General features: G+C 37.1%; 1 pseudogene across 1 annotated transcript; it reads left to right on the forward strand.

The window, feature by feature from the left end:
- The first annotated feature begins 37,393 nt into the window (after positions 1-37,393).
- On the forward strand, positions 37,394-38,545 carry LOC308279382 (nucleosome assembly protein 1-like 1; annotated as a pseudogene). Its single transcript has one exon. The product of its transcript is annotated as a nucleosome assembly protein 1-like 1 (transcript).
- Positions 38,546-144,179: the final 105,634 nt, after the last annotated feature.

The raw sequence follows: 144,179 nt of genomic DNA on the forward strand, positions 1-144,179 counted from the left end.
GCCATAAAGAAAATGAAATTACATCATTTGTAGGCACATAAATTTATCTAGAGAGCAAAATGTTAAACAAAATAAGCCAAACTTGCCAGGAGTAGTGGTGCACGCTTGTAATCCCCGCATGTGGGAGGCTGAGACAGGAGGATTGCACAGGTTCGAAGCCAGCCTCAGCTACTTAGTGAGGCTTTCAGCAACTTAGTGAGACTCTGTTTCCAAATAAAATATACAAAAGATCTGGGAGTATAGCCCGGATGTAGAAAGCCTCTGGGTTCCACCCCCAGTACCACCCCCCAAAAAAGGCCAGACTAAAATGATAAGGTGGGAGGCATTAAGAATGTAAATGGAATACTGTTAGTGTGTAGGAAGGGTATCAGTGGAAGAAAGAGAAGTAAGAAGAAGCAATCAGAAATAAGTTTTATCAAACCATGTTATATGTGTGTATAAATACACCAAAATGGAACCCAACAATCTGCATAATAAATAATCAACAATAAAATGAACCAATAGATTTTATCCTAGAAAACTTTTCACACTGTGATGAAAACAGTGTGAGGAAAGCTTGTAAATAAATCTAGAAGCATAAATTGAAAGAGTAAACTTATTTAGATTATTTAGATATTGATCCAGTATATTTTACATAAAAGCAGCCTAGTTATATGTAGTTGGATTTTTTTAATACATGAGTCCACCCATTATTTATTTCCTGTTGTGTGGTGAACATTCCAACCTAGAATCATTGTAACATGTTTTGCAAAGAAAAATGTTCTGAAACATGAAAATAAAAAAAATAATAATTCTAAAATAATACACACAACTGACCTCAATTTGTATTGCCTGCCAAAACAAATAAAGTCAAATAAAAGATTATGAGTATTTTAGTTCAGAATAATTGACATTTAATTACTTTTTAAAATTTTTTCTTTGTATCTCATATAATGTGGACATAATCTTCATAAGCAGGTGTAGTTTCTCTAATTATAACTAAATTAATCATTGAATTTTCAAATTACAGAAGAATAATTATATGCATATAGTTAGGAAAGATGCATATAATACCTATGCCTCATATAAGTAATAATTAATAAGCAATCTCTAATTATAATAAAGGCAAAAATAAGAATTTTGTTTTTATTCCACATGAATGCTTTTAACTGCATATAAAACTTAAATAATCTATCCAGAGAACATAACTGTGAGTGATTCAAGAGACTGGCAAGTTAATAATTCAAAATTATCAAGTTTCAATGTAGGATATTTCTCTCTCTCTCTCTCTCTCTCTCTCTCTCTCTCTCTCTCTCTCTCTCTCTCGATAGTATAACCTGACTTATAAATAAGTCTCTCTGCCTTCTGCTTTCTCTATAATTTTGCCTCTGCTGGTTTTGTTGGTGCATACTTATAATCCCAGTATTTGGGAGGCTGAGACAGGAGGATCCAGGTTTGCAGACAGCCTCAGCTACTTAGTGAGGCTCTTTTCAACTCGGTAAGACCCTGTTTCAAAATAAAGAATGAAAAATAGGGCTGAGGAATAGCTTGGAGGTAGAATGTCCCTGGATTCCAACCCTAGTACTTCAAAAAAAGAAAAAAAAAGAAAAGAAATTCTGCCTTTACCTTTCATCAGTCATATGAACTTCTCTCTCAGTTTTTCTCGGGTACAAAATAAGGATAATTGAACAGAACTCATAAAGATATTGCTTAATATAGGTAAACTACTTAGAAAAATGTCTGGTACATAGTACATGCTTACAGAAATATATGTTACTTTTGTCAGAGTCCTTTTAATTTTATATCATTTACAAGGAAGATTAAAGGGTACTATTTAGAAAGTAAATATACATAAACATGTTGCCATTACACTCAAATATAAAAAAAGCAATTTGAATTTACAATAAATTTGATGAGGCAGCATAATAGAAAACTTGCTTTGAAGTTTAAGTAGCATAAATGTATTTTTTGTGTTGAATATGCCAAAGTAATTTACTAAATATTTGTATGCATTGGGCTTCTTCATTTAGGGACAGCTCTGTTGGCAAAGTACTTAAGGTTTAAGTGGTAAATTTAATCTATCTTTCATTTTTATTTTACACAATACTTAAAACAGATTCAACATGTGTTTGTTTATTCTAGCTGAAAATTGTTTTTCCAATGCATAAAAGCGTAGATCACTGTTCATAGGCATTTGATAGTTACTTAGTGAACAGAGTAAAGAATGGCTAAGATTTTTTAAGTTCTGTAGACCAACTGAAGTTTCATATATGTCACCATGAAGTTTCATTATAGCAACATGATATTGTAAATTCAAAGTTGGCTTTAGAAGTACAAATTAAATGAGTGCTAATTCATCCCTTTGGAAACTAAGTATAGGATTCATGTATAAAAAAGTATTTGGTTGCTTTTCTTCAGTTTAATCCAGGTTTTTGGTACATATGACTTAAAATAATTAAGAATCAAGACCCTGTGATGTTATAAAACATTCACTTTTCTAAAGGTTAAACTGTAGTCTTACAGATGTAGTTGAGAGAACTTGTATAGTTACTTATCTATGCTTTCTGTCTTCCTCAAATCTGACTGTCCCTGAAATATTCCTATTTTGGCAGTGTCCCAAAGAGAGAGTTGTCATGGTATGTTTAAGGCAATGTATTATGGTAAGAATGTCATCAGATATTTGACCACAGTTCTGTGTGCTATGGTGATGTGAATGTGATACCTTTTAAATTACTTGCCATTGTCTATTACTCTGGAACATGCAAATACATAAGCCCTGAATTAATCTTCGGGGAGAAGAAAGTCTAAAAAGAACACAATAATGTTCAGCAGCTCTGGTAATAAATTTGATTAAAAGGTTTCCTGAAAGCCAAAGCAAAGGGTAATACGAATCCATGATATCTGTGTTGGTGTTATTCGTGTTGTGTAATCCACAGGGATTAAGAGATTTTATTTTGCAACTTGGGCTCTTTTCCAGAACTTCAGCATGTTGGCGCTTTGGGACCAGTGCTTTTATACTGACTGGGATACATTTGTCATTTGGAAGGTGCTTCTTTCTCCAACAAAGAATCTTGAAAAAATTTTAGAGTCATTTTGTTACTGTTTTGTTTGGTTTGCATTTTATTTTAATCTATCTTGGAGTTTGGGAGGTATTTTGGTGGATTGGGGGATTTTAGAAAGTGATAAAAGAATCAATTAGCATACCATGCATGGCATAATTTTTTGGGAAACACTTTGTGAACATAGAATCAAAGTGAGAATGTGAATCTTTTGCTACATATATCTTCAAGAATATTCTGTTCGAACTTTATATAAATTGTCTGATAAATGTAGAAAATAAAGTTGATTTTTACCAGTGTCTTTTGGAGGGTGTCATGTGTATTTTAACAATTTCTTTTATAATTAAATAACTTACAGAATTGAGCTGAAGGAATGGCCATATTTCATTCTGATTTATATTCATAATTGTCTCCAGTTATGGCACATATAAAGAAAAAATGATTCAGGAAAATGTTGGCTTCACATCTTTGATCCCTTTAGAAATATTGCATTTAACATTTATTTTCACTACCAAACTCAAATATAGCTGGGATCATTAATACCACTTCTTCAATATTTTGTTCCTTGGAGTCATTACTGCTTTGGATCCTCTTTTTTTTGGTTATTGTTGTTTTTTTGAGAAAAAGAAGATGATGTTTATTTGTGGCATACCAGAGTACTTGAACACATATTTTATTTATATTTATATTTTAATATATGCATGTATGTATTTATTTATTTATTTATTGCTCTATTGGAGATGGAACACATGGATACTCAACCTCCAAGCTACACCCTCAGCTCTACTTTTTATTCTTTATTTTGAAAGAAGGTCTCACTAAGTTGCAAAAGGCCTCACTAAGTAGCTGAAGCTGTCCACAAACCAGGATCCTCCTGTCTCAGCATCCCAATGCTGGGACTACAAGTATGTGCTGCCATGCCCAGCAGAACATGTATTTTATATTATTATCTTGTAATATTACTTTTAATTTTTTGGTACTGGGGATTGAACTCAGATGCATGTGACCTCTGAACTATAGTCCAAGCCCTATGTTATTTTTTATTTGAAAACAGGGTCTCACTAAGTTGCTGATGATCTTGTTAATTTGCTGAAACTGGCCTCAAACCTGACATCCTCCTCTCCTAGCCTCTCAAGTACTGGGATTAGAAGTATGCAACAACATAACAGGCTTGTCATTGCTTTTTAATTATTCATTGTTATGAAAGCAAAAAGAGCAAGAGAGAAAAACATTAACAAATTGTGGATTTTATTCTTAATAATTGTGCATCAATATTTTTTCTATAATATCCTTTTATTCTTCTACTTGTACCATTTAAATATTCACATAATTTGACGGTATAGATACAAAAGATACCCAAATATCAAAGAGAAGACTATGACTATATCTAATTAAAATATAAGTGAAAAATTCATTAATGAAAATTTAATAAAAAGAAAATATATCCTCTTTCTCCAGAAAAAAAAACTCAGTAATGATTATTTGCAACCTAAAGAGAGAAAAGTAAAATTGTTGTTCTGGGGATTAAACCCAGGGATATTCTATCTGTGAGATATACCCCAGTCTTTTATATTTTATTTTTAACATGTTTCAGCAAGTTGCAGAGAGCCTTGGTAAATTGCTGAGGCTGGTTGTGAACATAGGATTCTCCTATTTCAGTATTTCAGGTACTTGGATATGAAAATACCAGTGCCTATCTCAGTATGTTGTATAGGGAAGTGAGGGTAGGGATAGATCAAGGGGAAAGCTAATCAACTGCTCTGAGCATATATATTATTTTTGTTGTTGGAGATTCCTCTCCAGGACTTGGGAGGGAGAGACCTGAAATAATGGACAAGGACAATTGCCTCTCATGCAACTGGCAATTTTATTCTCTAAAACTATGTTTTATATACCTGTTTTTTTAGCTAAATTAAATATCACATCCTTGTGGGGAAAAGCAAACACCAAAATACCATGGAGAATGTTAGGGATAGAGAAGGTGTCATAAATAACTAAGATACAATCAACAAAGAAAACTAGCAAACACAAGGGAGGGCAGAGCGACCTAGTAAAGGATTATTAAAAATGTGATTAATATAAGTTCCCGCTTTCACTGGAGGGCCTTGGGGCACAAATTCCAGAGGGGACTGGAGTTCTACCTGGAGTCTTGGAAGAGTCTGACCTTTCACCAGTCCCCCTTTTAACTCCTTTGGAATCTTTCATTTCTCAGGCTTCATCCATGTCCTCTGTCATATTGTAATGGTATAAGATGGAGCCACAGGTTCTTGTTCTTAGCTAATTTTAGAAAAAAAAAATGTATCCAGAACTGTTCTGCTATAAACTTAAGCAAATTTTACTATTACAAAGGTAAAAAAGGAAAGAAATTGTTAGGTCCTCAACCCCCATATGGGACAGGGGCGGGGCTGACCCGCCTCCTTACCCTGCAAGTTCCCACGGAAAGCCACTCCCCTTTGATAAAAAGGGGAACGCGGCGATCTCGACACACAGAGAAGCCACACACAGAAGAAGCCTGTGAGACGGAGAGATTTTCTATATCCGTGGAAGGCTCTCTTCCACGCCCCCTCCCACCCCCAACCCGCACCCGCGACACGGGGGTGGGGGAGGGAGCTGCCCGGGACTAATGGGCCGATCTAATAAAGACTTATGCCGCCTGCATGGCCGATCTCGCGTGTCGGTGGATCTCTCTCTCGCCATCAAACACCTGGTGCCTATGAAACCCGACTTACCTGTTTTGGCCTTTGAATCTATGCGCTCCAAAACTTCTGCACTTCCCGGAGCCACGGATTCCTGAAACCTCCCGTGGCCGCCTCCTCCCTGCAGATTCCTGGGCGTCCTGAAGCCCCCGGCCGCCTCCCGCGCTCTGCTGGGAGCCGGCGGCCATGTTCCCATTGCTACGGCGCTCTGCCTGCCTGCCTGCTGGTTGGACTGTCCCAGCTCGGCGCTCCGGTCACCGCCGGGACGGGGCCGGCGCCAGGCGGCGACCAGGATCGCGGCCGGCGGTCCTGAGCCTGGGAGCCCGCCGCCTCCCAGCCGCTGCCCGCCGGGCGGGCCGGGCTTGATGCGCCGCGGGACCCGGGTCCTGGCCACGGGCCGCCGCGGGCCGCGGCCGCCGCCGCGGGCCGCCGAGACCCCAGACCCCAGGACGCCGCCGCCATAGAGAGCGGCCCACACGCCGAACCGCGGCCGGGCGCAGCCCCAGCTGGGGATCCCCCCAGCAGCTCGGCGCGTTCCCGAAAGACGCGGGGACCTGGCTTACTGGACTCTCAGCTTATTTAACTACATGCGCGGCCTCCGCCCGCCCAGACTTCTACAAACTGCTGAAAAAAAAAAGATACGCGCTCGCGCCTCCCGCTCTCGCCTGTGCTACGCCCGCGGCCCCGAGCCGCCAGCTCGCCGTGCCATGGAGGATTCCATCACTGCCGGGATCTCTAGCTAATTTGCCCCTGGCGGTGCCCCTCGGGGCCCAGCCCCACATTGGGCACGCGCCTAAAGCCATTTTTGTCTCCACGCCATGGGCCCGGCAACCCATGCCCCGCGGCGGATCCCCATTCTCCCAGCCCGCGCTCAACGCGCCCCAACGCACAGCTGGGCTCCCGCGGACAAAGGCGCAGCTTGGCGCCTTCCAAAGAGACACAGACACAGCGGACTTCCAAAGAGGCAGCCCCCAACAGCTTCCAGATCTCCGACCCCCTTCCCAGCCCCAGCCCCAGCTCCCAGCAGCTGGGCGCGTCCCAAAAAGGCCCTGCGGATTTCTGCTTCTCCCCGCCTATGGTGCTGGCTACTACGTTGCTGTAAGTACTAGGTTTTAAAACCAAATCCTTGGTGGTCTATTGGTTAGGATTGGGCGCTCTCATCGCCGCGACCTGAGTTCAATTCCTGGTCGAAAAAAAAAAAAAAAAAAAGCCATTTTGGTACTGGCACCCGGGCTCTAAGGGGGACGGCAGCAGCCATTTTGATACTGGCCCCCGGGCTAGAGGGGGACGGCAGCAGCCATTTTGGTACTGGCACCCGGGCTCTAAGGGGGACGGCGGCAGCCATCTTTGATACATGGTTATGCTGATGGAAGCCATCTTCCCTTGGCACGTGGTTATGCTGATGGAGGCCATTTTGATTTCTGCCTTAAGGGGGACGGTAGCAGCCATTTTGGTACTGGCACCCGGGCTCTAAGGGGGACGGCGGCAGCCATCTTTGATACATGGTTATGCTGATGGAAGCCATCTTCCCTTGGCACGTGGTTATGCTGATGGAGGCCATTTTGATTTCTGCCTGAAGGGGGACGGCAGCAGCCATTTTGGTACTGGCACCCGGGCTCTAAGGGGGACGGCGGCAGCCATCTTTGATACATGGTTATGCTGATGGAAGCCATCTTCCCCTGGCACGTGGTTATGCTGGGGTGGCCATTTTGTCCAACCTACAGGTCGGCAGCCATTTTTGCCTCCTTTCTTCTCTGAGGGTGACGGCGGCCATTTTTTTTTCCCCAAACTGCAAGTCGGCCATCTTAGACTCCACCCTATTTTCACTCTTAACCAATCCTAGGGCTAATTAAAATTCTAAAACCCTCCCATTTTTCTCCTGGCCAATCATAAAAGTCGGCGGACATCTTAAAATACTATTAACTGCCATTGTTTCACACACATCTCCACAGCGTGGGCCTGGCTCTGCAGCCCCTCTGCGCTCACACTGCGGTAAGCTTCCCTTTTAATTTGGATAAGCGGGTTCTGGCTTTTAGCCCCCTCCGGACTCAGGTTTCTGGCTGATTAAAAAAATCCGAACGTTCGGCCCTGAGTCCCCTCCAGCCGGCCAGGCCGCGCTGCGGGTGTGTACGGGAATTAGAGACGTCTTTTCTCTGACACGCCAATCTGTTTCTGAACAAAGGGTTGGACCCCAGGACGCTGGAGTTCTGACTTTGTTCCTGCTGCTTATCCGAGATGGGGGGAAACCAGCAATCTAAGATTAAGATTGATTCCCAGTCGGCACTGGGCCGCGTCCTGGCTAATCTCCAGGCTTTGGGCTTCTCAGGGGAACTGTCCCCAGAGAAACTTATTTCTCTTTGCACTAAGATTTGGCCGACATATGATTTAACCGATAACCTTCGATGGCCGGTGATGGGGACATTAAATCCTAGGATGTTAATGGCTCTCAGTGAATATTGCACACGTTCAGCGAAATGGTCTGACCTGTTGTATTTACAGCCATTCTGGCGCCTGCATTTCCTGTTTTCCTCCCCTCCCAGCCCTGCTGCCCGAGTCATGCTGGCTGGGGAGTCCCGCGGGCCACAGCCGCCATCTTGGACACCCCCTGGCAACCCACAAGCGCCACCTGGTGGTCCCTCCGGGACACAGGCTGGTAACCCACCTGACTCACAGCCGCCATTGTACAAGGAAACATGGATACCGGAGTCTGACTCGGCCGAGGCACCGGCCTCATTTACGGATGAGCCTGACCCACAAGATCTCTCCTTACCGTTGCGACCGTCAGCTCCTTCCGGGGCGGCCTCTTGCTCTAACCCACTTCTTTCCCCCCCGCCTTCCTCCCTCAAGGGGCCGATCCTGGCCTCCCCCTCGCCTATCCCCATAGGTCACCGGACTCGTTCCAGGAATCCTCCTTCTCTCCTGGCCCCGCTTCGTGAGGTGGCCGGTGCAGAGGGCGTGGTCCGCGTACATGTTCCCTTTTCCCTTCCAGACCTCGGACAACTTGAGAGAAAACTGGGCTCGTTCTCAGCCAATCCCAGTGGTTTCATCAAGGAATTCCAACACATTATACAAGCATATGATTTAACTTGGCGGGATCTTCATGTCATTCTAACCTCTTCTTTAACTCCAGATGAACGTGACCGTATCCTGAAAGCGGCCAGGGAGAGGGCCGACCAGGCCCACGTAACCAACCCATTACTTCCTACCGGTAACGCTGCAGTTCCCTCTGAGGAACCCAATTGGGATTATAATGTAAAGGAGGGAATAGAAATAAGAAATTATATGATACAATGTCTTATTGATGGTATGAGAGATGCCTCTCATAAGGCAGTTAATTATGATAAGCTTAAGGAAATTACCCAGGGTCCAGATGAAAACCCAGCTGTTTTTCTAAATCGGTTACGAGAGGCTTTTACCCGTTATACCCGTTTAGACCCATCTACGGAGGCAGGCTCGGTCATATTGGCCACTCATTTTATTGGGCAGTCAGCTCCTGACATTCGGAGAAAACTAAAAAAGGCTGAGGATGGCCCCCAAACTCCTATCCGAGACTTGGTGAACATGGCATTTAAAGTTTTTAATTCCAGAGAGGAACAGGCAGAAGTAGAACGTACGCTCCAACTTCGCCAGATGGCGAATATACAGGCCCAAGCCCTGGCGGCGGCCCTGCGGCCAGCTGAGGATAAGCAACCTTCGGGACGGCGAGCGCCACCTAGGGGAGGACGCCAGCAACGACAGCCACCTTCTGGAACCTGTTTCAAGTGCGGTGGTGCTGGTCACTGGGCACGCAGTTGCCCCCAACCACGTCCGCCAACCAGACCGTGCCCGGCGTGTGGCCAAGAAGGACACTGGAGAAGTGAATGTCCTTGGAGAGGAGGTGAGTCTCAGGTGCCTCAACACCGGGGAACCACCCCTCCAGATCAGGCCCCGCCAATGGCACTACTGGGTCTGGCTGAAGATTGACACTCCCCGGCCTCGGCCACCCGTATTACCCAAGCTGAGCCCAGGGTCACGCTACAGGTAGCGGGTAAACCAATCTCTTTCCTGATTGATACGGAAGCTACCTACTCTGTCCTCCCTTCCTTCTCTGGACCTAGTTTCCCTTCCCAAATCTCGGTCCAAGGGATTGACGGCCTACCCTCCTGCCCACGTATCACAGGCCCCCTGTTATGCCATCTGGAGAATTTTATGGTCAGCCATCCATTCCTGATTATTCCATCATGTTCTACCCCCCTTTTGGGTAGAGATTTTTTAACCAAACTTGGGGCAGAACTTTCATTTAATCTTCCCCCGGTGTCTGCTTCCTCTAACATATTTTTAATAGCTACAGCTACAATAGAAGACCAAAAGGAAAACCCCCCTCTTCCAACAGATGTGGTAGACCCCATAGTATGGGACACCAGTACCCCAGTGGTGGCAACTCACCACACCCCGGTTCGGGTTACCCTACGTGACCCCAATATTTTTCCTGCTCGCGCCCAGTTTCCAATATCCCTCCTTCATCGGCGCGGGCTTAAGCCAATCATTTCTCGTCTCCTGGCGCAGGGGTTGCTCATCCCTATTAACTCCCCTTATAATACCCCTATCCTCCCAGTTAAAAAGCCTAACGGGACATATCGTCTAGTCCAAGACCTCCGGTTGATCAACGAGGCAGTGATACCAATCCACCCGGTGGTCCCTAATCCCTATACCCTCCTGTCTCAGATTCCCCCCCATACTACCCACTTCTCAGTCCTTGATTTAAAGGACGCATTTTATACAATTTCCCTTCATCCGGAATCATATCCCCTTTTTGCCCTTCCAGGGGATTGGACCCTGACACCCAGGTCGCCCAGCAACTTACCTGGACTGTCCTCCCCCAGGGTTTTCGAGACAGCCCACATCTCTTTGGGCAGGCTCTAGCGCGGGATCTCCTCCAGTGCCCCTTAGAGCCTAGTTCTCTACTACAATATGTGGATGACCTTTTGCTTTGTAGCCCCTCCTTGGAAATGTCTAAGCGCCACACTGCTCTCCTCCTTAATTTCCTTGGGAGCAAGGGCTATAGAGTGGCCCCACATAAGGCCCAGTTATCAATGCCTGAAGTGCAGTACCTAGGCTTCCACCTTACCCCCAACACTCGGGGACTCACGGTGGACAGGGTCAAGGCCTTACGAGACTTACAGCCGCCCACCACAGCTGGCCAGATCCAGTCCTTTTTGGGCTTTGTGGGATTTTTCCGACATTGGATCCCCAACTTTGCCATCATAGCTAAGCCACTACATGAGGCGATTAAGGAAACCCCGGCTGGCCCTCTCACTTCGCCTGCGATCGTTCGACAAGCTTTCCAGGCTCTTCGAGAAGCTCTCCTTAAATCGCCTCCATTGGCACTCCCCAACCCCACTAAGACCTTCTTGTTATTTACTGACGAAAGGCAAGGGATAGCTACAGGAGTGCTCACGCAACCTCTGGGACCAACTCAGATGCCAGTGGCCTATTTGTCCAAACAACTGGACCCCACCACCCGGGGCTGGCCACCCTGCCTCAGGGCTCTGGCAGCAGCAGCCGCACTCACAAAAGAGGCTCTTAAAATCTGCCTTCAGATGCCCCTGCAGGTCTTTTCCCCACATAGGCTCCAGGATTTGCTCTCTCCACGAGCACTCCCTCTTTTGTCACCATCCCGTATTCAGGAACTTTATTTGCTGTTTATGGAAAACCCAAGTGTTAAACTATCTCATTCCCCAGCCCTTAACCCGGCCACTCTATTACCAGTGAGCCAGGGTCAGGGCCCTGATTCGGGTGCATTCAGCGATGTTCACTCATGTGTTGATGTAATTGAAGCTCTAGCCAAACCTCGGGCGGACCTTCAGGACACCCCACTTCTTAATCCAGATGTCACTTATTTCGTTGATGGCAGCTCTGTTCCTGACGCCAGAGGTAAGAGGAGAGCAGCCTATGCAGTGGTCACTCTAACTCAAACAGTCGAAGCTGCCAGATTACCGGACGGTACTACCTCACAAAAGGCTGAGCTGATTGCCCTAACTCGAGCCTTACAGCTGGCAAAAAACAAGCAGGCAAACATTTACACCGATTCTAAATATGCCTTTCTAATAGCACATTGTCATGCCTCAATCTGGAGAGAGAGAGGGTTTCTCTCCACCAAGGGATCACCCATTATCAATGCTACCCTAATTAAAAAGCTTCTAGACTCCCTTTCTTTACCATCCGAGCTGGCCATCATTCACTGTAGGGGCCATCGGACGGAGTCTTCCTTAGTGGCAAAAGGAAACAATAAAGCTGATTATACAGCGCGACAGCTGACACAGCAGGCTCAGCCAAGCCCACCAGCACCTATACTGTTTCTAACACTCCCTACAATGGTGCCTAATTACAGCCCGGCTGAACGGGAACACCTGACAAAACTTGGGGCATCCAGCACAAAAGACGGCTGGCTCATGGTACAGGATAAAATTGCTCTGCCTAAGGCCCAGGCTGAAGAGATCATCAGCTTAATACATAACTCTCTTCACGTGGGACCCATGGCACTGAAACATTTTCTGAGCCCCTTGTTCTATTCTCCTCTCCTACTACAGCTAATTGGTAAAGTCAGTGCCTCCTGCTCCACTTGCGCTGCTGTATCCACTCAGGGAGGCCTTCGCCCCTCCTTCCCCACCCACCAAATGAGGGGACACCTGCCAGGACAGGACTGGCAAATTGACTTCACACATATGCCTCCCCATAAAAAACTTAAATATCTTCTTACCATGGTTGACACCCTAACAGGTTGGGTGGAGGCTTTTCCTTCAAAGGATGAGACAGCCAGCACGGTGGCCAATGTTCTTTGCTCAGATATCATTCCTCGTTTTGGACTCCCTAACTCCTTACAATCTGATAACGGTCCAGCTTTTGTTTCTAAAGTCATTCAACAGGTGACACAAGCTCTGGGCATTGCGTGGAATCTCCATATTCCATACCGACCACAGTCTTCAGGAAAGGTAGAAAGGATGAATGGAATTCTTAAAAATCATTTAACGAAACTCTCTTTGGAACTATGGGTTTCATGGCCGGAGCTCCTGCCACTAGCTCTGGCCCGGGTGAGGGCCACCCCCCGAAGCCCCACCTTTATGAGCCCATTTGAATTGCTATACGGCCGCCCTTTCTTGCTTAATCACACTCTTCCTGCGGACCCCCCTCCTTTGTCTTCCTATCTCCCTTATTTGTCTCTCCTCAGGCACCTTCTTAGGGAACATGCTGACCGATACCTTCCCCAACCGGGGACTGACGAAACAGCTCCACATCATACAGCTAAGGCCCTCAAGCCTGGGGATCAGGTCCTTCTCAAGTCACTCCAGCCAAAACAACTTCAACCACGGTGGACGGGGCCCTTCACAGTAATCCTCACCACACCCACCGCAGCCAAACTGCTGGGGGACCCCAACTGGCACCATCTTACTCGGCTAAAAAGGGCCCCACTACAACAGTCCCAGGACAAATTTTCTTGCACAATATTAGGACCTACTAAACTTCGTTTTTCTCGACATAACTCTCTTTGATGTTTATATTTTAGCAGGTCCACTTGTTTACATACTATGGTGCTCTCCCTCCTCGGATGCTAAACTGCCATAAGTATTAAACTTTAAAAGTCGGCTACTGATGCTCCTGACGCAGTAGCAGATGTTCGTTTGACCAGACAGACCTATACCCACTCGGGAGTTGCTGCTATTTGTAACTCTGGTCAAATAGAAACTGCTGGAGGGGCGGAAGATATTCTCCTCAGGGAAATGCTGCTATTTAAATAATAGATCTAGTGACAATCTACCTCATATTTAAAGGGCTCCTAGGATCTGCTCTCACAATTTTTTCTTTTTCTAATAGCACCTTGCCTGTTAACCAGGGTAACCTCCAGCTCTCACTGCGGCCACGCCTGCCTGCCCCTGCCCTTCCAGGGGATTGGACCCTGACTCCCGGCCTGGGGCCCCTGACTCCGCCCACTCTGTCAGCAGGAAGTAGTTCGATAGAGTCGTCGCCCTTATGACCAAAAAGGCCGGGATGTTAGGTCCTCAACCCCCATATGGGACAGGGGCGGGGCTGACCCGCCTCCTTACCCTGCAAGTTCCCACGGAAAGCCACTCCCCTTTGATAAAAAGGGGAACGCGGCGATCTCGACACACAGAGAAGCCACACACAGAAGAAGCCTGTGAGACGGAGAGATTTTCTATATCCGTGGAAGGCTCTCTTCCACGCCCCCTCCCACCCCCAACCCGCACCCGCGACACGGGGGTGGGGGAGGGAGCTGCCCGGGACTAATGGGCCGATCTAATAAAGACTTATGCCGCCTGCATGGCCGATCTCGCGTGTCGGTGGATCTCTCTCTCGCCATCAAACAGAAATGATAAAGCATGACATCAGAGAGTAACATAGTGGAGTGTCATTAAAAACAAGACACTAAAGCTTTTGCTCCTGACTAAGACACTAAAGTCATTTGCTCCTGACTTTATGAAACTATAGGCCCATCCCTATTTTCTGTACAAGCCCAGGTCTTTGTTAAGACCCAAAATATGTTACTTGATTAACAAAGTCAGGTGTCACATGGTATCTGGCTTCTTTGAGGAAGACCTGTACCATCCTCTCACATCCTTAGGAAATTTTAGCCTGTCTGCTAAAAGTTATTTATTATGTAAACTTGTCTTTAAAATATGAAGGCCCTGGGGTACAACTCTTTTGTGTTCTTGTGTGAGAGTACTGAGATGCAGGCTCCTGCTTAAAGGGTTAGCAAAGCAACTCTGGCTCCTGAGAAGCAGCTTGGAATGCCAGGCTGGGAGGCAAATATACTTCCTCTAATCAGTGAGCTATGAGTTTTGCCAAGTTCTGTTGAAGGTCAGGAAGTTCCAGGCCTCTTTGCATGTCCTTCCCAGTCCAGACATCTCAGAAAACTTATTGGTATTATATACAGCTTGAGATATTATGAGCAGTCTTTTACATTTGAGCTTAAACACAAAAGCAATTTTCCATATATTTTTCAAAGCCATTTCCCAATATTGGTACATTTCCTATCAATTTTCTCTCTTGTAACTTCCTGACACCCATTAGGACAAAGGGAATGGCAACAAAGAAAGTCAATCTTGAGCTACTTCCATGCTGAGAAGTGTTAAAGTGGGACCCTTGCCTTGAGGGTGTGAGGAAGTCTTTTGAGAGGGTACAATCAGCTGATATTTGAGGTATTCACGGTTGTCCAAGTGGCTCTGGCAGATATTTATCTGGGATATTATCTGGAGCATCATCTGAAACTTGATGGTTTTAACATTGTTGAAGACAGACTTAACCACACAATTTAGTAGCTGAGTGATAAATATGAGTATAAATAAAATGATCTCCAGAGGTCCTAAAAAGAGGTTGGCTTAATAGAAATTTACTGTCTTTTAACTAAATTTTATATAAACCATCTTTATCACATATGCCATAAACGTTATTCCTTTACAAACATTTCACAAAATTCTCTGTGACTTGCCTTAACCCTTTGGTTTTTGTAATACTACTTTCTTTTTTCATTTGGAACAATTGTAGGATAAACCTTACTTTATAAAATATACTTTCTTATTCTTACAAAAATTTCTCTTTTTTGTATCCTTCCTTTACCAAAACTTTCTACATTAACGTGTTTCTACAGCTGTCTCTTGTTTCTACATACAAACTACCCAAGAAAATACCATTTTACAATGTTTTACACAAACAATTTAGAAACCTATTTAAAAGACTTACACATTACTTTAAACCTTATGATGTTAAGAACATTTTAAAGCATTACTCACATTTTACGTCTGTCCAACTTTATAATTAAATTAGAAATTATGATAGAAAATTAAGACATTTGGTAAGCATCACTAATGCCATAAAACATTTTTCCTGATAAAAAAATAAAACTAAAGGTAATGCATATTGTATTTGATCACATCTCGCAGAGGTCTAAGTTTTATGGCTGCCTACACAACTTTTTAGAGGTTTATATTTTAGCTAGGAATATATGAGATTTAAAAAAAAAACCCTCAAGCAGTACCTTGTCTTAGTACAGCCAGAAAAAGAAAAAAAAGAAGAAAATAGCTTAAGTATTTTTCTTTTGGGGCTTTCCTGGAAGGATTAGACAAAACATGGAATAATTTTAAATAAGCCCAAGGGAGAGGCTTGTACTCCAGTTAGTTTGATTTCTTGACATTATATCTCCTTTTTAATAGAGGAGTTGGAGTCTCCAGAATAATTAAGAATGGGAGAAGTGGGGGTCACCCCAGGAGCAAACTAAATATTGAGTAAAGAAACATTCCAGGACCTGGCCTGACATGCCACAGACCATAATTATATGTTTGAATCGTGGACCAGGAGAGAAGGATAATGTCTTAAACCTGGCTCCAGTATCTACAAAAAACGGAGATCTTTTTCATCTCAAATGTAAATGTAGTCAGAACATGGATGCAGTATAAACAGGCAGGGAGCCGGGGTAAGCTGTAACCCTGCAGTTTGCGATTCCACTCTTAGAATCACCCCAAACTCTTCAGTCTTAACCCAGTTGGGTGGAGCCTGGAGGAATGGCCCTGGGACTCATCATTGGGAACCTAGATCTAGGGACACTCAGACTTTCAGTGGTTGCCCTTGCACTATGGGCAGAGCATTTCCAGCCTCCTAGTTGAGGGCATTCATGCCAGAGAAGCTCTGATTCTCCACACTTAAAACAGACTCAAGCCCAGATTTTTGTGGGATTGGTGCTCATATGCATGGCAGCCAGAATTTTGTTATGAAATTTGTTCTTCTAATTCTCCCAAGTTCCTATTATTATAAAGTGAATTAGTAGCCTGCAGTAGTTATTTCAGATTAAATTTCTTTGACTCTGACACCAATATTTAGGGTTTTTATTTTATATTAGGTGCAGACTGAGGTAAAAAATTTGTCTCTGACAAAGGCCTCCCCTTCTACTAAAAAAAGAATTGAGCAACTTGAATGCCTGCACCTGTAAGACCCTAATGAAAAATTATAAAGCCCCTAGCAACTAGCCAAATGCATAGCAAATAGTTCCTCATTCCTGTTAAAGTGCAGATTTGAGAAATCTTTCTGCTACGGGTTAAAAGTGCAATTTTAGGACATATTTCTACTGCAGTTTGAAAAGTACAAGCTTAGGAAACATCATGATTAAGGGTACAGTGATAAAAAAATATGTGACCCCCAGGTCAGTATGACCCCCAGGTCAGCCCGCCTTGTTCCAGCAATCTGCTGACTACAAGATGGACACACCTATCATCTTGTCCAACGTTTCACCCCCAAATGTGCTTTTCAAATGGTTTTGTCATTTTCCTTTGACGCATGTAATCTGGCCCAATCCCCTCCCCAGCTTGTGGTTTTTCCCTTTAAATATCCCCAGCCCCAAGCACTCAAGGTCGATCTCAGCCTCTGTGTGAGTCATGAGACGACCCCAGTGCACACTGGCTCTTTAATAATAAACCTTCTGCATCTTGCATCAAGGTGAAGTTTCTCATGTTCTCTCTGGGTGTTGCTTATCCCGAGACTTGAGTGAGGGTCTCCCCCTTGGGGGGAAAAAGCCTTTCACACCCATTGTTCCAGGTCAGTGGTATAACTATCAAGGTCCATTTTAATTTTTTTATGGTCAGCTAGTAAAAATGGCTAATAGATTCAACTCCAAACTTCCCCACTCTCACACTGTTGTCAGGGGAAACATTCTTTTTGGCCCTCTTGAAATTGTTCCTAGCTGCTGCCTTTTAGTTATTGGGTGACTCTTGGGCATGAAGAATGTACTGGTACTGGAAAGAGGCTTCAAAATATATTAATATACCAGTATTGGGAAATATTTCCAAATTTAAAAATATATCTTTGGTAGCAAAATAAGCCAGGAGCTTCAAGAAAAAGGCTGCAGATTTTCAGGAGCCATGGGTAATTAATAAGGGATAGAAGAAGCCCAAGGGGCTGGGCCTTTTTACATCTATAAAGAGAGACTAACTTCCTCAAGGATATGGGGGAAATCACAGACTCCAGATCACACCTTTTGGTGTATAACAAAAGGTCTGGGAAGAACTGAGATGGAGACAGAGCAGGATACCTGGGTTAGAGATAAGGCAAGATATCTACCTCTTTTTTTTTTTTTTTTGTTTGTGTGTGTGTGTGTGTGTGTGTGTGCATGTGTTTTACTATGGGTGGAATCCAGAGGCTTTCTACCTCTGGGATATATTCCCAGACCTATTTTTATATATTTTATTTGGAAACAGGGTCTCACTAAGTTGCTGAGAGCCTCACTAAGTAGCTGAGGCTGGCTTTGAACCTGTGAGATCCTCCTTTCTCAACCTTCCAAACATGAAGCTTACAAGAATGCACCACCACACCTGGCTGAGCCATTCTATTTTAATATAATCTGTAGACCTGACTTTTTAAGAATAACCAAGCTCTGTTAACTAAATATTTCAGATTTTAAACTACTTTATTTTTTTTCATCCCCAATGAGTCTCATTTATTCCTAAAGTTTTTTCTTCTATTTTATTGATGTAGTCTAGAAGAAATAAGTAGGTAGAAAGGAGACAGAAAGAAAGAGTAAAATATAATTTTAATATAACAACCTGGAGCTGATGTTCCTCAGCCTCTAATAACAAACCAGTTCTCTTTCTAAGTCCTTACTCTTTCAAATTCCTGGAAAACCTGTAGATCCTAGAGTTAAATGAAACCGACTATAATTGTCCCATGCATTGATAACATGACAGATACAATATTTTGAGAAACCTATAATTTAGGAGACTCCAGATTATCTTTCAGCTAATGAGAACCCCAATCAGCCTGAAGATTCTAAGGTGAACCTGACCACCAGATGACCAGGAAGCACCTGAGTACTACTGGACTGAGGTCATCCACCATGAAGGTGACCAGGCTATCAGACCACCATAAACTGCTTTGGGCACTACAAGACTGAAATCATTCTCACACACCTCCTCTAACCCACCCCTCATGAAAGTCCCCTACAAGAAAAGAAACCTGAACTCCCCAATATGCTTTCCTCATCGTGAAGTGACCCGGATTCTATCTTGAACATCTATTTTCTTCCTTTTCCTCAAATAAACCTCCATACATGTCTCTGATTGGCATATGCTGAAATTATTTTCCATCATATTAGCCAAGGGCCCTGGCCCTGAAGATCCTGAGTTCCTGAGCTGAGGGTTCACCCCATCACTACCATATCAATATTGTATTAGCAGGAGAAATTTATATTAGGCAAATATGTTTGGGGAGCTCTGGGATCTGAAGTTAAATGTTTTATTTGCGTTATGCCTGACTTTGCCTTTAAAATACTAGTAGCACTGTGAATCTTCCAGAAAAAATGCCCAGTGTAACCAGGCTTGGTGGTGCACACTTGTAATGCCAGCATTTGAGAGGCTGAGACTGGAGAATTGTGGCTCGTGGACAGCCTCAGCTACATAATGAGGCCCTTTGCAACTCAGAGCCTGTTTCAAAATAAAGTATAAAAAAGGGCTGGTATAAATAGTAACTCAAAATAGATAAAAGACCTAAGTATACGTCTTAAGACTATAAGCTTTTAGTAGAAAATCTGGGGCATAAAACCTCACAACATTGAAATTGGCAGTGATTTCTTGGATATGATTTCAATGGCACAGGCAACAGAAGGGTAAACAAACTCCCTAAAAATTAAAAAAAATATTGTAACACCAAAGAAAATGTAATCATAGTTAAAAGTTACTGATAGAATGTGATAAAATATTTCCAAATGCTATATCTGAAGGTAAATTAATATTCCAACTAGAAATCCTAAAAATTAGCAATAATAAAACAAACAATACAATTTAGAGATAGGTAAAAGACTAACATAAATAATGAATCTCCATAGATAACCAATATTTATATATGGTGTTCGGTAAGGGTCCAAATTTATTCATTTTCATGTAATTATTATTTTTCAACAATATTTAGCTAAAATATTATTATTTCCCCCACCAAATTTTTGTGGAAACCTTGTCAAAAATAACTTGACAATATATGGAAGAATTTATCTCTAGACTTTTATTTAACTCCAATGGTTTATAAATCTGCCTCTATAACAGTACTACACTGTTTCAATTATTGTAGCTCTATATGGTTTGAAATCAGAAAATATATATCTTCTAGCTTTGTTCTTTTCTGAGATCGTTTTGGGTATCTCGAGTCCATATTCTATATTAGGATAGATTTTTTCTGAAAAATAAATATATAAATATATGATAGTTTCACCTAAAAAAATATTCTCTGGTAATAAAGAAAGCAAAAAGAAATATTGAAATGTTATCTTTAAGTTATCAAAAGATTGATATCAGACAAATGAAACTGTTATGTGTTATTATCATTTTTAATTTTCAATAAATTGCTATAATACTAGATGTCAACCACTAAGCCAAGCATGGGAAGGAGGGATGGGGAGGGAATGGGGTGGGGATCGGGTGGGGGCTGACTGGGCGATGTGTGCAAAAAAAAGTTTTTTTGTATCCCACTATGATGTATGAATACAGTGCACCAATAAAAATAATAAAAATAATAAAAATAATAAAAATAAAGAATAAAAAATAGGATTGAGTGTGTCTCTCAGAGGTAGAATGACCCTGGGTTCCACTCCTTATACCCTTATACCCAAAAAAATAAAAGAATTCATGCAAAAAAAATTATCTACATCACATATGCAAACAAACATACCAAAAATGCTTTATGACTTGCCTCAATCATTTGATTTTTATTATCCAGGTCCTTTCTTTTCCAATTTGGGACAATGTTAGGATAAACCTTACAAAATACCTTTTTAATCTTACAAAATTTTCTTTCCTTGTATTTACCAAAGACTTTACACCCAAAACATTTTACATTTGTCCCTTGTTCTTACATACAAGCTAAACCAAAGACATTACAATTTCACAATGTTGTTCTTATACCAACAGTTTTAAGACCCATTTAAAAGATTTAAGTATTACTTCAAACCTTATGAAGTTAATCGCATTTTTATTGGTGCATTGTATTCATACATCATAATGGGATAGAAAAAAAACTTGTGTAGACATACATGCACACATCACGCATTTAGCCCCTGTCCAATCCCCACCGCATTCCCTCCCCAACCCTCCCTCCCATGCTTGGCTTAGTGGTTGATATCAATATGTTTGTTTGACTACATCATGTGCTTTAGAGAGCTTTTTTCCATGCCCATTTCCTCAGTTATGTTGCTTTATTTGCTCCTCTATAGAATATCCTTTTTCACCTGGAATTCCTCCTATGACCCATTTCACTTTAGCTTTCACATATTAGGGAAACCATCCAATTTCTTACTGTTTGCGACTCACTTCGCATAATGTCCTCCAATTTCATCCATTTCCCTGAAAATGATGTAATTGTATTATTTTAATGGCTGAGTAAAATTTTATTGTGTACATGTCCCATAGTTTCGTAATCCATTCATCTGTTGATGGACATCTTGGATGGTTCCATAGTTTGGCAATGGTGACTTGTGCAGGTATAAACATAGATAAACATGGATTAGTTTGGTAGTTTGGTTTGCTTTCTTTTGGGTAGATACCCAGAAGAGGTATTGCAGGGTCAAATGGTAAATTAGTTCCCATTCTTCTGAGTATCCTCATTACTGTTTTCCAAAGTGGTTGCACTACTTTGCAATCACACCAATATTTTAGGGTTCCTACTTCTCCACATCCTTGCCAGCATTTGTTGTTTGTATTTAAATGATTGCCATTCTAATTGGAGTTAGGTGAAATCTCAGAGTGGTTTTGATTTAAATCTCTCTGATTGCCAATGATGTTGAATGTTTTTTCATGCACTTATTGACCATTTGAATTTCTTCTTTCATGAAGTGTCTATTAATTTCACATTGCAATTTTTAAAATTGTATTTTTTTTGGTGTTGAGTTTTTTGAGCTCTCTGTATATTCTAAATATTAGTCCTTTATCTGAGGAATAGGTGGCAAAAATCTTTCCTCATTTTGTTGGCTCTCAGTTGAGGGTCTTGGCAGTTTCCTTTGCTGAACAAAAGCTCTTCAGTTTCATGCAGTCTGATGTATTGATTCGCCTTTTACGTTGTTGTGCCTTTTGGGTCTTGCTGAGAAAGTTTTTATCTGTGCCTATGTGTTGCAGTGTTGGACCTGTGCCCTCTTGTGCAGGGTGAGAAGTTGGGATTTAATTCCATTTTTCTACATATGGATAAACAGTTTTGCCAACACCATTTGTTGAATAGACTGTCTTTCTTCCATTGTATGTTTTTGGTGCCTTTGTTAAATATCAATTGGTTGTGAGTTTGTGCATTGGTTTCTGAGTCTTCTAATCTGATTCATTTCTCTATTTTTCTGTATTTGTACCAGTACCACACTGTTTTTATTACAATGGCTTTGTAGTATAGTTTAAAGTCAGGTATTGTGATTCCTCCTGCATGGTTTTTATTGCTGAGAACTACTTTGGCTATTCTGGCATTTTTGTTGTTCCAAGTGAATTTAAGGACTGATTTTTCTATGTCTGTGAGGAATTATCTTGATAATTTAATAGGTATTGCATTGAATCCATAGATATCTTTTGGAAGTATGGCCATCTTGATGATGTTTAGTGTGCCTATCCATAAACATTGAATATCTTTCCATCTTCTAAGATCTTCTTTAATCTCTCTTTTCAATGTTCTATAATTTTCTTTGTAGAGGTCTTATACCTCCTTGGTTAGTTTATTCCTAAGTATTTTCTTTTTTGTGGGAAATTCTGAGTGGAAGTATTTTCTGAATTTTGTTTTCAGTGGATTTATGGTTGGTGTACAGAAAAGCTTTTGATTTTTTAAGATTGATTTTGTATCTAGATACTTTGCTGAATTTTTATCAGTTTTTATAAGTCTTTTGGATGAGTTTGTTGTTTTATTCCCTCACTCCTACCGTTAGGGGATGGCTGATAATCCCAGTGGGGATCCTCAGAAGGAACTGCAGCTGCTCTTGTAGGGAGCACTGGGTTGATTTTAGAAGCCTGATCAGCCCATTCCTGGGCACCCTTTACAGTATGATCACATTCATCTGGAGTTAAGCCAGAAGTTAAAAAACCATGAAGATCCCACCATATTAGATTGTATGTGTGTATGATTGTTGGGATTTGTTAATAAAACTCGGTGGGTTGGCAAGAAAAGAACCCAGATTTTTTCAATTTAAGCAAGGTCAGGGAGGAATAAAGAAACATGGATGCAGAATACTTCTTCACTGGCCACCTCTCGAAGCAGGGCCAAGAGAGTCATGTGGGGTCCCTGGAATGGATACAGTGACCTACAGTGGAAGGTGAGGGGAAAGTAATAGTTGGTCCTTTAAGGGAGGACAGTGGAGGGGAAAGAAGTGGGTTAGAGTGGGAGCATGCCCTGGAATATGATGGTGGCCATGGTGGTGAGGAGAGATCCTGTGGATCAGGGTCCTTAGAAATCAATACCTCTAACCCAGCCAGGTCAGATGCTGGCATCCATGTGTTGCTACAAAATGATGACTCTGCCTGTGACTCAGAACAATTACAGGCTGGCGCAGGCCAAGATGGCCACTGTATAACATCACAAGGTCGCCAACATGTAACGTCACAAGATGGCAACCAATATGGCAACTGTGACATCACCAGGTGACAAAATGACAGCTGATGGAAAAATAGCAGCTGAACAGGTAGAGTGGTTGGAGGGACAGGAGTGCAGAAAAAAGAAAGTTTTGATATAAAGGACTTTCAACCACTTACCAGACTGCATATAAAAGTTGCTGATCATTCTTGGACCACTGCAACCCATTATCCAGCTCATTCAGAAATGGGGGTTAAGAGATTAGGAAAGAGGTCTCAATCCCTTCTCAAAACTGGAGGATGACCTGGTTGTCTTGAGGAGGTCCCAGTGGACTGGAGAACTTATGGATCATCAAGTACTTGAATTTTTGGGTCCCACTGGGCTGGCTGAAAGGAAAGACCCAAGTCTGGAGATGCAAGAAGCTGGAACTCTCTGACCAAGGACAGGGGAGAGAGTTTACCTTGTTTGAAATACCTCTGTAGGGTGCAGGAGTGCTGAGCTGGAACAGTGTTGATGGGCACATGGAGAGGTGTCTTGGGCAGCAGACGGTGCTGTTGGTAGTGCCAGCCTGAGCACAGAGCCTGAGTAATGGTGGGAATCAAGAGAAGCCACAGAGACCATCACATGGTGAGGCCTGAGCAGCTGCAGGGCACAAGTGGTAGGTGCTGAGGACAGACCATGGACCCAAGCAGTGGTCGGTGCTGGTGCAGATGGCAGCCTAGTGGGTGAAAGTTCTTGCTGTGGTTACAGGTAGAGGTTCCTGTGTGAGACCTTGCATGCAAGCAGTGGGTGGGTGCACTCTGCCTAATGGGCCTGGTGTGGGACCTTGTGGGCAAGTGGCTGGTGGGTCTAGAGTCCAGGGCTCAAAAGAGAAAAAAATGGAAAAAAAAACCCAAAAAATTCTTCCAGGTTTTGCCACCAGATGTAACATTGAATATAGAGCTAGGGAGCTCACGAAGGAGGAAAGCATCAACCAGGTTGTTAACAACTTCTTTAATCTGAAACCCGGCACCTTTAGAGTGAAGTCAGCCAGCTGTGGGGGAATGGTCAGACTAGCCATGCATCTGGAGAGTCACATGTAGTATTGGTCAGCTGGCTGAGTTACGTGGTGGGGTAGACATACCCATGTTTTAAGCAGGGGGCTCAAGGGGTGGGCTAAGTGTGGAAATGCCAATTCTCTCATGACATCTGGAGCCTCATAATGCCAGAAATCTAATGATATCTTCACTTCAAGCTTCCAGGGTTTCACCTCCTGTCCACATCACAAGATCACATCGGGAGAGGGAGATCTGATCTATCAAGCATCACTAGTGTCTTAAAACATTACTTTTGTCAAAGAAAAAAAGAACTTTAAAAGCAATGAATATTGTATTTAATCACATTTCATAGAGGTCTAATTTTTATGGTGATCTGGACAGCTTTTTAGGAGTTTACATTTTAGCTAAGACTGACTGAGATTAAAAAAAAAAAAAAAAAAAAAAACTTTGAGCAGTAACTTTAGTGCAACCAGAAAAAGAGAAAAAAATAAAACTTGGTTTTGGAGGTCACCATGGAAGCAAGCTAAATATTGAATGAAGAAATGTTTTAGGAGCTGGCCTAATATGCCCCTCACTCTAACTAAACATTTGGATATTAGGCCAGAAGAAAAGGGGCCTTGGTCTGAGATCTCACTGTGATTGCCTAAGGCTCTTTAGTCTTAACTCAGGTGGTGTGAGCCTGAAAAAATGGCCCTGAAACTTATCACTGGGAACCTGGAACTTGAGATCCCAGGTCCCTTCTGACTGTGGGTGCTCAGACTTTTAATATTTCCCCTTTGCACCATGACCAGGGCCTTGGAGTGTTTTTTTGGCATCCTGGTTGAGGGCATTTATACCAGAGATTCCCTTGTTCCCTACACTTAAAATGGACTTGAGCCCAGGCATTGTTGGATTAGTGCTCAGCCAGAATTTTTTTATGGCATTTGTCCTTCTGTTTTTCCATTTTTAAGTCCCTATTATAATACACAGAGTTAGCAGTCTGCACTATTTTTTCTACTGCATATTTTCCCAGATCTGACATCAGTTTTTGGAGTTTCCTCCTTATATCTGGTGAAGATTGGGTTAAAACCTTCTCTGAGAATGGCTTCCCCTTCTACTGGATCTGGAGTTAGGTTAGTGAATCTTATCATAGACTCTAGTTTTTCTAAAAAGGTCATAGGAACCTCATCAGGGTTTTGGTGTATGGCTGCTATTGGCCATAATTGAGAGGTTTATCCTTAGCTCACTATAATCCCTCCTGTATGCAGTACAGGTAATGATTTCTATCCCATTCATTTTGGGGGGTATCGGGGTCCTATTGGGGATCTACAATTGGTACTGCTTGCTCCCCTGTGGGAATATTCCATCTGTCATCTGAGTCCTCATTAGTGGAGGCATCAAAATAGTCATTACCTATGACTCTAACCTCTTTATATACCAAATTTCTTTGTAATAAAGACAGAGTTTGCTCAAGAAGTAAATTAGCATCCCTCCAAATAAGATTTTACAAAGAGCTAAGTAATTTGAATGCTTCTGTGTATTCATCAGGGTTGGTAGTATAACTTCCAAGATCTCTCTTAATTTCTTTCAGTTCTGCTAGTGAGAAAGGCTGGTGGAACAGTTTTGACCCAGTCCTTCCTCCTCCTACTGAGATGAGAGGAAACATTCCTCTCTGTGATCTTGGCCCTGGCTGCAGTTTTCCATTATGGGGCATGTCTTGGGTCTCCAGCATATCGGAGTTGCTACCATGATGTGGAGAGACCTTGTTTTTGTTTTGTCCTTCAGGCATTAGAGGGGGTTCTGTGGGGGCTGGAGCTCCCACAAGGCCCTATTCCTGCTTTTCCTGTCCTACTCCCTCTTGAGATGCTGTTTTAGCTAATGCTGCCACAATAGCCTCAACTTTTCAGTTTTTAAACAAATTGGGGTGGTGCTGTAAGTAGAAAAATAGCTGAAGATAAGCTATCTTGAACCAGTTGCCCTCCTTTTTACAAAATATATCTAATTGCCATATGCTATTTTAATGTAGACTTCCCTGAATGCTTTGTTATGCACACTGGAGGGCGTTCTTATGTATACAGAGCTGTATCTAACTGCTGAATGCAATCCTGGTTATGCCTACAGGGTGCAGCCATTCACTTAGTAGGCATGCCTGCCTGTTATCTAGCAGAGACTAGTGGCTGGCTGGCTGACTGGCTGGCTGGATGTTTCCTTGAGAATTATTATAGGCATTTTTTCTAATTTAACTGTTTACAGGGCTTGTTAAAAGAGTGTCCCATCTTTAATGGGGGAAGAATGGATTGCCGGGGTCCAGCCCTAGCAGAAGTTGGGGGTCGTGTGTTGGTGAGAGAAGAGTCGAGGTCCAGTGAGAGAAGACTGACACATGAGACCAGATGCAAGCTTCTTCAACTTTATTCAGGATTTGTTACAATCTTTATACTTTCTTTTCTTGGCAGAGTAGACAAAACCACAGTCATGCAAGCAGAAACTTCAAGGACAGAGAAAGTCCTTAACAGACTTCAGGGCAGGGTGCCAGACATTTAAATAATCATAGAAAGTATGCTTTGTCTCATCACAAGTCCAGCTTGAACTTAATTTTATATATTGGCCCAAACTAAGGTAACCTTGAACTTAATCTTTGGCCCAAACTTTATCCTTGGGAAAAAAAAAAAAAATCTTTGCTGACTCAGTCTCTCACATGTCGCTGCCCAACTATTCTAGTTATAATGCATATACATAAATTTCCAACTACACATATTAATTCAAATAATTTTAAAATAATTCTCTTGAAGGGGAAGGGCTATATTTTCTCGCGGGGGACTCCAGCCTTTGCATGTCTCCTGGCCGAGCTTTTGCTCAAGGTCTGCACGAAATGCTGTAGCAATGGATGGAAACTCATTTGGACCTAACAAGAAAAGAGTGGGTTTCCTTGAAACCTCAATAAGGACCAAGCATTGTCCCTGGTCTCCTTATGTAGGCAATAGGCAGCAGCATCTTACCTCTGAAGGGTATGGATCCCAGATTGTGTACTGGCCACCACTGAGCCCTGGAGTAAGCAGGGAGGAGATTCAAAGGCCCCTTCTCATCTGCCCTACACTATTTAAAGGGTTTACTTCCTGGAGGGGATTTAAATGCAGGTTAATTCCTTGGCTGGGGTGTCCTCTCAGAGAACCAGAATTGCCTCTCAGATGCCAATCAATAGTCATTCTGGGGGAACTCCTTATCACTCCAGGAAAGTACATACCATTTGGGTGCAGTTTTTCTAGGATCACAATCAGCTAGAACCATCGTTGGCTCCAAAGATAGAGAGCCCCACATGGGCGCCAAACTGTTAGGGTTTGGGGGAACTATTCCCGGGTGCGACGGACTAGCTCAGTACTGGGCACAATAAATCTGGTACTGAGTCCGTTCAGGACTGAGTTTCTCAGAAAGGTGGGCAAAGGCTTCGGTTGTAGTTCTGCAGCTGCTTATGTGCAGCAATTTTTCCCCTTTTTATGAAATAAACTCCTTTAAGTTCCTGTTCACAGCACTAAAAGTGGAGATTCTTCTCCGGGAAAAATCTGAAATGACTGACATGGGCAACTGCCTCTTGTGTAATTGACAAAGTTTTAAGTTTTAATTTTCATAGCTGGTACTTATACCCTTATCCCCATCAAAGGACAATAGTAAGGCATTAAGTGTAAACAAGATAAACAGGATAAAAGAAGATCCATGGCATCACAGTTTAAGATTCGTCTGGGACTGGGCAATTACAGTCAGCCTACTTGGCTTTTGTGATTGAAATCAGGTTTCTGGCCTCACAGGTAAACCCTAGGGGGCAAGGTCCAGAATCTGGAAAGGTGGGGGTCACACCAAAAGTACATTTTGAAGAAATTCAGTCTTCTAGGATCTCCTTTGATCCTTTTAGAGTCTTTTTGTCCCCAGGGCTTAGTTCAGGCCCTCCTCTATCAAGATCCATAGGGCTGCAGTGAGGATTAGTTCGGTCCTGTCTGCTCCGCCATCCCCTATAAGGCAATACTTATATTACAGTTAGTAGACAAAGCAGAAACATAATAACACAGGTGGTTGGATTTCTATAATTGTTCTTTAATGCATAATCTTGAAGCAGACTTTTGGGTTTTTTATTGTCCTGCTGCTGAGTCACAAATGGTAGGCTTTTGTTAAGTCAGGGCTAGAAAAAGGCTTATTAGCATCTCTTAAGGGGGAAACAAATGGCCCAGATTCCAGAGACAGTTTTACATCTCTTTGGGAAATGGGGCAAAAGGTAGGTTTGCAGCTTCCCCTGCTGGCAGAGAGGTGCTGGGAGCTAATCTTTAGATCAAAGGACCTGACTGCGGAAAAACTGAGAGGAATTTTGCATCCCCTGAATTCTGGTTGCCCTTTATTACAGCTGGAACAATACAGAGAAATTCTGAAGGCTCAGACATTTTACTAGAAAATTTATCTTTCATGGACTCAACTTCTTCCACAGTCCTAATTCTTGGCATCCCATTTTGCATCATTGGAGATTATTAGTGTAGAAATCTAAGAGCAAGGAGTATTTTTGCCAGAGATGACGTTTCCTCCTCGGGGCTTGCCTTCGTGAGGCCTTGCCGATTAATACAAGCGTTTTTCATGCTTGTATATGCCGAGAAGGGACAGCGGCACCTGGGAACATCTGTTAGGCTCCCAGAAACTATTCCCATAGCCCTGGTTCTAGTCCTGAACTAGGATAGACATAAAACTAGTCCAAAATCTTGATGAAAATTTAAGTGAGTTTATTATTACAAAGGTAGAAATACAGGAAACAGTTTACAGCCTTATACTATCCCGAGATAGTATAGGGGTTAGCCCAAAATGAAATCACCTGAGTTCAAAATACAAAACAGCTTTTATAGTTACATAGTCCCCCATCTTTCTTTACCATGAAATATTGTGACCTAGGTTTAAGTCCACCCCTTAACTCCATGTAGGCCTCTTTTATTATACTTATGGGGATTTCTAGCCTGACACACACAAAAAAAAACCTTCCTGCCTAACTGCAGGTATAATCCTAGGTTACTTTACGACCAGAATGATTCACAAGATCAAGGGCTAATTGGTATCTGCTCCCTTTTCACAAAGATTAGTACCCTCCTCCCATACTCTTGGGGAATTCTTGCTTCTTGCTAGATACCATTTATTATTCACACCTGTTTTTTATAATGTGAAAGTTGTAGTTCCCAACCCCTCTATCCACTTGTTAATTACTTTTAGTGAAGGTACTGAAATATAACAGCTGCCTGAGTGCCTGGTAGTAACCAGGCCCTAACTGATTTTCTTTTTACAGATCTGAACTCCACTTTCTATAAACATATATATGTATATCTCCAAAAATTCTCTTTTGAATATTTTAGGACATTTCCTAATACTGGTACAAGTCACTTTTCCAAGACATTAAATAATCCAAAGAAAGATGCTCCTTTCAGGGTTTGTACACTGTTGTTTTTTTCTGCATTGTAATTTGAGAGATTTTTAGAGGCTGATACCCCCTACATAGTGCATATTTATATCTGAATATATAAGGAAGTAAAGCAAAGGATGGTTGGAGACAGAAAGCATGTTTGAAATTAACATTTATGCCAAGGTCCTTCAATGGTGGTTACATGTGGCTAAACAAGACATAATAGTTCTAATTATTAAAAAATATCAAAAAATTTGAAATTTTAATTTCCATTATAAAAATGATATAAAATTAGAAGAAAGTGTAAATGGAAGAATAGGGTGAAGCTTCAGATAGGGTCGTATACAATGAGATTATGAGTTTTTAAGGTAGTATACACTAGAGATTAGAGATAGTAAAAATGTAGTAGTACTCTAGTAACTGGGCCAGTATTGGGGAATGACTTCAAAATGTATTTAAAAACGTAACTTTGACATGAATGTGCTGGTATTTGAAAATGACTTCTAAATTTATTTGAAAATAAGTCTGATATTAGAAAGCTGAGAAAAGATCCTGCTGAATTCCAGGCACCAAGATTGATTAGCAAGACAAAAGAGATAGTTCCAGGGTCCTTTGTCATTGCAAAGATAATATTTCCCAAGGATATGAGAGGATACCATAAACCTTCAAAAAATCTCAGATTCTGATAATAGTGGGAGGATGTCATAAGCCTTCAAGAATTCTCAGACTCTAATGTTCAATTAACACATTTTGTGGTGTAATAAAAGGATTGGGGTCTGTACCAGAGACAGTGCAGATATATAGGAAGGAATACCACATCAAAAGACTTTACCCGGAGAGGGCAGATCTAGTTGGGTCCGAAGATTATTGGTATACAATGTTCTTTGTCCAAAAACCTCCAGTGACTTCTTTCCAAGTCACCTCCCTGTACTACCTTTAGTATAGGGCTTTATTAAGCTGTCCTATCTTTCCAAATTTATAATAATAAAATTGCTTAAGTTGACAGCAAGAGTTCAGGCTATTGTTTTCTACACATAGCTCAGAACAAGTACCTGTGGATACATCTCTCACTGTTACAGTTTGGGAGCCAAAAAGGGCCCCTGAAACAGTTTCTCCATGTTAACAGTAACCAGTGGAGAGTTTCTATTATAGTGATGGACAGAGAATTTAATACAAGATAAGGGAGAGATAAAAAGAAAGAAAAAGATAGAAAAGGAATAGAGAGAAGAGATTAGGTATATACAAAAGAAGAAGCTTGGGAGAGGGTTTGGTAAGAGGGTAAATAAAATAGGCATTTAGGCATACATGCCTTCACTTTCCTCCTCCCTCACCCTTCACTATTGAGTACAATACAACCTGCCGTTGGATATACCAACTGACACCTAGAGACTGAGAGAAATCTACCAAAAGCAACAGATACAAATTTCTGAAATCATGAGGAGGAATAACAAGAAAGCAATGAACTTCCAAAACCCCACAATAACAGAGCCTGATAACATAGAATTGCAGAGATCTCCAGAAATACAAGTCAGGATTACAACTGTAGAAATAATACAAGACTTCCAAAAGGAATTTAATAGAGTCCAAAAGAAATAAACGATGCAATCCTTGAAGTTAAGGCATCAATTCAAACTATAAACAATCAATTAAGCCAAATGGAAAATAGAATATCACTCCTAGAACATGATCACTCAAAAAACAAAAAATCACTTAGGAAAAACAACTCAATAGTATAAATTGAATATTAAAGAAATATGGCCCATCTTAAAAGAGCTAACCAAAAAATAATTGGCATAGAGGAGAGAAAAGAAGGTGAAACAAAAATGATCAATAATCTTTTCAAAGATGCAATAGCAAAAAAAAAAAAATCCAAACATACAGCAAGAGGTCAATTCATAGGTATAGAAAAATTACAGAGTCCCCTTTAAACAAGATCAGAGAAAAGATTCACCACACCACATAATATTCAAACTGACCAATGTAGAAGCCAAGAGAAAACTCTGAAGTCAAAAAGGCAAAAAGATGAAATGATATTCAGAGGTAAACCAATTAGATTCACTCCAGACTTCTCAAACCAAGTCATGAAAGCTAGAAGGGCCTGGAGTAACATATACAAAACTCTGAAAGAAAACAGATTATAGCCAAAAATTGCCTACCCAGCAAAACTCTCTTTTAAATTGGATGGGGAAATAAAATCTTCCACTACAAACAGAAGCCTAAGGAATTTCTGTTTTTAGAAAAAATACTCAGAGAGAGTAACTGCAAAGAAGAAGTAAGTAATACATGGCAGAATGAAAGAAACAAGAATTTCCATTCAACAGATAATTAGGCAAAGAAGAATAAATAATATTTAAAACAGAAGTAAAATCTCAACATGTTATGAATTAAAAATCATCTCAACAATCACACTGATTGTAAATGGCCTGAACTCCCCAATAAAAAGACATAAACTGGCAAATTAGAACAAAAACAAGAATTCATCTATCTGCTGTCTACAAGAAACACACCTTACAAGTAAAGATAGAATCAAACTGAAGGTAAAGGGCTGGAGCAAGTTAATCCATGCCAATGGAACTCAAAGACAACCATGAGTAGCAACAATGATATCAGACAAGTTAAACTTAGAATAGACAAAGAAGGTAATATTTTACTGGTAAAAGGTACAGTCCAGCAAATGGAAATAACTATAATCAATATTATGCCCCAAACATAGTTGCAGCTATGCTCATAAAACAAACTTTTTGTGACATTAAGTCACACATAAATCCCAATACAATAATACTGTAAGACTTCAACAGCCTTCTCACATCATTAGAATGATCTACTAAACAAAAGATCAGTAAAGATGACTCAGAAGTGAAGAACACCATTAATCAAATGGACCTGTTAGACACATATGAATATTCTACCCAACTATAGCAGGCTTCACGTTTTTCTCAGCTGCTCATGGAACCTTATCCAAAATAGATCAAAACTTGGGCCACAAAATGAGCACTAGCGAATTTTAAAAATGTGACAAACTTCCTGTGTCTTTTCAGACCATAATGGACTGAAACTAGAAATCAACTACAAAAGGACCTAGAGAAACAACATAAACATGAAGAAACTGAGCATCACACTGCTGAATGAAGAATGTGTCATAGAAGAAGTAAGGGGTAAAATCAAGAAATATCTAGAAACAAAATTTAGAGATACAACATATCAGAACCTCTGGGATACTTTGGAGGCAGTATTAAGAGGAAAATTCAGAGGCCTTGAAAAATAGGAATAATCTAACTCCAAAGCCAGTAAAAGACAGGAACTTATTAAAATCAGAGCAGAAATCAATGAAGTAGAGAATAAAAAGCAACACACAAAATCAACAAAACCCAAACCTAGCTTCTCAAAAAATTTACAAGACAGGTAAACCACTAGCCAGAAGATAAGAGGTGAAAAAGGAGATACTCTGACAGTGTAGAAATCCAGACAATTAGCAGAAAATGCTTTAAAAAATATATACTCCAAAAAATTGAAATTCTGGAAGAAATTGACAACTTTCTCAATACACACAACCTTTCTAAGCTGAGTCAAGAAGATATAGAAAATGTAAACAACCAATAGCAATCAAGGAGAATAAAACAGCAATAAATATCCTACTATCAATAAAAATCACAGGGCCAGATCGGTTCCCAAGTGAATTTTATAAAACCTTTATAGAAAAGCGAATCCCAATACTCCTCAATCTATTTGTCAAATAGAAAAATATCAGAACTCTCTCAAATACATTCTATGTAGCCAACATCCCATAAATACCAAAACCAAATAAAGACAGCTCAAGGAAGGAAAACTACAGACCTATGTCATTGATGCCCTTGGAGGCGAAATGGGTAAACAAAAGAGTAGCAATAAGATTTTAAAACCACATCAAGAAAATCATACACCATAACCAGGTAGGGTTCATCCCAGGGATGCAAGGCTGGTTCAACATATGAAAATTAATCCATGTAATTTATCACATTAACAGAACCAAAAACAAAAAATATATGATCGTTTTAATAGACACTGAAAAAGTATTTGACAAAATCCAACTTCCATTTATGCTAAAAGCACTCCAGAAATACCTCAGCATTATAAAGGCAATTTAAAATATTCCTAGCAATACCACTTCTGGGTATCTACCCAAAAGATAGGAAGCCAAACTATCAAACTAATGAATGTGTATCTATGTTCATAGCTGCACAATTCACCATAGCCAAACTATGGAACCAGCCAAGATGTCCATCAACAGATGAATGGATTACAAAACTGTTGGATATGTACACAATGGAATTTTACTCAGCCATCAATAAAAACCTTAATTACATAATTTTCAGGGAAATGGATTGAACTGGAGGACATTATGCTGTGAGATTAGTTAGTCACAAAAAGTAAGAAATCAGATGCTTTCCCTAATATGTGAGAGTTAGGGAGAAATGGGTCATAGGAGGAACTCTTGAAAGAGGAAATCCTATAGAGGAGCAAACAAGACAACCTAAAGAAGGAGAAAGGAGGGGTAAAAGGAAAAACACACAATGTACTTAAACATATCAAAGTCAATCACTAAGCCAAGCAAGGGAGGGAGGGATGAGGAGGGAATGGGGTGGAAATTGGGTAGGGGTTAAATCAGTGATGAGTACATGTTTGTACACACAAGTTTTTTTTTTTTTACCCCAATATGATGTTTGAATATAATGCACCAATAAAAAAATTAAAAGAAAAAAATAAAATAAAATAAATTCCCACACCCAACTCTTATTAAATGAAGAAAAACTAAGAGAATTTCCCATTAAAACAGGAAAGAGACAAGAATGTTCATTATCACAACTTCTTTTCAATATATTATCTAAGACTAGGCAGAGAAATAAGGCAAAAATAAAAAGTAAATCAAAGGAGTACAAATAGAAAAAGACTTCAAACTTTCACTATTTGCAAGTGATATGATACTATACTTAGAAAACCTAATAAACTCAACCAAAAGGCTTATAGGACTGATCCACAAATTCAGCAAATTGTCTGGATACAAAATCAACCTTAAAAATTCAGAATCTTTTCTGTATACCAGCTATAAATCCACTAAAAATAAATCCAGCAAACATTTCCACTCAGGATGTCCCACAATAAAAGATACTTAGAAATAAATTTAATCAAGAAGGTAAAATCCTCTACAAGGAAAATTATATAACATTGAAAAGAGAAATTGAAGAAGAGCTTTAAAGATGGAAAGATCTTCCATGTTCATATATAAATATAAAAATGGCCACACTTCCAAAGTGAACTACAGATTCAACCAAATACCATTAAATTACCAAGGTCATTCTTCACACACATAGAAAATCATTCCTTAAATTTATTTGAAACAAAAATACCCAGAATATTCAATGTAGTTATCAGCAACAAAAACTATGTTTAAGGAATCACAATACCTGATTTTAAACTATACTACAAAGTCATAGGATAAAAAGAGTATGGTGCTCCTATGAAAACACATACATAGATAAATAGAGTAGAATAGAAATTTACACACTTACTACCAATTGATTTTTTACAAAAGAGCCAAAAAAATACACTGGAGAAAAGATAACTTATTCCAAAAGTGATGTTGGAAAAACTGGTTAATCATATGAACAAAAATGGAAATAATATTCATTTACTCACCCTGCACAAGTGTCAATTCAAAATAGATCAAAAAATTGGAAATTAGAACAGAAATTTTGAGGCTCCTTGTAGAGGGCTTAGGTCCAACAATGCAACACATAAGTGTAGGTAAAATCTATTTAAACAAGACCCCAAAGGCACAAGAAACTAAAAGTAGGATCAATATGTTGGATTGCATTAATCTGAAAAAATTCTTTACAGCAAAGAAAATTATCAAGAACCTCAACCAAGAGCCAACAGAAGGGGAGAAGATTTTTGCCAACTACACCTCTGATAGAGAACTAATATCTAGACTATACAAATAAGAAACTTAGCATTAATAAAACAAATAACCCAAATGTCCATCAACAAATTAATTGGTTACAAAACTATGGCATATGTACACAATTATATTTTAATTAGCCATAAATAAAATCTCAATTATGTCATTTACAGGGAAATGGATTGAATGGGAGGATATTATGCTAAGTGAGAGTAGACAGTCACAAAAAGTAAGAAATCAGATGCTCTTCCTAATATGCAGATTTTTCCCAACTACTCCTCTGATAGAGGACTAATATCTAGACTATACCAAGAACTCAATAAGCTTAGCACTAAGAAAACAAATAACCCAATTCAAAAATGGGCAAGTGAACTAGACCATTCATGAAAGAAGAAATTCAAATGGCCAATAAATGCATGAAAAGATGCTCAACATCATTACCATTAAGAGAGATGCAAACCAAAACTACCCTGAGATATTACCTAACTCCAACTAGAATGGCAATCATTCAGAACAAAATCAACAACAAATGCTGGAAAAAATGTGGAAAATTGGAAATTCTAATACACTGTGAAACTGCTAATTAGTGTGACCACTTTGGAAAACTGTATGGAGGATTCTCAGAAGAATGGGAACAAATTTACCATATGATCCAGCAATACCCCTTCTGTGTATCTACCCACAAGAATGGAAATCAAACTACCAAACTAATGCATGTGAATCTATGTTCACAGCTTCACAATTCACAATTGCCAAACTATAGAACTAGCCAAAATGTCCATCAACAGATTAACTGAATACAAAATGATGGGATATGTACACAATAAAATTGTACTCAGCCATAAAGAAAAACTCAATTGTGTCATTTACAGGGAAATGGATGGAACAGGAGGATGTTATGCTAAGTGAGATTAGTTAGTCACAAAGAGTAAAAAATAAGATGTTCTTTCTAATATGCAGAAGCTAGGGTAAAAATGAGTCATAGGAGGAACTCTAGATGAAAGAAATACTATAGCTGAGCAAATAAGGTGACCTAACAGAGGGCACTGGAACAGGGAAGAGGGGAATTCTCTAATGTACATGATGTACATTAACAAACATATCAATGTCAATCACTAAGTCAAGCATGAGAAGGAGAGAGGTTGAGGGAATGGGGTGGGAATGGGGTAAGGGCTAATTGGGTGATATGTGCATGTATGTCTCAACCATCTTGTACCCCATTAAGATGTATGGCTTCAATGCACCAATAAAAATAATATAAAAAACTTCCCTTTGCACTTAGAATTATGTGGCAAACCCTATTTTATTTCGATTATTTTTAAAGGGCTTTAATTCCAGTTGTATAATAATAATAATAATAATAATAATAATAATAATAATAATAAAGTTTTTTTAGACCAGTGGTTTTTAATGTTTTAAACCCCAGGAATATGTTATAGAAATAAAATCTTATAATTGTAATATATTCAGAAAATAAAAGCTAATTTTTTCATAAAGGGCCATTTAGTCCCACTGTCCACTTTCATTATTTTTTGCTCTGGGACATTCTGTATAACCTTTAGTTTTCCAAGATATATTTTGCCCAACACTACTTTTTTTTTTAATTGGCACTTTCACTGCTCCTCTCATGGCCACTGACACCCTAATTCACTGCCTGTATAACTCCAGGCCGCTTGGCTCCCCATACTCGATGCTGGTAATTGGAGTTCTTTAATTGCAGTTCTTACAACATGGCAGATATTGACAACAAAGAAGAATCTGAACTTGATCAAGATTTGGATGATGTTAAAGAAGTAGAAGAAAAAACTGGTGAAAAATCAAAAACCAAATGTGTCAACTGACAGTTCAGATGATACAAAATCCTCAGATTTTTTCTACCCTTCAAGAAAGACTGAATGGCTTGGTAGAAACACCAACAGGATACATTGAAAGCTTGCCTCAGGTAGTTAAAAACGTGTTAATACTCTCAAAAAAACTTTCAAGATAAATGTACACAGATAGAAGCTAAATACTATGTAGAAGTTCATGATCTTGAAGGGAAGTATACTGTTCTCTATCAGCCTCTATTTGATAAGTGGTTTGAGATCATTAATGCAATTTATGAACCTAAAAAAGAAGAATGTGAATGGAAACCAGATGAGGAAGATGAAATTTCTGAGGAGCTGAAAGAAAAAGCCAACTTTGAAGATGAGAAAAAGGATAAATAAAAAGAAGACCCTAAAGGAATTCCTGAATTTTGGTTAACTTTCTTTAAGAATGTCAACTTGCTCAATGATATGGTTCAGGAACATGATGAACCTATTCTGAAACACTTGAAATATATTAAAGTGAAATTCTCAATTGCTGGACAGCCTATGAATTTTATCTTGGAATTTCATTTGGAACTCAATGAATAATTTACAAATGAAGTGTTGACAAAAACATATTGGATGAGGTCAGAACCAGATGATTCTCATCCCTTTTCTTTTCATGGACCAGAATTTATGAGTTGTACAGGGTGCCAGACAGATTGAAAAAAAAAAAGACTGTCACTTTGAAAACCATTAAGAAGAAGAAACACAAGGAATGTGGGACAGTTCATACTGTGACTAAAACAATTTCTAACGACTCCTTCTTGAAATTCTTGAGAATGGAGATATAGATGATGCTTCTGAAGCTAACCTTGCTGAAAACATTGAAATTGGTCACTTTTTATGTGAACATATAATTCCAAGGTCAGTGTTATACTTTAATGGAGGAGCTATTAAAGACGATGATGATGATTATGATGAAGAAAGTGAAGAATCAGATGATGAGAAATGGAGAAATAATGAGATGAGAAAAATAATCCAGACTATGACCTGAAGAAGGATCAAAACCCAGCAGAATGCAAGCCACAGTGAAGCAGGATGTGTGTGGCCTTGAGGATAACTACACTGGTCAACTGTCTGCTTTCCTGGAAAGGATAAATTTGAATCATTTGATGAGCCAATTTCAAGTGTTTTGTTGTTTGCTTTCTTCTTTTTGTTTTTGAAGCCTAAAATAAAAATGTCAAATATAATTTTAATTCTCATAAGATGTCTTAAATTTGTACTAATTCAGATTAGGTCAAGAGTCTTAATTTAAAAATTGTGCCCATTTTTCTCATATTGTTAAAGAAAAGAATTCTAGCTTTGGAAGCCATTATATAGGCAAGTGTTTAACAACAACGACAAAAAACCCCACAAAAAGCCTGTTAAATTACATATATATATATATATATATATATATATATATATATATATATATTAGAGAAAATACTCAAAGAGATTAACTGCAAAGAAAAAATAAATAATGTACATGAGAACCAGAGAAACAAAAGTTTCCACTCAGCAAACAACTAAGCAAAGAACAAGCACTACTTCAAACAGAAGTTATATCTCAAAATGTTAGGAATCAAAAACAATCTCTCAGTAATCACACCGAACATAAATGGCTTCAATTCCCCCATAAAAAAACATATGGTGGCAAAATGGATTAAAAGCCAGAATCCATCCATCTGCAGCCTACAAGAAACATACCTTACAAGTAAAGATAGTAACAAGCTTAAAGGGCGAGAGAAATGTAATTCATGCCAATGAAACTTGAAAACAAGCAGGCATAGCAACTATGATATCAGCCAAGTTAGATTTCAAGCTCAAGCGTATTAGAAGAGACAACGCAGGTAATTTTTACTGAAAAAAGAAAAATCCAGAAAGTAAAATGAGCAATAATCAACATTTATGTCACAAACACAGGTGCCGCAATTTTCATTAAACAAACCTTTTGCGATATGAATTCACACATAAGTCCCAATTCAATAATAGTGAGAGGCTTCAACATAACCTCTCACAACATTAGACCAATTATCTAGATAAAAGGTCAGCAAAAATGCCTCAGACCTAAAGAACACCATTATTCAAATGGACCTATTAGACACATATAGAATATTCCACCCAACTACAAAAGAGTTCATATTTTTCTTAGCAGTTCACAGAACCTTCTCCAAAATAGACCACATCCTGGGCAACAAAATGAGCACTAGAAAATTAAAAAAAATACCACATACTTCCTTGAGACCATAATGAAAATGAAACCAGAAATCAACTATAAGAAGACTCAGAGAAACCACATAAATATATGGAGACTAAATACCACCCTTATGAATGAAGAATGGGTCATAGAAGAAATACGGGGTAAAATAAAGAAATTTCTAGAAACAAACAATAATAGAGATATAACATATCAAAATCTCTGAGACACTTTGAAGGCAGTATTAAGAGGAAAATTCATAGCACTGAGTACTTATATAAGAACAAAAACCTCACCAAATAAATAACCTAATAATATACTTCAAAGTTCTTGAAAAATAGGTACAGTCTAACCCCGAACTAGTAAAAGGCAGAAAAATTTTAAAATCAAAGAAATCAATGAATTAGAAAATTAAAAATGATATAGAAACCAACAAAACCAAAAGGTGGTATTTCAAAAAAAAAAACAAGATAGATTGCTGTCGGGGCCCACTCGGCTGGACCAAGATGGCACCCAGGCTTTTCGCCAGCATGGACTCAAGATGGTGCCTAGGCTTGCAGCCAAGTCACAAGGCTCACGAGGCTGGTGGTGCCCTGAGCCTGCGCAGTGAGCCCTATCAGGCGCCCTACAGATGATCAGTGACGCAGCGCCTCGTGCTACCACCAGCCCGCCTATGAGAGGGTTAGAAATGCGCATACCCTAGCTGCAGGAAGCTTGGGGTTGGTGGAGTGATGAGGGAGGGGTTATGAGACTGATATATATTTGCCTGCTGTGCGCAGCAGCAGCAGCAGCAGAAGCAGCAGCAGCAGCATTATTGAGAGAGAGCATTAAAGAGGAAGCATCATCAGCAGACTCGGCGTTTTTGTCTTCTTTCCTGGGGCTCTGCAGGACGGAGCCTTAGGGACGCGATAGATTGCCGCAGACTGCTTAATTGGAATGGCCGTGAGTCCACTTGGGATCGATTTATCTCAGAAAAGATGGGCGAGGATTCGGGTGCCATTCTGCAGCCGCTTATCTGCAGCGATTCTTTCCCCTCTAGGAAATAAATTTCTTTAAGTTTCTATTTATGGCACTTCTGGAAAGAATCTGACATGGACAAAAGCTTCTTGAGCTATTGACACTTTATTACAAGAACCCAGAAAATTTATACCCTTCACCAGTGAGGTTAATAGTAAGAAAAAAGAGGGGAGTGCAATCACTGCAAAACAATAGTGAATAACATGTAAACAAAGGTTAAAAAAAAAAAAAAAAACCTAGTCCGGCATTCAAGGGATTAGCTCTGGATCATTTCCTGGATCTTGCAGACAGGGGTTCCAAAGGGTAAATTCCAGAAGACACGGCATGCCCAGGGCTTGGAGGCCTCTCATGGAATCTTCTTTAACTTTTTTGGAACTTTCCATCTTTAGGGCTTAGTCCATATGGCAGGCATGGGGAGATCTGGTGATCCAGGTGGATGTTATGGAATTCTCCCAGGTGTTGTCTGCCTTGCCTTCTAAAATCTGAAAGCTTAAGCAAACTCACAACACAGTTTGGCAGATAAACACCAAAAAAATACCATGGCGTTTTTAGATTTAGTTGTCAGATGTATTTCCTTAGCTGCTGAACACTTTTCCTCAAATGATAGGCTTATTAGAAGCTTATTTCTCTTTAATAATTCATTTCCACATCACAATCCTTCTGCAACCTGCTTTTAATCTTTCTAATTCCTTTCTTTCCCATTTGGGACAATCTTATGATAAGCTCTTCTTCATACAAGAATCCTTTCTTATTCTCGCCATATTTCTTTTCTTTTATACATTTGTTATACCTATCCTTTGTTCTGACATATTCATTTCTTAGCCACGTGGCGCCTCCCTGTTTTGGGCAGTGCTCATACTGGGTGTAAAGGTCAAGAATCTTCCTAGCCTTTAGCTCTATTGTATTGGGCAGTTTTAGCTGCTCATAAACTAGGTTGCTTTGATGTTACACCCAACGTTTGTCTTCCTGTATCTAGGCAGGATCACAAAGAGAGGGGTAAATAGAGGCACCGGGTTGCCTCCCCTCTAGGGCTTTTATTGTAAATTAGTGATTAGGATGAAGGTCAGAGATAGAGGGAAAATCTGCGTTTGCAATTATTGACTGGAATGCTGCCACTGCATCTAAATTCTAACTAGATTTTATTACCATTTGATCAAAGCCGAGGACGTTTAGAGGCTTAGACAAATTACCAGAAAGTTTATTTTTCAGGGACTCAGTTTCTCTCACAGTCCTTATCTTACACCACCGGAGAAATTCGTGTGGAGAGTTAAAAGAATCATTACCAAAAGAATAATAGTTATGAAAGAATATCTAAAAGTGGGGGAATAATTTGGCCAGAGACAACACCCTCTCTCGGGGCTTTTCTCGTGTTGAGAACCTGCCGATTATCTGCATGGGAGACCATCAAAGATGCTGAGAAGCAGCAAGTGGTCTCGGCAATAGATAATCCAGTAGCCAATTTAACAAAAAAAAATAGAAAATCAACCCAAATTATTTTTTTGGTGGTACTGGAGTTCCTGGAAGCCCTTATACCTCCAGGCTACACTCCCAGACCTATTTTTACATTTTTATTTGGAAACACGGTCTCCTAAGCCAGCGCTCACGGCTGGCTTTGAACCTGCACAATCCTCCTGTCTCTGTGTCCCAAGCGTGGGAATTACAAGCGTGTGCCACCACGCCTGGCCAATCAACCCAAATTATAAAGATGAGATTACAAAGGAGATATTATCATTGTTATGGAAATCCAGAGGATTATCAGAAACTATTTTGAAAAACTACTCCAACAAAATGGACAATATGGAATAAAATGACAACTTTCTGGATAAATATAATCTTTCTAAACTGAGTCAAAAAGATAAAGAAAGATTAAACTAACCAATAGTAATCAATAAGAGTGAAATAACCATAAAAAACATACCACCAAATAAAAGCACAGGACCAAATGGTTTCCAAAGTGAATTTTTAAAACCTTTCTAGAGCTAATCCTGATACTCTTCAATTTATTTCATGGAATAGAAAAAAAAAAAAAAACAGACTTGAAATACATTCTATGAAGCCAACATCACATTAATACCAAAACCCCATAAAGACAGCTCATTAATACCAAAACCCCATAAAGAAAAACTACAGGCCTATATTTTTTTTATAAACTTGAATACAAAACTGCTGCACAAAACACTAGCAACACGTATTCAAAAACACATCACAGAAAGTAAAGATGGCGACGGAGAGACACAGAGTCCCTCACTAGCTGAAGCAAAGTAAGTTCAACTACTGAGACAGAAGTGTCTTAATAAAGAAAAAACTAAACGTATGATCCAAAGCAGACTTGGGGAGTACGGCAGAAAAAATCCAGCAACTGACCTGCAAGATTCACCACAACACACAAAGAAAGCAGATAGTGAGCTGAAGAATCAGCGGCCTGCAGAGTGTAGGCGCAGTGGCCTCAGGGCTGCTGGTCCAAATGGGACTTTTGGGTCTTTAAGATTCCAAGAGAAGCTCTAAATTCTGAAAGTGACCAGAAAGTTCCAATACCTGAAGTTGCTAGCTAACTGGAGCTTCTGAGCAGCACCCAACAAAGATGGCCCCGCAGACACGCCTGGAGATCGGCAGGGACCTGGAAGTGGACCTGTGCACCGCAGGAGAGAAAAGTCAGCAGGATACAGGAGAGCTGCCAGAGCTTCAGAGCCACAGATTGGACTGCCAGTGTGAATTCAGAGGAGCCACGGACCCAGCGAGCACACAGTGAGTACGATATATGTGAGTGCCAGTGTGCACAAAGTGGGCCAATTCAACTCCAGGACCAAAGAAGGTGCATATCTGCATGGGGTCAAGGGGACACTTTAAGCAAATACCATATATCAAGAACATAATAGGACTGTTATCTCTTATATCATTATTATTATTATTATTATTATTATTATTATTATTTTACTATTTTTCTATCCTCTTAAATTTATTTTTCACTATTGTGGTTTGGTATTGTTTGTTTTACTTTTTTGGTCTTTGGGTTTGTTTTGGTTTTTGGTTTTCTGGGGGGATAAGTTTTTTTTCTGGGGGCATAAGTCTTTTCTAAAGTCCTAATACAAAGACTGGGTTAAAAATAATACCCACTAACGATGGGAAGACAGCAGAATACAAGACCTGAGAATTCTGAAAATATGAGAACTAGGAACAATGGAGAAATGACAGAAATCACAAATACTGACCTACAAGAAATGCAGGAAGGGGAGTTCCTAATCTTGATCTACAATATGATGAAAGGATTTAAAACAAGTTTAGAGGAGATGAAAGATGAGTTAGAAACACTAAAAAAGAATCAGAAAGAGGCTTGGGTGAAATTAAAGTCAATAAATAAAATAAAGTCAGCAATTGAAAAAAATTTTGGAAGATTAGAGGAAATAGAAAGTAGAATATCACTGTTAGAAGACAGTTCATCCAACACCGCAAACACAGTCAATTGTATGCAGAAGTCATTAGAGCAACAAAACCTAAACATATAGCAAATTTGGGACAAATGAAACACCCTAACTTACGGATAAAAGGCACTGAAGAAGAGATACAGGTACAGACCAGGGTCATCCGTAATCTCTTCACAGAAATAATTTCGGAGAACTTCCCAAACATGGAACGAGAGATTGATCTTCATGTTCAAGAGACATACAGAACACCATTAAGACAAGATCAAAAAAGAACATCTCCATGCAACATAATAGTCAAAATGACTAACATAGAGGCCAAGGAAAATATCTTAAAAGCATTGAGAACAAAAGGTCAGGACACACAGAGGCAAAATAATAAGAATCACCCCAGACTATACAACCCAGGTCATGAATGCCAGGAGAGACTGATATGATGTGATCCAGACCTTGGAAGAAAATAACTTCCAACTGACGCTGCTTTATCCAGCAAAACCACTATTCAAAGTTGACAGTGAAATAAAAGTATTTCAGGATAAACAAAATCTCAAAAAATTTATGAATTCAAAGCCAACACTAGAGAAAATACTTAAAGAAATAAACCATAAAGAAGAAAAAAGGAGCAAACTTCAGAACCAGAGAAGAGAGGAAAGTGATCAGAGGGGCTTCTAAGTAAGGAAGAAAGAAAAAGCTACCAAACAGATGACAGAACACAAAATGACAGAAAAGAAAAAATCATATTTCATTAATAACTCTTAATGTCAGAGGACTTAACTCACCAATCAAAAGACATAGATTGGCAATGTGGATCAAAAAATATAACCCAAATATATGCTGTTTGCAAGAAACTCACCTAGCAGCCAAAGACACTCACAGACTGAAAGTGAAAGGATGGAAAAAAGATATACCATGCTACTGGAGAACAAAAAAGGGCAGGGGTAGCAATCCTGATACCCAACAGAACAGACTTTAAACTAAGACACATCAGAAGAGACAAATCAGGGCACTTCCTTTTATTAAAAGGAACAATACACCAAGATGATATAATGATAGTAAACGTTTATGCTCCAAATGTGAATGCAACCACGTTTGTAAAACAAACCCTTCAGCACATCAGATCTCAAATAGACCCAAATACCATAATTCTGGGAGACTTCAATACACCTCTCACACCACTGGATCAATCTTCAAGGCAAAAGTTGACTAAAGACTCTTTAGAACTAAAGAAAACTGTAAACCAAATGGACCTAATAGAAATATACAGAACATTTCATCCAGAAATTACAGAATACACATTCTTCTCATCAGCCCATAGAACCTTCTCCAAAACAGATCACATCCTGGTACACAAAGAAAGCACCAACAAATTCAAAAGATGTAATATAATTCCTCGCATCTTTTCAGACCATAATGGAATTAAAGTAGAAATCAACAACAGGAAACTCAAAAGAAAGTACGCAAATACGTGGAGACTGAATGATACACTATTGAATGATGAATGGGTAAGAGCAGAAATTAGGGAAGAAGTAAAGAAATTGTTGGAAATAAGTAAAAACAGAGACACAACTTACCAAAATCTCTGTGACACTATGAAGGCAGTATTGAGAGGAAAGTTTATTGCATTGAGTGCTCACATAAGAAGGACTCAGAATCATCAAGTTCAGACCCTATTGGCACAACTCAAGGATCTAGAAAGACTGCAACAGTCCAACCCCAAAGCCAGCAGAAGACAGGAAATTATTAAAATCCAAGCAGAAATAAATGAAATAGAGAACAACAAAAAAAAAACAATTCAAAGAATCAACAAAATAAAAAGCTTGTTCTTTTATAAGGTTAATAGAATTGATAAACCGCTGGCCAACCTAACCAAAAGAAAAAGAGAATCAATGCAAATTACTAAAATCAGAAATGAAAAAAGAGACATCACCACAGATAGTAAAGAAATTCAAAGGATTATCAAAAACTACTTTACAAATTTATACTCCAATAGACAAGAAAACATGGAAGAAATAGATTTGTAAATACAGTTATCCTACCTAAACTGAACCAAGAGGACATAGCAAGCCTAAGCCAACCAATAGCAAACAATGAAATAGAAATGGCAAAACAAATTCTTCTATCAAAGAAAAGCCCAGGCCCAGATGGGTTTCCAGCTGAATTCTACAAAGCCTTCAGTAAAGAACCAATACCAATACTTCATAACTTATTCCAGGAAATTGAAAGAGATGGAACTCTTCCAAATTCCTTCTACGAGGCCAGTATCATATTAATCCCCAAACCAAATAAAGATACCTCAAGAAAGGAAAACTAGAAACCAATATCTTTAATGAACATAGATGCAAAAATCTAAATAAAATACTAGCCATAGGCATTCAAAACCATATCAAGAGAATAATGCATCATAACCAAGTTGATTTCATCCCAGAAAAACTAGGCTGTTTCAACATATGCAAATCAATACATGTCATCCACCACATAAATAGAATCAAGAATAAAAACCACATCATCATAGCAATAGATGCTGAAAAAAGCCTTCGACAAAGTATAACACCCATTCATGTTAAAAACACTACAGAAAATTGGAATAAAAGGAACATACCTCAACATCATTAAGGCAATATACAACAAACCCAAAGCCAACATTATGCTGAATGGGAAAAAAACTGCAAGAATTTCCCCTAAAATCGGGAACAAGGCAAGGATGTCCACTATCACCACTCCTCTTCAATATAGTCCTTGAGACTCTTGCCCCAGCAGTAAGACAAGAGAAGGAAATCAAAGAAATTCAAATAGGAAGAGAGGAATTAAAATTATCCTTATTTGCAGATGACATGATCCTTTACCTAGAAGACCCTAAGAACTCAACCAAAAGACTTCTGGAGTTAATTAACAAATTCAGCAAAGTTGCAGGATACAAAATCAACCTAAAGAAATCAGATAATTTTCTTTATACCAAAAATGAATCCACAATGAAAGAAATAAAACAATCAATTCCATTCACTATAACCTCAAAACCAATAAAATAACTAGGAATAAGCCTAACCAAAGATGTAAAAGACATCTACAACAAATACTATAAAACATTAAAGAAAGAAATTGAAGAATACCTTGGAAGATGGAAAGACCTCCTGTGCTCGTGGATAGGCAGAATAAATATCAAAATGGCCATTCTGCCAAAAATAATTTATAGATTCAATGCAATTCCCATTAAAATACCAACTACATTCTTCACATACCTAAAAAAAGCAATCATGAACTTTATATGGAGAAAGAAAAAACCAAGAATAGCCAAAGCAATTCTCAGCAAAAAAATCACGCAGGAGGTTTCACAATGCCAGTCTTCAAACTATACTATAGATCAATAGTAGTAAAAACAGCATGGTATTGGCATAAAAACAGGTAAACTTACCAGTGGAAAAGAATAGAAGATACAGAAACAAATCCACACTCCTACAGTCAATTAATCTTTGACAAAGGGGCCAAACTCATATGCTGGATAAAAAGACAGCCTTTTCAACAAATGGTGCTGGGAGAACTGGCTATCCATTTGTAGATTGATGGAACCAAACCCCTATATCTCACCATGCACAGGAATCAACTAGAGATGGATCAAAGACTTAGAAATCAGACCAGAGACTGTGAAGTTATTAGAGGACAACATAGGCTCATCACTACAACATATAGGCACAGGCAGTAACTTTCTCAACAAAACCTCCAAAGCTCAGGAAATTAAAGCAAGAATCAACAAGTGGGTTAGCATCAAACTAAAAAGTTTCTTCTCATCAAAGGAAACCATCAAAAACCTAAATAGGAAGCCTACATAATAGGAAAAGATCTTTACCAGTCACCATTCCGATATGGGGCTAATATCCAGAATATACAAAGAGCACAAAAGACTGCACTAGCAAAACAAAAAACCCAATCAAGAAATGGGCAATTGAAATGAACAGACACTTTACAAAAGAGGAGATACAAATGGCCAATAGATTCATGAAAAGATGTTCTTCATCATTAGCCATCAGTGAGATTGGCAAGCATAAAAAAATCAAACAATAATAAATGCTGGCAAGGATGTGGGGAAAGAGGAACTCTTTTACATTGTTGGTGGGAGTGCAAACTATTTCAGCCACTATGGAGATCTGTGTGGAGATTTCTCAGAAAAGTGGGAATAGATCCACCATATGATCCAGCTTTACCACTCCTGGGTATTTTTCCAAAGGGGTTGAAAACAGAGAACTACAGCAACATATGCATACCTATGTTCATAGCAGCACAATTTGTAATAGCCAAAATTTGGAAACAACCTAGGCCCCCATCAACAGATGAATGGTTTGCAAGTTATGGGAAATACACACAATGGAATTCTATTTATCTATAAAGAAGAACAAAATCACGTCATTTGTAAGAAGATGGAAAGGGCTGGAAAGCATTATGTTAAATTAGATCAGCCAAACACAGTAAGAGAAGGGACATATGTTTCCTCTAATATGCCCAAATGAGTGAGCATTGGGGATACCTGTGGGACTCCAGATAATGGAAGGGAAATGGCAGCAAAGTCTGAATGGAAAACTAAGAGAGGAAGGAGGCTGAACTTGACTGATGAGCGGCTATTTCCAAAGAGGTGTAAAAGTACGAATATAGCAAGGTTAGCCTGGGTATTAAGTATCGGGAAGGGGGAAGGGAAACGAGGGGTGGAGAGGGCCCCAAATACAGATTAAATGTATAACATTTACTTTCAATAAAATAAATTAAAAAAAACACATCACAAAAATCATACACCGTGACCAAGTAGGGTTCATCCCAGGTGATGCAAGCCTGGTTGAACATAGGAAAATAAATCTATGTAATTCATCACACAAACAGAACCAAAGACAAAAATCACATGATCATGTCAAGAGATGCTGAAAAGGAATTTGACAAAATTCAACATCTGTTTATACTAAAAGCACTGCAGAGAATTGGAATGAAGGGAACATACCTTAATATCATGAATGCAATCTACAACAGGCCCATAGCCAACATCATATTAAGTTAGGAAAAACTGCCAGAATTCCCCTTAAATACAGGAAAAAAGACAAGTTTGCCCATTATTACAATTTCTTTTCAATATAGTACTTAAGACTCTAGCCAGAGTAATTTGGCCAAAAAAAAAAATCAAAAGAGTACAAATAGAAAAATAACTAAAACTTTCATTATTTTCAGATGACATGACACTAAGAAGATACAACAAGCTCAACCAAAAGGCTTATAGAACTGATCAAAAAATTCATCATAGTGTCTGGATCCAAAATCAATCTTAAAAAATCGAAAGCTTCCCAGGCATGGTGGCGCACGCTTGTAATTCCTGCGCTTGGAGGCAGAGAAAGGAGGATCACACAGGTTCAAAGCCAGCCTCCCTGGCTTAAGAGACCCTGCTTCCAAAAATAAAAAAGTATAAAATAGGTCTGGGAGTGTAGCCTGGATGTAGAAGGGCTTCCAGGAACCCCAGTACCACCAAAAAAATTGGAAAATTTTCTATATACCAATCATAAATCTACTGATAAAAATGCAGAAAAACTTCTACATAGAATATCCCACTAAAAATAAAATACTTGCGATAAGACTGAACCAAGTAGATAAAAGATCTCTACAAAGAAAAATTTAAAAACATGCAAAATGGCAATAAAAGAAGACCTTAGAATATGGAAAGATCTTCCATGTTAATTAAAAGGCAGAATAAATATTATCATAATGTCCATACTTTCAAAAGTGATCTACAGATTCAGCCCATTAAATTACCAAGGTCATTTCTTACAGACATAGAAAAATCAGTCTTTAAATTTATTTGCAACAACAGCAACAAAAAATACCAAAAGTATTTCTCAGCAACAACAACCATGTAAGAGGACTCATAATACCTGACTTTAAACTATACAACAAAGTCATAGTGATAAATAAAACAGCATGGTACTGGTACAAAAACAGATACATAGACCAATGTAGCAGAATAGAAGACTCAATAACAAATCTGCACACATATAGCCAATTGATTTTTGACAAAGGGACCCAAGACATACACTGGCAAAAAGATGGCCTGTCCAACAAATGGTGTTGACAAAACTGCTTAACCACATGCAGAAAAATGGAAATAAATACCACTTTCTCACCCTGTACAAGAGTCAATTTAAGATAGAGCAAAGACTTGGAAATTAGATCAGAGCCTTTGAGGTTCCTTTAAGAGGGCAGAGGTCCAACACTACAACACCTAGGCACAATTAAAACCTTTCACGCTGGGCATGGTGGCACATGCTTGTAATCCCCGTGTTTTTGTGAGGCAGAGACAGGATGATTGAGCAGGTTCAAAGCCATCCACCTTGCTGCCTTTAGAGACCCTGTTTCCAAATAAAAATATTAAAAAATAGGTGTCTGGGAGTGTAGGCCAAAGGTAGAAGGATTTCCAGGAAAACCAGTACCAGCAACAAAGAAACAAACAAACAAAAAAACAAACAAACCTAACTTTCTCAACAAGATACCAAAGGCAGGAAACACTAACAGGCAGATCAATATGTGGAACTGCACTAAAATAAAGAGATTCTGTACAGCAAAGGAAACTATCAAGGACTTCAAGTGGGAGCTAATAAAATGGGAGATTTTTGCTAGCTACTCCTCCTATAGAGTATTAATTCTAGACTATACAGAGAACTCAAGAAATTCATTACCAAGAAAACAAATAACCCAATAAAAAAATAAGCAAGGGGACTAAATAAACACTTCATGAAAGAAAAATAATTTAAATGGCCAATAAATGCATGAAAAAATGCTCAACATCATTAACAATCAGAAAAATGTAAATCAAAGTTACCCTGAGATTTCACCTAACACAAATTAGAATGGCAATCATTGAAAGCACAAACAACAACAAATGCTGGCAAGAATGTTTAGAATTGGTAACTCTCCTACATTGTTGGTGGGACTGCAAATAGGTTTGACTGCAAATTAGTGTGACAACTTTAAAAAACAATATAGTGGATCATTAGAAGAATGGGAATGATATTACCGTATGACCTAGCAATACCACTTCTAGGTATCTACCCATAATAATGGAAACCAAACTATCAAGCAATGCACGTGTATCTATGTCCATAGCTGCACAATTCACAATTGACAAACTATGGAACCAGCAAAGATGTCCATCAATATTTGAATGTATTACAAAACTATGGGATATGTACACACTAAACCAAACATGAGAAAGAGGGAGGGGGACTGAGTGGAGTGGGAATTGGGTAAGGAATAATTGGGTGTTGTGTACATGTATGCCTTCATCATCTTGTACCCCATTAAGTTTTATGACTACAATGCTCCAATAAAAAATTTAAAAACAGACCATATATGGTAGTCAATCTCAGAGTTTTACAAATTTCTACATCAGACTACCTTTATTCATATTCTGGGAGTAGAGTTTACTTGTTATTTGACTTTGACTGTGCTATGTAAACTTCAGTTGTCTCCTCTTTAACAATGGGAATAGCTTTATAATGAGAAGATAAAATGTGTTCTCACGTGTAGAAGATATAAAATCTGGCACAAACACTATTCAATCAACACTAGCCATTAGTTTGTTAACTACTATGATTAATAGCTACTAATGTAAGCTATGTGCTGTGGTTTGTTTGGAATATGAAGGGTAAAAATGAATAGCAGCACTTATTTACTCATAATTATGATACAACATTCAGGTAAATAAGTGTAGTAGTTACTGATTACCAACATAATAAATAATTCCAAATTTAAGAACATAAAACAACATTCATTTATTTCTCCATAGTTTTTATGAATTAGAAGTACAGGAACAATATGACTAAGCTGAGTTTTCTTCTTATGGTCTCAAAAGACAAAAGTCAATGTGGCAGCCCATACTGAGCTTTTGGCTAGAAGCTCAATGCAAAAATATGGTTTCATGCCCACTCAGGTTGTTGACCAAATTGACATTGTCCTTCACCTCCTTTCTTTTTCTTCTCTTTCTTTTTCTCCTTCCCTTCCTCCTTCTCATCCTTCATTTTCCCTTCCCCTTCTCTTCTCTCTCCTCCTTCCCTTCCTCTCTACCTTTCACTTCTCTTCCTACTCTTTTAGGTACTGGAGATTGAAGCCAGGATAATTCTAACTCTGAGACCTTTCATTAAAAAAAAAAAAAAAAGGTCTCATTAGGTTGCTGATAGCTTCACTAAGATATAGCAGTATCCTCCTGTCTCAACCTCCCAAGTACTAGAATTACAGACATATGCCACCATGCCTGGACAGAATTGATTTTATCAGGGTTATAAAAATAAAGTTCTTGTATCCATGCTGACTGTCTGCTGGGGGCAGTTCATGTCAGTATTCTCTGCACCTAGCTTTTGTTTTTATTCTCTACCTTCTGGCCCTATCAGTCTTCAAAGTAGCAATAATACGTTGAGTTCTTCACATGTGTCGCATCTCCTGCCCCTTCTACTTTTGTTTTCAATGGCTAATGCAACTATAGTGGGCCCACCTTTAGTACCCAGAATAATCTGTTTATTCTGAGGTCAGTAGATTAGTAAATTTAATTATATATTCAAAGTCCCTTTTGTCATACAACTTAAAATATCCAGAGAAGTAACAACATAAATTAGGGATTATGGTGGTCAAAATTCTGTCAATGAGCATTTTATGTTACATAATACAATCACACATCAATAAATGAGCAGAATAATACCTTACAAATGCCTCATTTGGCGACTTCATCATTGTGTAAACATCTTATGATGTACAAATAATGATGGTTGTAACTTCACTAAGCAATATATTTTTATGGGACACTGATATGTATGTGCTTCTCTTTCACTGTAGTGTCACTACATAGTGAATGACAATTTATTCAAATGGCATAGAACTTTTATTGAAAGGGTTTGATGAAAAACTCAGCTCAGTTATGCGCACATGTGATCTGTGCATTATTTTTTCCTCTTCCTATATGGTTTTGTGAAAATAAAGATTAACTGAGATAATATTAAATATGATTGCACACTGGCCTCAAGCCTACGATCATCCTGTCTCAACCCCCCAAGTACTATGATTACAGCCATGCATTGCCACATACAACTCTGCCTTAATTTTTAACTAATATGATTATATATAAGATAGCATCCAAGAGTAGTTTAAAATACTGACTTATGAGAAATTAGTAGTGGCTCTGTGTATTTTGAGGAGCTTCACAAGTGGGTTGAGGGATACTTCTACTCTTGTAAATTTTAGCTGATTACATAAGAAACATTTTAATTTTAAATACCAGTAGTTCTTATCTTTTGGGTCATGAACCTATTTGACAATCTATTGAAAGCAATGGAATCTCTTCCCCCAAAAAGCATATACCTGTAAAAGTTTGCATTCAACTATAGCAGCTTTAAAGATAATGATAATTCATTCATAGAAACTAGTTAATCATTCTTGATTTGTGCAATTCCGAAGCCTATTTCCAGTATTTATTAATTACTAATTATGTTTTTGAACCTATGTTGTCTTCAGTGTTTCATCTAGTTTCAACATATTGGCATTTCCTTTAGGAATCTATTATCTGTATTTATTTTCCTATTAAGATGTGATTTCTATAATAATCATAAAGTGTCATTAAATATTAGTATCTGATTATGACTAAAGTAGCATCCTTTTCACAGATATTTTTGAATAACACAACACAAGGAATGATTAATCCAGTGAGTTTTTAGATAATAGATATAGACATCTGAGACAACAGTGAGGTACACCACTGAAGAAGAAAGATGTCTTAGGAAAACGCAAATTATAAGAAGCAACTCCAGAATCCAAATGCCTTACATATCTGTGTCTATTTTTGCAAAGGATATTACCACACACTTTGTGACTTAAACAGTTACTGTTTATTACCTCACAGTTTGTGTGGGTGAGAAATCCTGGTACAGTGGAGTTTCTCCAAGTTAAAATCAAGGTAGAAATTGTGTTTATCATCTCATTTTGGGGTTGAAAATTCTTTACAAGTTAATTAAAATTCTATAAAATTTCACTTTCTAAGCAGTGACAGTCTGAGAGCTCAGTTTTTTGGTTGACTTCAAGTTAGTCACTCTATAGTCCTGAAAGTTTCTCTCAGATCTTAGTAGGTGACCCTTTCACCACACAATAGCTTACTTTATCAGTGTCAAAAAAAAATTTCACTTGATCCTGTTCTAGGGGAAGCTGTTGTTTAATAACAACAGATGTGAGTATCCTACCACCTTTGCCATGAATAAGTAATCAAGGTTGTGATAGCCCCATCATAGTCAAACATCAGATGAAAGGAGAACTGGGAGCCAGTTCAGAATTCTGCTAAGCACAGTGCATCAGGACAAATGTTGATTTTTTTTAACTAATCAAAGTTATTTTTAGGCAACTGTGATTCTTCAAGGTAGCCATCTTTCATACTTAGCAATCCTGGTGGTTTCAAGTTTCTGAACTATGATGTTTACATGGAGAAAATAATACTGAGGAGTTAAGAACCTTAAATTAAATATTTGCAGCCTCGAGTGATATAGGCAGTTATATTTACATTTCTTTAGCTGTGTACAGTCATATGGCTATATCTAACTTCAAGGGAATAGAAAAATGGAATCTTTCCACTAAGTTTTTCCATGACCAATTTTAGGTAGGTTCTTCTGAATCATCTTTCCACCTATGTCATGACAGTTGAACTTTGTTTCATTTATGCATCACCTTGTTTTAGGTATTAGAAAATAAGAGAAATATCTACCATAAAACATTATTAATCTCACGTTCTTTTCTTAAATGTATAAGATATAGTAGAGTAAGATGAGTTTTTAAAATATTATTACTGCAGATTCAACCCAAGGGCATTGTACTCCTATGCTACACTGTTATTTATTTATTTATTTATTTATTTATTTATTTATTTATTTTGGTGGTACTGGGGTTCCTGGAAGCCCTTCTACCTCAGGGCTGCACTTCCAGACCTATTTTTACATTTTTTATTTGGAAACAGGGTCTCCTAAGCCAAACACACACACACACACACACACACACACACACACACACACACATATATATATATATATATATATATATATATATATATATATATATATATATATATATATATTATGTCTGGGAGTGTAGCCCAGGGGTAGAAGGGTTTCCAGGAACCCCAGTACCACCAAAATAAATAAATGAATAAATAAAATGCATATTCAGTGGTTTTAAGCATATTCGCCTATTAGATATTTATTGTACAATTTTGGTAACCATTTAAATGTCTACTCAGTTTGTAACAAAATGTTAGATTCAATGTACAGAAAAATAAAATACTTTTGTTTCTCTTTTTTGTTTTTGTGATCATAATCTAGTTGGAGAGGAGAAAATAAGTATACCAGAAATTGGTAGAGAAAAATTTCAAGTATTTAAATATGTAATATGCAAAGCACTATTTTAAAATGAAAAGAGAAATTATATTTATTAGACTTACTATGTGACAACCACTGTGCTAAATACCATATTATATTGTTGCATGGAAGCTTCATACTGATATGTTTTTTCCAATTTTTACAAATGTGAAAGCTAAAGCTCATACCATTTAAATGTCTTGTCCAGTTTTACACAGCTAGAAAATAAGAGTGGTGGCACACTCTTGTAATTACTGCACTTGGGAAGCAGAGACAGGAGGACTGCACAAGTTGGAAGCCAGCCTCGCTGGTTTAAGAGACCCTGTTTCCAAATAAAAATATAAAATACATCTGGGAGTGTAGCCCAGGGGTAGAAGGGCTTCCACGAACCCCAGTCCCAAAAAAAAACGTTCATTTCTAATTTATTCCTAGGCTAAGCCCCAGGTCTTTTATACTACATAATAATGTTAACCAACCATTGAATTTAGACACTGATTTGTACCACTTGAGAATAGATATTCTTTATAGAAGTCTGCTATTTTACAATGTCAGGTACTTTTTTCAGCCTCTTTTCTTTCTTTCTTTCTTTCTTTCTTTCTTTCTTTCTTTCTTTCTTTCTTTCTTTCTTTCTTTCTCTCTTTTTTTTTCCTGGTATGGGGATGGAACCAGAGGCATTCGACCTCTGAGCTATACCCCCTGGCCTAATTTTTTGTTCTTTAATTTGAAACCGTGTTTCAGTAAGTTGCGGAGGGCCTCCCTAAGTAGCTGAGGCTGTCGCTAACCAAAATCCTCTGGTCTCAGCCTCCCGAACGTTGGGATTATAAGCGTGAACCACCACTCCTAACTCAGCCAATTTCTTTTGTTGATTTTTTTAACTTTAGAATGCATATTTGGCACTAGCAGAAGAAATGGGTATCAGACAAATGAAACTGTTATGTGAGATTATCATAATTAATATTGGATAAATTGCTATAAAACTAGATGTCAATCACTAAGCCAAGCATGGGAAGGAGGGATGGGGAGGGAACGGGCAGGTAGGGGCTAACTGGGCGATGTGTGCATGTGTGTCTACAAAAGTATTTTCTTTATACCATTATGATGTATGAATACATTGCACCAATAAAAAATAAATTAAAAAAAACAAAAAAATAAAAATTTCTAAGTTAAAAAAACAATATAGAGATAGGTTTTGTGAACATACTGAGAATCTTCTAAAAATTACTAATAATCTACATAGATAACATTGATTCAAACAGAAGAAAAAAAAAGAAAAGAAAGTAAAGTCTACTGGTAGCTAGTGGAAACCATATTAGGTAAAACCTTATTGTAGACTAAACTGAATCTTGGTCATTGAGATAGAAGAGTCATAGAAATATGGATCAGGATCTTGTTGGCAAAAGAAAAATGAGAAATAACAGCTCTGAACTCCAGAGAACACCTTTGCAAACTTACTTATTCAGCTTGCTTTTTATTTTCTCCTCAAGCAAAATGGAAATTTATTGGTAAACTGTGAACTCATGGAAGATTACTCTAAATTAATAACTGTGTTTTGTATATTGATGATTGAATGCTTTGTAGGTTTTAAGGATATAATGTTACACTTGCATATGACTAATAGGTTCATTTTCCTGATAACTTTTCAAGTTTTATGCCCTGGTAGTCTTTTATTTGTTTTATAATATGAGTTATAAAACATGCATTTTAAAGTATGTTATAAATATTATATTATATAAATCTGAGGAGCCACTTTCTTGAGTTCAGGAGGTTTATTTAACCCTTTACTCACTGCAGTGGGTAAAGCAGGAGGTAAGATAGCAGTGACTTAAGCAATATAGATTTTATTCTTCTCTTTCTTTTCTGAATTAAATGATCACTTCAAATCAAAATCAATTTAGCTGTCGCAGTTTCTGTGGCATATTTATTGTGTGTACATATGTCTGTATATCTATTTATATCTCTATATCAATATAAATGTATAGAAATATATTAATATTTTAAGATAAACATTACTTAAGAAAGGTTTAATTCAAAATTTGCCTTAAAAAGTTCTGCCCTTGTTGATTTTTAATTTAAAAACTAAAATTCTCATGTTTTTAATATTTTTATTTTTGTTAACTATAATTTTTCCTGTTTTAGAAATGGAAAAAATGACTTGCATAGAAGTGTAAAGGTACCAGTACCTAGCACAGCAAGCTGGTGCCCAAAAAAGAGAGATAATTGCCCTGGATAAATTAAATTTATTAGCCAGCCCCAAAAGTGAAGGAGTAAATTTACTTTAAAAGAAAATCAAATAACTAAAACCTATCTTTGAGTCTAACAGAAAGAGGAATCTGCTTATACTAAATCTTGCCTATATTAAGCAATAAAATAAAGGTCAAAACAGTAACTTATTAGATGTCATTTTATTAGAACAGCTAGAGAAGAGACTGTATATCTCACTGAGCCTTTCTGCTAATTTATTTCCCTGCATGTTTAACTATGATGTGCTATGTTATTTCATTTGATCATTTTCAGGAGGAAAATAAAAATCATGGTATATATTGGCAGATTAATATGCAAACTGCTGTAGGGTCTTTACTTTTTTTTTATCCAGATGACTAATTGAGTAAGCTTTCAGTAATCTATTGCAGGCAGCTGTCTTTTTAAACAAAGTGTAGCCTTTGGTGTTAGAAAGATATTGGTTCAAATTTTACTGATAATATTTATAGAATAGATAAATATGAGATGTTTACTTGACTTACTGATTCTAAAACTTCTACATTTCAAGAACCAGTAAATAAAAAAAGTGCTAGACTACCACATGATTTCAAAATGTTTTACCAACAAAATATGTATTAAGTCTGCACAAATAAGCAACTGAAGAACTTTAAGTTATCACTACGATCTATGGAAGTTACTACTACAATTGCCTGAAAAATATTTTCCCTTTTCCATAACTTATAGAAACTCAATTATTCTTGGAAATGATATACCCAACTACAATACAGTATTGACCAGGCTCCTTTATACTTACAAATACCCATACAACATAGCTTTTGGCAAGGAGACCTAAGAGGAAATCTTCTGGAATTTCTTGAAGGATTTTACAGTCTTGTTTTAAATATTTTTATTTTATTTTTTATTCGCTCCTATTTATCCATACCTAAATATGAGGCTTGAATAGTACAAACATCCTGTAATCATGCAATTATTATAAGAATAAAGAACATATCGCTTGGTGTGGTGGCACAAGCTTGTAATCCCCGCACTTGGGAGACCAAGACAGGAGGATCACACAGGTTCAAAGCCAGCCACGCTGGCTTAAGAGACCCTGTTTCCAAATAAAAATATTAAAAAATAGGTCTGGGAGTGTAACCCAGAGGCAGAAGGACTTTGAAGAACCCCAGTACCACCAAAAAAGAAAAAAAAAAAGAATAAAGGATATATGCTAAATAACTCAGAGAAGGAGATAAAAAGGATGCAGGGTTTCAAATTTTATTCTGAAATCATCACTTTTGTGCTACCTAACAGTATATTTTATGTCAGAAAATTACTTATTATTTATTAGATCATTATTTTATAGATATTTGTTACTGACAGAAAAATGTAATCCTAATGGACACATCAGCATTTTGTTAAATAAAATAAAATAAAATATTTATTTCTTTTCTTCTCCATAAAGACATTTTTCAGTATTTTTCTACTTCCAAGAGCTGGTGAAAGCACTAGCAGTCCTGTGCCATACTGGTTTTTGCCTCTACCTCTCTACTTTCTGCAATTAAATTGTTTAGATTTATATATTCAATCTCCTAGGTGAATATTTTCCAACTTTCAGATATTAATCTTGGCTGGGCAATCCTTTTTAAGACTTTTCTAAAAAAGATGTTCCTATTGATGCTTTGAAACAGATATTCTTATGAGCTAGGAAATAATGAATATGTTTCATGCCATTCATTCCATAAAAAATTTTTCCTCCACTTTAGAATTTTTTAGGTTTTTATGGAACTTGTACAACAAAATGGAAGAGAGCATATTTTTTACTACTTTTTACTTTTTTTCTTTATTTTCTTTATTGAACGTAAGTGATATACATTTAAACTATACTTGGTGCCCTCTCCCCCCCCACCCCTGGTTTTCCTTTCCCCCCTCCCACCAATGATTGTCCAGGGTAACCATGCCATATTCATAATTTTACACATATTCTTATGTAGACCCTCATTAATCAAGTTCAGTCTTCCTCCTCCCCTATCTTTCCATTCAAGCTTTGCTGGTATTTCCCCTCCATTACCTGGAGTACAACTAGTATCCTCTATGTTCCCTAGTTTGGGCATATTAGAGGGAAAATATGTACCTTCTCCTTCTGTGTTTGGCTGACCTCACTTAAATAAAGCTCTCCAGGACTTTCCATCTTCTTGCAAATGATATGGTTTTGTTCTTCTTTATGGCTGAGTAAAATTCCATTGTGTGTATTTCCCAGAGATTTGGAATCCATTCATCTGTTGATGGATATCTGGGTTGGTTCCATATTTTGGCTATCACAAATTGTGCTGCTATGAACATAGGTATGCATATGTTACTATAGTTCTCTGAATTCAACCCTTTTGGAAAAATATCCAGGAGTGGTAGAGCTGGATCATATGGTGAATCTATTCCTAGCTTACTTAGGAATCTCCACACAAATCTCCATAGTGGCTGAACTAGTTTGCATTCCCACCAACAATGTAAAAGAGTTCTTCTTTCCCCACATCCTGGCCAGCATTTGTTGTTGTTTGATTTCTTTATGCTTGCCACTCTGACTGGGGTTAGATAGAATCTCAGGGTAGTTTTTATTTGCATCTCTCTGATGGCCAGTGATGTAGAACATCTTTTCATGTATCTATTGGCCCTTTGTATCTCTTCTTTTGTGAAGTTTCTATTTAGTTCATTTGCCCATTTCTTGATTGGGTTGTTTGTTTTGCTAGTGTAGAGTCTTTTGAGCTCTTCATATATTCTGGATATTAGCCCCCTATCAGAGTGGTGGATGGTAAAGATCTTTGTCCCATTCTGTAGGCTTCCTCATTAGGTTATTGATAGTTTCCTTTGATGAGAAGAAACTTTTTAGTTTGATGCTATTCTACTTGTTAATTCTTGCTTTAATTTCCTAAGCTTTGGAGGTTTTGTTGAGAAAGTTACTGCCGGTGCCAATATATTGTAGTGTTGAACCTATGCTTTCCTCTATTAGCTTCACAGTCTCAGGTCTAATTTCTAAGTCTTTGATCCATCTTGAGTTGATTCCTGTGCATGGTGAGATATAGGGGTTTAGAATCATCTTTTTACAAATGGATAGCAAGTTCTCCCAGCACCATTTGTTGAAAAGGCTGTCTTTTCTCCAGCGTATGAATTTGGCCCCTTTGTCAGAGATTAATTGACTAAAGATGTGTGGGGTTTTTTCTGTATCTTCTATTCTAATCCACTGGTCAGTATATCTGTTATTGTGCCAGTACCATGCTGTTTTTACTACTATTGCTCTATAGTATAATTTGAAGTCTGGGGTTGTGATGCCTCCTTCATGTTTCTTATTGCTGATAATTGCTTTGGCTATTCTGGGTCTTTTCATTCTCCATATAAAATTCATGATTGATTTTTCTAGGTCTTGAAGAATGTTGTTGGTTTCTTCATGTTTCTTATTGCTGATAATTGCTTTGGCTATTCTGGATCTTTTCATTCTCCATATAAAATTCATGATTGATTTTTCTAGGTCTTGAAGAATGTTGTTGGTATTTTAATGGGAATTGCATTGAATCTATAGATCAGTTTTGGCAGAATGGCCATTTTGATGATATTTATTCTGCCTATCCATTAGCACGGGAGATCTTTCCATCTTCCAAGGTCTTCTTCAATTACTTTCTTTAATGTTTTGTAGTTTTTGTTGTAGAGGTCTTTTACATCTTGGGTTAGGTTAATTCCTAGGTATTTAATTTGGTTTGAGGTTATAGTGAATGGAATTGTTTTCTTTGTTTCTTTCACTGTGGATTCATTGTTGGTGTAAAGGAAAGACATTGATTTCTTTAGGTTGATTTTGTATCCTGCAACTTTGTTGACTTTGTCAATCAGCTTCAGAAGTCTTTTGGTTCTTTGGTTATTCAAGATAAAGGATCATGTCATCTGTAAATAAGGATAATAGTATTTCCTCTCTTCCTATGTGAATTCCTTTGATTTTCTTCTCTTATCTTATTTGCTGCAGCAAGAGTTTCAAGAACTATGTTGAAAACGAGTGGTGATCGTGGGTATTCTTGTCTTGTTCCTGACTTTAGAGGGAATTCTTGCAGTTTTTCCCTATTCAGTATAATGTTGGCTTTGGGTTTACAGTATATTGCCTTAGTGATGTTGAAGTACATTCCTTCTATCCCAATTTTCTGCAGTGTTTTTAACATAAATGGGTGTTGGATTTTGTCGAATGCTTTTTCAGCATCTATTGCTATGATGATGTGGTTTTTGTTCTTGGTTCTATTTATGTGGTGAATAACATGTATTGATTTGCATATATTGTACCAGCCTTGTTTTTCTGGGATAAACCCAACTTGGTCATGATATATTATTCTCTTGATATAGTTCTGAATGCGTACTGCTAGTATTTTGTTTAGAATTTTTGCATCTATGTCCATTAAGGATATTGGTCTGTAGTTTTCCTTTCTTGAGGTATCTTTATTTCTTCTTTACTTAAATGGCCCACTTATTAACTTCCTCTCTTCTCTGGTTCTCAAATCTGCTTCTTTTTTCTTCCTTATGGTTTATTTCTTTAAGAATTTTCAATAGTGTAGGCTTTGAATTCATGAATTTTTTTATTTTCTTTATCCTGAAACACTTTTGTTTCCCCATTGATTTTGAATAATAGTTTTGCTGGGTAAATAAGCTTTGGTTGGAAGTTATTTTCTTCCAGGGTCTAAATCACATCGTACCAGTCTGTCCTAGCATTCATGACCTGGGTTGTATAGTCTGGGGTGATTCTTATTGTTTTGCCTCTATATGTCACCCATCCTTTTGTTCACACTGCTTTTAGGATTCCTTCCTTGGCCTCTATGTTGGTCATTTTGGTTATTATGTGGCATGGGGAGGTCCTTCTATGGTCCTTTCTCAATGGAGTTCTTTATGCCTCCTGGACATGATAATCCAAGTCTCTTTTCATGTTTGGAAAATTCTCTGAGATTATATATTTGAAGAGATTACGGATGCCCTTGGTCTGTACCTCTATCCCTTCTTCAATGCCTATTATTTGTAAGTTAGGATACTTAGTATTAATTATCTCATATTTTCTGGATGTTTAGGTTTTGTTGCTGTAAAGATTTCTGTATATTACTGATTATTTTTTTCGGTTTTGGATGTACTGTCTTCTAACAGTGATATTCTGTTTTCCATTTCATCTAATCTTCCAGAATTTCTTCCTATTGCTGTCTTCATTTCACTTATTGACTCTTTCATTTCATTCCAGACCTCTTTCTAATTAATTCTTAGTGTTTCTAACTCATCTTTTATCTCCTCTATGCTTGTTTTAAATCCTTTCATCATATTGTAAATCAAGATTCTGAACTCCGCTTTTTGCATTTCTTGAAGATCAGTGTTCTTGATATTTGTTGTCTTCAATTATTTCTGGTTCTCGTATTTATAGCGTCCTCTGTCCTGTTTTTCTGATTTCTACCTATGGTTTGTGAGTATTATGTTTAGACACATCTTAGTATTAGGAGTTTAGAGGTCTCGGCCAGTCAGCAGAGCTTTTCCAATGTTGAGGGTGGGTGATGTGGAAGGAGCTGGTGTGATGGGTAAAGGAGTCGGATTAGGTAGAGGATATTTTTAGGTTGAGAAAGACTTTAAGTATGATAAGGTAATATCTTGCTGAGAATGAGAGAGAGTTAATTAGTAGGACTCTTGTAGTTAATAGAGTAAGTATGGAGATATTAAATACTTTGAGTAATAAACATGGAGGTATATTATGGGGAAAAGTTTTTGCGGAAAAGAATAGATAGGTTGGTGTGGGAAAGTTTGTAAGAGGGGTGGGGGAAGGAGCAAACAAACATAAAAAATATCAACACAAGATATCAAGACTAACTATTATGTAATCAAAGTAAAAGAAAAAGAAAAAAACAAACCAAAGGAGGAAAAAGAGAAAAGAAAAGAAAGAGGAAGAAAATAAGGAAAGAAGGACAAGAATAAAATAAAAGGAACTAGCAGCTGTGTGAAACCAGAAAACATAGCAAACTATCAAATAAATATAAAGAAACAAAAAAGTAGAAGTAACAGAAGGATGGGGGAAAAATAAAACAGCAACAACCATAACAAAACAAAATCAATATAAAAACAAAACAAAACAAAACATCAGCAGTAAAAGAAAAAAAAAACAGTCCTACTTATTTATGAATATGGGGTCAGTTCCATATAATATTTGAGTGTTTGATTGCTTTGGTAGATTTCAGAATATAATCCAATGTCTCTTAATTTTCTTTGTACTCTATTTTCATCTTCTTAAGTCACACTCTCTGGGGGTTTGGACACGTTTCTTTCCTTTAGGTTTAGGTGTCAGGATGTCTGGTGTCATTATTAATAGATTCTGTACAATCTCCAGGTTCTGTGTAATTCCAAACTGTAGTCAGCGCCTCTGCACTCACCACCCTAGATTCAGTCCTATGCTTCCCTACAGCAGGGGTGGAGGGTGTACAAAGTAGATTTGGGACCTCCCCCTGAGGTCCTGTGAGATATTGTGTCTCGATGAATTTTTCTGTGTCTATAGAAATTCTAACTGGGCTAGTCGGTGTGGTCCCAAGATATACCCTGGGCAAAGGGTTGCTGGTCCCTGGACACACACACTTACTGCCAGAGCACTGCCAGTTCCAAGAGTGCAGGTTGGGTGTACTGCTATTACTGGGCCCCAGTGTTAGTGGGTACAGATGCCTAGTACCTGCTGCTAGGCTCCACTAGGATGCACTGGGCTGTGCTCTAGACTAGAGCTGAGTCTCAGGCTGCCAGGCAGGCAGAAACTCCCGGCAGTGGGCCAGGGATGCTGTGTAGGTACACACAGGTCCGGGGGCACAGGAGCTGCACAGTGTCCAACAATGGTCTCTGCCTCCAGTGGTGTGTACAAGCTGGGGGCCTGAGGAGATCACATGGGTGCACAGAGCTTTTACAGCCTGGGAAGCAGGTCCCCGGCAAGGTAAATGCCCGGGCTCCAGCCACTGGGCTCCAGCAGGGTACAGAGATTAGGCGCACAAGGTGAGCGCCGAGTTTAGGGGTGGGGGTGGTGCGGGTGCAGGCAACTAGTGGGGGTACTGGGGCACAGACAGGGTGCATGAGGACAGTTCTCTGTTCTTGGTTGTGGGACAGAAGCCCAGGGCTATTGCTGGACCTGGGATGCACACTAGAACCCGCACCTTCCCTGGATGCACTCAAGTACCTGGCTTCCTTGGTCCCGGCGTTCATGGGAGTCCCTGTGCCACTGTGGTCCAGTCTTTGGTGATCACACAGGATTCTGTTGTTGGTGCTGCTCACTGCTTAAGATGAGGCTCTATGACCGTTTTCAGTCTCTGGTTATTTTGCAGTGGTGGTATCAGTCAGGACTAGGGGATGCAGTTTGGGCGGGCAGACTGCACACTCCACTCTAGCACCAGCGGGCTGCCTGGTTGTATCTCTACTTTTCTTCTCTTAAGCATTAGGATACGCCTAAAGAATAAACTGCTACTCTCTTATTTCAAGAATCTTTTTAAGCAGTCTCAGCTGAGTTGTATTTCCAAGAACATTTTATTTTTATATTTTGCTGATACACTTTAGAGGATAAAAAATTGTGATTATTAAATTTAAATATATTTTTAAAACTGATATGCTCATTCTGTTATTATTTTCCCATATTTTTGATGTATTGCATAGTAAAGACATCTATATTATTTGTAATAGAAAATGTTTAGGTTATACTTTGTTTTTATCCTCTGGAAAGAGGACATTTTTTTCATGGTGAACATAGGTAATTTTTAACACACCTGAAACCATTAATAACTAATTAATGCCATAAATAACATATTCCTTATTGATGTTGCTATATGATAATCATTTTATATGCCTTTTCCTTCTACATTCAATGAAAACAACTTAATCTCGCTCAAAATTTTCCTGATTATTTACTTGTTCCATCTAGTACTTAAAGTTGCTTTTTCTGCCAAGCCAGGCAGTGCATGCTTGTAATCTGAGTACTGGGGAGGCTGAGACAAGGAGACCACAGTTTCATGGCCAGCCTCAGCAATATAGTGAGACAACTTAGTGAGACTCTATTTTGTTTTAAAACAAAAGAATAAAAAAAGGGGGTGAGGGTATAGCTCAGAGGTAGAATGCCCTTGAGTTAAATCTTTTGTATCATACACACACACACACACACACACACACACACACACACACACACAAATTAGATGCTTCTCCTAGGCAGTCCAACTTGACAGCATGAATAGGATACTAAAGAGATATGAGCTCATCTAAAAATATCTAACCTTAGAATAATAGGCATAGGAAAGGGAATAGAAGGTGAAACCAGGAAAATAAAAATCATTTTAAAGAAATAATATAAAATTTATTCAAAGAAAAAAGATACATACACAGGTACAGAAAACTTATACAACCCCCTTTAGGCAAGATCAGAAAAGGCTTGCCACACCACATAATAGTTAAATTGTCTAATGTAGAAGCTAAGGAGAGAGTCTTAAAGGCAACAAAAGCAAAACAACTAGTGACATTCAGAGGCAAACCAATTAGGATCACTTCAAATTTCCCAAAGCAAATAATGTAAGCCAGGAGGGCCTGGAGCAACATATTTCAAACTCTTAAAGAAAACAACTTGCAGCCCAAATTTTCCTTTTTTCTTTCCCTCTTTTTTGCATTACTGGAGATGGAAACCAGGATCATTCTATCTTTGAGCTACACTCCCAGTCCTAATATTTTTTATTATTTTATTTTGAAACAGGGTCTCACTAAGTTGCCAAGAGCCTCACTAAGTAGCTGAGGCTGTCCATGAACCCTGATTCAAACCATGATCCTATGGTCTTGGCCTCCTGAATTCTTGGATTACAAGCATGCACCACCATGATCGGCAAACCCCAAATTTTTTACCCAGCAAAACTTTTTCTCAAATTTTATGGGAAAATAAAAATCTTTCATAACAAACAAAAGCTGAAAGAATTTACATAATTCACACTACCACTAGAAAATATACTCAAAAAGATTAACTGCAAATAAGAAATAAGAACAAATTGCCAGAACTAGAGAAAAAATAATTTTCACTAAACAAACAACTTAGCAAAGAAAATACTACCTGAAATAGAAGTTAAAACTCAAAATGCTAGAAATTAAAATTCATTTCTAAATAATCACTCTGAACAAAATGGCCTCAACTTCCCAATAAAAACACATAAGGTTGCAAAATATATAAAAAAACAGAATTCATCTATCTTCTGCATTGAAGAAACATACCTAACAAGTAAATATAGTTACAAACTAAAGGTGACAGGGTAATCCAGGCCAACAAAACTAGAAGACAAGCAGCAGTAGCAACTATGATATCAGACAAATTAGACTTCAAGTCAAAAACTATCAAAGGAGACAAATCAGGCAACATTTTACTGGTATAGGGAACAATCCATTAAGGGGAAATAATGATGGTCAACATTTATTCACCAAACATGGGTGCAGCCACTTTGATAAAACAAACTCTATGTGACATTCCGTTACACACTATATCCCAATACAACAATACTGGAAGACTTCAACACTTCTCTAATATCACTAGCCTTATCTTCTAGACAAAAGGTCAATAAAGATGCCTCAGAACAAAAGAACCCCAAACACCAAATGGGCCTATAGGGCACATATACAATATTATACCCAACTACAGCAAAGTTTATATTTTTTTCATTGGCTCATGGAACATTCTCCAAAATAGCCACAACCTGGGACCAAAAAAATGAACACTAGAAAATTCAAAACATGTCACTTACTCCCTTGCATCTTTCCAAACCACATTGGGATGAAACTAGAAATCAACTATAAGACCCAGAGTACTGACATAAGCACATGAGGACTGAACACCACATTGTTGGAATGGTTAATTAAAGAAGTAAAGGGTAAAATTAAGACATTCCTAAAAACAAATTAAAATACCCAACATATCAAAACTTTGGGAACCCTCAAGGCAGTATTAAGAGAAATATTCATAGTACTGAGTGCCCACATAAAACACACAAAAAAATCATCATATAAATAACCTAATGCAACATCTCAAAGCCCATGAAAAATAGGAATAAAGCAAGTAGACAATAGAAAATTATTAAAATCAGAGCAGAAATCAATGAACTAGAGAAAAAGAGAACAATTCACAAAATCAATAAAACCAAAAGCTGTTTTCTAAAAAAAATAAGCAAGATGAATATACTTTGATAACCTAACAAAAAAGAAAGAAAGAAAGAAAGAAAGGATCCAAACTAATAAATAGAAGATGAAAAGAGAGATCATACCAATGACATCCTGGAAATCCATAAGATTATCAGACACTATGTTGAAAAGCTACACTCCAACAAAATAGAAAATTTAAAAGAAATTGACAATTTTATAAACACATGCCAAGAGTAATTAGAGATTGAGACAGCAATAAAAAGGCTAACAAAGAAAAACCCCGTATTATGTTTTCTCAAGGGAATTTTACAAAACCTTTGTAGAAAATATATCCCAATACTCCTCAATCCATTCCATAAAATACAAAAAATTACTTTTGTAAATACATTCTACAATGTCAACATCACAATAATACCAAAATCATATAAATAAAACTCAAGAAAAGTAAACTATAGGCCTATATCATTGATGAAATTAAACACAAAACTGCTAAACTAACTACTATCAATAGGCATTCAAAACCACAACAAGAAAATCAAATACCATTACCAAGTAGAGTTTATTCCAGAGATACAGACCTGATACAACATATAAAAACAAGCCATTTAAATCATGTCATAAACAGAACCAAAGGAAAAAATTCACATGATCATTTCAATAGATAATTAAAAGTCATTTGGCAAAACCCAACACCCATTCATGCTAATAGCACTGTATAGAATTGCAAAAGAATAAACATACCTCAACATCATAAAGGCAATATACAATAGGCTTATAGCTGACATAATATTAAATGAGAAAAATAACTGCAAGAATTATCCCTAAAAGCAGTAACAAGACAAGGGTGCCTGTTATTACCACTTCTTTTAAATATAGTATTCGAGATTCTAGCCAGAGCAATGAGGCAAAAGAAGAAAATCAACAGAGGACAAATCAGAAAAAAGGAACTAAACTCATCACTATTTTCAGATAAAATGATACTATACTTAGAAGACCCAACAAACTCCAACAAAAAGCTTATAGAACTGATCAGCAAATTTAGCAAAGTGTCTAAATACAAAATCAATCTTAAAATATCAAAAGCTTTTATGTATACCAACCATAAATCCACTGAAAAAAAACTCCGAAAATACTTCGACTCAGAATATCTCACAAAATTAAAACACTTGAATAAACCGAAACAAGGAGGTAAAAGACCTATACAGAAAAAAAATTAAACATTAAAAAAAGAAATAAAAGACCTTAGGAGATGGAAAGGTCTTTCATGTTCTTTAATTGGCAGAATAGATATCATCAAAATAGCCACTCTTCCAAAATATATCTATAGATTAAAATACTAAAGTCATTCCTCAAAATTAGAAAAAATCACTCATTAGCTACATTTGCAATGACAAAAAATAAACAAAGTAGTTCTAAAAAATAACTATAAAGGAGGAATTTTAATATCTGACTTTAAACTAAACTACAAAGTCATAGCCATAAGAATGTCATGGTATTGGCACAAAAACAGACACATAGACCAACATAGCCAAATAGAAGACTCAGAATCAAACTCACACACTTACAGCCAATTCATTTTTGACAAAGGGGAAACAAACATATACTGAAAAAAATAGACTCTTCCACAAATGGTGTTTGCAAAACTGGCTAACCATATGCAGAAAAATGGAAATAAATCCCACTTCCTTACCCTGCAAAAGAGTTAGTTTATGACAGATTGACTTGGAAAACAGGATAATGTCCTTGGAGCTCTTGAAGAGGGCATAGGTCCATCATTTCAACACATAGGCATGAGTAAAATCTTTCTCAACAAGACCCCAAAGGCACCAGAAATTAAAAGGCAGTTCAATACATGGGATTGCATTGAATTTAAGAGCTTCTGTGCAGTAAAAATACTATCAAGAACCTCAAGAGAGAGCTGTCATAATGGGAGAAAATGTTTGCCGAATAATCTTCTAATAGAGGACTAATATCTAGAATATACAAAGAATTCAAGAAACTCACCACTAATAATACAAATAACACAATTGAAAGATGGACAAGTAAACTAAATAAACACTTCATAAAAGTAGAAATTCAAATGGCCAATAAATGTATGAAAAATGCTTAATACATTGATGAGAGTCTCAGTACTTGCTGAGGCTCTCTTCCAACTTGTATTCCTCCTGTCTCATCCTCCCAAGTATTAAAATTACAAGTATGTGCCAGCACACCGAATTCTACTTAATATGTATTGATTCTAAATTATACTTGAAGTTAAGAGTGATAGCATGCATTTGTAATTCCAGTTTTTGTGAAGCTGAGACAGATGGGCCACAGGCTGGAGACCAACCTCAATACTATTCAGTCTTTGTATAAAAATAAAAAGGCTGGAATGTATGTATCTCAGAGGTAGAATGGCCCTTTGTTTGACCCCAGTACCTTCCCCAGAAAATAAAATGCACTTGAATCCTGTACTGAATAGAGTAAATATCTCACTCACTGTTAGAGTCTGGAGATGGCAATAGAAGTTGGGTGTAGAGTTAAAACCTTAGGTGTCACAATCATGTGTGACAGTTTAAAAAATGTTAAGTGGGTGAGATTGTATAGAGAGAATTATGTAAAATTGCTAACTGCATAAGGGAAATTTCAAGTATTCACATCCAGAGAGATGAGTAAAGAAGAAAATAAATAATAAAAGGTATATAAAAAGTAGTCCAAGCCTGGCATGTTGGAGCACACTTTTAATCCCAACACTTGGAAGACTGAGACAGGCGTATCTCACAGGTTTGAAGTCAGCCTCAGCCACTTAGTGAGGCTCTCAGCAACTTAGTGAGACCCTGTTTCCAAATAAAGTATAAAATATGTCTGGGCATATAGCCTGGAGGTAGAAAAGACCTAGTACCAACAACAACAACAAAAAGTAGTCCAAGTTTTTGGGGGAGAAAAGGAAGGAATTGGTAGTCAGATAGATGTTTGGAGTGTGTGTGTGTGTGTGTGTGTGTGTGTGTGTGTGTGTGTGTGTGTATACAAATTTAAGCCTTTATTAGATGGCCAACGGCAGAGCCCTCAGTCTAAAATGAGACCAGAGGGGCGCCCCAACTGGCTGGGGTAGGGGGCTTATAAGGGGTAGGCAAACTGGTTATAAAAGTGGAATTCATGTTTAGGAGGTGTTGGGGGAAGGGATACCAGACAGGAAATTTAGGTAGAGATAAACCCTGTTGGGGGAAGGGAGTAGTCTCCCTGCTGGGAATAGCTTAGTCATTCCTAGAGGAGTGAGGTTAAACTTTATATTTACCACTTGAAACAGGAAGAGGGAAGGCTTGAAGGAATTCAATTACAGGGTAGTGTCAGGTGAAATCAAACTGAGTCTCCTCTGCTTCCACATTCCCCACTGGTCCTTGTAGATATTGAAGCAAATCTTTACTTCTACAATCTTTAAGTAGTATCCATGGTGGTTATTGGTGGAAAGAAACCCGAGACAATTCCTTAACATGGTTCTTTACAAACTTGAGAAAGCAGGGTGCTACTGCACATAAAAAATTAACAATAACAACTGGCCCCACCAGAGATATTATCCAGGTCAGGAGGGGGTTTCCTATCCAGCTCCATGGGTCAGACAGTCGAGCTCTCTGTTTTAAATTACTACTGAGCTTGTTGAGGATATTAAGGTTTTGTTCGACTTGGGCTGATTCATTAATAAAGTAGCAATACTCTCCCCCAAGGAAGAGGCAAGTACCTCCTTTCTCTGCAGTGAGTAAATCTAATGCTCTCTGATTCCATAGAGCCACCTTTGCCAGGGAGGTGATCTGTCAACTGAAGGGATTTTATGGAGGTAGAAGTGGCATCCACTGCTATTTTGAGCTGATTTTTTAAATCCTGGGCTAGGAAGGCACTGTATCCCAGGTCCCCTCCAGCCAACCCTGCAGCCCCAACTGATAATACTGAACTTGCACCTATGAATCAGCAGATGGTGGGGTGAGAAGGAGTAGATGGAATCACACTAGTGATGTTTGCCGGGACTACAGCTAGCATAGAATGGGAGAGGAAGGCACAAAAGAAACAATTGGTTGGATCAACAGGAACTTGAGAGATATTAAGAAAGATTAAAGTGGTTTGAAGGAGCTTAATCAAGGAAAAAGAAGCTTCAGTTTGGGTATGCTTAATACCCCCTGTCTCTGAAGAGAACTGGGACTCTAATTGCTGTTTTGAGTTTAGGACCGCTGCCACCACCTGAACTTCATGGTTTGTGGGAACTAGTTGTTTTTGTTTTTAAGTGGCCAGAAGGGTATTTTTGGTATACAGCATTATAGTACAGTTTGCCATGCACCCCCTGCACCCATCTCAAATCCTCTGGGCTATTTCTTGCTCAAAGCTTTGCCAATTATTATTTCATCTAAAGTTACTTATAGGAGAGTACGCACCATGGGTGTGGCATCTCCAATATGTGCATCCTCCAAAGGTATCAACTTCTTGATTACAATATGCATGGACTTGATCAAAGGCAAAACACACATAAGGACTTCCCATATTGATGACAGACTTTAAATACAGAGGAATAATTATTTGATTTCCACACCCTATGACAGTACACTCAAATATCCCTGCCTGCTGTTCTTTCTAGTCCCAGTTATCATGCTAATAGGTTTCAATTGCTTGAAACCTATAAACATATTGGAGGTTTACCTTAATTCTGATCCAGTTATCGAAGAGCACCATTAGGGAAACCAGTAGTTTGATGTTTCCCCTCATTTGTAACACCAGAACTGCCAATGCTTGGTTGTTGTCTGATGAGGTGAATCCTGGTATGATGTCCAGTGGTTTGCACCCTCTACTAGTCCTCTCAGTCCTGGTTGGGGGCCGGCTTTAGGTGTATCTAGTGTATCCAGGCAGGCTTCCCAGCAACCTTTATAGAGGTTGGGGTGATAAGAATCACTACCCACGGTCCAGTCCACTGAGGCTTCAGAGAAGACGAAAGCAGTTTTTTACATACATCTGGAAGGGATGGAGCAGTTGCATAGGCTTTCTGGGTCTGTCTTGCTAGTCGCCACCATGGTCCAGATTTTAGTTCTGACTTTATGCTGAGCCTATAATAAACTAAAGCAAATTTTGAGGGTGCAAGGAAGTTACTTGTGGGGGTTATATCAATTAATATTTGAGGTGTCCATAGCTGTCTAATGGCTTCCACAGATGTTCATCTGGAATATTATCTAGAGCATCATCTGAGGCTTGACAGCATAAGTCTCTGAGAAACAAGACTTACAAGGTTTTCCAGGCATGCCCCAAAAGGAGGAGCCCTGTCACCCATAAAGAAACAAATTTTAGGCTGTGATGAACTGGGATAGGCAAACAGACTGGTGTTTTGTCTAATACCTATTTTAACACTTTTAACATTTGGGAAACACAAATATAGCTTTACAGTTGTACAGAAATTAACTTTTACTTTAGAAATATAGCCACAGAAAACAGAAACAGTAGAAAACACAGGAAATTATCTTAATAAAACCTCACTGTGATCTTTTGAATAAATTTAAACATAACCATCTTCATTATAAGTGCAAACAAACATACCACAAACACTTTATAACTTGCTTTAACCATCTGATTTTTATCCTGGTCCTTTCTTTCCCATGGGGCAATCTTAGAATAAACCTTACAACATGCTTTTTTATTTTTATAAAATTTCCTTTCTTTGTATTTATCAAAACCTTTATATTTACACTTTTACATCACATCTGTCTTTTGTTCATACATACAGGCAGAACCAAAAACAATGTGGTTCTTATACCAACAGTTTAAAAACCTATTTAGAAGACTGAAGTGTTACTTTTAACCCTATGAAGTTGAGAGTATTTTAAAGCATTGCATTTTACATTTTCTCAATTTAATAATTGAATTACAGATTACCATGGAAAATTAAGATCAGGTAAATATCACTAATGCCTAATTAAAACATTAATCTTGCAAGAGGAATAAAATTAAAGATGATGCATATCATATTTGATAAAAACTTAACAACTGTACTATAGACTACCACAGAAAGCCACAACATCAGATGCGTATCACTAGTGTCTTAAAAGATTAATTTTGTCAGAGAAAAAGTACTTTAAAGCAATGTACATTGTATTTAATCACGTGTAGTTTTTTTATTCAGCCTTATATTACAGTTAAACAGAATAAGAGTATAGTGATACAAAGTTTATCTCACTAAGATGTTAACTAATTATTTTTAGCAAGATAATCTGGATGAAATAGAAGTAGATACTAGTGTAAAAACTGAATGAGCACTTTTAAACTTATATTGAAGAATACTTTTAAATCCTTTAAAGGTTTGCAGTGGCAGTGTTTACAGGACTTCTCAGCATTTGAATGCTTACTCCTGAATTTAGGGCCTTATTTCTTCACAGTTTCTAAAGTGACAGGCTTAATTTTAGACATATGAATTCAGGTTTATTGATTATGTAGTTAAGAAGCTGCAGGTGTGCTAAGAACTTGGAAAGGACTCTTTTACTTTGGGAGAAGCTGATCCAGGGGAGAATCCCATTTTAACAGGGTTCCCAAAGTATTAGGAGGAGGTAGCCTTTTTATTTATTACCTCCTGAAGGCTCACCACTGCAGAGCCTGATTTCTGAGTTTTCTCACTCATGAAGCTTCTCTTACCAGCAACTCATTTTACATCAGAGTTAGAGGCTGATCATCATGATCAGAACTGATAGCATATGAGTAGACTAAACTACCTTTTTACAGGTTTGAGACATTACAAATTTACTTGGCCTTTGGAGTGCTGTCAACTCCAGATACAAAACAGAAGAGACAAAGCAAGCAGAGGACAAAGTCCTGTATAAAAAAATCAATAATTTGCCTGTCAACTCAAGAGCTACCCAGTCCTCTTTCTCCAGCTGGTTAGAGAGATGATCAGAGGGGCCTTTCTGAGCCTTGGGTATCCTTAGTCCTCAGTGTTTGAGGACAGCCACAATGGGATCAGATGACCTCACTTCATTTCAGAGGTGAGGGCAGCATGTTTTTTAACTAGATGTAGCACAGTCCAGATGCAGATGGGCTCCACTCAGGGCAGTCCTTGATGTAATACTCAGTCACCTTTGCAATACTGGCAGGCATCAGGCCTCCAGCTCCTCTCCCTCTCTCTATAAGAAGCCTTTGGTATCTCTGAGGGGGCAAAGACTTATTACCCAATGCAGGGCTATTAAATAGGCTTGTTCCTGTGTCTGCATTTGTCTCCTCATCTCTAATGTTGAGATACTCCAAAGGCCAAACTTAAAAGCTGATTAATGGGAGCCTGATCCCCTGAAATACAACAAGATAAACATCTCATTTTTGTTAGATCAAACATAATAGCCAGGTTTTTAATCTTATTGATATATCTATCAATAAGTGCAAACAAACATGCCACAAACACTTTATACTGGCTTAGGTCTGGTAGTACATTGACCCAATCTTACACTGGACTACACTAGTAAATATAAGTCTATGTAAGCTAACAATATTAACAAAAATTATATAGCTCTATATTTTATAATTTTAGAGAACAGCATTAACAATAAAAATAAACTTGTTACCGGATAAACAACTTTATTTTTCTTATACAATAATGCATCTACTCAGTCAGGAAAAACAGATGTAAACCAGGACTTAAAGCTAAACCTTTGAATCTAAAAATACAATAACATTATTGGCCTGCTCACATATAAATATAAAACACATGCAACTTTAACTTATAAACTCTTTTGACACATTTAGATGAATCCAGATACACAGCACATTTAGTTTTTAGATATACATACATCTATGGTCAGGGGTATGTATTTTAGACATCATTTCTTTATATTTATCTACTAATTTATCTATTTTAATAACCAGCCCATAGATTTAACCATCATTTTAACAAAATAAGTCCTCAGAATTACATTACAATTTAAACATCTATTACCAGGAAGACAATATAATGGTAGTTGCCTTAGCCTGAAGAAAACAAATATGTTAATCTTTAGTGACAATTTTGATATGTCCAACAAACTTAAACCTTTAACAATTTAAGCCACATGAACTAAGGTGTTTTCTTACTTTTGTCATTTTACTTATTTAACAAATACAAGACAAATAGTTTTCCTTTAAGAACAAAAAGCTGCTGGGAATTGAGCCAGTAGCAAAAATAAGCCTTCATATATAAGCCAAACAATACAATATTTTTCTTTGTCTCTGAACTGTCAGGCTAGAGCTATAACCAACATTGACCTCATTTAGCCACAAGCTAACCATTAGTCCAGCTGAATAACAAGTGTTAAAACACAAACACCTGCTCTTAGAAAAACTTATCATATAGATTTTATAACAGTTTAGGTTAAATATAAAAAGAAATCAAATATTAATTACCAATTATACAAAGGTATCTTAGCCCAAAGCCTCTATACCTTAAAGGACTATATATCTGTATTTGAAATTACTTAAATAGAGTCAAACATAAACAATTTTTAGCAGATAGAGATAAAAAATGGTCAAAAGCGCTCTAAGGACACCTGTGCAGGATCCAGCTGGCAAAAGTACAGGTTCCAAAGAGTGGAGTGAGGATTAAAGAATTTATGCATGGGAGGGCTACTAGTTACTACTAGCACTAATTTATTCTCTCATGGCCCTTTTATATAGTTTTTAGCTTTGGGTTGCACAGGAATGAAAGAAGGGTAAATACAAAGTACATACATTATGGGCAAGTCAAACAATACCCTGGTAAAACATAAACCTAATCTTATCTAGCAGACAGAATAATTAGCATCAATTATTCTGAGAGGGTCTTTATTTACTTTGAAACCCCCATGACTCCAAACCTTGTAGACTTGGGTCAAAAGACAGTCAGAAGTGCACTTTTGAGTAAGGGTGAGACAATATAATGTAAAAACCTTAATGGCTCCCCACACACATGTGGACAGAACATGCTTATGGGCAGGAATTATGTAATACCTTATTTTGCTAACCAAGTACAATAGCTTTATTATTAATCTAAAACAGAAGGCAAAAATAATTGGTGGGTTTACATGCCTTTGAATCTGGGAAAAAAAACTGTTTGCCAATTAGGATGGGAGAGGGGGATAACTAAGAACAAAAACCCACATTGACACCCATAGTTAAAAAAAATTCCATCTCATGTTTAAGTAAGTTGAATCTATAACCTCGTACATATGTAAGAAGCAGAACGAACAATTTATATAATTTGCAAAGCTCTCTTTTGTAACTTTAAGGACAATTTTAGCTGAAACAATTCAAAGTACATTTAAGCAGTCTTTTGAGTAGGAGGCACACCTTACAAGTGCTATGAGGTTACTAGGCCTAGGAATGAGACCAAAAAATACATCAAAAGGCTTAGGGAATCAACAAATTAGCTGTTAAAATAAGCCAGGTTGAAATCTGTGCTGTTTAACCACAGTACTTCTAAGCCTTCCCTTTAGGGGAATGGAGTTAGCCAAGGTATTTTCTTCTTTCCCCCAGTTCAGAGAACTGATGTTTAAGATTAAAGGGGTAAATTCTAAGCAGCCAGGAAATGGTGCCAGTGAGGAGTCCCTTTCTAAAGAGTGTCAGCTCAATAAGAGAAATAAGACAACTTGCTTTAAATATTATGGTGTAATTTTTTTCTTCTTTGAGTTACTTGGCCTAATGGTATAAGGTTAAAATATGTCTGTTTATGGCCCAGGGGTTAAAAGCCAGAATTAACCTTCTGGATTTTAGCTAATTGAAGAGAGACTTACTCTCCTCATTAGCCATTGCAGTTTTTCTTGTCTTCTAAAATCTGGCAAGGAAACACTCTCCTAGGATGGGAAGTTTTGGCCTTTGTGCAGGCTGAGTCAGCTTTCAGCCTCTGAGGCCCAGAAAAGCCTTGTCCATTTAAATACAGAACAAGACACTCTGACTGGACAGACAGAAAATGAGACATGACAGATGAACCATTAAATCTTTAGTCATTTAGGTTTATTAAGGAGATTATCAGACCAAATTTGAATATATGGGGCCTGGTCCAGGTGGCCAAGTCCTATGGTGCTCTCTCTGAGGCAGCCCCCCCTGCTCCAAAAGAAGGCCACTCCACTTCGCAAAACCTGTAGAGGGTGAACAGATCAACTAATGTTCCATAATCTATAGCTCGTCTTTTAAAGTCTTTAAAATTGTCAAGAAAACACTGTTGGATGGTCAGACATAACTGGAGAGAGGACTGAATTTTTTCCATAGTGAAGTTAGAGTGGTCCTGAAGTTGGGTTTGGAATACAGAGGGTCAGTATAAACCATGACCTGAGTCCTGCTGCAAGAATGCTTCCCCCTTTCCTTAAGGGTTACAAGTGGGCAGAAAACCACTCATGCAGGCTTAGCAAAGAGGGCCTCCTGGAGTCCATACACTGTATCTGAGGTCCAGGGTGTGGGTCCTAGTGTTTCAGGTCTGAGTGAATGCTGCTTTTGGAGGGGACTTCCCCAAGTTTTACGTTGGGGCCATATGCCTCCATTGGGTCTCAGGCAAACCCTCTCCTGGCAGGGGGGAGGAGGGCCAGTTTAGAGTGCTGAGGTGACCAACCTTTTATGTGCATTCCCCTGGATGAACTGTCCTTTTCCTCTTCTGACCCAGGAGTGGGGGTATATAGTCTCTCCAGAAGTAAGTCTGACCACTCCTAACTTCAACACACTCTAAGATTCAGTTGAACTTCCTGTGACCTTTCTGTTCACCAACAGTCTGGCACGACTGGCATATGTTGAACACTAAATAGAAAAAAATAAATGAATACAAAGCAAACTGATAGTAGCACCTTCCACTTTACAGGGGTGACTGCCCCCAACTCTATTGACAGTACAAAACACTACAAGCACCATAGGAAGGGCCACTGGTTTCAGAGTGTTAACTTTAAGAATCAGATTGAGGTGTAAGTTGAGATTGGGCCTTGCATCCTCATCACAGGCAAAAAAAAAAAAAAAAAAAAAAAAAACCAACAACAACAACAACAAAAAACTTCCATGAACTTAAGCTCAGGGACACAGAATTGGAGGTGTTGATTTTCCTGGGAAAGGCACTTGATGAGTGACCAGGTGACAGGGTCAGTGTGCCGCCTTCTTCTATAGATCTCAGGTGAAAGGTGTGATTTGGTGTGTTCCATAAGCAAACTCAAAGGCCTGGGTATTTTATGTAGAGTTGACCACCAAGACATTCATGTACCCCTGGTTAAATTCCACAAAATTACAGGAGGTCATTTTTATTACTACTCTGTAGAACTCTGGTTTCTTAAAATTCTGACCTGACAACCTATAGGGATTCTATGCATTTGTATTTGCTTTCTAACTTTACTCTAGCCAAGGACCCTTGCACCTCTTTTTATTCATTAACCCTTCTTTAGCATTTCTGTAATCCTTACTGTGTAAAGTATAAATTGATTTTCTAAATATTAGAAATAAAATTTATGCCAGACATGGTGGTACACGCTTGTAATCCCCGCACTTCGGAGGCTGAGACAGGTGGATCACCCAGGTTTGAAGCCAGCCGCACTGACTTAAGAGACCCTGTTTCCAAATAAAAATATAAAATAGGTCTGGGAGTGTAGCCCCAAGGTAGAATGGCTTCCAGTAACCGCAGTACCACCAAAAAAATTTTAAATGAAATAACTGTGGTTGCTTGGTCATGACAAGTAAATCATGAGTATTTGGTTGAAGAGAAACTGATGGAAGAACAACCAACTTGACTGAAGAGCAACTGATGGTTGAAGAGCAAATAATCAACTTATGAATTTATTTTTATTTTATAAGTTCTGACATTGTATATACAAACTTTTTTCATCTATGTTTATGACATAAGCTTGTTCTTTGCAGATTTGTCAGTTTAACACCATTGGTAACAACTTTTCTGGGTTTCTGTCTCTTTCACCAGGACTGTTAGGCTTAATTTTGGTCAATAAATAATGGGTAATTTACTAAATCATATGATTCTATTTTTGTGCTTACAATGTGTTTGTATTACTCACATACCATATTTGGTACACCAGATGTTACAGGAGTATGGTAAATTGAAAAGGAACTGTTTTTCCTGCAAATGATATCACTCTGATATCCTTTATGACTGACTCTATTGTTTGTATACACCACAATTTTTATTCATTTATCTGTTAATAGGCATCTAGATTGATTCCATAATTTGCCTGTGATGAATTGCGATGCTTTCAACATTAATATGCATGTGTCAATAAATTAATCTAACTTTTTCTTTGGAAAGATAATGAGGAGTGATATAGCTTGGTCATATGGAGGTGGTTCCATTCCTAGTCTTTTGAGGAGCCTCCATACTGATCTCCATAGTGGTAGTATGGAACTAGAAAACATTATGCTATGTGATATCAACCAGATTCAGAAAATAAAGGCTAACATAATTTATTTCATATTGTAGAAGCTGGAGAGAAAATAATAAAGGAACCTAATGAAAATGAAGGGACACACCAGGAGTGTAGTAGAAGGAGATTAAGGGAGGGAGGAGTAGAGGAGAAAAAAGGTTGGAGGAAAATCCAGAATAAATAATATTATGCTCATATATAAATGTATCTCTCATGACCAATATCAATAGCTTTTACTGGGAGAGAGGAAAAGGAAGTGAAAAGGAGAGGTGGGGAAGAAAATACACAAAGAGATGTTTTGTACATACATGAATGTCCACACACTGAATATAACCATGATGTAAAATTATAATGAATTAATAAAATTTTTAAAATGTTTTTTCAGAGATAAATTTTTTTAAAAATTAAATATTGACAGTCTTTTGGCACCCTTTGTCCCTAATTTTTTAAATGACTTTGATACTTTTCTTCCCTATAAACCTTTGTGGCAAACAGTAAAGCTTAACCATTTATCTATTTTTGTAGTAATAGGGGTTGAATCTAGGGGAATTCTACCTCCAAGCTACACCCTCAGATGTATTTTATTCTTTATTCTGAAACAGGCTTTCACCAAGTTGAGGAGGGACCTACAGGTGGCTGAAGCAGGCTGTGAACCTGCGAACCTACTCTTTTAGTCTCCCAAGTACTGGGATTACAAGCGTGCACCACCATGCTCAGCTCAAGCTTAATTATTTCTGCAACATTCTTCCAACTGTAATAAAAAATGGTTTCTATAGTTTATTATATAATATATTTTAATATAGTTTATATAATTATATAAAGATCCAAAATTGCTTAATATAATGTAAGAAATAATTTCAACAAAATTTATGTTGCATATCTGCCACATTTTTGCTGATTTATGAATTTTTATGAAAAAAATAAATTCAAAATTTTTAATTATAGTAAAATTATTACATTTTTCCAGCATTTTCTTTTTCACTCAAATATTATTTACCTTTAAAAGTTTTATAAACATAATGTGTAAAATAAAATATTCACTTAATGATGGCTTTATTACTTAAGAAATATGATCACAATTGAAATTGTTTTGATGAATATATTTAGCACAATATCACTTACTTAATTATTTTTCTTACTTGTGTCTTTATTTTGATTTTTAAAATAAGGATTAAAATATATGAGTATTAATACAAGGCACAGCTGCAAAAAACAGATTGTAGCAATGAGAGCTACAATTACAGAGCGATACAAGAATGCTTTAGTGCTTGCCTGAGTACTATAAATTTATGTTACTATCAGTAGCAATGCTTTTCAAAGTGATAAATAGCCTTTGGTCAAATTTTATCTAAAACCAGGTACAATATTCAAATATTTTTACCTTATAACTTTTTCATTGACATTTCACGATACCTAAAAGTTTGATAAAATTACATTTAGTTTTAGTATAAGATACAATTAGGATCTAGGCAAAAATAACCATAAACAAAATTTCCACCTACTTGAATATGAGGTTTAACATTCAAAAGGCATGCAGAAACAGTGATTGTCATTTCCCCTAGTTTTCAGAATATCTAATATGATTTTTATTTAACTATGTACCAAAGACTACCATAAAATATTCAGAATTGTATACATTGGCACTGACTTTGATGAAAGCCATTTCTTAAGAGAAAAATAAGTATTTTTATTAAATTTTTTAAATTATAGTAAAAGTATTACATTTTCCAGCATTTTATTTTTCTCTCAAATATTATTTACCTTTAAAAGTTTTATAAACATATGTGTAAAATAAAATACTGCTCTTGTTGCAAGACAATTTAGTTTTATGAACTTTGAACAATTGTTTTAAAGGCACCCCTTTTTTGAATGTATTATTAGCTTATAACTGTCACTGTTAAAAATCAGTATAGAATTTTGTCTGGAAAGCATACCATGCCATTTACTTTATACAAATTATTTGGATCTCCATGTCATATATTTCTTGAATGAATTACAAATAAATGCCAAAATATGCTAAAGGAAATATTTAAAATGCCTTTTTTTTTTGGTGGTACTGGGGTTCCTGGAAGCCCTTCTACCTCCGGGCTACACTCCCAGACCTATTTTTACATTTTTATTTGGAAACAGGGTCTCCTAAGCCAGCATGCGCGGCTGGCTTTGAACCTGCGCGATCCTTCTGTCTCTGCCTCCCAAGCGTGGGGATTACAAGCATGCACCACCACACTCGGCTTAAAATATCTTTTAAATGTGGAATTGCTCAATGTATATAAAGTCATTTATGCTGAATAAATAAATTATATAAATCTATTGTGCAAAGTAGGACTCATGGTTAAAAATATTCTAAGCTTTGAAATTTAGGAGAGTAGACATCATATTAAATGCACTTACCTAAACATACACAGAAAGGGACAAAAGGAACACACACACACACACACACACACACACACACACACACACACATGTAAACAACAACAACAACTCTGAGAGGGTATAGATATGTCTATTATCTTGAAAACGAGAAGCATACCATGTGTGTATACATATTTCTTATCATAAAACTGCAATTTAAATATGTGCAACTCTTTGTATATAAAGATACCTTGCTAAAAGCATTGAAAATATAATGAAATGCATGGCAGAGCTGGTGGGAAGATAAGAAACATATTTATAGATTAGAAATTATAAGGCAAAAATAATTCTCAGAGCTGCCCCCCACCCAAAATTAGAATTAGAATTTAAGCTTTAATGAGTTTCTTCTGAAGGAAAAAAATCACAGGGATGTATGCAAGATGGCAGAAGTTCCAACTTGGAGAAAACTACCTAATGAAGCCAAATAATCTATCATAATAAACATTGTAAAAATCGGAACTAAATAACATTAAATGTAACATGTTAAAGATTCTACAATAGTTTTGATTTAGAATACCCCCCAGCCCACAGAAATAAGGTAACAACTGGGGCTTGCTTGATAAGGTGGAGTCTATGAGGGGTAATGCCTTGAGAAATATTTTCCCAACCACCTTGCTTTCCCCCTTGCTCTCTACCTCAGGCTTCTGTGATATGAGAAGCAGGACATGTGTAATCTCTATTTCTGCTTTCTACCATCATACTTTGAGATTCATAAAACCCATCCTCAAATAGACTAAACACAGAATTTCCAAAAAGCTCTGACCAAATAAATCTTCCATTCTCTAAGTTGTATGCACAGGTCTTTTGAATTATAGCAGTGAGAATGTTGAACAAAACAGTTGTTTATGTAACAACCTGAGTTCTGCAAAAGAAAAACTTAATGCCTGAGAATTCCTAAACTAACCCAAAACCTTCTGACTATGGAGACAAGTCATATTGCAAGGTATAAAAATCCTCCAACTTCAAAATCTACTTTAAAGTGGTAATAGCAGTATTGTTTAAAAAGGCATAGGGCAGAGGCGGGGCACGCCAGGCAGGGGCCCGGGTGGCGGGACTCTGGGCCCTGGGCAGAACTGCGCATAGCATGCCAGACCCCTGGAGAAACAGGGCCCAGTACCCTGGGACCCAGGCGGGGGTCACGCGGGGCACGCCAGCCGGGGCCCAGGTCGTGGGACTCGGGGCCCCGGGCCGAACTGCGCATAGCATGCCAGACCCCTGGAGAAACTGAGCCCAGTAAGACACTGGGTCCCGAGTGGGGGTCGCGCGGGGCACGCCAGCCGGGGCCCGGGTCGCGGGGTCACGGGACTCTGGGCCCCGGGCCGGAACATGCATAGCAAGCCAGCCTCTGGAGAAACCGGGCCCAGTATCCTGGAACCCGGGCAGGGCTCAGGTGGGACACGCAGCCGGGGCCAGGTCACGGGACCCTGGGCCCCAGGCGTAATAGTTCGGAGCACTCTGGACCCATGGGGAATCCGACCGGGTTACAGTGCTACTGAGTGAGTGCCTGATACCACTACCTCCTCAAATCACATATACTGTCTTCTCTTATTAAAACAAAAAAGGAAAAGAAAAAAAAAAAAGAAAAATATCAGAGAGCAGTTAAGAAAGCCGTTGTGGATGCCAGGACACTGGAGATGCAGACAAAACTTATCTAAATGCACTGGAACTTATGGAAAAATTCCCCATGAAGGAGGACTGCTGTTTCTCTATATTGTTAAGAATATTGGACATCACCTGTAAGGAGAGAGTTTAGTGGAGACCAAGGAGAAAGGCGTTGTTGAAAGAGGTCTCTGCGATGGCGGTGGAGACTTGTATTCAGGAGAAGCAGAAACCGGATCCTACCAACCTTATTTTTTTGGAGAAATTACACCAAATGTCGAATGCTACCATCACGCATGCTTAGGAACACTGGACAACATTCAGAGTGGAAAAAGATTGCCTGGGAAGGATTTGAAATGGTAGAGGCAATGGCAATGGCAGTGGCCAGTACTCAGGGGAGGCAGATATATGATACATTACACCTGGAACCTTTGAAATAATAACTCCAGAGACAGTGATTGGAGCCTTCTGAGGGGTTAGGCATGTGCCAGGGCCAATGGCCGACATCGGAGCTTGCCATGAGGCAAGGCCACTACTGAGGCCTCCAAGGCTGGGATTGGAGCCTGCTGAGGGGTTAGACCGATGCTGGGGCCAGCGAGGCCGGCATCAGAGCCTGCCATGAGGCAAGGCTGGTGCTGGGGCCTCCGATGCTGGGATCGGAGCCTGCTGAGGGGTTAGGCCGGTGCTGGGGGCAGCGAGGCCAGCATGGGAGACTGCTGTGAAGCAAGGCCAGTGCTGGGGCCTCCGAGGCCTGGATCGGAGCACGCCGAGGGGTTAGGCCGGTGCTGGGGCCAGTGAGGCTGGCATCAGAGCTTGCCATGAGGCTAGGCCACTACTTTGTCTTCTGAGGCCAGGATAAGAGCCTGCCAAGGGGTTAGGCCAGTGTTGGGGCCAGCGAGGCCTGCATCGGAGCCTGCCGGGAGGCAAGGTCGGTGCTGGGGCCTCCGAGGCCAGGATCAGAGCCTGCCGAGGGGTTAGGCCGGTGCTGAAGCCAGTGAGGCCGGTACCGGAGCCTGCTGGGAGGCAAGGCAGGTACTGGGGCCTCCGAGGCCAGGATAAGAGCCTGCCGAGGGGTTAGGCTGGTGCTGGGGCCAGCAAGGCCAGCATCAGAGACTGCTGTGAGGCAAGGCCTGTACTGGGGCCTCCAAGGCCAGGATAAGAGGCTGCTGAGGGGTTAGGCCAGTGCTGGGGCCAGCAAGGTTGGCATCGGAGCCTGCCGGGAGGCAAGGCTGTTACTGGGGCCTCCGAGCCCAGGATAAGAGCCTGCCGAGGGGTTAGGCCAGTGCTGTGGCCAGCGAGACCGGCATCGGAGCCTGCTGTGAGGCAAGGCCGGTGCTGGGGCCTCTGAGGCCGGGATCGGAATCCTGCCAAGGGGATAGGCTGGTGTTGGGGCCAATGGCCATTATCGAAGCCTGCTGTGAGGCATAGCCACTACTGCGGCCTCCGAGGTCAGGATTGAAGTCAGCTGAGGGGTTAGGCCGGTGTGGGGTCAGCAAGACGAGAACCGGGGCCTCCCATGAGGCAAGGCCACTGCTTGAGCCAGTGAGGTCTGGATCAGTCCACCGAGTAGCCAGGCCACTACTGGGGCCGTCAAGTGTGCTATTGGTAATTGCAGTGCAGCATGCACAGAGAAATATCACAGAAAATATAAATCAGATGCTTCCCCTAATCAGCAATAACTAGGAGGAAAGGGGCAACAGGAATAGGTTGATCTATAGAAAGGGCCCTATACGGAAGCAACTAATGTGACCAATCAGAGGGTATGGAATAGTGGAAGACGGAGCTTCTTTAAAACGCAGGAGGTACATAAACAAATGCATCAAAGTTAATCACCAAAGAAGCATGGGATCGAGGGAGGGGGAGGGAATGGGATGGGGGCTGGATGCGGGATCATTCGATGATGTGTGCTTGTATATCCTCTTAAGTCTTGTACTCCAATGTGATTGATATATGACTATAATGCACCAATTTAAAAAATAAATAAATTAATTAAAATAAATAAATAAATAAATAATACTCTGTTGAAAAAAAATTACATACAAAAAAAGGCATAGGGCATAAGCACCTCTATCATAGATTGACCAAGTTGATTATATTGCCCAACTCTGAGGAAGAGACACTTTAAATATTTCATAGAGAAGTAGTAGCCTCTAATACAGTTATGGCTGACTGAATAAAAATAAGGGTATAGTAAAATTGTCCCTGGAAGTAGTGACTATATTTTTTTTCTGAAAAATTAGCCATATGGTAATATACTTGATAATCTAAGTTAGAGAAATTCTTCTACTTGCATGTGCAATAAATTTATTTGGAAGTTTTTCGAAGTGAAAAACAAAGTAAAACCCACAAAAGACTTTTTAACTAATATATATATATATATATATATATATATATATATATATATATATATATATAATTTTAGTGATGCATACATTGACAGTAAAATTGTCAAAACACAAGTAAGTAAGATGATTAATGTAAAATGTTGTTGAAGAAGAAAGGTGTTGGTATAACCAGTTATAAAGGCATGAAAGGCATTTAAATTTTTTGGTTTTAATTTTGTATTCAAAAGTAATTCAATTTTGGATATTTTCCACTGTAATCATATAAAAATGATATATATCCTGAAAAAATAAAATTGAATTTAAAAACCTAGCAATATATTAGCATCCAAAAGAAATCTAAAAAAAGGAAGAGTTTTTAAAGATAAAAAAAACTGATTTAATTACAAAATAAGCCTAGCATTCTTTCCTCATGCTCTACTAATTGTAGTTTTTATTTTTAAAGTATTTTTTCTTTCTTTCTTTTTTTTTTTTTTTTGGTGGTGGTACTGGGGTTCCTGGAAGCCCTTCTACCTCCGGGCTACACTCCCAGACCTATTTCATTTTTTGGAAACAGGGTCTCCTAAACCAGCGTTGCTGGCTTCAAACCTGAGCAAACCTCCTGTCTCTGCCTCCCAAGCGCAGGGATTACAAGCATGCGCCACCACGCCCGACAGTATGTTTTAAGGATTTTTTGTACTGGTTCATTGTAGTCATACATCTTAATAGGGTAAAATGTGATAGAGATATACATGTACACATTATTCATTTAATTCTTCTGAAATTCCAACCTTATTCCCTTCCCCCTCCTTCCTTCTCATGTTTGGCTTAGTGATTGACTTTGATATGTTTTTGAAAGTTCATTATGGACATTAGGGAATTTATCTCTTTTCCCCTCTCCTAGCCCTCATTTGGGTCACCTTATATTCTCATCTATGGCTTCTACTTCTTTGTCTAGAGTTGCTTCTATGACTCATTTTCTCCCTAGCTTCTCCATATTATGGAGACAATCTATTTTTTTAATTTTGTGAATGAATAATCACACTTAGCATAATGTATTCTAGTTTCATTCATTTTTCTGCAAACATTACAAAGCCCTTGAGAAAAAATTAAAATCAGTGCAAAAATCAATGAAGTAGAGAATGAAAAATACAGGAAATCAACAAAACCAAAACATGTTTTTATGAAAAAAATAAACAAGATAGATAAAACACTAGCTAAACTAATGTAGAGAGAGAATTAATTGCAATTTTTAGAAAGCACTTAATGACAGGGTTCAGGGAAAGATTGGAAAATATTTACTTAGAAAACAACAGTAGAGCTAGAAAAAAAATGATCAAAACAAATATTTCAGTACTTTATAAGTTTTACCAAGGGTTTACAACAATCTCAGAAATATCTCTGCATAAAAAAGTAATAGAATTTGAGTTACGACAGTGATAATGTTTTTCTATCCAACCCTTGGATTAAGTTGAGGCAGAAATTTATTTTCTCTGATAGAAGTAGACATTATTTTTTCAGAGCCAGGAGAGCCAATGTCCTGAGTTTAGTTCAGTATATGAGATAAACATGTCCCTGGCTAAAGTCTGTGTGCACTCACATTAAACACCAAAGAGGGTCACCACAGGTTCCCAGCCAAATCTAAGGTCGCGCATAAGTGAACTGAAAGTGCTCAGTGGAAAATAAACACTGGACAACCTTGTAAATGGCCTGAAGATTAAATGTATTCTTTTGCCCAGGTACAGATATGCAGATTAATTGGCAGAAGAGAAGTCAGGCATAGTGGTGTAAACTTGTAATCCCAGTACTTAGGAGACTGAGAGACAATGATCCGAGTTTATAGCCAGCTTCAGCTACTTAGTGAGACCCTTAGAAATTTAGTGAGACTCTATTTCAAAATAAGGAATAAAAAATCAGGCTGAGGGTGTATTTCAGAGGAAGAATAGGCCTGAATTCAATCTCCAGCACCACACACACACACACACACACACACACACACTCACACACACACACACACACAAGAAACAAGCCTCACAATTTTATAAAACTTTTATAGAATAACTCTCTGGTCATTAGTTACTTAGACAAAAAAAAAAAAAAACATTTAAGGCCAATAGATACATTTAAAAAATGTTCAACATCATTAGCCATCAGGGAGATGAAAATCAAAACTATGCTGAAATTCCATCTAACCCTAATCAGAGTGGTAAGCATAAAGAAGTCAAATAACAACAAATAACAAATGCTGGTGAGGATGTGGGGAAAGAGAAACTCTTTTATACTGTTGGTGTGAGTGCAAACTAGTTCAGTCATTATGGAGACCAATGAAGAAATTACTGAGAAAACTGGGAATAGATCCACCATATGATCTGGCTATACTACTCCTGGGTATCTTTACAAAGTGATCGAAATCAGAGAAATACAGTGACATATGCATACTCATGTTCATAGAAGAAAATTTGTAATATCCAAAATATGGAGCCAACCTAGGTCTCCATCAACAGATTAATGGATTGCAAAATTATTGGAAATACATACAATGGTATTCTACTTAGCAATAAAGAAGAAAAAAATCATCTTTTGCAAGAAGATGGAAAGACCTGGAGAACATTATGTTAAATGAGATCAGCCAAGCACAGAAAGAAAAGGTACATATGTTTCTTCCAATATTCCCAAACTACGGAGTATTGGGGATACCAGAGAAACTCCAGATACTGGGGGGGGACCTCAAAAAGTCTAGAAAAGAAGTGTAGGAGGGAAATAAGGCTGAGGTTGATTAATGGAGAAGCTACATTCAAATAAGGGTAACAATATGAATGTAGCATATTCAACCTGGACCTTCATTGTTTGGAGGGAGGAAAGGGGGAGCAAAAGGTGAAGGGAACCAAACACTGTTTGAATGTATGCCATTTTCAATATGATCCACATAAAAATAAAAAATAAAATAAAAGTAAAAATGTGAGAAACAAATTAATTTTACAAAATGAGCTGAGACAGCAGCAGCCACAAATGGCAAGGAAGACATATTTCATAGAAATTAACCTGACAAGACTCTAAACACATATAGAAGAAGAAAATTCTTGAGAAACATGAACAAATAACAAATTGTGTTGCATACTAATAAAAATAAATCCAGCCACTTAGTGTCTCAGTTGGTAATGTGATATAGGAGTTCAGGCAGTAATTGTTATGATAAAACAATTTTCAAGGCATATTTAAATAAAGTGTGGCCACTGTGATTCAAAAAATTATACATTCTTAAGAAGATAAGAATTCCAAAACAGAACAAAATAAAAATTATAGAAGTGCAAAGTGCAAAAATTGAAGAGCAATATTTATTAAGAGAGACCAACATTAATACTGAGATTATAAAACATTCAATGAACTTTAGGACAAATCAATAAAATTATCCAATTTTAAAAGCTGAGAAAACTGATTCAAAAATAAAGACTCTAAATTCTATGAAACATCAATTATTCAAAAATATGAGTCCCAGAAAGATAGAAGAGAATCATAAAATACTTTTGCCCATAAATTAAGCTAATTAGATGAATTAGATAAATTTCTAGAAAGACACTTGATTTTCAAAACTGACTCAAAAATAGACTATATGAACAGACTTTAGTAAGTAAAAAGTCAAATTAATGGTTAAAAATATTTTCTCAAAGGTCAGGCTAAAATGTCTTCATGAGTTAATTATATCCAATAAAGAAGAAATAATATCAATTTTCTACAAACCCTTTAAAGAGATAGAGGAGAAGAAAATAATCCATAACTTATTCTATAGATAAAGAAATTATTTGAATTGTTTAAAAAACAAAGTAGATAGTGGATTAAAAAAAACTTACACATTAGACAGAGGCATATTTACCCCAAGATGGCAAAGGTTATTGTTTAAAAACAATTAATTTAGCCTATCTTATTTGTGCAATAAAGAAAAACATTATTTCAATAGATGTAAAATATAATTTATCAAGATGGATCATCCTTTTTTAAAATATTTTTTGCAGTACTGGGGATGGAAACCAGGGGCATTCTACCTCTGAGATAAATCACCCACAGCTTTTTTTTATACTTTATTTTGAAAAAGGGTCTCATTGAATAGTAGCAAAGGGCCTCACTAAGTTGCTGAGGCTTGCCGCAAATCAGGATCCTCTTGTCTCAGTCTCCCTAATGCTGGGATTACAAGCAAGCACCAACATGCTGACCACTTTTATTTTTTAATATTTTAATTGGTCCATCATAATGAGGTGCAAGATGGTAGAAGCATGCATGTACACATCAATCATGTATCACTTTTTCAATTTCTACCTCATTTTCTCCCCCTTCACATGTTTCGCTTAGTGAGTGATTTTGATGTGTTTGTGAATGTACATCATGTGCATTAGGTAGTTTTCCTCATTCCCTTTCTCATTTTTTTCCAGTTAGATTGTCTTCCTTACTCATCTAAGGATTCTACTTTTATGTTCAATGTCCCTTCCATGACTCATTTTCTTCCTAGCTTACCTATATTAAGAGCGTCAAAGTTTTTACTTTTTGTGACTGACTAATCACAGTATAATGTTCTCCTGTTCCATCCATTTTCCCACAAATGACATAATTTGATTCTTCTTTATGGCTGAATAAAATTCTATTATGTACATGTCTCATAGTTTTGTAATCTACTCATAGGTCGATTGACATATTGGCGGGTTCTATAGTTTTACAATTGTGAATAATCCAGCTATAAACATAGATAAGCATGCATTCATCTGGTAGTTTGGTTTTATTCTCTTAGATAGATACCCTGAAGTGGAATTGCTGGATCATATGGTATATACCTTAATATTCTTCTGAGGATCCTTCATACTGTTTTCCAAAATTGTTGCACTAGTTTGTAATTCTAGAGACAATGCATTAGAGTTCCCACCTCTCCATATTCTGGCCAGCATTCATTGTTTGTGGTTTTAATGATTGTCATTTTAATCGGAGTTAAGTGAAACTTCAGGATAGTTTTGATTTTCATTTCTCTAATTTTTAATGATGCTGAACATTTTCTTTTACACTTATTGGCCATTGTATTTTTTCTTTTGTCGGGTGTCTCTTTAGTTCACTTGCCCATTTTTCAGAAATCAGTGAATTAGAGAATAAAAAAACACAAAAATAAAAACCAAAATTATTTTCGCAAAAAAATTACAAGATAAAGAAACCACTAGCAATCTTATCCAAAAGAAATAAAGAATGAATCCAAATTACTAAAATAAAAAATGAAAATGGCAACATTACAACTGACAATGGGAAAATTTAGAGGATTATCTGAAGCTACTTAGAAAAGCTATAGTCTAAGAAAATAAGAAACAGAAGAAATTGGCAACTTTCTAGGTACATAAAACCTCCCTAAATTGAGTCAAGAAGATATAGTTGATTTAAACTAAGCAATAGCAGTCAAAGAGATTGAACCAGTAATAAAAGAAGCTACTGTCAAAAAAAAAATAACAACTAAAACTAAAACAAAACAAAAAAAAATGCCCAGGACTAGATGGTTTCTCAACTGAATTTTATAAAACCTTTGTAGGAGAGATAATCTTAATATTCCTCAATCATTTCTACAAAATAGAAAAAACTGAGACTCTCTCATATACATTATATGAAGGCAACATCACATTAATACCAAATTCAAATAAAGACAACTCAATAAAAGAAAACTATAAGCCTATATTGTTGATAAACTTAGACACAAAACTGCTAATAAAATGCTAGCAACATACATTCAAAACCACATCAAGAAAATTGTACACCATGAACAAGTCTAATTCATCCAGCATTCCTTTTAATAAAAGCACATAAATAGCATGAATAGGGTAGTATAGAAAAGGTGTGTGTGTGTGTGTGTGTGTGTGTGTGTGTGTGTGTGTATTTTTAACTTTTATTGGTTCATTATATTCATACATCATATTGGGGGAAAAAACTTGTGTGCACATAAATGTACACATCACTGATTTAACCCCTACACAATTCCCACCCTATCCCCCCCCCCCTGTCCCTCCTTTCCTTGCTTGGCTTAGTGGTTGACTTCGATATGTTTAAGTTCCTTGTGTGTTCTAGAGATTTTCCTTTTCCCCCCTCCTTTCTCCTCCTTTAGGTTGTCTTTTTTGCTCTGTAAGATTTCCCTTTTCATCTAGAGTTCCTCCTATGACCCATTTCTCCCTAGCTCTCACATATTAGGGGAAACATCTGATTTCTTATTTTTTGTGACTGACTAATCTCACTTAGCATAATGTCCTCCAATTCCATTCATTTCCCTGAAAAAGTTGTACTTGAGTTTTTTTTAATGGCTGAGTAAAATTCCATTGTGTGCATATCCCACGGTTTTGTAATCCATTCATCTGTTGATAGATATCTTGCCTGGTTCCATAGTTGGCTATGGTGAATTGTGCAGCTATAAACATAGGTACATATGCATTAGTTTGGTAGTTTGGTTTCCTATCTTTTGGATAGATACCCAGAAGTGGTATTGCTGGATCAAATGGTAGATTTGTTCCCATTATTCTGAAAATTCTCCATACTGTTTTCCAAAGTGGTTGCACTAATTTGCAATCCCACCAACAATGTTTTAGAGTTCCCACCTCTCCACATCCTCACCAGCATCTGTTGTTCTTCGTGTTTTGAATGATTGCCATTCTAGTTGGATAGAAAAGGTGTATATATTAAAAGCCCACAATTAAGGTAATATCTATAAGTGAAAGACTAAATGCTTTTCTTCTACAATTGGGAACAAAAAAGCATATCTGATTTGTCAGTTCTACATCATACTGGAGATCCCTTCAATAAAGAAAGACAAGAAAATAAAAGACATCTATATTAAAATATATATTAAAACAGTCTTTATTCATAGATATCATTATGATTTGAATGTAGAATATCCTCTGGAAAAACTTGTGCATTGACAAAAATGTTCATAAGTGACATGATTGAATTATGAGCATTCTAATCTCAACAGTTAATGAACCCATTGATAGATTATTGGATTTACTGGGTAGTTTATACAAGTAAGATGCCGCTAGAGGAGGTAGCTCCCTGGTGGTGTAGGTGCCTAGCTCCCTTCCCTTCCTCTATTTTTGTCACCATTTTCTGAGCTCTAACATGGACTAGAGTATCTGAATCCTTCAGAAATTTGAAGAAATAAATCTTCCTTTCCATAAATTGTGATCATCAGGTAATTTTGGTCACAATAATGAGAATGTTGACTGAAACAAATACCAGTATTCCATTTATGAAAGATCGCAAATAACTTATGCAACAGCCACTATTACAGAATGAATACACAAAGTCTATTACTTTATCCTTGTAGCATATTTAAAAACAAATTATAAAATTTACATTTATAATGGAAACTCTAGAAATAAATTTATCTTGAATATTTCATGTTCATTAATTGGAAGTCAATGTTCTCATAAGGGTAATTCTGCCGAAATTAACTTACGTTTAAAAAAGTCAAGATGACACCAGGATCCTTTGTAAAAATTGACAAGCTGATAATAAAAGTCAAATAAAAATGCAAATTACTAGATGAGACAATGTAAAATTAAAGAAGAAAAGTTTGATGATGCACACTTTCCAATGTAGAAATTCCCTTCATAACTACAATAATTAGTTTAATGTGTATTGTTGAAATTATAGACATACAACACAATTGAAAGACCAAAAGCAAATTTTTAAGCTTATGATCAATTACTTTGTGAGAGAAATGCCAAAGCAACAAAATAGGGAGAGTGAAGTGTTTCTTTTTTTTTTTTTTAGTTTTATTATGATAGTATTCACTTTTTTGTAAATAGTAAGGGAGCAATTGACAGTCACATTAAAAAATGCAAACTTAGATGTTTATTTTTTATATACTCAAAATTAACTTAAATAATTACAATAAGTAATAGCAATAAAATATTAAAAGAAATGATGTAGGACTAATATTTATCATTTTAATTAAGTCAAAGATACTTTAGTTATACAAAGGGCATGATCTATAAATTTTAAATCATTAGTAGGTTTCATCAATATGAAAATAAAAAGCCTGACCAAATATTGATAAAAAGTTGCAAATAATAAAATTTAAAATAAATATGTAAACAAAAATATAAATTACCTGACTTAATACTGAAAAATATTTTGGTGAAATACTTAAAGGCTTTTAATTTTGGCAAGAGCTTGCAGATTACAATGACCAAGTATGTGTACTCTTGAACTAGTATGTGGATTAATAATATTATCTTTGTTTTTATTTATTTTATTTTTTTATTGGTGCACTGTATTCATACATCATAGTGGGATACAAACTTTTGTAGACATACATGCACACATTGCCCAGTCAGCCCCCACCCGATCCCCACCCCATTCTCTCCCCATCCCCCCTTCCCATGCTTGGCTTAGTGGTTGACATATAGTATTATAGTAATTTATCCAAAATTAAAAATGATAATCTCACATAACAGTCTCATTTGTCTGATACCAAGCTTTTGATGACTTAAAGATAACATTTCAATATTTCTTTTTGCTTTCTTTCTTACCAGAGAATATTTTTTTTCTATTTTTTTAGGTGAAACTATCATATATTTATATATTTATTTTTCAGAAAAAAATCTATCATAATATGGAATATGGATTCTAGATACCCAAAACTATCTTGAAAAAGAACAAAGCTAGAAGATATATATTTTCTGGTTTCAAACCATATAAAGCTACAATAATTGAAACAGTGTAGTACTGTTCTAAAGGCAGATATATAAACCATTGGAGTTAAATACAAGCCTAGATCTAAATTCTTCCCTATATTGTCAAGTTATTTTTGACAAGATTTCCACGAACATTTGGTGGTGGAAATAATAATCTTTTAACTAAATATTGTTGAAAAATAATACTTACATGGAAAAGAATAAAATTGGACCCTTACCTAATCCCATATACAAGTATTAACTCAAAATAGATAAAAGACCTAAATAAAAATCTTAAGACTATAAACTTTTAGGAGAAAATCTGGGTCATAAAACCTCACAACATTGAAGTTGGCAGTGATTTCTTGGATATGATTTCAATGGCACAGGCAACAGAAGAGTATACAAACTCCCTAAAAAATAAAAAAAATATATTGTATATCCAAAGAAAATGTAAACAGAGTTAAGTTACTAATATAATTGGATAAAATATTTCCAAATGCTAATCTGAAGGTATATTAATATTCTAACTAGAAATTCTAAAAATTAACAACAATAAAGGCAAACAATAAAATTTAGAGATAGGTAAAAGACTAACATAAATAATGAATCTCCACAGATAACCAATCTTAGTTGTCTGTTGGATAGAGAATCTTGTTTCTCTGGTTCTTGTGTGTGTTACCTATTTCTTCTTTGTAGTTAATCTCTTTGAGTATTTTCTCTAGCGCTGGTTTTGAAGACATAAACTTCAGTTTCTGTTTGTCATGGAAGCTTCTTATTTTTCCATCTAATTTGATAGAGAGTTTTGCTGGGTAGAAAATTTTTGGCTGGAAGTTGTTTTCTTTCAGAGTTTGGAATATGTTACTCCAAGCCCTTCTGGTTCTCATGACTTGGTTTGGGAAGTCTGGAGTGATTCTAATTGGTTTGCCTCTGAATGTCACTTGGTCCTTTGTTTTTGTTGCCTTTAAGATTCTCTGCTTGGCTTCCACATTGGTCCTTTTGACAATTATGTGGCGTGGGGATCCTCTTCTCTGGTCCTGTCTAAAGGGAGTTCTATAAGTTTCCTGGACCTGTGTATCAACCTCTTGCTCTATGTTTGGAAAATTTTCTGCTATTATTTCCTTGAAGAGACTGTTGATCCCTTTGGTTTCACTTTCTTTTCCCTCCTCTATTCCAATTATTCTTAGGTTAGCTCTCTTAAAATGGGCCCATATTTCTTCAATGTCAGATTCCTTCTGTTGGATATTTTTTTTCTAGATTAGAAACTATGCATTCATTTTTGGAATGATCATCTTCTAAGAGCAAGATTCTGTTCTCCATGTGGTCTAATCGGTTTTTTGTACTTTGAATTGAGGCCTTTACTTCATTAATTGCATCCTTTATCTCTTTTTGGCTCTCTCTGAGTTCTTTTCGAAGCACCTCTATTATTTCTACAGTTATTTTCCTGATTTAATCTTCTAGAAATCTCTGATTTTCTGTTTTATTGGGTTCTGATGTTGTGGGGTTGTGGGCATTCATTGCTCCAGTGTTATTCCTCTTTCCCAAGATTTTGGAAGTTTTTGCCTTCTCTGAGTTCTTCCCTGGGTCACTACGGCTTCACTTAAGGTGCTCTGGGTCTCGAGTCTGTAGTATCTCAGACCCCACTACTCCTTTACTGGGTTGTATCACAGAATCTCCGATCCAGGGAGTCGATAGAGGCTGCTTTAAACTATGGGGGGGGGGGTGTCAGGTTGCACATTCTCCTATGGTGTGATATCTCTGCCACCGCCACTCTCCCACTGGGTCAAGTCCCAGGGAGTACAGTACTGGGATTTCTCCTCTGGGGCCCGCAATTTGGCTCACTGTTCTTGAGTTCGCAGATGTAGCTTTACTGGACTCGGTGAATTCGCTGCTGCTGCCGCCGGTGGCAATATGGCGTTTCTGCTACACCCTTGGCCGTGAGGCTGGCTTATTTCTTCTTGGTTTTGCGTTCCGCTCTGAGTCCCTGCAGCATGTGCTGAGCTCAGCCACTGGGAGCTTTAAATGCTCCCTGTGCTGAAAATTTCTGCCTGGCTGTTCCGCAGCGGCTCACCTCGGCTTGCTGTAGCCGTCTGGTGAACTCGCCGCTGCCGCCGGCAGTATGGCACTGCTGCCGCATCCTCGGGCGTGAGGCCGGTGTATCTCCTCTGTGACTCTGAGCTCTGTTCTCAGTCCGCTTTCTCTCTGGAGCCTGGTGATTTTTTTGTTTCTCTGGAGATGGTGTTTTCTGGCTATGAAAGGAACTGATTTTGTGGTAATGGAGATTGGTTGTTAGCGGGGCTCTTAAGCCCCGCTTTTCTTGGTCGCCATCTTCCCGGAAGTCCCTTATCTTTGTTTTTAATGAGCAATGTGACTTTGCATAATCCATGACTTACTGAACCTTAATTCCTTACCTACAAAGAGCCAAATATTAAATCACACTCTTTAGGTCGTTATTTACAGAATGAGGTGAGTTAACGTATGCACAAATAAATTACACACACTGTTTAACCTAAGGTGGAATAAACACTATACTCCAATTGCCTGGCATTATTACCACTGCAGAATTAATTGTCCTTAGTCAACAAAAGTATTTTCTGGGTCCTACAGTTATCATTAGGAAGATTTTTTTTTTTTTTTTTTTTTTTTTTTACGGGTCTGAGGATGGAACCCAGGGGTATTCAACCTCTTATCCACACTCTCTGCACTATTTTTGGTTCTTTATTTTGAAACTGGGTCTCACTAAGTTGAGGAGGGTCTCACTAAGTAGCTGCGGCTGTCTGCAAACCATGATCTTCCAGTCTCAGCCTCTCAAATGCTGGGATTACAAGTGTGCACCAAAACTCTCGGCTAGAAAGAAATTTTAATTGGACAATGGAAAACTTTTTCCTGTAATCAACTTTTCATCAGAACTTCAAAAGCTGTAAAATAGTATTCAAGTAACTAAAATAAATTTCAATCATCTCAGAATCAACAAATATTGCTTGTGATAATGGACTCCAGCAATACTACAAATCATTCCAGTAATACTGGATAGTCACTTACATGTCAAGAAGCAGAAAATCCAGGAAAGAGTAAAAGAGGATATTTTAGGCTTTAATTTCTTACAATCATATTATCATTATTTATATTTATTTCACTCTAAATATGTATGCTTATTCTTATGTAACTCTATATACAGCACCTATAATAAAAAAAAAACAATGTTTGAAATAGACACAAAGGAAATAGCCCTATGATATACATCTTTTCTGAAAAGTTTTTTGAAATTTTGAGAATCCTTATTTATATCTGGACCCATTCAGATACTTAATTTGTTTATCTGTTTATGATTAGGAGTGGTGTATTTTAAAGAAATTATATCTTCACAGTTAAGTTCAATTATTTTTGTAGCTTAGAAAGGTGTGAGGTGAATAATAACTTTGATGACTAATGTGTTTGGCAGAATATTTTCCGTGATATTTAAAGATTACCCTTATTAAAGGAAGACTGAGAAGCTAAATGTGGTTTATATTGTCAACTTTCTATGTTTTTGATGTTTTGCATCTTCTAGTCTGTAAATGTTGTGGAAGATTAGAAAGCCCTAAGTAATTCTACACAGTCATAAAGAAAAAAAAATAATACCATTTGCAAGAAGATGGAAAGTCCTGGAGAGCATTATGTTAAGTGAGATCAGCCAAGCACAGAAGGAGAAGGTACATATGTTCCCTCTAATATGCCCAAACTAGGGAACATAGAGGATACCAGTGGTACCCCAGGTAATGGCGGAGAAATACCAGCAAAGCTTGAATGGAAAGATAGGGGAGGAGGAAGACTGAACTTGATTAATGAGGGTCTACATCCGAATATGTGTAAAATTATGAATATGGCATGGTTACCCTGGACAATCATTGGTGGAAGGGGGGAAGGGAAAACAGGGGCAGGGGGATAGAGGGCACCAAGTATAGTTTAAATGTATACCATTTATGTTCAATAAAAAATTTTTTAAAAAAGAAGATAAAAAAGAAAGCCCTAATAAATATAACAAGTTTTGTCACTTTTTCAAATAATTAGATGTCTCAACAATTTAAACTGAATAACTATTATTTTAATGATATTTTGTAATATCACTTTTATTACACACTATCACCATGATAACACCCACAGCTATTTTTATTATGTAGTTGAAAACTAGGTCTTGCTAAACTGCTGAGAGTATCACTAAACTACTGAGGCTGGCCTAAAATCTGTGATCTTCCTGACTCAGCCTTCAAAGTAGTGGGACTAAACATGTGTTCCAGGTGATGTAATTATTTCAAAAATGATTCAACTTATATTCATATCCTTTCAGTTCAATTCACCTGCTTCTAAAAATTTAAATACAGAATTTCTGGGAATGTATACTATAAAGAATTTTAACAAATCTTAATCATGGAAAATAGTATTTTCCTACAAAACACAATAAATGCTTTTACTTACTTTTGACTTGTAGATTTCTTCATTTCATACTTTTTTATTTTGTAAATATTATTTTGCATTTCAACTTCTAATTTATATATGGGAATTGCTGTTTATAATTACTAATTTTTCAATATAGAAAAAGTATTGATGTATTTTATTACATAAGACAGCATACCATATTGGATTTCTAATTCTTCTTTAAATTAGCTATATTGCATTAGTCTAATTGATTAACCTTATTAGTGTTATTATTTTATTTTTAAGGAGCACAGGTTCAAAGGACAGAGCACAGTAACTTAGCAAGACCTTGTTTCAAAATTAAAAAATAAAACAAAATAGGATCTAGCTCAGAGGTACAATGCCCCTGGTTTCAATCTCTGGTATTTCCAAAATAATAGTAATAATGACAGCATTTATCTCTTATTTTCTATGAGATTAAACATCTTATGTATAGAAAAATTTAGAATGCCTATATAAATATCAACAACTGCTACTTTTATCAGAAATAATTTAAGTAGTCTAATTATTGTAATTTGAGATCTCATATCTTTTTAAAGTTTTTTATTGGTGCATTGTAGTTTCACAAAATACCGTAGTTAACTGTGCTACTGACATATATGAACACAGCACTTGGTGATCTTATCTCCAGCTTCCTCCCCACTTTATTATTCCTCATGATGGATATTGAGATTGGCATTGGTATTCTCACATATGTACAAAATATCAATTGAACTGTCTCACTAATTATTCCTCTCCCCTACTTCATGCCTAATATTCACATTTATATTTTGTGCACATTGGTACTATATATAGTTTTAAATTTTAAGTAGTTTTCATGTAATAAAATCTAAAAGTTTTACTGCTTTGTTAATTTTGATGATTTGTGTATGGTGAATGGAAAATATTATACCTTACTATAACAACTACATTGAAGACTTATTCAAATATTTCTTTCTGTATGCATGGATATAAAAACCTAAAAATTAAAAATAAAGACAATTTATCTCTCAGTGACTCTGGAGATTTTGTAAATCTGTGTGAGATAAAAATTTAGAATAATCTTACAATGCCTCCTAAATCTCAATTCTAACTTGATTAGCTGCCTCTCCTTAAGCCACTACATTGTTACTGAGACTTAAACATTAGCCACCTCCAGTTATGTTTCAACTAATACATCTAGCAATTTATTCTAAAAACATCAGATTTTCAATAAAATATAACCTTATATTCTCAATATTGCAGTTTCAAAATATTCATTTTGAATATTTTGAATATTCACATGCACTGTGTGAATGTATGCCATTTTCAATATGATCCACATAAAAATAAAAATTGTTCTTTTACCCAAGATAATTTTTTCTTCCTGTAAAGAAATATGTTCTGCCATTTGGATAAGTTACTAGTATAGTAAATTAGTTATGCAATTTATGATGTACATTTACACTCAAAAACGGAGTTACAGAGTGACATAAAACTATGACAGGACCTCATTTTTTATACTTGTTATATAGATGATTTTGCAAGGTTGTTTATCTCATTGTTTCTAGGTTGATTCTTTAAGTTACTGTTGTAAATTTTGCTGCTTTAAATGTGGCTATACATGTATCACTGTTTCCTCTCCCAGATCTCCTATGTTTCCCCTCCTTCCTTCTTCACAGTGATACATGTATATACAAGTTTAAAGTTGCACAATTCAAAATAGTAACTTATAGAACCAACCTAGATGTCCTTCAACATTTGAATGGATAAAAAAAGAAACAAATATAGTGGAGTTTTACTCAGCCATTTTATTTTTTCTTCAAAAAAGTAATCTTTGTGTACTAAAAGGCATACATTTATTTCTCAGCATCATTCTTCAGCATTGGCCAGAAATTTTCTCTAAGATACTCTACAAAGAAAAAAAATCTGTGGTTGTTCAAGTCCTTCATATAAAATTACATAATGCATTCATATTAACCTACATATATTCTCCCATATATTTTTAATTATATAACATCACATGTGATATCTCTTGAGATGAAAACACTGTGTTATACTATACTGTTTAGAAAATAGTAATAAGAAAAATATCTGCACATTTTAAACACAATTTTTAAAAATTATTTTCTATTTGTATTTGGTTGAATTTATAGATGCAGAACCTACAGATAGGAGATATTAACTCGATGCACATATGTATATTCTTTTACTTTACAGTGGTAAGACTACTTCATTAGTTTTGTCTTTTATTCTAAAAAAATAATTATCAAACATGTCATGTGGCATGAAAAAATTTTATAGGCTTTGAATGCAGGTCATTTGTTCCCAAATTCAGCTCTTTCCCCAGCAACAGTATTTCCACTAATAGACCTTGTAATATCAGTAGGTTTGATCAAGGTGGACAATAGGAAATTTAAATGTTTTCTTTCCAGTAGAACTACTCAGAAACTTTAATATGTGGATAATCTTTATAAATCATAAAGAGTGAGAATGTAAGCCGGGCGTGGTGGAGCATGCTTGTAATCCCCGCACTTGGGAGGCTGAGACAGGAGGATCGCACGGGTTCGAAGCCAGCCTCAGCTACTTAGTGAGGCTCTCAGCAACTTAGGGAGACCCTGTTTCCAAATAAAATAAAAAATAGGTCTGGGAGTATAGCCTGGAGGTAGAAAGCCTCTGGGTTCCACCCCCAGTACCAAAAAAAAAAAAAAAAAAGTGAGAATGTAGTATAGCAGTATACCTATTTATCCAACATCAAAGAGTCTTTTTTTTTCTGTGTTATCAACAGGTCACAGAAGAGTATTTTCAAGAATGTTTAGTAAACCTTACATAAGGCAACACCCTTTCTTCAATAGAATCCTACAAATATGTGATACTTTGTTTTGCAAATAAATTTTATGTTAATTTCTGCCATTTATAAAATCATTATGACCTTATGATGAAGAGAGAACTAAAGACACTAAAGACAGGATATGTAAGGAACAATTTTTTTTCAGCATTGACTAAATATTTTGATAATTTATATTTCAAATAGTAATCTTCCATAACATTTTATACGCAATGTAGGAAACAATGAACAAAACACATGCCCAATAACACTCTTCATTTAAGGTTGTAATTTTTATTAGTTATACTAATAACTGTTAAACCACATAATGTATTTGTAGTACATGTAATTGTCATGTATTAGACAAAATCTTGTAGGTTTAGACAAGTTTATTAGGTTTTACCATCTCGTTTTTCAAAGATCATGTAAACAATGTTATATTTGTTTTATTTTTGATATTTTTTATTACTGAAATGAAATTGGTATAAAATCAACTGCACAAACTTAAAAATGACACATTGTGACATGGATAGCAATGAACATATACATCACCCCCACAGAAAGCTTTAATTTACTTTTTGTTATATTCTTCCTCAAGCCAAGCCCTGACTTAATTTTGTTGACAGTTATTCATGCTATTACTGAGTAGCTAATTTATTTTCATGCTAAAAAGTGTTCTATTGTGTTTTTCAAATTTGTTTAGCCATTTGCCTATTCATGTACATCAGAATTAGTATAGTTTTGGGTTATTACAAATAAAGATGCCCCACAATAAACACTATTTTTTTTGAACATAAAATATTTTTACATAAAAAGCAAAATTTATAGTTTATTTTTTGTATTTCATGGTTTTTATACTTTTTCTGTTACATTTTCTCAAATTGTTTATTATTTGGTTGTACAGGAGTTATGTAATAAAATATAATCCTCTATTTTGCATTTTTATAAAATATATTTTGAATTTTAATTCAGATAATATTGGATAGATCAAATTAGTTATATATAATAGCTTAACCATAAGTTATTTTTGTCCATTCTGGGGAGCCATTAAAACTTTCCCCTAGATTAATGTTTCTGAATCAGCTGACAGTTCTTTGCCCAGAGTCAACAAGGTTTGGGGTCATGGAAAGTTCAGAGTAAAAGTTCCGGGAGATGATCAGATGGTGATGGCACGAGGGTACTGATTAACCTATCTGTAATATATGTGCTTTGTATTGGTCTTTATTGTATTCTGGTGGTGGTATCACGAGGATATTGATTGACCCGTAACTGTATAAATACCTCTGGTAAAACAAACCCGGCATTGGCGCAACAGAGAATACTGGCCCAGGAGTAGTCGTCGACCAGTAGAGATATTGACCCTGGAGAAGGGGTCGGCCAGTACAGAGAGTAGGCTGGTGCCCCCCCCATGTTAGAATAAATTAAATATTCTGAGAATCAAATTATTAGAGTTAAATTCTTCATCCTTTCACCTCTCTTCAGAACCTGTACTTTTGCCGGCTGACTCCAGCAGTCCACAAAGATATTTTCTGTTTATTTTTCTTCTCACTGATTTTTAAGTTGCAATGTATACACAATTCTTGCAAACAGAATTTTTTGAAGATTTTATAGGATTTGTATACATATCTGCAAATTTGAGTGAAAATAAGGACAAAAAGAATACCCTTTTATTTCTATTTTACTGAAAGTTTTTTTATAATGAATGATGAGTTTTTTCAAAATTATTGTCATAATCTATTGTGATTATAGTGTGTTTTCCCCATTTTATACATATTTTAAAATTCTTAATTTATAACAATTCATAAATGTTAGAAAAATCTTGAATTTCTAGGATAACTCCAACATGGTCATAATATATTTTCCTTGTTATATCTTTTTGAATATAATTTTCTAAAATAGTGTTAATCATTTTTGCATTTGTTCATGAAATTATTATTTTGTGATTATTTCATAAAATGAATACAGTAGTAATGTAATACTGGCTTAAAATAATTAGTTGGTGAATATTCCCTGTTTTAATCCTAAAAATTAATATTATTTCTTTTACTTTTTTTCTGAGAATAATTTTTTTTTTTACAGGATGCAGCTAAAGTGCTACTTACAGAGAGTTTTGTTAAACTGGATACCTGTATTAAAAAAAATGCAAGGTCTCAAATTAGTAAATAAAGCATCCACTTAAAATATTTGAAAATAGAAAATTGAATAAATAGTTCAAAATATTATACTATATTCTTTACCCAGATTTCCAAAATGTGAATATTTTACTGCATTTACTTAGTCATTGGTTCTCTCACTTATCCTTCTCTCTGAAACATTTCTGAATAAATTTAATGCCTATATTTTCCCCTTGAATACTTCAATTGTGACATTTTCTTATATTACTACAGTGCAATTATGAAAATCTGGCAATTATATTAATTATATTTAATTGCTGCCACTGTACTTGTAATGTACAACCTCTTAAACATTGTATATTGCATTTAGTTGCAAGTATTTTTTCTCCTTTAATGTAGAATAGAATATTTTTAATTATTTTCTTATTTTATGGAGGTAGAAAATTAATTTCATCAGAAAGGTTAAATGATTTTTTCAAGGCCACAATCAGTTTTATTTTTCTACCAAAATATATTCCTCTTATTCCGTGTGTGTGTGTGTGTGTGTGTGTGTGTGTGTGTTTACACACACACATGTGCACATGCCAGTGTGCATGCTTCTGTCTTTTTTTGTTCCATAGGTTTCTCACTTAAGTGGCCAAAAGCAACTTCTGTGTATTGATACATCAGCTAGTGTAGTGTAGTGAAAATAGAAATATATTTTTCATATGTAAATATAGGTTATCAAGGTAACATACATGCTTGAAACTGGATCAAACTTTAGAATTATTTTAATGAGTTAACTAATGAAACTTAAGTGAATTTTTAGGGGAAAATTTTTGGTATCACCTTCCTAACAAAGATAACAATATAAATATGCACCCATCATTTTATTACCTGAATTACACTAAATTATGCTGCATTAAAGAGAAACACTGTTTGCTTTAAACTTGAATGAATGAGAAATTGTCCTTGTGAGTTTTAAGCAGTATTATTTGACATTTCAAATGTTGTTTTTTTTTAATTTCAGATAAACTTAGCTTTCCTATTGTCTAATATTTTTTCATTTCAAAGGCATTTGGACTCAAATAATCATAAACAGTTCAGTATCAAAACTATTCTTAAAATTCAATTTACTCTTTCACACCAATCCATGTAAATTCAAACTTTCTTACAATTAAAGTAACTTCTGCAATGGAGGAATAAGCCTCTTAACAAGACTGAATTTTCTATTGTGCATGTTACAAGCTGAATAAACAGAGATTGAGCAAGACTCTGTTCATTTATGTAACTCCTTTAAAAATAAATAGCATTTTAATATAAATGGAAATGAGGACAACATTAGTGTGGATACAAATCTTGATCCATTGTAACCTAATAATGAAAGGCATACTTTTTGAGGTTGGATAAATGGATGACATAATATATTTTAAAATATGAATCACCACTCTTTTTGTTAATATTTTCTTTTCAGAAGTTTTCTTTACATGCTGGGATGAATAAAAACTTGATCACTGAAAGTCTTGAATGCCTTAGTCATGTATGTACACCTAAAATATCACTAGTATAAATAATTGTGCAAAAATATAAGATTCCAAGACCAAACACAAAGAACAGCTTTGGAAAATTTTACTTTTACTTTTTTATGATAATGCCATAGCTAATAGTTGTTCTCAATTATTTGCCCTGGTTCAAATGTTTGCTCATAGTAGAATTTTATAGAAATTTTGTTTTGTGAGCAGTCATGACTGAATGCTTTGTTTCATTTAGGAGATGACAATGTCAGAAAAATATAGGAATATATGTTTTGTCTCTAATGAAAGAAGAACTACTTACCACTTTCTATCCTGTTAAAAGATTTTTTAAAAATATAAAGACAATTCAACTTCTTATGATTACTAAAACTTTTCATTCCCCAAACTTTCTTGTCTTTTATAAATCATAACTAATTCACATTAAGAAATTTTTATAATTGTTGTCAAGGATGGTAGAAAAAAAAAGAACTCTCATACACTGTTGGTGGGGATGTAAATTAGTACAGTCATCATGGAGAAAAGTATGAAGGTTTTTCAAGACTTGAAAACTAAAAATTAATCCATTATGCGATACAACTATCCTACTTCTGGGTATATATTTAAAATAAATTCGGTCAGTATTCCAAAGATAGTGGCATGTGTTTTTACTATAGTATTATTCACAATAGACAAATTGTGAAATCAAGCTATGTGTTCATCAATTGAAGAAAAATTTTTAAAAATATGGCATATACACACACAGTGGTATACTGTTCAGTTCCTTCAAAACATAAAATCCCATTATATGTGACAAAACAAATATAATTTGATATGATTGTTAAATATGACAGACACAGAAGGGCAAATACCATATGATACCTCTTGCATGTGGAATTTTGAAAAGTTGAACTCATACAAGTTGAAAGTACAGTGATGATCAACAGAAAATTTAGTGTCAGGAGGAGAAACTGGGGTGATGTTGATAAGAAAGGGCAAAGATTCAATTAGATGGGAGAAATATAATTTTGAAATATATTGCAAAGAAAGGAGACTATAATTAAAAATAACATATTGCATATTTCAAAATAGCTAGGAGAGTGAGTTTCAAATATCTCACAGCAAACATAATGATGTAATGAATATGTTAATTACTGATTAAAAGATTTCACATTATAGTCATATATCAAAACTTTACATTGTAGCCAATAGACATATACAAGTATGATTTGCCAACTAAAAAAGTAAATAAATATTTTTTAAATTAGACAATGTTTAAATATAAATGGGTGCTGGGGTTATACCTCAGTGGTAGAGTGCTTGTCTAGCATACATAAAACCCTAGGTTCAATCTTCAGTTAAATAATAAAAAAGAACATTTGAAACTTCAATGCATAAAAAATCTTTGGAAATGGGTGAGGCTGAAATATAAGAATTATCTAAAATGCTAACAGATAGAAGCAGTTCATTTTTCCTAAATGGATTTGTTTATCTGTAAATGAGGACAGAACACCTATCTCATCAAATTACTGTAAATTTTAGATGATCCAATACATGTAAAGCACAGAAATTATGAAGCCAAAGTAAGAATTTGACACAAAGCTGATTTTATTAGAAAAAATTTGCTAAGATGTAGCAAATTTTAACCTTCATTTCTCTCTCCTAGATGAATATTAAATAAATAACTGTAATTTTAAAATATACTATAAGCTGGGCCTGGTTGCACACACTTGTAATCCCCACACTTGTGAGGCTGAGACAGGAGGATTGCACATGTTTGAAGCCAGCCTCAGCTATTTTGTGAGGCTCTCAGCAACTCAGTGAGACCCTGCTTCCAAATAAAATATAAAATAGGCCTGGGAGTATAGCCCAGAGATAGAAAAGCCCTGGTTTCCACCCTCAGTGCAACAAAATATAGAAAATATACTATAATTCTTACTTTTTAAGCCTGGATTTGAAACATCTCAAAACTATTCTTCATACTATAGTGTCAAGTATAAATAAATGGGGTTTTGTTTGCATATCATTTGTTTCATTATATATGGTTTAATATATACCTAAGCAATGTTTGTAGCAAATCATGTATATCATTATATACTACAGAAATATTTAATAGTTTGGGAAAATTTTATTGAGATAGGATTCACTGCTTTAAATTAGTATAATAATTTACACAATGATATTTTATGAAGAAAGTATACAAACAATGCTCAAAAAATAGCTTCCTCTATGCAAACTTATAGACCAATATGAGCTTTTTGTTAAAAGTATACTAATTCAAAATTATTGTCAAACACTGAATTACGTGCAGAAATTTTTTTTATTTTTTCTAGTACTAGGGATTGAACCCAAAGACAATCTTCTTAAGTGTTATGGCAAGAATATTCTTAATTGTATGTACTAATTAATTTATTTTTCCTTTCCTCTTTCTTTTAAATATTTGGAATAAATTGATGATATGTATAAATAATATGGCCAATGCTCTTATATGTAAGTAGAAATGCCCACAAAAATGGCCCATGAGTAAAAATTCTCATTACAATTTGAGATTTTGTTGCTCCAAAAACATTTAAGGACTGATTTTTCTTCTTTTTCTTTTTTCTTATTTGTGCATTGTAGTCATATATCTAAATGGAATACAAGATGGTATAGGCATATATGCAGACATCACCCAGTTAGCCCTTATCCATTTTCCACCCCATTGCCTCCTGCTCTCTCCTCATAGTTGCCTAAGTGGTTGACTTTGATATGTTTGTTAATGTACATCATATACATTAAATAATTTCCCTCTTACCCCTTCCAACTCCTCAGTTAAGTCTCTTTATTTGCTCATCTATGGTATCTCCTTCTTAGTTTAGAGTTTCTTGCATCACCCATTTTCTCTCTAGATTCTACATATTAAGAAGAGCATCTGATTTCTTACTTTTTGTGACTGACTAATCTCACTTAACATAATGTTCTCCAGTTCCACCCATCCCTGTAAATTATGTAATTGTTGTTTTTTTTTTCTTTATGGCTAAATAAAATTTTATTATGTATATAATCCATAGTTTTGTAATCCATTCATCTGCTGATTGACATCTTGTCTGGTTCCATGGTTGGACAATTATGAATTATGCAACTATTAACATAAATATGCATGGACTGATTTTTCTATGCCTGTGAAGAATGACCTTGGTAATTTAATGAGTATTGTGTTTAATATTTAGATCACTTTTGAAATAATGTCCATTTTGATGATATTTATTCTGTCTACCCAAAAACATGGAAGTTCTTTTCTTCTTCTTATATTTTCTTAAATTAATTTGGAATGACAACAAAAAATCCCAGAATAGTCAAAATAGTTCTCTGCAACAGGAACCATGCAGGAGGCAAAACAATATCTCTTTAAACTATACTACAAAGCCATAGTAATAAAAACAGCATGGTATTGGCACAGAAGAACATAGACCAATGAAGCAGAATAGAAGACCCAGAAACAAATCCATACATAAACAGATAATTGATTTGTGACAAAGAGTCCAAAAATATACTCTGGGAAAAAGATAGCCTCTTCAACAAATCGTGTTGAAATAATTGGTTAACTATATACAGAAAAATGGAAATAAACCTCACTTTCTCACCCTGCACAAGAGTCAATTAAAGATGGATCAAAGACTTGGAAATCAGACCAGAGACCTTGAAGCTTTTTGAAGAGGGCATAGGTTCAATACTTCAATACAGGCACAGGAAAAACAATACCACAAAGACACAAGAAACTAAAAGGCAAATCCATATGTGGGATTACATTGAACTGAAGAGCTTCTGCACAACAAAGGAAACCATAGAGAACCTCCACAGCAAGCCAAATGAATGGGAGATTTTTGGCAACTACTTCTCCAATAGAGGACTAATGTCTCTAAAATACAGAAAACTCAAGAAACTCATCACTAAGAAAACAACCCAATCAAAATTGAGCAAATAGACTAAATAGATACCTCACAAAAGAAGAAATTAAAATGACCAAAAATGTATAAAAAATGCTCAACATTATTAGCAAATAAAAACTACCCTGAGATTTCACCTAATTGCAACTATAATGGAAAAAAAAAAAACATAAGCAACAACAAATGTTGGTGACAATGTAGAGACATAAGAATCCCAAACTTTTGTTGGTGTAATTGCAAATTAGTTTAACCACTTTGGAAAAGAGTATAGAGGATCCTCAGAAAAATGGGAATGAACCTATACATATGATCCAGCAATACCACTTCTGGGTAGCTACCCAAAAGAATGAAAACAAAACTACTAGACAAACGCAAATGCATGTGTATTTATGTTCATAGCCACACAATTCACAATTTCCAAATGATGGAACAATCCAAGAACAGATGAATAGATTACAAAATACAGGATATGTACACAATGAAATTTTACTCAGACATAAAAAAGAACAAAGAACATTATGCTAAGTAAGATTAGTCAGTCACAAAAAGTAAAAAATTGAATGTTCTTCCAAATATGCTTAAGCTAGGGAGTGAAAGGGTCATAGAAGAAATCTAGACAAAAGAGGAGAAACCATAGATGAGAAAATAAGAAGGCCTATCTGGGGCTAATGGGAGGAGGAAAGAGGAAAATTTTCTAATATACATAATGTATATTCATAAACATATCAATCAGTAAGCCAAATATGAGAAGGATGGAGGAGAGAGGAAATGGGGTGGGAATTTGGGGAAGATCTAAATGAGTGATGTGTGCATCTATGCCTCTACTATCTGTATTCCATTAAGATGTAATACTACAATGCACCAATAAAAATTCTAAAAAATAAGAATTTATTTGAGAAAGCATATTTAGAAAATCACCTGTCCTTTCTACTATTCACAACTTTATTATACATTTAATCAGTTTATATATTATATATTTCTGAGTTCATAAATCTGAGCTAAGAAAAAATCTACATATTTTGTGTTACAGAATGTTTCATTGAAAATAATGATTTATTACTCATAATGCAATGTGATAGTTATATTGTGTTGTTTTTTTTTTTTTGCAGAGTTTGGGAATATTTAAATTCTCAATAGAAATTTTCCAAATTAGTTGAGAGCAAGTTCACATTTGTAAATTTACTGTTGTTTAAATAAAATGAAGTTTTTATTTTGGAGCTTTAAAAAAAACCTATTTTTAACTTTTAAACTCTAAAAGGTTTTAGTCTTACTTTCCTCTTATTTTGTCCTAAACTCCTTTGATAAATACCATTGAAAAGATTTATTTATTTATTTATTTATTTATTTATTTATTTATTTATTGGAGGTACTGGGGTTCCTAGAAGCCCTTCTATCTATCTCTGGGCTACACTCCCAGACACACACACACACACACACACACACACACACACACACACACATTTTAATTTGGAAACAGGATCTCTTAAACCAGTGAGGAGGCTGGCTTTGAACCTCTGTGACTCTCCTGTCTCCACCTCCCAAGTATGGGGATTATGGGATTATAAGCATGCGCCACCATACCCGGCAAAAGATTTTATAATTTAAAGAAATAACTTACCAGGCATGATGGAGCATTCCTGTAATTCTGGTACATAGAAGACTGAGACAGGAAGATCTCAGGTTCTATGCCATCTCAACAACTTATCAAGACCCATACTAACTTAGTGAAAGTATGTTTCAAAATATAAAATTTAATGGCTGGGGCTGTATCTCAGAGACAAACTGTTACTGGGTTTAACACCCAGTAACAAAACTAAAATAAACTAATTGTTTTAAATTTTTGCTTCAAACATTAAAGTATTACTATTTGAAGAGCACAGTTTTTTTATTAATTTGAGTTGAAATTTAGTTTACTCTAAAAATATGAAGAAAATCTTTTATGAAATTGATAGTTCCTTGAGGTTAGGGATCCCTGGTGTTGTTGGTTGCTAAAAAATAATAAAACATTTGAGATTAATTAAAAATCTGTCTCAATGATTAGGGTATACAAACCACTATGTAACTGTCAAAGCTAACATTAAACTGTCTGCCAGTGCTACCTCTGATCAGACTATGCTCTTATGATATATTTTGACAATTTCAAAATATTGTTGAAATTGTGATACTATAGCATGCATTTCCTAATAAGTTTTTTTTAGTATGCAGTTTCTCTGCTTTGCATGAGGGATTAAAATATTGTTTCATTTTCATTTTCCTTATTATCTGAAATGTATTTTAATATTACTAAAAGATACTATAGTAACAAATTTTCAGTAGATCATAGAGAAATGTTTATGCACCAATATGGGTTTGTGTGTTTGTGTGTGTGGTGCTGGTGATTTTAATATGGGGCATTCTACCTCTAAGTTACACCCCCAGACAGATTTTTAATTATTTTTATTGATGCATTGTATTCATACATCTTAATGGGATGAAAGATGGTGGAGACATACATGTACACATCACCCAATTAGTCCTTAGCCAGTTCCCACTCCATTCCCTTTCCCTCCCTTCTTCTCATGTTTGTCTTACTGATTTACATTGATATGTTTGTTAAAGTACATTATGTGCCTTAGAGAATTTTCCTCTTCTCCCTTCCTATCCCCTCAGGTAGGTCTCACTAAGTTGTGGAGGGCCTCACTAAGTAGCTGAGGCTGGTCACTAACCTTGATACTCTTGTCTCAGCTTCCCAATTACTGGGATTACAAGCATGCTGTCCTTGGTTCCCCAAAGAGGAAACCATGAATCTAGAAACTTTAAATAGAGTAGGAGAAAAAATGAGACAATATTACATTGATAACACGCCAGAATATATGCTGGTTGAAGCGGTTTTACTTTGGAACTTAACTACATCAGAGTCATGAGAAGGATAAATTAACAAAAGACTTTATGGTGGAAAACACCGAAATTACTCCCCTGTTGGAGGACAAACAGGAGTCCAAGGTTTTTTAAGTTAAAAATTGTGAGGACCAACTTACCCCTGAGGAAAAAGAGGAGTTAGAGGAAACCACTGCACATTACCATTTAGATAACAATTGGTTGTAAGTTTACACAGCACAAAGGAAAGTTCCATCAGCCCCCCCTTCCAATAAAAAAAAGAAAACCTTCTTTTCATAATAATTTGAGAATATCACATACACTCCCTGCTCAAAACATAGGTTTTCAAGGATCAGTAAAGCAGGCCCAAGCAAAAGGGGACTTAATCTTTTCTTGCTTCCCAGCAGCCTATAAAGAAAACAGGACTGAGGAACATCCCAAATGGAAATCACTTCCTTATAAACTATTAAAAGAACTAAAACTGGCTATGGTCCCACATTTCCTTATACAGAACAGTTATTGACATCTTTGGCAGGACAATGGATGACTCCGTATGACTGGTATCGGGTTGCTAGGGTCTGTTTACCAGGAGGGGCACTTTTGTTGTGGAAAGCTGGGTTTGAAGAGGCAACTAAAAGAAAAAAACAGCAGAGAAAGAAGATGCTAACCTAGATATGATTTGGATATGTTAGTATTACAAGGACACTGGCATCAACCCCCGGAACAAATGTGCCTCCCATGAGAATCCTTACAGCAAACTGCCAATTTAGCTGTCGAATGATGGGGACAGCTGCCCCCCTCAGATGCCAGACCTAAAGGTCTGGGAAAAATTAAGCAAAGGTCTGAGGAGCCTTATGAAGATTTTGTGGCAAGACTTATGAATGCAGTTGAAAGAGCAATTAGCAATCATGAGGCCAGTCAAATAGTGCTTAAAAAATAGCCCTATCTCCGGGTGTGGTGGTGCATTCTTGTAATCCCGTGGCTTGGGCGGCAGAGACAGGAGGATGGTGCAGGTTTGAAGCCATCCGTGCTGGCTTAAGATACCCTGTTTCCAAATAAAAAAAATAAAAAAAATAAGTCTGGGAGTGTAGCCCGGAGGTAGAAGCTCTTCCATGAACCCCAGTACCTCCAAAAAAAATAGGACTATGAAAATGTTAATCCTACCTGTCAAAACTTATATCAATTAAAAAGACAGGAAATCAAATAACAACAAATGCTGGAAAGAATGTGGGAAAAGAGGAACTCTTTTACACTGTTGGTGGGAGTGCAAACTAGTTCAGCTGCTAGGGAGATCATTATGAAGATTCCTTAGAAAACTGGGAATAGATCCACCATTCTACCACTCCTGGGTATCTTTCCAAAGGTGTTGAAATCATAGAACTATAGTAATATATGCATATCCATGTTAATAGCAGCACACATTTTTTTGGTATTGTGCTTCCTGGAATCCCTACTACCTTGGGGCTACACTCCCAGACCTATTTATTTTTTTGGAAACAGGGTCTCTCAAATCAGCACGGCTGGCTTCAAACCTCTGCAATCCTCCTGTCTCTGCCTCCCAAGTGTGGGGAGTACAAGCGTGCACCACCACACCTGGCTAGCACAATTATTAATAGCCAGAATAAGGAACCAACCTAGGTCTCCATCAACAAATGAATTGATTGTGAAATTATGGAAAATACACACAATGAAATTCTATTCAGCTATAAAGAAGAATAAAATCATAGCATTCACAAGAAGATAGAAAGATCTGGAGAACATTATGTTAAGTGAGATCAGCCAAACACAGAAAGAGAAGGGACATATGTTTTCTCTAATATGCCCAAACTAGGGAGTAGTAGGAATACCAGAGGGACGCCAGATAATGGAGGGCAAATCTCACCAAAGCTAGAATGGAAGGATAGGAGAGGAGCTAGAATGGAAAGATAGGAGAGGAAGAAGGCTGAGGTTGATTAATGGAGAAGCTACATCTGAATATGTGTAAAAGTATGAATATAGGATGGTTAATCCGAACACTCATTGTTGCAGGGTAAGATGAATGGGAATGGGAGAGGGCACCAAGCAAAGTCTAACTTTATACTATTTTCAGTATGTTTCACATATAAATAAAATAAAATACAAAAAAGAAAATTGTAAATTAAAACTGAACTTTCTTTAAATTCTAAATTATAGTAATATCATATTAACTGTTTTATATTATTTTTTCATGTACATGTTTTATTATATACCTATCTCCATGTATGGTAGAGGCATACATGCACACATTAGTCCTTTCCCAATTCTCACCCCTTTTTTTCACCCCCCCTCTCTTTCTCATGTTTGGATTAGTGATTGGTTTTGATATATTTGTGAATGTACATCATGTACATTAGAGAATGTTTCTCTTCTCCCTCCAATCCCCTTTAGTTTGGTTGCCTTATTTTCTCCTTATTTATCTAGAGTTCCTTCTATGACCCATTTTCTCCCTAGTTTGCACATAGTAGAGTAACCAGTGTCTTATTTTTTGTGACTGATTAATATCATTTAGCATAATATTCTCCATTCCATCCATTTCACTGTAAATGACATAATTTTGATTTTTATGGCTGAGTAAAATTCCATTGTGTACATATTTCATAGATTTTTAATTCATTCATCTGTTAATGGACATCTTGGATGGTTTCATAGTTCAGCAATTATGAATTGTGTGGCTATGAACACAGATATGTATGCATTAGTTTGGTAATTTAGTTTCCTTTCTTTTGGGTAGATACCCAAAAGTTGTGTTGCTGGATCATATGGTTGGTTCATTCCCATTCTCCTGAGGTTCCTCCATATTGTTTTAGCAAGTGGTTCCACTAATTTGCAACCAACAATGTAATAGTGTTCCCACTTCTCCACATTCTCACCAGCATTTGTTTTTTGTGTTTTGAATGATTGTCATTCTAGTTGGAATTAGGGGAAATATCAGGGTAGTTTTTATTTGCATCTCTCTGATTGCTAATGTGTTGAGCACTTTTTCATACATTTATTGGTCTTTTAAATTTTTCCTTGTGTGAAGTGTCTATTTAGTTTACTTGCTCAATTTTTGTTTGTGTTATTTGTTTTCTTAGTGGTGAGTTTCTTGAGTTGAAGGGGGATAGAGACTGGCTATGTGGCCTTTTCTGAATCAGAGCAAGGTTCAGAGTTGGTGATCCTTTAAACAGAAACTTGAGTACGAGTTGAGCCTATCCCATACCTGGGAAAACTGGAATGTTTGTAGAACTTGGTTAGTACTGCTGGTGTTTGGCAAGGGAATGCTTCAGACTTTGTAGCTGATTTCTACAAATTCTAGGCATGTTACCAGGTGTGTATGAGGGTGTGGCTACCATATGTCCCTATGAATACTTTGTTCATATAACTGAGTAGTTAAAGAACTGGCCCCAAAATTCAGGTAAAAGAGACTAATACTGAGTGATACTTTTGCTTCAAGGTCAACTTTCAAGTCCTATTTCTGGATGTATGCCTTGAGGATCACAGATAGAAATAATTTCTGCTGGATTCATGGCTAGAGTTAAACCATAGGGGTTCATATCTAGACAGGTCAGAAGGCCTGTGGCTTGAGACACAGTAAGCAGGATTTCTTCTAAGACTCTTGGCAAATGATACTGAAGGTAGAACCAAGCCAGAAAGAGGAATAACAAGTTAACAGTTGAGTTGAGCCATCTCTGAAATTATAGCTAAAATGGTGAGCCTGCCACCTGAGTATTGGTCTACATTCTCAAAATGGGGCTCCTGGGTCTGAAACTCTATCAAGGTTTAACTACTTGGATCCCAAAACTCCTGAAAGGGCACTTTTGTCCATGAATGGCTGTAAAATTTCTGTTGCCATAAGTGCACACAAATGGGGTACCTCCTATCCTTTAATCTTACTGATGTCATTTTTGTCCTGAATTTTTTAATGCTTAAATAATTTTAAAATATAATATATAGATTCTATATATAGAAATTCTCTCTATATAATATACTATATATATAGAAATTCTATATATATACTATATATATATATAAATTATTTTCACATTATGAGGATACAGGAAGATACATTTTCAGAAAATAGACACACTTTGACTTCTAACACTATGGTTTATTAAAGCAGGTCTGTTAAGTTTATGTAAATAGTTTCATGCAGTATTATTTGTAAGATTTATCTATTTTGCTATGTAAAGTTATTGTCAGTTTATTTTATAATTAACACTTCAATTAAAAATATTTTTTGTGGTTTTCTTCCTCCCACATTCTATTTTTAAACACTTCTCAGTCGGTTATATAAATATTCAGCAAGTTTTTTTTTGTTTTTTTTTTGTTTTTTTTTTTTTTGACGTGCTGGGGATGGCCCAGGGACATTCTAATTCGGACCTACACTCCTAGACTCCCAGCCCTATTTTTTATTACTTTTAATTATTTTAAAACAGGGTACCCCTGAGTTGCAAAAGGTCTCACTAAGTAGCTTAGCCTGCCCTCAAACCAGATTCCTCCTGTCTCAGTCTTCCAAACATTAGGATTACTAGCGTGCACCACCATGTATTGCATATTTAGTTAATTTTAATAGAACCTCTAAATAATATCATAGGGACAGCTCCTGTCTCTTGATTCAAAAGAGACACTATCAGCGTTATTTTCATACATAAAATACAATATATTTTATTTTATTTTATGAGGCTCATCTCAATGAAAATTGTAGTTAGCTAAATACTTCAGTTAAAATTGTCATATATTTACTATATGAAATATTAATTTTTAATAAAATGCACATAGCATTAAAGTTAGCTTTTAATCACATTTAAATATACCATTCAGATGTAATAAATACTTTCAAAGTATTGTACAACTATTATAGCTGTCCATCTCCAGATATTTTAATGTTTTCTCAAATGGAAACTCAAACAAATAAATTGTAATTTTTCACTACACTTCTAAGCCCTGAAAAAATCACCATTCTATTATTAGTCTCTATCAATTTTATAATACCAAGCCTTCATATAAGTTAATCATAGAGTATTTGTCCTTTTGTTTCTGTGTATTTCACTTAGAATTATATCATAAAGTATACCTATATTGTAAAGTGTCAAAATATCCCTATTTTTCATAGCTGAATAATATGGTATGCATATACCAGATATCAAACATTTACCCACACATGGACATTTTGATTATTTCCATACTTTTTATTATTAATAATGTTGCTACAAACATGGGTATGAAAGTATTTTTGCATTATGATATCAATTATTTGCATATATACCCATATTGTATCATATGGTAAATCTGTATTTGTGCTAAATCTTTTAAAAACCCTATCAACAATGCATAAAGATTCAAATTTGTCCACATTATCAGCAACACTTGTATTTTAATGTTTTTGGTGTTGGCTACTAAAGATGTGAAGTAGTATCACATTATGGTCTTTCTTTATTGGTAACAGGAGATTGAATCCAAGCCTATTTTTATTTTCAAGCTAGAACCCATTCCTTTTTTATCTTTGATATTTTAATTTTTAATTAGTTCATTGTAGACATACATCTAAATAGAGTACAAAATAGTGGAGACATATATCCACACATTACCCAATTAGCCCTTACCCAATTGCTGCCCCATTTCCTCTCCCTAACTCCTCATGTTTGTCTTGGTGATTGACTGATAAGTTTGTGAATGGACATCACGTGTACAAAATGTCATATTTTGGTTGATTTAAATTTTTTATATTTTCTTGATTCAGATTAGGAATGCTGTATAATCGATAAAGTTGTCAATTTCCTCCCGATTCTTTTTATTTTGTTGGGGTATAATTATTCTAAGGGGTTTGTGAGAATCATCTGGATTTCTACACTGTCAGTAGTAATATCTCCTTTTTTATCTCTTATCGTTGTAATTTGGATTGATTCTCTCTTTTTTTTAGTTAAATTGGTAAGTGGTTTATATATCTTGTTAATTTTTTCAAGAAACCAGCTTTTGGTTTTGTTTATTTTCTGTATTATTTTATTCTCCTCTTCTTTGATGTAAGGTCAGATTTTAATAATTTCCTGTCTTCTCCCGATTTGGGGGTATTATTTTTCCTGTTTTTCAAGAGATTTTAGGTGTATTATTAGGTTATTATATGGTGACATTCTGTTTTTCTTATGTGATGAATTGGTGCTATAAATTTTTGTCTTACTACTGCCTTCAGACTTCTGGGAAGATGGCAATCTAGAAAAGGGCATTTATGAGTCCCACTAAGAATCTATCTCTATTAGCACAAAATCAGCGCTTTTTGTAGCCAGAAAACAACATCAGCAGAGAAATAAACACTGTAAATACAAGGCACAGATAAAAAGAAGGCTAGAAGAACAACCAGACACAAGAAAAGAAACCAGCCCACATTACCATGGTGGAGATGGGCCACCGCCATCTTCCCTCACAGCACCAGTCTCCAGAAAGGAGGGAGACTCAGAACAGAGATAAAAGCCAGAAAGGAAATATGCTGGCTTCACAGCCGAGGGCATGGCAACAGCGCCATACTGCTGGTGGCAGCTGTGAGTTCAGCAGACTGCAGGCTCCAGAGAGGAGGGGTGGACAGGGAGCTGAGGTGAGGAGCTGTGGAACAACTGGGTGTAATTCAGCAGTTTTTTGGTGCAAGGAGCATCTAAAGCTCCCAGGGTCTGGGCTCAGCACGCCTTCCAGGGACTCAGAGTGGAGTTCAAAACCAGAAAAGAAATACACGAGGCTCATGGCTGAGGGCATGGTAGCGGCACCATATTGCCAGTGGCAGCAGTAGCAAGTTCACTGAGTCCACGACAGCTCCAGATCAGTGCACTCAACAACCATGAGTTAAATTGTGGCCCCTAAAGGAGAAATCCCAGTTCTGTACCGCCAGGGACTTGCAAAGGTTTGATAATCTCCCTGGGTTTGAGATTTTGCAGTCCAACCCAGTGAAGGAGTGGCAGTGGCAGAGATACCATACCCAAGTCACTGCTCCCCATGGGAAAACATTTAGCATGACACCCCACAAGGTCTCACTCAGCCTCGATTAACTGCCTGGTTCTGAGACTATGTGATATAACAAAATAAAGGAGTAATGGTGACTGAGATTACCACAGACTCGAGATAAAGAGTACCCTAAGTGAAGTCGTAGTGACACAGGGAAGAGCCCAGAGAAGGCACAAACTTCTGCAATCATGGAAAAAAGGAATAACAATGGAGCAATGAATGCCCACAACCCCACAACATCAGAAACTGATAACACAGAAATTCAGAGATCTCTAGAAGAACAAATCAGGAAAATAACTGTAGAAATAATACAGGATCTTTGAAAGGAATTCGAAGAGAGTCTAAAAGAAATAAAGGATGCAATAATTAAAGTAAAGGCCTAAAGTCAAAGTATAACATTCGATTAGACCACATGGAAAATAGAATCTTACTCCTAGAAGATGATCACCCCAAAAATGAATGCATAGTTTATAATTTAGAAAAAAATCCCGACACCAGGAATTTGACATTGAAGAAATATGGGCCCAGTTTAAGAGAGCTAACTTAAGAATAATTGGAATAGAAGAAGGAAAAGAAAGTGAAACCAAAGGGATCAATAATCTCTTCAAAGATGTAATAGGAGAAAATTTTCCAAACATAGAGCAAGAGGTTGATAAACAGATCCAGGAAACTTATAGAACTCCCCTTATAGACAAGGATCAGAAAAGAGGTTCCCCATACCACATAATTCTCAAAATGACTAATGAGGTGGCAAGGAGAGAATCTTAAAGGCAACAAATCAAAAGGCCAAGTGATATTCACATGCAAACCAATTAGAATCACTCCATACTTTCCAAACCAACTCATGAAAGCCAGAAGACCTTGGAGTAAAATATTCCAAACTCTGAAAAAAAAAAAAAAACAACTGCCAGCCAACAATTTCCTACCCAGAAAAACTATCTATCAAATTATATGGGGAAATAAGAAACTTCCATAACAAACAGAAACTGAAGGAATTTTTGTCTTCAAAACCATTACTAGAGAAAATACTCAGGAAGATTAACTACAAAAATAAATAGGTAATACAGGTCAGAAAAAAGAAACAAGATTTCCCATCAAGCAGACAACTAAACAAAGAAGAATAAACAGTATCTAAAGCAAACAAAAACTTTAAAATGTTAAGAATTAAAAAGTATCTCTCAATAATCATACTGAATGTAAATGGCCTCAACTCCCCAGTAAAAGACATAGGGGTGGCAAAATGGATTAAAAACCAGAATCCATCCATCTGCTGCTTACAAGAAACATACCTGATAAGATAGGAACAAACTCAAGGTAAAGGGCTAGATCAAGGTAATCCATCCTAACAGAACTCAAAAGCAAGCAGGAGTAGCAAATGTGGTATCAGAAAAGTTGGACTTTAAACCCAAACTTATTAGAAGAGACAAAGAAGGTCATATTTTACTGGGAAAATAAATAATCCAGAAAGAGGAAATAACAATACATAACATCAATGCCCCAAACATAGGTGCAGCTATGTTCATAAATCAAAATCTTTGTGATATAAAGTTACACACAAATCCCAATACAATAATTCTGGGAGACTTCAACGTACGTCTCACATTCAACTGATCTTCCAGAAAATAGGTCAGTAAAGATGCCTCACAACTAAAGAACATCATTAATAAGATGGACCTATTAAACACATATAGATTATTTCACCCCAAAACAGTGGAGTTTATATTTTTCTCAGCTGCTTGGGGAACCTTTTCCAAAATAGATCACATCCTGGAACACAAAATGAAAACTAGCAATTTAAAAAAATTTACATACTTCCCTGTGTCATTTCAGACCATAAAGAAATGAAACTAGAAATCAACTATAAGAAGACCCAGAGAAACAACATAAACATGTGGAGATTGAACAGTACACTTCTGAATGAAGAATGGGTCATAGAAAATATAAGAGGTGAAATCAAGAAATTTCTAGAAATACATGAAAATAAAGATACAACATATCAAAACCTCTGGGACACTTTGAAGGCAGTATTAAGAGGAAAATTTATACCACTGAGTGCTCACATAAGAAAAACAAAAAATCTTCAAATAAATAACCTAACGACACACTTCAAAACCCTTGTTCTGACTTTCCCTTCTCTTTGGAGCCTGGTGCTGCTAGGGAAGATGTAGGCCACTCTGCTCCACGCCGCAGCTCCGGCTGCTCTGTGCCGCAACTCCGGCTGCTCCGCACCGCTGCTCCAGCTGCTCCAGCCGCTTCATGCCGCAGCTCCGGCTGCTCTGCGTCGCGGATCTGGCCAATCCAGCCGCTTCGTGCCACGGCTCCGGCTGCTCTGCGCCATGGTTGCCACGGCACTTTGGGCTGGTTTCTTTCTGGTGTCTTGTTTTTCCAGCCCTCTTTTTCTCTGTCCCTTGTATTTACAGTTTTTATTTCTTTGCTGGTGGTGTTTTCTGGCTCTGAAAGGTGCTGGTTTTGTAGTAATAGAGTTTGATTGTTAACGGTACTTGTAAGTGCCTCTTTCCTCCATCGCCATCTTCCCAGAAGTCTCATCTCCTTTGATTTTCTTTTCTTGCCTTATTTCTCTGCCTAGGGTCTCAACTATTATATTGAAGATAAGTGCTGATAATGGACATCCTTGTCTTGTTCATGTTTTTAGGGGAAATTCTTGAAGTATTTTTCCATTTAATATGAAGTTGCCTGTGGGCCTATTTTAGATTGCCTTTATGATTTAGAAGTATGTTTCTTCTATCACAATTTTCTGCAGTTTTTTTTAGCATAAATGGATGCTGGATTTTATCAAATGTTTTTTTCAGCATCTAATGAAATGATCATGTAAGTTTTTTCTTTGATTCTGTTTTTATGATGAATTACATGGATTGATTTTTGTTTGTTGAAACAACACATCCCTGGAATGAAACCCACCTGGTCATGGTGTATGATTTTCTTGATGTGGTTTTGAATGCATGTTACTACTATTTTGTTTAGCAGTTTCTCATGCAAGTCCATCAAGGATATAGGCCTGTAGTTTTTCTTCCTTGAACTGTCTCTATTTGGTTTTGGTATAATGTGATCTTGGCTTCATAGAATGTATTTGGGAGAGTCCTGTTTCTATTTCATGAAATAGATTTGAGGAGTATTGAGATTAGCTCTTCTATAAAGATTTCATAAAATTAACTTGGTAAGCCATCTGGTCCTAGGATTTTCTTTGATGATAAGCTCTTTATTGCTGTTTCAATCTCTATTTGCTATTGGTTGGTTTAAATTTTCTATGTCTTCTTGACTCGGTTTAGGAAGGTTGTATTTATCTAGAAAGTTGTCAGTTTTCTCCAGATTTTCCTTTTTGTTGGAGTATAGTTTTTCAAAGTAGTTTCTGGTAATCCTCTGAATTTGTGTATTACCAGTGGTAATATCTCCTTTTTCATCTCTTATCTTCATAATTTGGGTTGATTCTCTCTTTTTTTATTCATGGTGGCTAGTGGTTTATCTATCTTGTTAATATTTTTGAGGAACCATCTTTTGGGTTTGTTGATTTTCTGTATTGTGTTTTTTTATTCTGTACTTTTATTATTTCAGGTCTCTGATTTTAATAATTTCCTGTCTTCTACTTGTTTTGGGGTTAGATCGTCCCTGTTTTTCAAGGGCTTTTGAGGTGTCAGTAAGGTATTTTTTTGATGATTGTTCTGTTTAATTTTACCTCTTAATACTGCCTTCAAAGTGTGTTGTATCTCTATTTTCATTTGTTTCTAGAAATTTCTTGATTTCACCCCTTACTTCTTCTATAACACATTCTTCATTTAAAAGTGTGTTTTTCAGTCTCCAAATGTTTATGTGGTTTCTCTGAATCTTCTTATAGTAGATTTCTAACTTCATTCCATTATGGTCTGAAAAGACACAGGGAAGTATGTCACATTTTTTGAATTTGCTATGCTCACTTTGTTGCCCAAGAAGTGATCTATTTTGGAGAAAGTTCCACGAGCTGCTGAGAAAAAAGTGAACTCTGGTGTAGTTGGATGAAATGTTCTATATGTGTCTAACAGGTCCATTTGATTAATGGTGTTCTTTAGGTCTGAGGTATCTTCCTTTACTGACATTTTGTCTAGAAGATCAATCTAGTGGTGTGAGAGGTGTGTTGAAGTCTCCCAGTATTACTGTATTGGGTTTTATATGTGATTTAATGTCACAATGAGTTTGTTTTATGAAAGTAGTTGCACCTATAATTGGGGCAGTAATGTTGATTATCATTATTTCCTATGCTTGATTGTTCCTTTTACCAGTAAAAAATGACCTTCTTTGTCTCTTTTAATAAATTGGGCTTGAAGTGTAACTTTTCTCATATCCTAGTTACACTCCTGCTTGTTGTCAAGTTCCATTGGCATGGACTACCTTGCTCTAGCCCTTTTCCTTAAGTTTGTTGCTTTCTTTACATTTAATGTGTGTTCCTTGTAAGAAGCATATATTTGGATTCTGGTTTTTAGTTCATATTGCCACTTTATATCTTTTTATTGGGGAGTTGAGGCCATTTACATAGTGTGATTTTTGAGAGATCACTTTTAATTCCTAACATGTTGACATTTTACTTGTTTGGAATATTATGTTTTCTTCTTTGTTTAGTTGTCTGCTGGATGAAAATTCTTTATTATGTTTTCTTCTTTGTTTAGTTGTCTGCTGGATGAAAATTCTTGCTTCTCTTGTTCTGGCATGTATTACGTATTTCTTTTTTGTAACTAATCTCTTTGAGTATTTTCTCTCATGCTAGTTTTGAATACATAAATTACTTCCGCTTATTTGTCTCATGGAAGATTTTTATTTCTGCATCTAATTTAAGAGATAGTTTTGCTGGGTAGAAAATTTTGGGCTGCAAGTTTTTTTTTTTTTTTTTTTTTTTTTTTTTTACTGTTTGGAATATGCTACTCCTGGTCCTTCTGGCTTTCATGACTTGGTTTGGAAATTATGCAGTGGTTCTAAATGGCTTTTCTCTGAATGTCACTTTGTATTTTGTTTTTGTTGCCTTTAAAATTTTCTCCTTGTTTCCTACATCAGTTATTTTTACTATTATGTGGCATGGGGAACCTTTTCTCTGATCTTGTTTAAATGGGGTTCTCTAAGTTTTCTGTACCTGTATGTCAATCTCTTGCTCTATGTTTGGAAATTTTTCTGCTATTACTTCTTTGAAAAGATTTTTGAGCCCCTTGGTTTCACCTTCTTTTTCCTCATTTGTTCTTTCTTTCTTTCTTTCTTTCTTTCTTTCTTTCTTTCTTTCTTTCTTTCTTTCTTTCTTTCTGGTACTAGGGGTGGAACCCAAAGGCTTTCTACCTCTGGTCTATATCCATGACCTATCTTATATTTTATTTGGAAACATAATCTCTCTAAGTTTCTGAGACCCTCACTAAGTAGCTGCGGCTGGCTTCAAAACTGTGTGATCCTTCTGTCTCAGCCTCCCAAGTGTGGGGATTACAAGCGTGTGCCACCATGCCTGGCTTTTGTCCTCCTTTATGCCAATTATTCTTAGGTTAGCTTTTTTAATATGGGCCCATATTTTTTCAATGTCTGATTCCAGCTGTTAATTTTTGTGTGTGTGTGTGGTACTGGGGTTCCTGGAAACCCTTCTACTTTTGGGCTACACTCCCAGGGAGGCTGGCTTCAAACCAGTGCAATCCTTCTGTCTCTACCTCCCAAGCGCAGGGATTACAAGCGTGCACCACCACACCCAGCTGAATTTTTTTTTAATGTTGTAAAGTACGTGTTTGTTTGTGAAGTGATCATCTTCTAGGAGTGAGATTCTTCTCTCCATAAGGTCTAAACAATTGTTTATAGTTTTAATAGGTGCCATTACTTCAATGATTGCATCCTTTATTTCTTTCAGACTCTCTCTAAATTATTTTCAAAATTCTTGTATTATTTTTAAAGTTACATTCCTGATTTGACCTTCTGGATATCTCTGCAATTCTGTGTTATTAGCTTCAGTAATTGTGGAGTTGTGGGAGCTCATTGCTCCCTTGTTGTTCCTCCTTTTCATGATTTCAGAAGTTTGCCTCTGGTGCTTTTGATAGATTTCTCTCAGTCTCTATGTGTCAACTGGTATATCCAAGGGCAAGTTGAGTTGTATTCAACAGTGAATGTTGAGTAAGAAGGGAAGTGCAGGAGTAAATGGAAGGATAGGGTAAAGTCTCATATAGGGTTGAATAGAATGAGATTATGGGTTTGGTAAAGTACTATATACCAAAGTTTAGAGATAGTAAAAATGTAGTATTCCAGTAACCAATGTAGAGTTTTTGGTATAATGATATGAAGTGGATTTGGTACAAGACAAGGGAGAGTTAAAAAACAGAAACAAAGATAGAAAAGGAATAGTGAGAAGCCAAGTTGGTATATATAAAGAAAGAAGCTTGGAGGAGGATTTGGAAGAGGGTAAAAAAATGAAACAGAAAGAAAAAGCAACAATGCATACACACACACACACACACACACACACACACACACACACACACACACAAAATAAAAACAACCCCCCAAATGAATTAATACAACTCTACAAATAAATGGCTATTCAGCAGATAGGTCCACTGCAGTCTCTCTCTGTGCATATACCGAATGCTATAGGCACCCTTCCTGCTGTGAGTTTGTTTCTCTGAGTTTTTCTAAGTCTATGCAGATGGGTGATACCATTGGGGCTGGGTTTAGTACTAAGCGCAGGTAACCCTCCACACTTTCCACAGATTTAGAGTAGTGTCTCTCCCTGCCATGGTTGGTTACATATGCCTCTGAGACCAAACTCAATGTAAAAGTCTCTGTTCTCCACAGCTAGAGTTGGTCTGATCTGACTTCTCCCAATTCACTATGATTGGGAGGTCTGTGGTGATCCCAGAGGTTCTATTAATTGGGTCTAGTGTTAAGATCAAAGCCTGAGTCTGTCTGAGCTTCTGTTATGTCCAACATCAGCCCTACTCCTACTTTCTCCAGGCTGTATTGAAAAGTCTCAGACTTGGGGTGTTTATCAGGGCTGCACAATCCCTAGGGGTGCCTGGCTGGACATTCCCCCACAGGAACTGTGACCTCACTTACAGTGTTATTGAGCACCGCACTGGGTCTCTGGAAGATGTGGTAATATCTGCCACCACTCATTCTTCACTGGATTGAACCACAAGATCTCAGACCCAGTATGTTTACTGCAGCTGTACAAGTCCTTGGGTGCACAGGGCTGGAAGTTCTCTTGCGGGGACAGCAGTTTCACTTATGATTTTGGTGTGCACTGGTCTATAACTCTGATGGGTTTGGTGAGCTCAACTGCTGCTGGTGTTATGAAGCTGTGCGGGAATGTCTGATGACTTACAACCCATTGATCTGCTGCTGCTCACTTCAAATCCTTGTTTTCCTTTTTCCGGTGCAGTGAGGGAAGACTGTGCCTCTGTGGGACCTTGTATTTATCATTTTTATTTCTCTACTGATAATGTTTTCTGTCCTTGTATAGCACTGTTTTTGTGGCAATAGAAATTAAGTGTCAGCAGAACTTGTAAGTGATGCCTTTCTTGATTGCCATCTTGTCCAGCAGTATTTATAGTTGTGCCAGTATGGGGAATGACCTAGGAAGATTTGCGAAAGCTCTGATTATTAATATATTTCAAAAGAAAATAATTGGTATATTTCAAAATAGTTGTGTCAAAATGGAGGCAGACATGGATAAAGAAAGGACTTGGTTTCGGCCTAAAAACAGGCAGCTATTCCAGTGTAAATTAACCAAGCTCAAAGTACTTAACAAGTCAATAGAGGAGAGCTAGGGCTTTTTCTTTCTAAAGACAGATCTACATGATCTAGGGGGGATGGGGCAGGGTTTGACCTTGCCCTTTATGAAAGGAGACACCTTACCCCACCTTGCTAAGAGAGGTACCTTACAGGGACGTTCACATCAGAGTAACGCAAACAAGATGGAGGTCATGGGTATAAAAAAGGCCAAGTCCACTTGTAAGCCCTTTGGTGTACTCATTCGAGTCATCCCCTCATGCCATCTGGGCATGGGGCTGTATTTCTATTTTCTGTATTTCTATCTTTCTAATAAACTTCTTTAAATCTTCAGCAGCTGTCCAAGCGATGAATACTTATTCTTAGCTTAGGACAAGAATCCACAGTTTTTCTTTTTGTCTGTCTGTTGTGGTGGGGGGAATTACTTCTCCCCACGCACACACCATGCACCCCCCCCGCAAAAATAGTGTGACACAATTTCAAGCACAAGCAATGCATTTTCAGTTTTTATTAAAAATATTTAGTTGGGGCATGCCAGCCGGGTCCCGGGTCCCAGGTCCCGGGACTCTGGGCCCTGGGCTGGATCGCGTGTAGCACACCAGACCACTGGAGAAACCGGGCCCAGTAAGACCCTGTGTCCCAGGCAGGGGTCGGGCAGGGCATGCCAGACCCCAGAACAGCTGGGGCCCGGGTCACAGGACTTTGGGCCCCAGGCGGAGTAGAGGGAATCACGCTGGACCCATGGGGAAACCAGGCCAGGTCACAGTGCTACTGAATGCCTGACCCAACTACCTCCTCAAACCCATATACTGTCTTCTATTATTGAGAAAAAAAAAGAAAGAAAAAACAAAGGAAAAAAGAAAAATATCGGAGAGGGGTTAAGAAGGCCATGGAGGATGCCGGGATACTGGAGATGCAGACAAAACTTATCCAAATGCACTGGAACTTATGGAAAAATTCCCCGTGAAGGAGGGCTGCTGTTTCTCTATATTGTTAAGAACCTTGGACATCACCTGTAAGGAGAGTTTAGCGGAGATCAAGGAGAAAGGCGGTGTTGAAAGCAGTCTCCACGATGGTGGTAGAGACTCGTATTCAGGAGAAGCAGAAATCGGATCCTACCAACCTTATTTTTTTGGAGAAATTACACCAAATGTCGAATGTTACCGTCATGCATGCTTAGGAACACTGGACAATATTCAGAGTGGAAAAAGAGCTTGGGAAATATTTGAAATGATGGAGGCAGTGGCAATGGCAGTGACCAGTAGTCAGAGGAGGCAGAGATCTGATGCATTACACCTGGAACCTTTGAAATAATAACCCCAGAGGTAGAATGCTATCACCACGCACCCTCGAGAATGTGTGACAATTGGTTTGGCATAGAGGGTGCTTGGATTGGAGCCTGCTGAGGGGTGAGGCTGGCGATGGACACAGCAAAGCTGGGATTGGAGCCTGCCATGAGGCAAGGCTGGTGCTGGAGCCTCCAAGGCCGGGATTGGAGCCTGCCAAGGGTTTAAGCCATAGCTGGGGACAGGCAGGCTGGGATCAGAGCCTGGCATGAGGCAAGGCCGGTGCTGGAGCTTTGAGGCAGTGACTGAAGCCTGTCGAGTGTTTAGGCCGGTGCCAGGGCCAATGACCAACATCAGAGTCTGCTGTGAGGCAAGGATACTACTGGGGTCTCCGAGGCCAAGATTGGAGCCTGTCGAGGGGTTAGGCCGATGCTGGGGCCAGTGAGGCTGGGATTGGAGCCTGCAGTGAGGAAAGGCCAGTGCTGGGGCCTTCAAGGCAGAGATTGGAGCCTGCCGAGGGGTTAGGCTGGTGCCAGGGCCAGCAAGGCCAGGATCAAATCATACTGTGAGGCAAGGCTGGTGCTGGGGCCTCCGAGGCCTGGATTGGAGCCTGCTGAGGGGTTAGGTCAGTGCTGGGGCCAGCGGCCAGCATTGAAGCCTTCCGTGAGGCAAGGCCGCTACTGAGACCTCAGAGGCCAGGAACGGAGCCTGCCGAGAGGTTAGGCCTGTTTTGGGGCCAGCGAGCCCGGCATCAGAGTCTGCCATGAGGCAAGGTCGGTGCTGGGGCCTCCGGGGCCAGGATAAGAGCCTGCTGAGGGGTTAGGCCAGTGCCGGGGCCAGTGGCCGGCATCGAAGCCTGCCATGAGGCAAGGCCACTACCAGGGCCTCCGAGGCTTGGATCAGAGCCTGCCAAGGGGTTAGGGCAATGCCGGGGCCAGCGGCCAATATTAGAGCCTGCCGTGAGGCAAGGCCGGTGCTGGGGCCTCCAAGGCCAGGATAAGAGCCTGCTGAGGGCTTAGGCGGTTGCCGGGGTCTATGGCCAGCATCAGAGCCTTCCATGAGTCAAGGCCGCTACTGAGGCCTCCGAGGCAGGGATAGTAGCCTGCCGAGGGGTTAGACTAGTGCTGGGGCAAGCGAAGCTGGCATCGGAGACTGCTGTGAGCAAGGCCATTGCTGGAGCCTCCAAGTCCAGGATCGGAGCCTGCAGAGGGGTTAGGCTGGTGCCAACACCAGCGTGGCTGGGATCAGAGCTCACCATGAGGCAAGGCCAGTGCTGGGGCCTCCAAGGCCAGGATAAGAGCCTGCCGGGGGTTTAGGCCTCTGCCGGGACCAGCGGCTGGCATCGGAGCCTTCCATGTGGCAAAGCCGGTACTGAGGCTCCGAGGTCAGGATTGGAGCCTGCCGAGGAGGGTTAGGCAGGTGCTTGGGACAGTGAAGCTGGTATCGGAGCCTACTGTGAGGCAAGGCTGGTGCTGGGGCCTCCAAGGCCAGGATAAAAGTCTGGCAAGGGTTTAGGCCATTGCCGGGGCCAATGGCCAGAATCAAAGCCTACCATGAGGTAAGGCCGCTACGGGGGGCCTCCGAGGCTGGGATCAGAGCCTGTCAAGGGGTTAGGCCTATGTTGGGGCCAGCGGACAGCATTGGAGACTGCTGTGAGGCAAGGCCGGTGCTGGGGCCTCCGAGGCCAGAATCAGAGCCTCCCGAGGGCTAGGCCAGTGACGGGGCCAGCAGCCAGATTTGGAGCCTTCAGTGAGGCAAGGCCACTACTGAGGCCTCCAAGGCAGGATTGGAGCCTGTCAAGGGGTTAGACCGGTGCTGGGGCCAGCAAGTCCATCATCGGAGCCTGCCGTGAGGCAAGGCCGGTGCTGGGGCCTCCGAGGCTGGGATCAGAGCCTGCTGAGGGGTTAGGCACGTGCTGGGGCAATCTAGGCTGGGATCGAAGCCTGCTGTGAGGCTAGGCTGGTGCCGGGGCCAATGGCCGGCATTGGAGCCTGCCATGAGGCAAGGCCGCTACTGGGGCCTCTGAGGCCAGGATCGGAGCCAGCTGAGGGGTTAGGCTGGTTCTGGGGCCAGCAATATCAGAATTGGGGCCTCCCATGAGGCAAGGCCGCTGCTTGAGCCAGCGAGGTCTGGATCAGTCCACTGGGTAGCCAGGCCACTAATGGGGCCATCAAGAGTGGGATCAGTACTTGAAACGTGGCATGCACAGAGAAATATCACAGAAAATAAAAATCAGATGCTTCCCCTAATCAACAAAAAGTAGGAGGAAAGGGGCAACAGAAAGAGGTCGAGCTATAGAAAGGGCCCTATAGTGAAGCAACTAAGGTGACCAATCAGAGGGTATGGAATACAGAAGGATGGAGCCTCTTTAAAGTGCAGGAGGTACATAAACAAATGTATCAAAGTTAATCACCAAACAAGCATGGGGTCGAGAGAGGGGGAGGGAATGGGATGGGGACTGGATGAGGGCTAATTGGATGATGTGTGCTTGTATATCCTCTCAAGTCTTGTATTCCAATGTGATATATGATTACAATGCACCAATTAAAAAATACTTTAAAGTTATTAACATGTCATACCCTCTAAAATGACTTGCTTTTAAATCGATGATTTGCATACTTCTTTTCATGTTACAAAGATACTTTTTGTAGAAGATATTATTTTATCTGAGTTTAAGAAAGTATAAACATTAAGTGTTTTTGAGAATTAAAATTATTTGAACTTATAAAAATTACTTTCAAACTCTAATAATAAAATTAGATTGGACTTGAGCAGGGCAAAATGTAATTAGAAGAGGATTTGAATAAAAATTAATTTTCTAACTAAAGTTGTTATAGTCTTTATTTCAATCGTTATCAGCAATACTCTATGTGTATAGGATAAGATATTGATTTGCACTAGTGTTATTAAACACATTATCACAATATTATTTTCAATGTCTGAATTCAGTAAAAATAAACTACTTGTAAAAAAAAGTGAGGGAGACATTTATAAATATTCATTTTTCTAGCCTTTAGAATTTATTTTAATATCTAAGATATTCTCAAGTTGGAAATACCCACTAAAGTGAATTAACTGATATGATTGTTTAAATTGATTTTGCTGTTTTTCAGAACTTACTCAGCAAATGGCAAGTTTGCTGACATAGCAATGTACCATAAACTCATCCTTCCAGATTCTATTAGCCCTTTAATTCAATGCAAGTCTATCACTGTAATTCTATATGCTTTTTATTATTGGCATTTCTATATGAAGAACTTAATGTGATAGTGTAAAACTTTTAGAAATTTTATTAGGGACTTTTTGTTGTTTGGGGGAGCCAGATAAGGATAAAGTGCAAATATCCTCAGTTAGTCTTTGGAGACATTTTACATGATTTTAACTCATGTATAAAATAATATTCTACGCGTTGGAATACTAAAAAGCAATTATGTAACTTAATTACTTCTGAATAATGTTTTACAAAGGTTGAATTCTGCGTATGTTTGTTTCTTTATCTTCGCTCAAATCAATTAATTCCCTGCCATCTTTTTTGTATGGTACTAGGGATTGAACCCCAAAGTGAGCTTTTTATTATTAATTTTAAAATAGAATTTTTCTTAGTTACCATGCACTGGCTTTGAAACTGTGATCCTCTTGTTTCAACAGAGAAGTACTAGAATTATAGGCTTGTACCACTTCACCTAGACTTGCCATCTTTTTTAAAATTCTTTTTTATTCTGGTTGTGGTGGCACACACCTTTAAATCTTAATACATGAGAGGTTGAGATAGATAAAAAAGATTGCAAGTTCTAGGCCAGTCTCAGAAACACAATATACCCTATTACAAAATATGAAGAAAACTATAAAAGATCCTGTTACAAGATAAGAAAAAAAGCTGGATATGTAGTTTTGTCTTATAACTCTTATGAGTTCAACCCCCAATACCTTAAAAATTCTACTTTCATTAACAACAGTAATATTTTTCTTTCATCCTATGAGTAATTTTTTCCATTATCATACTACAGCTGTTTTTTTTATTTCAGTCTTATATTCTGATCAGGAAGAACACAGGTATTTTGAATTTATTCCTATTTATATCCTCTCAATGTTATAAAATATCATTGAAAATTGGTAATAAAATGATAAATGAACCAAGTTTTAAAAATTCATTTTATTACTTCATACATCATGAAGTTGAAAAACACAAAAACAGACATACACACAAATCTTGATATCATTCCCTACCCACTACACATTTCTCCTTATACATAATAATGATATTGGTAGTGAAACCTTCTCACATGAACACAACATAATTTGAATTATTGCTTTCCATTTATTTTTTTCTTTATTTCTCGATCTCCGTATCCCTACACTTTTCCACTATTCTACTGGTAATTATCCTCAATTATCTAAAGTCAAATGGACCATATTTTAAAATATTTTAATATATTTCTTTTGTCATTTCTATAGCTATTACTAATGTCTATTTTTATTTCCTCATGCCTTCTTCAAAATCTTTACTGAACTGTTATATATTCTTATTTCAATTTCTTCCTTTCAATAGCTTTTTACTTTTTGTCATATAGAAACATGCAGAATTGCAAATTAGAAAAAAAAACTTTTGCAAGATAAAGATTAACAAGAGGAAAAGGCCCAATGTCTCAAGATTTACCCCTTGCTGGTGTCATAAAGTTATTTACCCAGAATGAGTAAAATGGTCAGTGAGTGGCACAGAAAAATTTTTAGTATTCTACTATGGAAACAATTTACACAAAAATATCAAAACCCATTCTTTAAGACCTACTAGTGGACTACAATTGAACTCAAAGTATATAGAAATTTGAGAATTGATAGAATTAAAATTAAAGCTTGTTTGCAAATAGCAATTTTTAAAAATGGTTTAAAGTTTTCTATTTCCCTGACTGAATGTTTTAAGGAAGTGAATATTAAATCTGTCTGGGAAACATTTACTCACATTTACCCCTAATCAAAACCTGTTTCTGAAATTCAAGTTGAGAATATGAGTTCATGTAATTTAAGTAAATGTTTTGGTGATAATTGATATGCTTAAAAATTTATGTGCAGTAACTATTGTATCTCTTCTACCCAAATATAATATTTTGCCTCAGTAGAGAACATTTTGTCTGCAAAGTATTGTAAAATTTTTAGTATATAAATTCTGCATTCAAACAATTTTATTTAGATATATTAAATGAGAATGATTAAGAATACCCAATCTCATAAGTGTAGCACAAAGAGCACTGTAACTGATATATTCTTTGTATAACATTTATACATAAAATCTAGATGAAACTTATGGAGAAGTATATGAGCAACTCAGAGCAATAATTGTTGGAACTTGAGACTCATTCCCATTTGAGAAATAATTGTTTCTTTAATATCAACAGTAATTGAAGGTATCACTATGATTGAAGGTCATAAATAATCTTGAAACCTAAAATACCCAGAGTGTCTTGGGTAATGTTGGAGAAATTTTCTAATAGAGAAGGCAGTGCTCAGAAAAGTTTTATGATAAATTTCAAATTATTTTATGGGGATATATTACTGGGAGGATCCAGATAGCTACTCAGTACATTGAGCAAGTAGACTCATAAAAAATTACCTTTGGTTTATGAAATGTTCATTTGCCCATTCCAATTTCTTTCAAACTATTACTCTGAGAAGAACTTTATTTTGTAATTGCTTGACATTATGGTTTCTAAAGTATGATTCTTTGGTCTGAAAAATAAGACATTATTCAGTGGTTCAAATCGTTGTAATATATTTCAGTTCTTTTGTAGCACTGTAAAAGCCTATTCCTGTCAAGTTCCATATGTTACCCCCTGGGTCTACTAGCAGCAATGTGACTTCCAATGTTCATCTGCCCCAGGAATGTATGGTTTCTGTCTCTCTTATTGGCAGGCAAAACACTGCAATTAATTGAAGGCTATTCTACCTAATTCTACTTCCTGTTCTCATCAGTCATAGCCAGAATTGAAAGACCAGTTATATTTTGCTATTAGGTTTTAAGGAGACAAAAATTGAGACATGGTACTGTGCCTTTATTTAGTTATTTCCTTGTATATTTATGTTTATGTATATATATACATACATACATACATATATATGTATATACATATACATATATACAGAGAAAAAAAGCTGTGTCTGAAAAAGCATTAATACCAAATATCACTAGATATTTTGTGAAGACAGACACAGAAGAGTCATTTAGAAAAAAGCTGTACTGCACTGATTTTAGGTAGAATAGATCAATGGAAGATAAAGCATATAGTTAGTGTACGAAACACTTTTTATACATTTAGCTTCAAAGGAGAGATAAGAGGAGTAACTACAGGCAAATATTAAGTTATTAAACTGAACATAAGGGAGAAATATGAGATAATTTATGGAGAAATTTTAATTAGAATTCAGGAAATGAAGGGCTTTAGATCTTAGGTAGAGATATTGACTTTAGGCATAAAAAGGTAATTGTTTTCCATGTTATATAAGATAAGCAAGCAATAACAAATATGGGTCCAGGTAAATTTAGGGCAAAGAAAAAGTTGAAGGAATTTGATTTTTCTTGTTTTTATACTCCTAGTACATTCCCAGCTTCATAAGAATGCAAATAATGGAGTTCCATAAGTCCCTGGACTCAAAACAGGACCTCAAGTTTGAATTGCCATCTTGATATTTTCAGAATTTTATCTTTGAGGGTTTTTTTGTTGTTTAAACTTAGCATCTCAGTTCATGTGTCACCCTCATTTTTCTACCTTCCCATCATCCAGAAATTATTCTAAGCAGTCAGATTTCTGCTCTTGGTTCCTTGGGTCCCACCTGGTTTCTTTCTTACTGAGAATACCCTGAGACCACTGTCATTTTTTGCGTTAAATATTGATTAGGTATCACTTTCTTCTACCTGTAATAGGGAACTGAAATTAATCCTAATGAGTTGTAGCAGAATTCATGCTCAAGGTATTTTAGTTTAGAGCAAGGTAGTAGCCACCTCTTCCCGGATATGGAAGATCTTTGGCATAGTCAACAAGTAGTGGGATTCTTGCTCTTCATAAATCCATGTCTCAAGTGTATTCTGCTGTGAAAGATGTAATTTCTAGGCATTGTTTACACTCCTGCGGTTAAGGCTACCAAATGTAAGAGATTGTTTTTCATATTTGTTATGGCTTAAAATTTTATTTTCATCAAGTCCCACAAATTAAGTAAGCAGCTCCAAAATGACAAACTAGGAAGTAACATTATTTTTTCAGATGGAATATAAAGTCTGAGAAAAGTGGAAATAAGTACAGAGAAAACAAAAGAGCTACTGATCCTTCCTTAAGAGAGCACAAAATACAGGGAAATGACAGAAAAGAGACTTAGAGTGGTATTCATGTGGAATTAATTTTCAGTGAAGGCATTCATTAATAAAAAATTGTCTTGAAAATTACCTCAAATGTTATTAGTAACAATTTTAACATATTGCCTTGGGATTCTATGTAAATAAAGACTGGAAGGTGATGAATGCATTTTGAGTCATATTCCACCTACTATAGAGACATAAAGTAAAGAATACTATAGCTTAGTTAAGGAATCCAAAAGGTTTGCACATCTGTTCAGTGAAGCGATTTTGATTATTAAATTCTTTTTGAGAACTTCCAGGAGTGTAAATTAATAAGTGTAATTAATAGAAATAAAGAAATAGAGAGTAATACTGATTTAATGTTGTATATTTGCCAGGCGTTGAAAAAATGAAAAAGGATGTGGCTAAATTAGGGTTCAAGTAGTCTAGATCAAAGAGAAAAAAAGTGACAATAGGAGGTCAATGACATCTAAGAGAATGTGACTAAGAGTTCAAGATGTTGTAAGTGGTAGCGCAAACTTCTGTTCTTCAAGCATGCAAGGGGAAAATAAATTTGAGGAGGTCCAAAACTTAGATTATGTAGTATTAAAATAACTATCCACATAAATTATTAGAACACTATTGGTTTTGGCTGGACAAGGAATGAAACCGCTATCAAAACCTCTAGTGATTGAAGAGGAAAGAGCCAACTGATGATGAATATAAACAAGAAAGCAAATAGTAGAAACAGAAAATGAAAGAGCTCTTTTTGAACAAGAAAAAGGAGTTCTATTCAAAGGAAATTTCAAAACTATTCAGGGTAGTTTTGAATTCCAACATTGCAACACTTAGGCACAGGTAAAAACTTTTTCAACAAGACCTCAAAGGCACAAGAAACTTAAAAGCAGATCAATACATGGGATTTCATTAAACTGAAGAGCTTTTGTAAATTATCAAGAACATCAATACAGAGTCAACAAAATTGGAGAAAAATTTTGCCAAGTATTTCTCTGATAGAGGACTAATATCTAGAATATACAGAGAACTCAAGAAACTCAGCACTAAGAAAACAACTGTCCAAATAAAAAATGGGCAAGCAAACTAAAAAGACATTTCACAAAAGAAAAAAAATTGAGTGGGCCAATAAATGTATAAAAATGGATTTTAATCATATAGCAAGTCTTCACAGGACACCACAAAACATTTTGCAATAAAGGGAATTAATGGCCATTTGGTAAGGGAAGAAAAAATAGCATATTTAGGAAAGAAAAGTGTTGACAAGTGAATGGGTTTGCATTTTGGTGATAGCCAAAGATTCAAAAAATTCCAACACTCCTGATTTAATTTAGTTATCTTTCAGAAATAGTCACATATTTTTCTTATGGATACCAATGCTCTTAATGAAAAATAAGTTTTAACAGTTGTATCACTACTGGTTTCAAAGAAATCCTACATAGTTAAAAAGAAATATGATTACCAGTTCCTAGAACTCCTAAAAACCAGTGAGTAAAATTGTGAATAGAAGGATGAATTATGCTCTATATGAAAGAAAAAGCAGCACTGAACACACATCAGAAGTAATTCAACTTTGATCATATATTTGAAGAAATTTAAAATAACATGATTATTTAGGTGTATTTTTTCTCATTCACAGAACCAATAACAATGTGGGACATGGGATACTTAGAAGAAAAAGAAGTATTTGTTTAATTAATGAATGAATTGAAAAGATTATAGTGCTCCATAGACAACTGCTATACACTTTTATTTTTTTTCTATTACTGAAAATTATACACAGAAACTCATACATACTAGCACTCTACCACTGAGCTAGATCCCCAGTCTCTGTTATGTACTTTCTTTAGTGGTACTGGAGATTGAACCAAGGAACATTCTATTTGTGAGCTAAACCTCAGCCCTATTTTATGTGTTATTTAGAAATTCAATCTCACTAAATGACTGCATGTTGGTCTCAAACCCACAATCCTCTTGTCTCAGCCTCCCAACTATTGGGATTACAAATGTGGACACTTGTGCCATGTGCTTACTTTGTACAATTTTACCTGTGCTGTTTTAAACTTCCCTCAATATACATTCAATTATGCAAAGTTTTAGAGTTCTATCTTGTGACATTTATTTATATTTTTGTTATTAAAAGTAGGTTTCTTTTTCATTTCTGTGGCTACTTTCAAGTATATTATACATTCACTAGTGGCACATTATGATGATTTTACTCAATTTGCAGAATAAAAATCAAATTAATTAAAGGAACATTTAAGCTGAGCGTGGTGGCTAACGAATGTAATTCCAGCGCTAGGGAGGCAAAGACAGGAGGATCGTGCAGGTTCGAAGCCAGCCTTGCTGGCTTAAGAGACCCTGTTTCCAAATAAAAAAAAATATAAAAATAGGTCTGGGAGTGTAGCCCGGAAGTAGAAGGGCTTCCAGGAACCCCAGTACCACCAAAAAAAGTAACATTTAAATATTCTGGACATTTTCTAAAATAAACAGAATGTCATAATGGTAATAATGTAAATTTTTGTCAATAAAGTAATGTGCTATCACATATTTTTTATCCTTTATAATTTTATAAAAATAACTTTTTATTAGATACTGTAAAAGTTCTTGAGAAAATTTTCTTGAATGTATGTATAGGTTTCTTGCCTACTAAAGCTATTCTTAACATCATGTTTTAACTTTAAAATCTTCTAAAATTTAGAATATTAGCAGAATCTTCCATGTAATTTCCTCAGATCTCACAGCTATCTATATTTTCTAAAAGAATGGTTTGAATTTTCCTTCTGTTAAAAATAACAGCTTTTTCATGCTGATAATGCTGGGAAAGAAGATGTTGAAGAAGACATTTGAAGATAGTAAGATCATGTAAGTTTGTTCCCTTCTTAGGATCCTTTATACTGTTTTCCAAAGTGGTTGCTCTAATTTGCAATCCCACCAACAAAGTACTAGAGTTCCCACTTCTCAACATCCTCACCAGCATTTGTTATTTTTTGTGTTTGGAATGATTGCCATTCTAGTTGGAGTTAGGTGAAATCTCAGGGAAGTTTTGATTTGCATCTCTTTGATTGCTAATGATGTTGTGTATTTTTAATGAATTCATTGGCCATTTAAATGTCTTCTGTATATTTGTTTCTATATATTTTTCTGTATAATTCTGAATATTTCTTCTGTATGTTTTAGATGTTAGTCCTTTTTCAGAGAAGTAGGTGGCAAAAATATTTTCTCATTCTGTTGTCTCTTAGTTGAGTTTCTTGATAGTTTTCTTAGTTGTACAGAAGCTCTTCAGTTTAATGCAATCCCCTGTATTGATCCACCTTTTAGTATTTTATGTCTTTGGGGTCTTGTTGAGAAAGTATTTACCTATGTCTCTGTGTTGCAGTGTTGGACTTATGCCCTCTTCAAGGATCCTCAAGGTCTCTGGTCTAATTTCTAGGTGTTTGATTTATCTTGAATGGACTCTTGTGTAGTGTGAGAAAGTGAGATTTATTTCCATTTTTCTGCATATAGTTAACCAGTTTTGCCAACACCATTTGATAAAGAGGCTTTTTCTGGTGTATTTACTATATGATCCAGCAATACCACTTCTGGGTATCTACCCAAAAGAATGGAAACCAAACTACCAAACTAATGCATTTGTATCAGTGTTTATAGCTGCACAATTTACCATTGTCAAACAACAGAAACAGCCAAGATGTTCATCAATAGATGAATGGATTACAAACCTATGGGATATGTACACAATAGAATTTTACTCAGCTATAAAGAAGAACATAACTACATCATTTATAGAAAAATAGATGGAACTGGAGAACATTATACTAAGTGAGATTAGTTACAAAAAATAAGAAATCATAAGTCAGATACTGTCCTTAATATGTGGAAGCTAGGAGAAAAAGAGAGTCATAGGAGAAACTTTAGATGACGGAGAAACTATAGATGAGCAAATAAAGTGACCCAACTAAGGGTAATGGGAGAGGGAGAGATAAAAATTCTCTTTTCACAAACATATCAAAGTTGAAGAAATGAGGCCTGAATTGGGTAAGGGCTAACTGGACGATGTGTGCATGTTTGCCTCCAACATCTTCCATCCCATTAAGGATTTTTTTTGCTAAATTCACCAATTAAAAATTGAAAAAAAGATAATAAGAATACTATAATGATATAGGCATACCTATTTATCATTATAGGTATAACTGCACAATTCACAATAGCAATACTATAGAATCAGCATCAACAGATGAATGGATACAAAAATGTAACATATGTACACAATGGTGATTTACTCACCTATAAAGAATAAAATTTTCTGGTAAATTGATGGAGCTGTTGAACATCATGCTGAGTAAAATAAGTGAGACTCAGAAAGTTAACAGTCAGCCGGGGGTTGTGGCGCACACTTGTAATCCCCGATCTTGGGAGGTGGAGACAGGAGGATCACACAGATTCAAAGCCAGCCGTACTGACTTAAGAAAGACCCTGTTTCCAAATTTAAAAAAATATAAAATAGGTCTGGGAGTATAGCCCGGAGGTAGAAGGACTTCCATGAACCCCAGTACCACCAAAAAAAAAAAAAAAAAAAGAAAGAAAGAAAGAAAGAAAGAAAAGAAAAAAAAAAGAGAAAGTTAACAGTTAACAGTCATATATTTTATCTCATATATGAAAGCTATAGACAATATTGCAATAAAAAGAGACCTCATAAAAACTGAAAAATATTAATAGAGGAAGTGAATAAGGGGGAAGGAGAAGAGATACTTGGGAACTAAATTCACCAAATTTTGTTAGTTCTATTTATCAATGTATCATCATATCATTTATGTATAATTATAATGCAGCAATAAAAATTAAGTTGGAGATGGTGAAACATGTCTATAATCCCAGTACTTGAGAGGATGAGATGAGAACCACAGGTTCAAGGCCAGGATGAGAAACTTAGTGAGACCTTCAGCAACTTTAGTGAGACCTTGTTACAAAATAAAAAATAAAATAAGCCTGGGGGTATACCTCAGATGTAGAAAGCCTCCTGGTTCATTCTCCAGGACTAAAAAGTATTAAAATTAAACAAATTAACATATCATAACAGTTATAAACCATTATTCTGCAATTATATCCAAATAAACACCTATGAGTAAATAGTAATTTTCCACTTAAGTAACTAAACAACTATTGTCAATTTGAGGACTTATGGTTATAAAATCAAAATAGTTCTTGAAGCACCACCAATCCACAGTTCAGGTGTTAGTAGCACTGTTGCAGATCCTCGAATGATTTAGTTTTACTTTAAAAACCAAATTGTTAAATAACATATTTAATGATATAGCTATATTATTTTCCTTAAAGAATTTATGGTTTTGGCTTGCATGTTTAGGTCTTTAATACATGTTTAATTAATTTTTTAGTGGTAATTCCAGGCTTATTCTTTTTTCATATGATTAACTAGTTATTATAGCACATTAAAAAAAAACTTTCTAATCTCTGATGGATCTATGTGACACTGTTACCTTGTGGCAAGTGGCTATAATGTTTTTTCTTCTAGTCTCTATGATATTCAGTTGATAATATGTCAATTATTTTGCCAGTGTCCTGCTATCTTGCTTACTGTAGCTTTACTACAGTTCTTGAAATAAAGTAAGTTCAAAAATGTAAAAAAAGACCATCTTTTCAATAAATGGTGCTGGATCTACATTGCAGAAGAATTGAACTACATTCCTATCTTTTACCACATAAAAAATCAACTCAACGTGGAATATAAAACTTAATACAAAATGTAAAAAAAATTAAAAATACTAGATAAAAATATAGGGCTATAATGTATGGATATTATAAACTTGTTTACTTTCATAGTTTACTTTTAAATTTGCTTGAAAGTAAAACAAATTCATTTTAAAAATGAAAACAAATTTATTTTAGAAAGAGTAAATGTTTGAATAAAAGATTATTTGGTTTATTCACAACTCGTGAACTCAGGGAATAATTATTTTAGTAAATATCCTTACAGAACACTATGACAGGTGATCATTTGTGTTACTAAAAGAGAAACCCACCTAATGTACATTATTTACATTTAGAAACATATCAAAGTCAATCCATAAACCAAACATGATAAGTAGAGGGGGGATAAAAAGGTGGAAATTAGGTAAAGGCTAAATGAGTGATGTGTGCATGTAGCATGTATGCCTCTACAACCTTTACTCTATTAAGATGTATAATTAATCTGAATGTGGTGGAACATGCTTGTAATCCCAGTAGGGAGGCAAATACTGGAGGATCATGGTTCAAGAACAGCCTCAGCTACTTAGTGAGGTCCTTTGCAACTCAGTGAGGCCCTGTTTAAAAAATAAAAGGACTAGGGCTGGGCGTGGTGGTGCACGCTTGTAATCCCCACTCTTGGGAGGCAGAGAAAGGAGGATAGTACAGTTTCTAAGTCAGCCACTCTGGCTTAGGAGACTGTTTCCAAATAGGTCTGGTAGTGTAGCCCAAAGGTAAACGGGTTTCCAGGAACCCCAGTACCACCCCATCCATCCCCCATCCCATTCCCTCCCCCCCCCCTCGATCCCATGCTTGTTTGGTGATTAACTTTGATACATTTATGTACCTCCTGCACTTTAAAGAGGCTCCATCCTTCCGTATTCCATTCCCTCTGATTGGTCACCTTAGTTGCTTCACTATAGGGCCCTTTCTATAGCTCGACCTCTTCCTGTTGCCCCTTTCCTCCTAGGGAGGAAAGCATCCCTAGGAGGAAGAATCTGATTTTTATTTTCTATGATATTTCTCTGTGCATGCCATATTGCAAGTACCAACCCCACTCTTGATGGCCCCAGTAGTGGCCTGGCTACCTGGTAGACTGATCCAGACCTCGCTGGCTCAAGCAGAGGCCTTGCCTCATGGGAGGCCGTGATTCTGGTCTTGCTGGCTCCAAAACCAGCCTAACCCTTCAGCTGGCTCCGATCCCGGCCTTGGAGGCCCCAGCACTAGCCTTGCCTCACGGTGAGCTTCGGTGCCAGTCATTGGCCCCAGCAATGGCCTAACCCCTCGGCAGGCTCCAGTCGCTGCCTCGAAGGCCCCAGCACCAGCCTTGCCTCACGTCAGGCTCCGATCGCGGCCTTGCTGGCCCCGGCACTGGCCTAACCCTTCGGCAGGCTCTGATCCTGACCTAGGAGGCTCCAGCACCAGCCTTGCCACACAGCAGGCTCCAATCCCAGCCTTGCTGTGTCCGTCGCCGGCCTCACCCCTCGGCAGGTTCCAATCCGAGCATCCTCTTCGCCCAACCACTTGTCCCACATTCTTGAGAGTGTGTGGTGGTAGCATTCTGCCTCTGGGGTTATTATTTCAAAGGTTCCAAGAGTAATGCATCAGATCTCTGCCTCCCCTGAGTACTGGCCACTGCCATTGCCACTGCCTCCACCATTTCAAATCTTTCCCAAGCTCTTTTTCCACTCTGAATGTTGTCCAGTGTTCCTAAGCATGCGTGATGGTAGCATTCGACATTTGGTGTAATTTCTCCAAAAAATAAGGTTGGTAGGATCCGATTTCTGCTTTTCCTGAAAACAAGTCTCCACCGTCTTTCTCCTTGGTCTCTGCTAAACTCTGTCCTTACAGGTGATGTCCAAGATTCTTAACAATATAGAAAAACAGCAGTCCTCCTTCACGGGGAATTTTTACATAAGTTCCAGTGCATTTGGAGGTTTTGTCTGCATTTTCAGTATCCTGGCATCCGCCACGGCCTTCTTAACCCCTCTCTGATATTTTTCTTTTTTCTTTTTCTTTTCCTTTTTTTTTTTTTCAATAAGAGAAGACAGTATGTGTGGTTTGAGGAAGTAGTGGGATCAGACACTCAGTAGCACTGTGACCTGGCCCGGCTTCCCCATGGGTCCTGCATGCTCCGCACTACTCCGCCTGGGACCCAGAGTCCTGCGACCCGAGCCCTGGCTGTTCCAGGATCTGTTGTGAT

This window comes from Muscardinus avellanarius (assembly GCF_963383645.1).
Source record: "Muscardinus avellanarius genome assembly, chromosome: X".
In the NCBI taxonomy this organism is placed as follows: Eukaryota; Metazoa; Chordata; class Mammalia; order Rodentia; family Gliridae; genus Muscardinus; species Muscardinus avellanarius.